The sequence below is a fragment of the Phalacrocorax carbo genome, chromosome Z (genome assembly GCF_963921805.1).
Source record: "Phalacrocorax carbo chromosome Z, bPhaCar2.1, whole genome shotgun sequence".
NCBI classification, from domain to species: domain Eukaryota; kingdom Metazoa; phylum Chordata; class Aves; order Suliformes; family Phalacrocoracidae; genus Phalacrocorax; species Phalacrocorax carbo.
Window position 1 is genome coordinate 4445038 of NC_087548.1, and position 143519 is coordinate 4588556.

The following is a 143519-nucleotide window of genomic DNA, read 5'->3' on the forward strand; positions in this document are numbered from 1 at the left end:
GATCCGGTAGGCCAGGTTGGAGAGGCCCCATGTCCTCCATTTACTGATTTACTGCTCTAAGGTCATGCAGCATCCTCCATTGGTTTTTATCTTTCTTTTTTATAGCAAATATAGGGGTGTTCCACGGGCTCATCGAGGGCTCTAGGTGCCCTGCTTTGTGCTCTCGTTTTGCTATAGCTCTTACAGCCTCTGTTTTCTCTGTTGTCAGGGGCCACTGCTCCACCCAGACGGGCTGTTCGGTTTTCCACACGAACTTGTGCTGATGAAGCCCCTCTGAGGCAGTGGCCCTTATGCTAAATTTTTCAACCCGATCCCCATCTGGGCAAGGTCGTCTCGCCTTAACAAGGGGCTTGCTACCCCATCTGCTACTAGTATGGTCACTACGGCCGTGAGGAGCTTCCCTGCGTCCTCGTCCATGACTTCGAGTTTCACAGGGCAAGTACTAGTTCTCGTCTGTTGTTCTCCTCCTACCCCTATTATACATTTTCCCATGGCAAGGGGCCAAGTTGGTGGCCACCGTTCGAGTGGCATCACTGTGACATCTGCCCCGGTATCCACTAACATTCCCAGGCATATCCATGCCGGGCAACTCGGCTCTTGCGGGGTAATCATCACCGCCGCCATGGGTCTCTCGTCACAACCTATGACCAAGGCCACGCGGGGGCTGTAACCTGCAAATCTTGCTGGTTCTGCTCCCCTGCCTGAAGGTTCACTCCCCCTTGGCGCGCTACGGTGGGCCAAGCTCCTGGCGCTGGCACCATGATGGGGCGTCATTTGACTCACAGGAGGCGCGAATCCCCCTCGCTTCGCCCTCCTTTGGCCGTTTCCCGGCTTCGTAGTTGGACAATCTCTTGCCAGGTGTCCTGGCTTCCCACACACCCAGCACCTCCCTACTGGGCGCACTCCTCCTCCATTACGTCCTCCCCTTTCTGCTAGCGGGCACCCAGCTTTAAAGTGCCCTTGCCGTCCACACGAGTGACATCTCGGCCCCACCCCGGCCGCTTGCACCATCACCCTTTCTTCGCTTCCACAGTCAGGGTTCTGGCAGACGTGCGCTCCCGCACCGCCATGCTGGTTCAATGCTTCCTGGCGCAAGACATGCCTGATGGTTTCACCCAATGGCGCCCCTACCGCCAGGGTGCAGAGGATATCTTGTGTTTGCGGATTTGCTTGATTTCGGAGGCAATCCATAAGGACTGCCTCCTTGGCTGCTGGTGGCAATTCTGATTCTATAATAGCCTTCTGCAACCTTTCACAAAACGTTGTAAATGGCTCTGCTAGTCCTTGCTGTATCTTTTGCCAAGGTTCTGCTTTTTTCTCATACCTGCCCACTTCACTATACGCTTTGCGGAAACTCTCTGTTACCGCTTGCAGCTCCCTGCCCCTTAATTCTGCTGCTTGCAACTGCGGGGTTTCCAGTCCTTGACTTCTGCCAGTGAGCCGGTCAAGGGTGGTCCCTCTCAGCGGGTGGCCCGGAACTGCCGCCACTTGCTGTACGAGGCAGGCACTGTGCATTGCCTCCTTCCAAAGTATGTACATTGTGGGAGCCAATATTGCTTTCGCCAACTGCTTAGCATCAGAGGGGGTCAATGGCGCTGCATGCGCAGCGTCCAGCAGCAATCCTACTCCTTCGTCTTTCAGCCCCTTTTCTCTAATTTCTCGCCATAAAGTTCGCACTAGCTTGGCATCTATCGGCGTCCACTCCACCCCTCCTCCAGGAGCTAGTCGGACAGGGAAGATCCCGGGCATCTCTATCCTTACTCCATCGAGGCTACAATCTCTAGCTATCAGCCGCCAGTTAGGTAACTCAACTGACTGTCGCTGGGGTGCCCCCTTCGTTAAGAGTCCTGTCTGCCCCCGAGTTACTTCCCCTAGTGCGCGCATAGCCTGCTGCAGCTGCCGCAGCACGTCCTCCACGGACCCCTCCGGAGCTGCAGCGCTCCGGACCTCCCCTTTTGGCGGTCCCTCTCCTCCCTCCTTCTGACTGGTCCTCCGAGTCTCTGCCGCCTTATGCCTCTTTTTTGCGCGCCGCAGGAAAGCTGCTCCCTCTTCCCACATGCGGGCATCGGTTTCTCCCCCAACTTCTGATTCGCTGCTACTCGAGGTTGTTCTATACCCACCCTGTCCTCCCCTCCAGGCACCCCAATCCCCCTCCTCGTCCGACTCCCATCTCAAGGGTTGCCCCGGGAGCCAGTCTCGAGGGTCGGGCAGAGGGCGGTGCCGCTGCCGGCGCTGATCATCTTTCTCCTTCCGCTCCGTCACTCCCGCTGCGTCCGCCGCCACGTCACCCTCCCCGCGCGCAGGTACCCGCGCCTGTGCCAAATCGTCCCAGGGGTATGCGGGGGGGGGCATTCCAAGGGTCCTGCTGGCTCAACAGGGAACACCGCTGCTTCCCGATCCACCTCCTTGGGAGCCTCAGACTGAGTCGCTGGCCAGGCTACTCCGTCCGAACTCTCCCCTTCTTCCCCATCCCCCACGATGCTTGCCCCTGTCTGCGTCCCCACTGCCCCTCCTGGGTCTCTTTCCGGGCTACTGTCGCCTGTAGCACCGTGCAGGCACCACCGCGCCTGCCGCCACGTCTCCTGATCATCCCGAGCTTTCAATAGTAACCGGTGTATCATTCCCCAGAGCTGTATGTACTGGGTTTTTCCCATCATAGCCCTTTCGGCTAACTCCTCTTTAATTCTCACCCACTTATCCTTATTAAATATGTCTGCGGGACTTCGTATGAGCCCCTGCGTAATCATCCATTGGATGGCCTTTGAGGTAGGCACCTTCGATATTGAAGTACCATATTCCTTCCCCAATCCCTTCAGTACCTTTACGACTGATTCCATGGCGCGCCCGCCGACCTGCGGCTCCCCGTCCCGCCCCTGCGTGCCCCAAGCTATCTTTTCCCCCCGGCGAACTTGCCATGCCGCCCCGCCGATCACGTCGGGGTCACCACTTGTAGCTGTACGCTTCTACGGGAGAACTTATCTTGGGCCGCATATCTCCGGGACACAGGGCTCTACCCACCCTGGGGACAGTGATGCACAGACATCAATATGATGGATACAAAATGTCCGTTTATTTAGCTGCGTCACATGCTTATATAGCTCTTGCGCTTCCTGTTCCTGCCACTCCTATGGGGAGGAGTCTATCTTTCCGTCACATCCCGTAATCTTCCGGTCGCCGATCCCTGTCTATTCCCCTACACACTGGGATTAAACGAGGGGTGAAAATTGAACCATCAAAACTTGCAGGATTTAACATGTAGTCCATGGGGTTAGTTCTCTTACTTCAGTCGCTATTTAATCAGGCAAAAAGCACATAGTAAAGCATTCCTGTGATGGTTTGTCTAATAGATTCTAAATCTATAATAGAACAGAATCTAAATCTAAAATATTTGACTCTGTGTAGCTTACTAGTGATCTGCAAAGCAGAGAACGTCATGAAAAACTTGTTAATAAATAGTGTCTGTGACCACTAACCAACTGATCTCCTGTTCTGTCCCAGGACTGCAGGGATGATGGTGGTGGTGCCCAGAACGCGGGCATACATGGGATTTTGGTACAGACTGGTAAGTGCTCGATGGATCGGTCACTTTGGGGTGAATGCAGCAGATGGGTTTCCTCAGCTGCAGCACGGCAGCCTGTCAAGCAGTAAATTGTGATTAAGTCAGGATAGGCCATTATATTTAATGCTTCAACAACAGGGCTCGAGCACGGACTCCAAACCAATCACAGGATGATATGAAGTAATAAATGGGGGTGGCTGATCTCATAGGTGTGAATTTTTTCCTATGACTCTAAAATCCCAAGCACTAGTCAAAAACCAGAACTGTTACTATGACATCTTAGATTTCCAAAATCGGTCAAAGTAATGCAGCCTCTCATCATTCAGGAACTCTGGTGACATTCCCTAGTAATTACACTGGTAATTATAAAAGTAATTTTGTTCCAGACAGAAGCAGAACCTTAAGGGACTGACAGGTATTACCAGTGTTATTGATGGTACTGTGGACTGGGCGAGGTCTTTCTGAGGCAGCAGCTGCTCATGCCACACAGTCCATTGTGTTGAAAATGAAAGCAAGTAATACTACTCTTCCTCACAAAACCCAGAAGGGAAGGTGATAACATTATTATTTCAAGAACCCACAACACGAATATCTGAATAGCCAGAGAAAGAACAGCGCCAGTAGAGTGGAGTGAAACCAGTGCATAAGTAATGCTGATTTTTGAGCCAGAGCCGCCCCTGGAGGAATCTTCAGCAAAGCTCAGCATTTGTTTAGGGAAGACTTGTGAGATGTTTGTTGCAGGAGGACCTCAGATGGGCATTCCTCCTACTGTGTCTGGTTGTTACTTATCCAAAGAGGCTGTAATTTTCAGGGGAAAAAAAAGGATACTCAAAGGACCTTGGTAAATGCCTCATTTTGTTAATCTGTTACAGAAATATCAACCAGCAGATGAAGACAAAATTAATCCGGCGCCTTACTTAACCTGTGAGAATTTCACAGAGGCAGTGGAACATATCCTGGAGCGTCTGCTATGAGAAAGGGAATAGTTAGTTTGAAGAGACATCTGTTTCACATCATTTCCTTTACTCTTGCTTCAAAACTTAAGGTCACAGGATCAATGCATGCATTGCATCAGAAATCTGGCTGTATGCTCCTTCCAGTTGAGCTGTGAAAGGGCAGAGGATAGGTGTGGGCCCTGCCCGGGCACAGCAGAGCCCCTTTGCTGTAGTAGTTTCACCAGGATGTGATGAGGGACCGTGGATACCCAGCAGGTGAGCAGAAAGGCTACAACCAACACAGCTGCTTTCCCAAATGACATAGGGGGCGCAGCAGTGTTCTGTGTATTTTCAGTTTTTGAGAAATAACTGATGTAAAGCCCTTCCTGGAGAAGTGTCATGTTTTTCTGCTGAATAAGCTAAACTGAATAAAACCCCTTAGTCAGCCTGTAGTGATGTCACTGAGTATGCTTCTGCTCTGATTTAAAGGTAGAGATTAGGCACGTTTAGAAGTGACTTCTAAATTAAAATATCACCATTGTTTAATAATAACTACCGTTGATATCTTTCTGCTCATTAGAACAGAGCCTGGGTTTTGTTTTTAAAATTTTCCATAAAATTAAAACTGTCAGCATTTTACAGATGTTTTAATTAGATGCTGTTATGAAAAAGAATGGTACAGAAACAAAAATCTGGTATGAAATGCCTTAGAGACTGTGAATTTTTGAAATTAGACTTCAACAGGGTCCTATTAATGCTACAGTTGCAAAATTTCACTATTGTTGGGGGTTTTTTTGTTTCTTTTTAATGTTATGGGAAAAATCCTTCAGAAGCCATGGGGACAGATTCCAGTTTTTACACGGTTGTTTAGTAGAGCTGTAGAATGAAATTTAATTCTGTAGCAGGCAGTGCTTTTCCTATGCACTAAATCCACTGATATGAACCAACTTTGTGGTGATGGTAAATAGCTTTTCTGGTCCATTTGTGAACTGTAGTCATCAAAGTCCTTTACAGTTGTTTTACAGTGCTACGGAGTGTTAAATTATTAGATTGTAATTATACATTACTGGAGTATTAACCTTATTGAAAATATAGTTTTGTGTTAATAAGCCATGCTTGTTCTTGTTAAGAAAAAAAATCATCATGATGAATGAATGGGAAGCTCTTCTCACATGAAAGATCTGTCTGTCTGCAGTCTCACTTGGTGGGTGGTTACCTGTGTTCAGATTTCATCTCTGCCTGACACAGAACGTGTGGGTGGAGGAGACTCGGCTGCGGAAATACAAGAAACAATAACACTACCCACACCACCCCCCGGAACAAAGGCCATCTTTAGATACTGTTTGCACGCCCTCAGAAATTGTAACTTACAGTTTTGAATAAATCCACACACCTCGTGTTCACGCCAACAATTCTGAATGTGTTGGTTCCTGCTTGGAGTATGTCAGGGAGCTCTTTGGCCCACAGTCAGTCAGGTTCAGGAGGCGAGAGATCTATAAGCAAAAAACCTGTGAAGACATTCCCCATAAAGACTTCTGACAATGTGAGTGATGCTATGACGGAAAACCAGCGGGAGACAGGCACCATCCGATGATGATCATCAAGTCTCGTTTATTGGCAATTAGCAAATATCTTTTATACCGTTCGTAAATTAGCTCATACCTATTTGCAAAAGCATAGCTCATCCTTGGCTGGGAGGTAGATGCCAACTCCTCCCATGCTTATCTCTTGTGTTCAGCCTTGCAATTAGCAGTTACTTGTTTCTCACACTCCTTTACCGGTCAACAACAGCTGGGCCCAAGGTCGCTCCGACCCTGAGCCTGTCCTTCTACTTCAATGCCCGCTTTCTGCTAGCCGTTCCTGGGCTAGAGTTTCCCACATCTCCCCCTTTTTCTTTTGTTCCTTGAGAAAGGAACACGGCACTCATACTTCTTTCCATCATTCGTTGCATACATTGCGATATACAAGGGACACACATTAATATAATAATAAACAGTATAAATATTATTAATCCCATCTGCAAAATACTCTTGATCCCATTGCCAATGCCCCATCCATTAAACAAGCTGTTAAACCAATGCCATGGATCATCCTGTCTTACAGAGTCTACATCTAGTAATAAGTCAGATAATGCCTTTGATGTGGCATTTGTTTGCTTAGCTAGCCAACACCCTAGCTTGTTTAATGTCGTGAGGCTTTGAGCAACACCAACTCCAGGAGCCGAGAAGGAAACAGCTATGATCTTTGTAGGATTCCAAAATTCAGCTGTAGAGTCACAGTTATCCTCAAACTTATGAGTGCTCCTTTCGCTTCTCATCTTTCTATGATGTTGATAAATCATTGAAGTGTTAGGGGTAAGAAACGTTAGGCGACCTATAGAGCAAGGCCCTCCCTTTATATGTGACGGGATGCCAGGCCAAGCCCGATCTCCACAAATTAAAAACAAACCTGCAGGTAGCGCAATAGGCATATTGTTAGAGCGTGATATATTTACAGAGGTATAGTTACACCAAGCAGTAGCATTAAGAGAGCCCACAAGGGCAAGCTCTTGTGGTTCTGGGCCTACGGGGAGTACATCATCCCAGATATCATACTCAACAAACAGCGAAGGGGCGTCACGCCACTTAAAGGGAAGCTTCCGAGTTATATTATGCTGCTGTTGCAGCTCCGCTACGGACTGAGTAAAAGTCATAAAGGTTGCATTACTTAAAGGCACCCCAATAAGACATGTGATAAATGGGGAGTCGGGCATTGCTAGGCTGGCACAAAAGCTAGTCGTATTCAATGATCTAGCTAGCGTGACCCAGATATTTTCTCGTGGGTCAAAAACGTTAGGCACAAAGGCAGTGCTACATACACTTAAAAGGGCTAATACCCATAATTTCTGTTCAGCAGAGCTCATTATCAGTCCGCCTTGTATTCTCGGTCGAAACCAGACCAAACCTCGGGCGCTATGCACCCTCTGGGACCTTTGTTCCTCCTGGACCGTGGTTATTCACTGGTGAGTGCTGCACAGCGCTCCTCTGGGTTCCTTCCGCTGATCCCAACCGTTCAGGTGCCGCTTCGGCTGGTGCCGCGGTGGGCAACTGTTCTGCGTCGCGCTGTGTGGGGGAGGTGGCGGGTCTGGCACATCTAGCTGGAATCCATTGCGGCCCTGTAGGGGTAGAAACACAGAGATACCCCCTCCCCCAATATAAAACCTCCACAGGCCCTGACCATACACCCGTATGCGGGTCTTTGTATTTGACCCAAACTCAGGGTAGCTCCCGTTCGTCTTTTTTCTGTCTATAGTGAACGATGACAGCAGGCACTCCCTCAGAGCCAAATACACACAAATAGTTTAACACAAACAGTGCTTTTACCAGCCGCTCCTGCGGGTCTTTTATATCTGCATACTTTTGAACATAGGTTTTCAGCAACCCATTAGCTCGTTCCACTATTGCTTGACCCGTTGGGTTGTGAGGGATACCTGCAATGTGTTGTACTGACGCACCCACGCAGGAGGGTTATCGTGTTCTGCAAATAGGCATAAGTGATTTAATACAAACAAAACTTTTGCACAAACAAAACTTTTGCCATTCCAACACCCTTATCTTCTCCCCCTTTTTCTTTTTGCACTGAGTAAGTGCACCCAAAATGTGAGTAGAACCATGGAGTATGGTGAGATCGATGGGGAGATCGGGGTCCAGGCGGTCTACTGCTCTCTGGACGATCTCGGAGCTAAGACGTTGTATCATAGTGTGTTGTTCAGCAGTCGGTCGGACCGGCGCGGCAGGGTCAGTGCCCTTGAACATTGGGCGAAAAACTGAGAGTCACTGATGCGCCACCCAAGGTATTTCCATACCGATGAACGTTGAACCTTCTCTGCTGCTATTACTAGGTCGTGTAGCTGGAGCTGTTGCTGTAAATATAATTCTTGCTGTGCTGAGAAAGGTTGTACTTGCGCAAACAAGATGTCATCCATGTAATGGTAAATTATAGTGTCCGGCCATTGCTGCCTCACTTCTTTCAATGCAGCATCTACGAAGAGTTGACACAGAGTAGGGCTATTCTGCATGCCTTGTGGCAATACTGTCCATCCGAAGCGTAAGTCAGGATCCTCTCTGTTGATTGCCGGTAATGTAAATGGAAATCGCTGGGTATCCTAGGGATGCAGCTTTGTAGTAAAAAAGCTGTCCTTTAAGTCGATAATTAGTAAATGCCAGTCAGTTGGTAGCATGGCTGGATTTGGAAGGCTAGGCTGTAAAGCCCCCATCGCTTGCATTTGCTGATTTACTGCCCGTAGATCATGTAACAGCTTGAGATGTCCTTGATCTAATTGTTGTTTTATTAATATACGGGCTTGTTGTAGACTTTCCCGTTTGAGCGGTCACTGCCCGACCCATACTGGCTCTGCTGTGAGCCATGTCAGTGGGATTGGGAAAGTCCATGTGGCAGTGACCCTCTTTGGTTACTGTTGAGAGTTTTTGGCTGGACCCAATGGGGCGAGAGCGGCACAAACTTGTTGCTGAACGCGTACCATTCCCTGCCCAACTTCCCTCAATGCTTCAACTAACATAGCTCGGGGGCCGGGAGGTACCCGACTCATGCGTTCAAGCATCACCTCAATGCCTGCGTCTAGGGGAAGTGTAATTAAAATGCTTTTAGTAGCATGGTTGGAGTTTTCCATAACACATTGACGCAGCAATGGGCCCTTCATAAAAATTTTCCAATCAAGAGGATTATGGTGTGCTAATAAATTTTGATTGTTAGCAGGGTCCGGTTGATAGATGACAGGGAAAGCCTGAGCTAACAAATCGGCGGTCTCTAGGTCCCCGTTCTGTAATGCCTCTAACCCGATTTTTCGCCAGTCAACCTGGCTACACACAGCAGGCACAGAACGGTGACTAGACGTGCTCGGCTTATTTTCCTTCACCGGAGAGACTACATCACATAAATTTTCAATATCTTCACCTCCCTTTCCCAAGCTTATTCCTCCTCCGCTAGTTTCTACAGATGTAGATTTATCAGGGGCGGGAGGGGGGGGAATAAGGGGTTTTCGAGGTACGACAACTGGGATCCCCGAGAAGGGAGGAGAGAGATTGTCTAAGCCAATTCCAATCTTTCCAGCATTGGGGTCACAGCTGTCTAGCCGATCAGAGGCGGCTGTTGCTAATCTTTTTTCAGTTTTATATTTTTTCATACAGTTAATCACTTCCCGCCAAGGTTTCATTAACTTTTCCGCTGTCTTATCGTCATCTATCACCCAATCCCACAAACAATCACCATAGGCTCCCCACTCCTCTACTTCAAAAATCGACTCCGGTTCTTTAAAAAACTCTTTCGCTTTACCCACTGCAACTAATCCTGACAAGTCTTTTAACTGACTTACTCCCCGCTTTTCTAAAAAGCGCTTTAATAATTCGAAAGCTACCTCGACCTCCATCGCCCGATGTGAGGAAAATCAGCGTCTTTGTACGGCTCTCGCTCCCGGGTTAGCTTTAACTGCGGAAAGCGGATCCCCTCTTGAATCCCGAGGTTGGATCCAGGCCGGAGGGTCGGGACGTATCAGAAATGATGCATAAATCGACTCCTCTTTGCCCCCTGGCCACCGTCTGCCAGTGCATCTCCGTCTCTCGCTGATGTATCCGAAATAATCCTTTTCAGGTGTGGGTTACTAAAGTGTCCCTTCTCGCATCCCCAGCTTATGAGCAATGGTAGTTCTTTGCGTAGATCTATACCCTTAATGCTACGCCTTTCTAAGAGGGATGTAAAGAAATCATATGCTGCTTGCCTCTGCGTTGTGCTCGTCGGCGCCGTTGCAGCTCCCAAGGTCTCGGCAGCACGTATCGGCTGAGCCCACCTATGTGGTCGCCCAGGGCACGCAGACTGAGCCCACCTATGTGGTCGCCCAGGGTACGCAGACCAGCTGCGCTGTCTGTTTTGCCGTCCCTCTGCTTGCAGGACCCGAACCCTACGCTGGACCGTCCGTGGTATCACGTCGGGGTCACCATTTGACGGAAAACCAGCGGGAGACAGGCACCATCCGATGATGATCATCAAGTCTCGTTTATTGGCAATTAGCAAATATCTTTTATACCGTTCGTAAATTAGCTCATACCTATTTGCAAAAGCATAGCTCATCCTTGGCTGGGAGGTAGATGCCAACTCCTCCCATGCTTATCTCTTGTGTTCAGCCTTGCAATTAGCAGTTACTTGTTTCTCACACTCCTTTACCGGTCAACAACAGCTGGGCCCAAGGTCGCTCCGACCCTGAGCCTGTCCTTCTACTTCAATGCCCGCTTTCTGCTAGCCGTTCCTGGGCTAGAGTTTCCCACAATGCTAGAACAAAAAAAAGAGACTGTTGGTGCTTTAGAGGTCCTGGAGCATACTGGGAAGCATACAAGCTCGTGGTACTTAGAAAAGCAGCTGCACGGAAGCCAATGCAAGGAGAACACTGGGAGAACAGCAGAGAGGGTAGCTGTCTTGCCAAGCAAGAGGGAGGGTAAGAGAGGGGCAGCCATGAGACCCGAGAGCCTGAAAACATGACTGATTAGAATTCCTAATGAAAAGGTGAAGGGAGGTGTGGCAGTCCTGACTGGTTACCTGGCTGCGTTTATAAGCAGAAAAGCCTCCAACTTGGCTAGTATTTACTGCTGCGCTGCAAAGTCTCACTCTTAGCGTTTTATGGCTGGCTGCGAACCAGTGGGTAACCACCAATCCAGTTTCTAGTTAGATGAGCCTAAATGTGTTGATTTTCTACAATGTCTCCAAGTTCCTCTAATTCCTTGCCTTTTCCACCTTGGAAATATCCCAAACCAATGGGCAAGTAATACATGTGGCAAATCAAGACACTGATCTCAGCCAAAAATGATCTCTAGTTCTACAAAGCACTGCAAAGCTCCTGAATGTCATTAAAAGCAGTCACTTATGTTTCATTAAAAAGGGTGGGGTGCAGGTCTCTGCTGGTAAAGCTATGCTGATTGTGATGCTTTAGTGAGTCTCAGAAAGGGGGAATTACACTAATCATCTAACTGTTCTTAACAAGCTTTCTGCTCCAGTTCTTCTACACCAAACCTGTAAATAATGGTCATGAATAAGGACTGAGAAGCAAAAAATCTTTTAAGTCTCTATACATAAAATTAAGGCTGGAGTCCTCATTACGTAGCAACTGCTATTACATTATTTCCATTAAGTATGGTTTTTCGAATGGTCATTGAAAATGGCTAAAAAAATAACCGAACCACCACCTCCCCCATTACATTTTGAAAGTGAAGATCTCCCCCTGACATTTCTCACTGTGTTCTCTCCCCTGGAAACAGCGCTTCCTTCCCCATCATCATTCAATCCTTTGGAAGCAAGGCGATACCATTTTGGAAAGCAAAAGTCTTGGAAGTTTTCAATCTTTTGGGGTTTTTCTTTTCAAACTGACTCAAATTCTCTCTGCCAAGCTGTGTACTTCTGGCTTAGGTTCTTTGCTGATGGCTTGGTGTGGGCAATCACATCTAGGAAATCTGCCATGGTGATCGTGTCCAAGCAGATCATAGGTAAGTTACTGTTACCTAAAGAGAAGAGAATTGATTAAATACTGTTATTACTAAAAGACATTCTTTTATGCCCCTGCCTAACACAACACTTAATATATGAAAACAACAGAATAAACCTAGTGAGATAAAGAAAAACTTGTATTTGTGCATGGAGCACAGATACCAACAGCTTTAAAAAAAGGTCTGATCTTCAGGAACGTTAGCTTGGGTAGTTGTTTAAGAAATGTACAGTTTAAAACTTTTCTAAGCAGATAACAGAGCTCCACCTGCTGGGGTTGACATTAGAATTTCTGGAGTTACAGCAGTAGATCAGCATTTCCCAGATCAGATTCCCTACTCAGAGCTGTGGTACCTGGCTGATGATTTTCAAGTGTGTCAAAAATTTTCCTCACTGGTCTCATGGCTGCTTCCTTGCACACGAATTTTATGTCTGAGCAGGAGTACCCGTCTGTTTCCTATGATGGGATCAGAATGATAGATCACAGCTTACAGGCTTACAAAGTAGACAGGAATGGCATTTACAAGCATATAGTTTTTATATATATATATAAAAAAATATTTGTAAAGTCTATTCCTGTCTGAAATATATGTGTATATCTACACAAACACATATATATTTCTATGTGTCCCCTCCCCTCAACATTATGCTGTTTGTTCTTGTTTTGAATGTCCAGGGTATCTTGTAGGAGCAAGGAAAATACTGGGCATTTTCTTTCTAAAGGGCAATTTTCTGTAGGTCAAATAAGACTCATCTTTCTGTATCTGTTCCCAGCTTCTCTGTTAATAAAATAACTTTATTTCTCCATTAACATTTATGAAACAGAAACTGAGCAGTATTGCCTCTGTGAATAGATGTAAAAAGGGCCAACTGGGTAAGCTGTAAGATATTTTCAAAGAATTTAGGATGTGACAAAGGGCTAAGTGAAGAAAGCCTGGGTATCTAGTGAATCTCTTCACTGTCAACATGCTCTTTTCTCCTGCAGCAGTGGAGCTGTGACAAACCTTCCCTACACAATTAACTGTTCATTACCCCGATGAATTTCAAGTACTCCCAGCCTGGTGAGACGAGTGATAAAATATACTGTTGCTGCAAGTCTCCCTGTATTTAAGGCTGAAAAGCTGGCCCAACAGAGAGGATCAGAATATACCCTTTGCAAGCAGAGCAAAGAGTGATTTCCACAGCTGTGCCTGTGAAATGCTCAGCCCCCATGTCTTGCTGGTCTCCCTTTGTCTGGAGCCTCAAACTGAGTTGAGGTCCTTCCCCCAGCTCTGGATGTCGCAGTTGCTGTAGACAGAGGTGCTGTCCCAAGCCCCTGCTGTGGACCTCTTCTGCCACAACATAATGCCACCACTGTGGGTGATGTATGTCACTCATGCTTGCGGTTCCCACCCAGAAAGACCTCAAGCACTGAGCGGGCACTGTCCCTGCTGCAGTGCTGTCTCACCTGGCCCAGTAAGCTGTAGTCCAGATCTGTTCTCAGCTCCACTCCTCTGCTGTTGTTCAGAGAGGGCAGCCAGTGCTGGATCATCACCTGCCATGCCTCTTTACTTGGGAGGTCAACCAAAATCCTCTTCTCCAGCCACCGCAACATGGCAGAATCTAACTCCCCGCAAGGAAAGGAGGAGAGGAATTGTCTCAGTGCGTCTCATTGTGGAGACATGGCTTTGACAGCAAGCTGCTTGCTGCAGGGACTGACATTTTTCAACCCCACCTGTAACTATGTCAACCTAATTTTTTTTAGGAAAAAAAAGTATTAATTACCCCATGCAACGCTACAGGCTTGGGGAGGAGTGGCTGGAAAGCTGCCTGGTGGAGGAGGACCTGGGGGTGCTGGTTGACAGCCAGCTGAGCATGAGCCAGCAGTGTGCCCAGGTGGCCAAGAAGGCCAATGGCATCCTGGCTTGTATCAGGAATAGCGTGGCCAGCAGGAGCAGGGCAGTGATTGTGCCCCTGTCCTCAGCACTGGTGAGGCCACACCTTGAACGCTGTGTTCAGTTTTGGGCCCCTCAGTACAAGAAGGACATTGAGGTGCTGGAGCGTGTCCAGAGAAGGGCAACGAAGGTGGTGAAGGGTCTGGAGAGCAAGTCCTATGAGGAGCGGCTGAGGGAGCTGGGGTTGTTTAGCCTGGAGAAGAGGAGGCTGAGGGGAGACCTTATCACTCTCTACAACTACCTGAAAGGAGGTTATAGTGAGGTGGGTGTTGGTCTCTTCTCCCAAGTCACTAGTGACAGGACGAGAGGAAATGGCCTCAAGCTGTGTCAGGGGAAGTGTAGATTGGATAGTAGGAAAAATGTCTTTACTGCAAGAGTGGTCAGGCATTGGCACAGGCTGCCCAGAGAGGTGGGGGAGTCACCATCCCTGGGGGTGTTCAAAAAATGTGTAGACGTGGCATTTCAGGACATGGTTTAGGAGGCCTGGGGGTGTTGGGTTGGCAGTTGGACTTGATGATCCTAGAGGTCTTTTCCAACCTTAATGATTCTATGATTATCCAGTGTATTCCTGTTCAGTATGTTAGTGATAAGCTGGCTTGTGACAACGAGGCTTAACAATAACAATCAGAAGTTGTAGTTATCTTCCCTGGCTCTGATACTCATCTGCAGCATGTCTCATCAGCAATAACCTCTCCCTTTGCTACTGAGAACACACTACAAATTTTCTAGGGCACTGTCAGGACTAATTAATTGCTACTTTGTAAGGGATGCTTTGTAAGTATAAAATACAACTGAAGGTCTTGGATGTGAGGCCTGTGTTTATGGCAGAACAAGATGTCAATCTGAGACTGCTCCTGCAATACAGATTATAAATAACGCAGCCACAAAGGAAAGGATCCTTACAAAAAGGATCATGTGAAGGATGGAAAGGCTGGATAAATGTGTCAGCCAAAAACCACAATGCTGTTAACATCAACACTGATAAAGCTGTTTTGCCTTAAAAAAAAAAGGAAAAGGTAAAATACAAAAGATTGGGATGACTATGCATTTTTTACTTGCTTGTGATGCACAAAGGAAGCTTGAAAGAAAAATGAATGTTTCTTTCTGTTCCTTTCTCAATGCATTTCATCACCATCTAGAAATAGTCCTTCTTGCCAGCACCACTGATTCTGTCAAGTGCCAGGAGTCCTGCTACACCCAACATGCCAGCTCCTCTCAGACATGCATCCAAACAGTTCATTTTAATCTCATTTTTATCCAAGTGCTTTTCAGTCTTTTGCATATAACAGTAACACAACCAAACTACTGAATACAAATTCCTACTCCAGTTCATCCCTTGTCACTTGTGTAATGGGAACAGGCCCATTAGGCCGCTGGGATTAGGCCCCTGCTTTGATTTACAGCATCACAGAATGGCTGAGGTTGGAAGCATCTCTTGGAGATCATTTAGTCCAACCCCCTGCTCAAATCAGGGTCAGCCAGAGCAGGTTACTCAGGGCTGCATCTGCATCCAGTTGGGTTCTGAGCACCTGCAAGGATGCTCCACAACCTCCCTGAGCCGGCAGCTCAGCCCCACACAGTCGCTCGCTCACTCCCCCACCAGTAGATGGGGGAGAGAATCAGAAGGGTAACGCTCGTGGGTTGGGATAAGAACAGTTTAATAATTAAAATTAAAAGAAACAACAGAAATGTGATGTAAAGGAGAACAACGAGAGGCGCAAAGCCCCGGGGAGGGGGGAAGTAAGGGGAGAGGGGGAACGAACCAGCGAAACAAACCGCACGCGACGCAGCTGCTCACCGCCTGCGGACCCGACGCTGCGCCACTCCCGAGCCGCAACCTGCCCCCCCTTAATATACTGGTCATGGTGTCACATGGTATGGAATGAACATGCCATTGGCCAGTTGGGGTCAGCCGCCCCCACCACGGCCCTGCCCCTCCCAGCCCACCGCCACCAGGCAGAGAGGGGGAAGCTGGAAAGGTAGCCGACCCCCCGCAGTGAGGAGAACTAACCCCTTCTCAGCCAAAACCAGCACATTGTCCACCCCTTATTCCATACCATTTACACCATGCCCAGGTCCCATACGATGCAATACAACCGTACCAACCACCACCCCTCCCCTTCCCATCCTTTAACATAACACACAGGCAGCATTCCCTTAGTCTATGGACCTTCCCTGTAAAATGCCTGTGAAATGTCCATTGAGTTCATTTAGTCCATGACTCTGGATTTCATCTCTTGTAAGGGTCCTTCAGAGAGGCGGTGTGTGTGGGGTCAGATTGTTGCATGTCAGTCCTTGTTCCATCACCGCTGCACTGGTAGTTCTTGTTCTCTCACTGCTGCACTTTGCTCGGTTCCATTGAAAGTTCATTTGCTATTACTATTAATTGGGAGATTCCCACCATGATAACATGCCATTGATATGGCATATAGCAACCATAGTAGTGATGACATACAACATCATATAGCAATTAACAGCATATTATTCAGTTCATTGGCTGTTTTCACCCAAAATTAAATCCCCCTGAGGTACACACCGGGCTCCTCCATCCTCCTGCATCACCCACCAAGTATACCCAGGTCCTCGAGCAAACGCAATCCCATGATTGGGTTTTCCTCTGCCTGAAGCAGGAATAACCCAGACTGTCTTGCCCAACATATTTTTTATGTGCACTACAGGGACTCTGTCCCCTTCCACAGTATGTAAGGATTCTGATTGGGCAGGGCCAGCTCGCCTGGCAGATCCCCTCGTGTTGCCTAACCAGGTGGCTTTTGCTAAATGTCTATCCCAGTGTTTAAATGTTCCACCCCCACCATTGCTCTCAGTGTCATCTTTAATAGTCCATTGTATCTTTCGATTTTCCCAGAGGCTGGTGCGTGATAGGGGATGTGATACACCCACTCAATGCTGTGCTCTTTGGCCCAGGTGTCTATGAGGTTATTTCGGAAATGAGTCCCGTTGTCCGACTCACTTCTCTCTGGGGTGCCATGTTGCCACAGCACTTGTTTTTTGAAACCCAGGACTGTGTTCCGGGCAGCGGCGTGGGGGACAGGATATGTTTCCACCCGGCCGGTGGTTGCTTCTACCATGGTGAGAACATGGCGATTGCCTTGGTGGGTCTGTGGGAGTGTGATATAGTCAATTTGCCAGGCCTCCCCATATTTATATTTCAGCCATCGTCCCCCATACCACAGAGGCTTTACCCGCTTCGCTTGCTTGATTGCAGCGCACATTTCACATTCGTGGATAACCTGCGCAATAACGTCCATGGTCAAGTCCACCCCTCGATCACGAGCCCACCTGTATGTTGCATCTCTCACTTGATGGCCTGAGGTGTCATGGGCCCATCGAGCTAGAAAGAGTTCACCCTTATGTTGCCAGTCCAGATCCACCTCAGCCACTTCAATCTTGGCAGCCTGATCCACCTGCTGGTTGTTTCGATGTTCTTCAGTGGCCCAACTCTTGGGGATGTGAGCATCCACATGACATACCTTTACAACCAGGTTCTCTACCCGGGCAGCAATATCTTGCCACAATGTGGCAGCCCAGATGGGTTTGCCTCTGCGCTGCCAATTGCTCTGCTTCCACTGCTGCAGCCAGCCCCACAGGGCATTTGCCACCATCCAGGAGTCAGTATAAAGATAGAGCACTGGCCACTTTTCCCGTTCAGCAATGTCTAAGGCCAGCTGGATGGCCTTTACCTCTGCAAACTGGCTTGATTCTCCTTCTCCTTCAGCAGTTTCTGCGACTTGTCTTGTAGGACTCCATACAGCAGCCTTCCATCTCCGGTGCTTTCCCACAAGGTGACAGGACCCATCAGTGAACAGGGCATACTGCTTCTCCTTTTCTGGCAGTGTGTTATACAGTGGGGCTTCTTCAGCACGTGTCACCTCCTCCTCTGGTGATATTCCAAAGTCTTTGCCTTCTGGCCAGTCCATGATCACTTCCAAGATTCCTGGGCGACTGGGGTTTCCTACTCGAGCCCGCTGGGTGATCAGTGCAACCCATTTACTCCACGTAGCATCAGTTGCATGGTGTGTGGAGGGGACGTTCCCTCTGAACATCCAGCACTGGCAGTCGGGGTGCCAGGAGCAACTGTGCCTCAGTACCAACCACTTCTGAAGCAGCTCGGACCCCTTCATATGCTGCCAATATCTCTTTTTTTCAGTTGGAGTATAGCGGGCTTCGGACCCTCTGTATCCCCGACTCCAAAACCCTAGGGGTTGACCTCGGGTCTCCCCACGTGTCTTCTGCCAGAGGCTCCAGGTAGGGCCATTCTCCCCAGCTGCAGTGTGGAGCACATTTTTTATATCTTGTCCTGCCCGGACTGGCCCAAGAGCTACTGCATGAACTATTTCTCGTTTAATCTGTTCAAAGGCTTGTCGTTGCTCAGGGCCCCATTTGAAATCATTCTTTTTCTGGGTCACTTGATAGAGAGGGCTTACGATCAGACTGTAGTGTGGAATATGCATTCTCCAAAAACCCACAACGCCCAAGATAGCATGTGTTTACTTTTTGCTGGTTGGTGGAGACATGGCTGCTATTTTGTTGATCACATCCATGGGGATCTGACGACGACCATCTTGCCATTTGATTCCGAAGAACTGGATTTCTCGTGCAGGTCCATTCACTTTACTTTGTTTTATGGTGAAACCAGCTTTCAGGAGGATTTGAACTATTTCCTTTCCTTTCTCAAAAACTTCTTCCGCTGTGTTGCCCCACACAATGATGTCATCAATGTATTTAAGGTGTTCGGGAGCTCCACCTTGTTCCAAAGCATTATGGATCAGCCCATGGCAAATGGTAGGGCTGTGTTTCCACCCCTGGGGCAGTCGATTCCAGGTGTACTGGACCCCCCTCCAAGTGAAAGCAAACTGTGGCCTGCACTCTGCTGCCAGAGGGATTGAGAAGAATGCATTAGCGCTATCAATTGTGGCATACCACTTGGCTGCCTTTGACTCCAGTTCGTATTGAAGTTCTAGCATGTCTGGCACAGCAGCACTCAACGGTGGAGTGACTTCATTCAGGCCACGATAGTCTACTGTTAGCCTCCACTCTCCATTAGACTTCCGCACTGGCCATATGGGACTGTTAAAGGGTGAGTGGGTCTTACTGATGATTCCTTGGCTCTCCAGTCGACGAATGAGCCCATGGATGGGGATCAGGGAGTCTCGGTTGGTGCGATATTGCCGCCGGTGCACTGTTGTGGTGGCGATTGGCACCTGTTGTTCTCTGACCTTCAGCAACCCCACAACAGAAGGGTCCTTCGAGAGGCCAGGCGAGGTCGACAGCTGTTTAATTTCCGCCGTCTCCAAGGCGGCTACACCAAAAGCCCACTTGTAACCTTTTGGGTCCTTGAAATACCCTCTCCTGAGGCAGTCTATGCCAAGGATGCACGGAGCCTCTGGGCCAGTCACAATGGGGTGCTTTTGCCACTCATTCCCAGTGAGGCTCACTTCGGCCTCCAATACAGTCAGCTCTTGGGATCCCCCTGTCACTCCAGCAATGCTAATGGGTTCTTTCCCTTTATAGTTTGATGGCATTAAGGTGCACTGTGCGCCGGTGTCCACTAAAGCTTTATACTCCTGTGGGTCAGATGTGCCAGGCCATCGGATCCATGTAGTCCAGTAAGCCCGGTTATCCCTTTCCTCCACCTGGCTGGAGGCAGGGCCCCCCTAGTCCTGATCATAGTAGTCATCACTCACTTCCGGTAGATATGAATCATGGGTGTCTCTGTTAAGATCAGTCAGGCCATCAGCACTTCTGCTCCTCTGTCTGGAGAATTGCTTACGGGAAACTGGAGCAGCAGCTCTCCTGGAGAAACTCCCCTGAGTAATTGTTCTCCCTTGCAGCTCACGTACCCGTGCCTCTAAGGCTGAGGTAGGTTTTCCATCCCACTTCTTCATGTCCTCTCCGTCATCACGCAGGTAAAACCATAGGGTGCCCCGTCATGTGTATCCCTTCTCTTGAGCCAAGGGACGATTACTCCTAATGGCTGAGATACTGGTCCGTAATTGTGGGGACTAGGACCTATCTTCTTTGAGTTGCTGGACCTCTCGGGACAGTTTCTCAACAGCAGAGACGAGCGAGGAAGAGAGTTTCACTTCATATTCACGGAGTTTATCAATCAACTCAGCCACCGTTGGTGTTCCGTCATCTTTCCAGGACATCACTGCCAATGAGTTTGCATACGAGGATGGTGCACTCCGTACAAACTTCCGCCACATGGGTCTTGTGCACTCAGCTTCATCTGGGTCTTTGGAGGACCGTTGATCGTCCAGGTCACCATAAACCACCTCAAGCACAGCTAATTCCCTTAGATGCTGAATGCCTTTCTCCATGGTCGTCCATTTTCCTAGGCGAAATACAATATCTTCTTTGAAGGGATACCTCTCTCTCACCATGGACAGGAGTCGCCTCCAGAGGCTGAGGGCTTGTGTTCCTTTTCCAATTGCTTTATCAATGCCCCCTTCCCTAGAGAGGGATCCCTGTTGTTTGCCTTCCTTCCCCTCTAATTCCAAACTACTGGCCCCATTATCCCAGCATTGGAGCAGCCAGGTGATAACGTGCTCACCTGAATGACGCCCAAAATCTTTCTGTATATCCCGCAACTCACTCAAGGATAGAGATCGGGTAGTATCCATTTCTTGTACACATTCTCCCTCTTCCTCCTCCTCTTCTCATGATGGCCCTCATTCCTCGTAATCTCTTTCTAAACGAGTTGACTTTCTCTTCCATGATTTATTCTTGCGTATAGGGGTGACTGATACTAGCACAGGTTGGTCCTCTGGTTTAGCTGCAATGCTTGGCACTGGGGTTTGAGTAGCTGCAGTGCCTGTCGTGGGGGTTTGAGTGGCCGCAGTGCTTGTCACTGGGGTTGGAGTAGCTGCAGTATCTGTCGTGGCGGGTTGGGTGGCCGCAGCACTTGTCACTGGGGTTGGAGTAGCTGCAGTATCTGTCATAGGGGGTTGGGTGGCCGCAGTGCTTGTCGCTGGGGTTGGAGTAGCTGCAGTATCTGTCATAGGGGGTTGGGTGGCTGCAGTGCTTGTCGCTGGGGTTGGAGTAGCTGCAGTATCTGTCGTAGGGGGTTGGGTGGCCACAGTGCTTGTCACTGGGGTTGGAGTAGCTGCAGTGTCTGTCATGGGGGTTTGAGTGGCCGCAGTGCTTGTCACTGGGGTTGGAGTAGCTCCCTTCTCTTTCCCTTGGGGGTACTGAATAGTGTTAAATAGGGCTCGATAGGCATAAGCCAGACCCCAGCACATTGCAGTGATTTGTATCTCTCTGGAATTGCCAGGGTGACAACATACTTCCTCCAAATGTTCTACTAATTTTTCAGGATTCTGCACTTGTTCAGGGGTGAAGTCCCAAGACACTGGGGGCGCCCACCGTCTTAGGCATTTGCCCATACTTTCCCACATACCCTGCCACGCATAGCTATCGAGCCTTGGGACAGATCTCTGGATTATATTCTCAACTTGCTTACTAACCTTAGACAGATCTGATACCACCTGCCAAAGCAATATCAACAGATGTATCTTAACTACACAAGGATGTTCAAGATACTGAAAAGTTGTTGTAATGAGGGAGGAGACATTACATAAGATGGCAGCTACGGTGCCATTCTGTATTTCCTCCATAAAAAACTTCTCAGAGGAGGAGGTATAATTGCTAATTGCCTCCATGAGGTGGTAGCTGTAGTACAGTAACGGCTTCCATGCAAAACCTAAATAACCAATAACAGTCAAGGCCAGTGTTTTAATAACAAGTCTCATAGGCAAAATATCACTAATCACTGCAGAGCACAGCAAACTGACAAAACCAACAGCAAGTTTTAACATGTACTTTACAGTCAGCATGGTAAAGACTGGACAAACTAATACTGAGAGCAGATGAATCAATGCTGTGACCAGCAACTGTTATTATATCAAACCCTTCGTGCCCCACGTTGGGCACCAAAAACAGACTGTCGTCGTTCAGCCTCAGCTGGCAACTGAACACCACGCAGCCGCTCGCTCACCCCCCACCCCTGTGGGATGGGGAAGAGAATCAGACGAGCAAAGGAACTTGTGGGTTGAGATAAGCAAAGTTTAATGATTACAATAAAATGATAATGATAAATGATTATGATAATAATGACAATAATGTTAATATAATAAAAGGGAAAAGGAAGGGAAAGGGAAAACAGGAAAAAAAAACACGGAAACACAAACGATACAACCGCTCACCACCCGCTGACCGACACTGCCCATCCCCGAGCCGCGATTGCTCCCCCCTCACCCGGCCAGCCCCTCCCAGGTAACATACTGGGCATGACGTTACATGATATGGAATATCCCTTTGGTCAGTTTGAATCTGCTCTCTTAGCTGTGCCCCCTCCCCTCCCGGCTTCTTGTGCACCATGACATAGGGGATGTGATACACACACTCAATACCATGCTCTTTGGCCCAGGTGTCTATGAGGTTATTTCGGAAATGAGTCCCGTTGTCTGACTCAATTCTCACCATGGCCCTGCCCCTCCCAGCCCCCCCCGCCACGCGGCAGAGCGTGGGAAGTGCTCATACTAAGTCCAAAGCACAGTACTATGCCAGCTGCAGTGAAGAAAATTAACTCTATCCCAGTGTCATGGTTTTAGCTGGGATAGAGTTAATTTTCTTCACTCTAGCTGGTATAGTGCTGTGCTTTGAACTTAGCATGGAAAAAAAATGTTGAGATAACACACAGATGTTTTGGGCTGTTGCTGGGTAGCGCTTATACTAGTCAAGGACATTTCTAGCTTCCCATGCTCTGCCAGGTGCACAAGAAGCATGTGTTCAGTTGCCAGCTGAGGCTGAACAATGACACCCAGCCAAAACCATGACACAGGGGAACCTTGCCTTCTACCTTAGGTGCCAAAATTAGGTGAACACTGCCCACAAAGTTCGTGAAAGATGATGGACTGTGGTACAATACACCTTTGTTCATCATGCAGGAAATACTGTATGGCAGAGCCATCCACAGAGCTGGGGAGACTTGGGGAACCACATTCTTCTGTGCCTCTGAAGGACTCAGGCTTAATAGCACTAACATGTTTTGAAATGGGCCAGGCATTCACGGGACTGACTGAAACTATTACCTTTGAGCCTCAATTCTGAAGCACCAACATCACCTCTGTTGTTCAGTTTTCTTTGCTTGTTCCCTTGGCTTTTCAGCCAGGCCTGCCAAAAAGGGGATCAGCTGAGGAAAGGAATAAAGCATTACCACAAACTTTATGAGAGAACATGAGGTGGTGTGTCATAACCGAGAAGTGCATTCGTACGTTATACAAAATAAAATATGCACTGGGAGTTGATGCTTTTTTCCTAAGTACTCAAAAGCAAGCAGCTGTGGATACACACACAGTGTTGCTCAGACTCGGACACTCCCAATGGCCAGCAACAGCCTGCTGATCACAGCCCAGAGCCCTCCATCACACAGAGAGGCTTTTCTAACACATCTCCCTATGGCAAACTCATGAGAATCAGCCAAAAACCACTAACCATGAAAAACAATCCAGGAATGAAGCCTGTGGTTTTGTGGGTGCAGAGCCCTCACTTGTTCCCAGCCGGTTTTGGATACCTTGCTCTGCAGCTGTCACTGCAGAGCTGGGTGAGCGTCACGTCAACAAACACCGTGCCTTTCAGTCAAATTTCAAGTATTGCCACTTGAAATGCTGCTGAGCCACTGCTCACACAAGGTCATTCCTGGGAACACCTGCCATTGGGCTCCACCAAACGTTTCCCAGACCATGGTTTGAAGTTCCCTGGAAACAGGACTGCCGTCTTCTTCTTTTCAGACTCCTAGCTTGACCACCTCTACGTGTGAGAGGTCTGCACGCCTTTAGGGACACAGATATCAAGAAAGACCTCAGTGCTAGCATGATTGGCAAACTGCAAAACATTAGTCATTCAGGCTGCCCCCAGCAGACACCTTGTATTTCTCTGCTTCATGCACACTTCAGGGAGAGAAGGAAGCATGGAAAAAACCCTTCTTATGCCTAACTCATCGTTTTTGCAGACATCTGCCTCCAAGACCGTCCCTCACCAAACAGATAATTTCCACAGTTTAACGTTGCTGAGGTTCCCCTCTCTGCTTCCAATGCCCAGATTTCTCTGCTGGAAAAGATGTTCTTCCACTGGAAATTTCATGGATTGGTAGCCCAGGGGCAGGCAGAAATCCACAGACTAGTTCCAGATCTACAAAAATTAACTGCAAAAACAAGCCCATCATCAATGTGCTTCAATTCTCTGTACCAGTGTTGGCTCCTACTCTGGGAAATGATTAGCGAGCTACAAATCAGACTGTTAAAAATATCCGTGCTCAACCAACAGCCGCTGTTTTCCCCATGTACCATTTGCAACCATTTGATAATGTGTTGTATGAAGAAAAATATATACTACACTAGTTCAGATGAATGATCAAAGCCAGATCAACATGCTGGCTCTGACAGTGACCATGGGAGACTATTCACAGAATCCCAGAATGGTGGGGGTTGGAGGGGACCTCTCGAGATCATCCCATCCCACCCCCTGCTTGAGCAGGCACACCCAGAGCAGGGGGCACAGGACCACGTCCAGGAGGGGTTTGAATGTCTCCAGGGAAGGGACCCCACAGCCTCTCTGGGCAGCCTGTGCCACTGCTCTGGCACCCTCACAAGAAAGAAGTTTTTTCTCATGGTTAGCTGAAACTTCCTGTGTTCCAACTTGTGCCCATTGCCTCTTGTCCTGTCATTGGGCACCACTGAAAAGAGTCCCATCATCCTGACACCCACCCTTTAGATATTTATAGGTATTGATGAAATCCCCCCTCAGTCTTTTCTTGTCCAGGCTGAACAAACCCAAGAGAGCACATGAGCTGGCCATTTTCTGCTGTCTGTTGGACTCCCCTGAGCATCCACAGTTGTTATACTATGAACGTTACCTCCCTACCTCATCCTCTCCTGTCTGTCTTCTTCTCAATACACATCCTGCCCATTTTGGGAACCAACATGATGAAGTGCCCTAGTTCCAGTCTTAAAATGTTTATTCTTCTATTCTGAATTATGTTAAAGGTACTGAAGAATTTTGTCCCTCAACTTTTAAAAGTCACATTTGATACCAATAAAATCCAACATTCCTATTTATGGAGTATCCTTCTAAGCACTAGATGTTTTAAGCACCTTACAGTTCCAGGCTGAAACCCTTCTTAGCTTAAACATAGTAAATAACTTTCCTATAAAGTCAAATACTCCATTTTAAATATCAGCAGTTGGTGGCACCAGCATATGTTGACTTTATTATGGATTATTGTCATGTGGCTCAAATAGCAAGAATTGTAGAGTTTAAAACTAAAAGCTTCAAATTAATCTTTAAATGCTTTATCCAAATATCAAGGCTTTTTCTGCAAAAGTCTAAATAAAATCTTTATCTGTGCTTAGAAGCTCATGCAAATGTATTCAAACTGTACTCTCTGGATCTCTTACCATGGCAGTTTGGAAGCTGCTAAAACAAATACAAGATCATCAGATCGGGCCAAGCCATCCATCTGCACCAGTAATCCTGTTTTCATCCACCAACTTCCTTCATGTTCACCACTACCAAGATTCAGAGAAATATTATTTGCTCAGTGCATTAAAGTAATCATCTTTATTTATAGTGTCATTCACAGCAACTGAGCCCTTGTCAGTTTTGCCCCAGTTCAAAGCATGATTAAGCTCCATTAGCTAACATCTAAGCATTAAAATCAAGCTTTCTAATGATTACTTAAATGGACTCTTTTCAGTGCATTAAAGTGAGGAGAATTCGCTATTACTGAATCCAAAGAAAATATTTTTTTTTTCTTCATATTAATCTCCACGCAATGCTGACGTTTACTGGAAAACAGCTAAGGCTTTGATTGATTGATCTATACAAGAGAATATTTATAATGTGATAGCTGCCATCAAATAACTAACACACCTACGTATTCAGGGCAACGACTGGCGTTTTTCTGTGAGTGAACGTTAAGTGGCCACAAGAAGATACACCTACTACTGGATTCAATATTTTGCAAAATGTTCTATCACAAGCAAAAAGAAAAAAATGCTGTATTAAAATGAATTTAAAAATGAGGCAGAGACCACACAGAAAGGATCCTTCCTCAAAAAGAGAAGGGGAGCTTAAGCAGTGTTAAGAATTCTGGCCCTGATACAGGTGGCCAATTTTGCAGGAAACCAATCTGAATTCTTGGTCCCAAATGTGGAGTTCTTGGAAACTCCTGGATCAAACCCAGAGAAAATATCAGGGCCTTAGAGCTACAATTCAGGTTTAATGGCTTATTTCTGCAAAGGCACCCACACATCAGTGCAAGGTCAATATTTAATAAGGATATGTAAAAATAACTATATAATCTTAGATAAAAATCCTTATTAAAATATATAATCCAGTGATGTTAATGAGAGCTTTTAAAAGTATATATGAAGGCAAAATTTGGCCCATAATTTATAGCTACTAACTGACAATTATTACAAGTTGTAGCTTTATGATATGGCATATTCTATTTATAAATCTTTGTGAGCATGTAATTTACAGTACATAAAATCCACTGTAATGGGCTCCTAATGGTTCTAACAATATTTTATATTTCTCCTGCTTCTTCCCCATCCCTAACCTTTTCAATTTGTTTTTAACTATAAGCTGTCTACACCATGGATGACAATAGTAACAACCCCCATTCCTGCATCTGGAAGTCCTGACAATGCCACCAAAATTTGTCCCATTAATGAAAACACCATTCCATGGTGTACATTCCATCTTACCCTGCTATGCCTAAACCTGTCCAAAACATCACAAAATCAGCTGCTTCTTCCTCACCTCTAACAAGTCATCTGTTGTTTCCCTCCCACTACCTTTATTTCCACTTCAAATCCATTATTTTAGAGTACAGCACTACTAGTTATACACTCGTGCACCTCCCTCCTCCTCACAGTCTTGCTGGACCCATAGTCCCTTGCTAATCTTCACACAACCTGTCTTTCACACTTGCTTCTCTACTGATCTCATCTACTGTGAATGAAACAACCACTACATCTCGCTCTTCAAATCCCCACAGCATATGCAAAGCTTCCATGAAGCGGTGCTTTTGGAGCCAGCAGGCATTCTGACAATAACACACTGCGAGGCTCCTGAAGTTGATAACAGAACAAAAGAAAAATTGCTTAATAAAAAGTCAAGAAAATTACCATTATCACTCAAAGTAATTATAATGTCCATAAAATCTAAAAGACAAGTCTTTCAGGGGCCCAACCATGCTCCTGTTTATAGAGTAGCCTCAGGCTTTAATTTAGCAAAGATTTGTTTCTCACAGGTATGCTCTATGATTAAACATTGGTCAGCAGCTGGACACACACACAATTGAAAAGATGCAGTAAAAGGGGGACAAATGTCCTAAAGCCATAGGAAGTGCTCTCATCAGTTACCCAGAAGCAGTGCCTCTTTGACTCATAACTGACTCCAGCTCATCCAAGAAAATTGTGGAAGGAGCATGGTACCAGGCAAGCTCAAACAACACCTGTTTAGAGAGAAGAGTAAATGTGAAAGAAAAGATAAACTAACACAAAAAGGCACTAAGGGCTGCTGGCACAGAAGATAAATAACAGTAGCCACATTCCAAACTTCTAGGACAAAAAGGGATATCTGCTGGGAAAAAGCTCTGGGTAGGCTGAGGGTCCCTGAATTCTCTCAAATTCTGAAAGGTTTGTAAAGGCGATATAAAGAACACAGGCTTGTAATCCTGTCTTTATATGTAAATCTTTCTGGCTAAATCCTATCAGAGTACCCTGTGAATAATGGGATAGAAGAAAACGATCCATCAGAGGATTCTGGGAACTCCTAAATTGTTATCAGAGATTAAATGTCCGTCTTTCATTGTTGCTCCATTTGTAGTTGTTTTAAATAAGGATTTGAGAGAAAAAAATTAAAAATCAGCTGAACCATAATGAAAGAAAATGGACTGATTCTCTTGAGAAGAATCAAGCAGTTCTTTTGGTTTTCCTGGTGAAAACAAACACAAACTGCTTGAACAATCAATATTTAGAAATGGAATATTAAGCTGACTCACAAAATCTGGCTCTACCCTTTTGAGAAAGAAGTTTCATCTATTTTTCTGTAAACATGAAGAGGCTTATATTAGCAGTGAAAACATACTGTCATTTCTTCTTCAGTGAAGTGTTCTTTGAGTTTTTAAATAAATACCACTAACAATATATATTAATCCAGCACTTTGTAATTGGAACACTTAAAAAAAAATTCAAAAAGATACATATTATTTTCTTTGGATATGAAGCACAGGTTTTAAATTACTTACCCAGAGTCACAAGGAGTCCATGACCAGTATTGTAATTAGTACTGCTTAAGGAAGCAAAAGTTTGCAATTAAGTAGAATATTGGATTATACAATACTCTTGCCATATAAGTGGCTCCTCCAAGATGGTTGAAACAAAAACTAGACGCTAGGATATCAGTTCTGTTTATACACCCGCTATCACTGTTTTCATACAAAACGAGCTGACAGTTTGCAGTCTACAATTTTACTACAAATCTAAAATATAAAATCACACCAACACAGCTGAGAACTGGATGAGCAGACATCCCTCCAAATGAGCACAAAACCAACATATACTCCACACAACTTCAGAAAACTCCTGCACCAGCCTCACGTGATTTTATGATATAAATGCACAAAATACTTTTTTTTAGATCTGTCCCAATCCACAATCTTATTTCATTTCCGGATTCTGCCAAAAACTCAACTAAGGGTGAAATGCCATGAATTCAATATCATTGTGAATGCTGCAGCATGTTCACAAAAACCCTTCTGGACAGTGGTGTCAAAAAACAGACTGTCCCATCCGTACTCCTGCCAGAAGGGAAACTTCTAGGAAGCTACTAAGACAGATGTCAAGAGAATCAAAAACATAGGAGGTATCAGAAGAAAAAATGTGCCATTTTAAAGGACAAAGGAGACATGAAAAATAATTATGTTGCAGACATTGCCTAAGTTTCAAGAGAGATTAACAACACTTGCAATGCCATTTGCTGAGTGCAGTCTGACAGAATTCTTCATTTTCAAGAGCTCTCTATCTATCTGAAGTGTAGCCTAAGAGATGAGCATAAAGGAAGGCTAAGAGCTTGTGGATTTCTTACACTGAAATGGTGGACATTGTGGAGAGATTAGGATGGGCATCTTAGGGCAAGGATGCTACACCTGAACCCCGAAGTTTTTTGTACCACAGTTGAGCCATGCATACTACTTCCTAGTCTATAGGCAAAAATACATTTACCTATTTACCATCGAAGTACCTTCCTTAAAACAACATTACATCTGTGTTTGACTGCAACATCTTTGTGACAAGGGAATTCTTTGCCAATTCTGTGCCCTGAAGACTAAGAATAGTAGCAAATTTGGGAATCTAAATAACATTTTGTAGGGAGCCTAGGAGCCAACCCTTGCAGAAAGGATGTAAAGCACTTTGAAGAGGTGTCGTGGTTTAGCCCCAATCAGCAATCAAGCACCACACAGCCGCTCGCTCACTCCCCCTTGGTGGGACGGGGGAGAGAATTGGAAGAGGCAACTCATGGGTTGAGATAAAGACAGTTTAATAGGGAAAGAAAAAGCTGTGCACGGAAGCAAAGCAAAACAAGGAATTCATTCACTCCTTCCCATCAGCAAGCAGGTGTTCAGCCATCTCCAGGAAAGCAGGGCTCCATCATGTGTAACGGTTACTTGGGAAGATAAATGCCATTGCTCCAAACATCCCCCCCTTCATTCCTTCTTCTTCCCCAGCTTTATATACTGAGCATGACATCATATGGTATGGAATATCCCTTTGGTCAGTTTGGGTCAGCTGTCCCGGCTGTGTCCCCTCCCAGCTTCCTGTGCACCCGGCAGAGCACGGGGAGCTGAAAAAGTCCTTGACCAGTGTAACTGCTACTTAGCAACAACTAAACCACCTCCGCATTATCACCGCTGTTTCCGGCACAAATCCAAAACATAGCCCCATACTAGCTACTACGAAGAAATTTAACTCTATCCCAGCTGAAACCAGGACAAGAGGTCACCAAGCAAACACAATTTTAGTTAGGAACTCTGCTTGCCTGTCTCTTAGTCAGTGAGTCAAAGATCTTTGCTGCCTTCAGGACATCTGCTTCATCTTGCATTACAGAACTAAAACTCCACAGCAACAATCCATTGTGAAGCTTCTGCAGAGGTGATGTTATTCCCATTTTAAGAACTAGATATGAACAGAGTCATGTTTTGTCCAAGACAGGAAAGATTATGAGCATCAGAGGAATACTCAGTTTCCAGTTCTGTGTTAAACTCCAGTTCTTTAAGTGGGAACCTGATGTTTGTTAAATTATAATGAATAAGATAATAATTCTTACCCGGACAAGTTTTTCTGAATCACTCCTCCATTTACTGACAATGGTGGATGCTGATTTGTTGAAAAAGGTTGTATTGTATTCTGTGGCAACAGCCTTAGCAAGCAATGTTTTTCCAGTACCGACAAACAACAGTGTTTGTTGCTGTACGCTTCTATGGGAGAACTTATCTTAGGCCACATATCTCCGGGACACAGGGCTCTACTCACCCTGGGGACAGTGATGCACAGACATCAATATGATGGATACAAAATGTCCGTTTATTTAGCTGCGTCACATGCTTATATAGCTCTTGCGCTTCCTGTTCCTGCCACTCCTATGGGGAGGAGTCTATCTTTCCGTTACATCCCGTGATCTTCCGGTCGCTGATCCCTGTCTATTCCCCTACATCTCCCCCTCCCCATGCTGCTAAAAGTTCTACAAAGCTACTTGTGTAAGCGGATACATATTGCGGTCAGGTCTATATTCATGTAACACTTGCAGGCGCTCTCTGATTTGTCTTATAACACAGCATAACAATGGCAGCCCACAAGTAACCATGGTTACTACACACAACAAGATTCCCCCCAATTATTACTATCCAGTCCCAGTTCATATCTCTCTTTTGCCGCCCTTTCCCAGTGTCGCTCTCGCTGCAATATTGCTTGCGATCTTGTCAAGGAGCTCATTTCTTTTCCCAATGGTACGGCTAGCATGAGGATCCATGTCAGCAGACCCTGCAAAGAGACAACTCAGAAAGGGATTATTCATTGTACATCCTTGCACAGTTCTGCTTTCACACACTTTGCAGGCACCCATTCTATGCGCCCTTCATTCTCAACCGCGGCATAGCCCCTCCCCAGGCATCTCAGTTTCCATCCTCTCTCCCATTGCTCACTGCCTGGGAACCTTACTCGTACCTGCGGATAGCGCTCGCCTGCTTGAGCTTTGCCAAAGTGCTTCTCCACTGCTGTAACTTGCTCCTGCCCGCGTATAAAATGATTAAGCGAATAGAGTGCACGCATTAAAATAGTTTGCTGAGCTGCTACGGGTATAGCTCCCTTATACCCCTCCCCCTCCCCAAGCTGCATTATCTTTGCTTTCAAGGTGCGATGAGCGCGTTCAACTATTGCCTGCCCCGTGCTATTGTAAGCAATGCCGTGTTTTAATACAATATTCCAAGCTTTACACCGTTCTTCGGTACTTCGAGCCCGAAAGCATGGTCCATTGTCTGTTTTTATCTCGGTGGGCTTTCCAAGCCATGCCATCACCGTGGTCCAATGCGCAGCCAACTGCGTTGTGGTCTGCTTCTGATGTTGAGTAGCCATGATGACTCCACTATATGTATCAATTGTAATTGCCAGGTGCCATCCGGGGGCCAACTGTGGACATTCAGTAAAGTCAATATGCCAGATAGCATTTGCTTCCAGTCCTCGAGGGTTGACTCCTGCCTCCCACAATGGCGAGTGCTGACAGTAAGGACAGGTGGCTACTACTTCTCTTGCTGCTCTTATTGAGATGCCACACTCCTTTGCCAAGGCTTTAGCACCCAGGTGAAGTTTTTCATGCAGTTTCTTTGCCTCTGTCAATGTCCAGACTCCCGCGGCTGCCTCATCAGCCATGCGATTCCCCTCAATCAGTGGTCCAGGGCCCGTCTGATGACTGCGAATGCGAATTACTGTCACCGTTGCTCCTCGCTGCGATAAAGCAACCTCTAGCATCAAGGCAATTTCCGTGTGTGGTACACCCTCTCGTTTCATGGACGTGACTAATTTATACACGTATAAGGAGTCCGTGCACACATTTATATGCCGCTCTATATCCTTTCGCAGGGCCATCTCTAGCGCTTTCGCTTCTAGCCACTGCACACTTTTACCCTGCTCCTCATACGTCTGGCGCATCCAACTATTCCCTTCTTTCCACACTACCGCCGCTCTGTTCGTCTTCGAGGAAGCGTCTGTGAAATATGTTGTTCCTGGGTGAGGGGTATCCAAAACTCTACTATCCACACTCAAATCCACCACTTCGGCTGTCTCGGCCCACCTCTGTACCGTGCCTGTGACGATTTTCCCTGGGTACGAGTATACCGCCAATTGTATATCCTCTTCACTCTCTACCACCTTCCGCCATTTCTCCCTATTCCACGGCACTGTCAGCTTATCTGGCTCCTTCCCAAAGATTCCCTTGCTTTCCCGTCGCAGATGCCAAATCATTCCCCCGGCTACCTTGACTTCTGTGGAGAATGCATCCTTGGGAACCTTCTGATATACCCATCGCAGTGGTTTTTCTTCCCCTGCCCGTATTTGATATAGCAATCCTAATCCTCCACCGGCGGTCAGAATCCAACCTGCGATTAATTCCTCCTGAGGGTCCCACCGCCATACTCCTTCCTTTTGCATTCGACAGTCTATCATCTGCAACTGCTGGACTGCCTCGGGGTCTAAACTCCTGGGCTCCCATGGGTCGGTCCCTTTCAGCAACGCATAGAAAGGTTGCATCTCCTCACCGGTGACGCGCACGAATGTCCGCAACCACTGCAGTGCTCCTACCAGCTTCTGTACATCGTGTAAATTTTTAACCTTAGGCGTAAGTTTAATAGGCTGAGCTTGTATGCAATCCCCTTGTATTCTAGCACCCAGAAATCCACACACTGGTCCTCGCTGTACCTTTGCCTCAGCTACCTTAAGGCCCTGTCCTTCAAGGCCCCTTTGGGTGTCTGAAAAGACTTGTTCACACAACGCCTGGGTGGGTGCAGCTATGAGGACGTCATCCATGTAGTGGATCATGTAGATTCTCTCCTGGTACTGCTGCCTTACTTGCTGCAATGCAGAAGCCACATACCTCTGGCAGATCGCTGGAGAATTTTTCATCCCCTGCGGAAGTACTGTCCACTGCCATCTACTACCTGGTTCTGCGTGGTTCACCGCGGGCAGAGTAAAGGCAAATCTCTTTCTATCATCTGGATGTAGCGGAATACTGAAGAAGCAGTCTTTGATATCTAAAACAATGACTCGCCATCCTTTCGGGACAGCACTCAGATCCGGTAGGCCAGGTTGGAGAGGCCCCATGTCCTCCATTTGCTGATTTACTGCTCTAAGGTCATGCAGCATCCTCCATCGGTTTTTATCTTTCTTTTTTACAGCAAATATAGGGGTGTTCCACGGGCTCATCGAGGGCTCTAGGTGCCCTACTTCATGCTCTCGTTTTACTATAGCTCTTACAGCCTCTGTTTTCTCTGTTGTCAGGGGCCACTGCTCTACCCAGACGGGCTGTTCGGTTTTCCACACTAACTTGTGCTGACGAAGCCCCTCTGAGGCAGTGGCCCTTATGCTAAATTTTTCAACCCGATCCCCATCTGGGCAAGGGCGTCCCGCCCCAGCAAGGGGCTTGCTACCCCATCTGCTACTAGTATGGTCACTACGGCTGTGAGGAGCTTCCCTCCCTCCTGGTCCATGACTTCGAGTTTCACAGGGCAAGTACTAGTCCTTGTCTGTTGTTCTCCTCCCACCCCTATTATACGTTTTCCCATGGCGAGGGGCCAAGTTGGCGGCCACCGTTCGAGTGGCATCACTGTGACATCCGCCCCGGTATCCACTAACATTCCCAGGCATATCCGTGCCAGGCAACTTGGCTCTTGTGGGGTAATCATCACCACTGCCATGGGTCTCTCGTCACAACCTATGACCAAGGCCACGCGGGGGCCATAACCTGCAAATCTTGCTGGTTCTGCTCCCCTGCCTGAAGGTTCACTCCCCCTTGGCGCGCTACGGTGGGCCAAGCTCCTGGCACTGGCACCATGATGGGGGCCATTTGACTCACAGGAGGCGCGAATCCCCCTCGCTTCGCCCTCCTTTGGCCGTTTCCCGGCTTCGTGGTTGGACAATCTCTTGCCAGGTGTCCTGGCTTCCCACACACCCAGCACCTCCCTACTGGGCGCGCTCCTCCTCCATTACGTCCTCCCCTTTCCGCTAGCGGGCACCCGGCTTTAAAGTGCCCTTGCCGTCCACACAAATGACATCTCGGCCCCGCCCCGGCCGCTTGCACCATCACCCTTTCTTCGCTTCCACAGTCAGGGTTCTGGCAGATGTGCGCTCCCACACATCCATGCTGATTCAACGCCTCCTGGCACAAGACATGCCTGATGGTTTGACCCAATGATGCCCCTGCCGCCAGGGTGCAGAGGATATCTTGTGTTTGCGGATTTGCTTGATTTCGGAGGCAATCCATAAGGACTGCCTCCTTGGCTGCTGGTGGCAATTCTGATTCTATAATAGCCTTCTGCAACCTGTCACAAAACGTTGTAAATGGCTCTGCTAGTCCTTGCTGTATCTTTTGCCAAGGTTCCGCTTTTTTTTTCTTTTTTTCTTTTTTTTTTTTTAATACCTGCCCACTTCGCTATACGCTCTACGGGAACTCTACAGCACCACTTGCAGCTCCCTGCCCCTCCTCCAGGAGCTATCCGGACAGGGAATATCCCGGGCATCTCTATCCTTACTACATCGAGGTTACAATCTCTAGCTATCAGCCGCCAGTTAGGTAACTCAACTGACTGTCGCTGGGGCGCACCCTTCGTTAAGAGTCCTGTCTGCCCCCGAGTTACTTCCCCTAGTGTGCACATAGCCTGCTGCAGCTGCCGCAGCACGTCCTCCGCGGACCCCTCCGGAGCTGCAGCGCTCCGGACCTCCCCTTTTGGCAGTCTCTCTTCCCTCACTATGACTGGTCCTCTGAGTCCCTGCTGCCTTATGCCTCTTTTTTGCGTGCTGCAGGCGATCTGCCCCGTCTTCCCACATGTGGACATCGGTTTCTTCCCCAACTTCTGATTCGCTGCTACTCGAGGTTGATTTATACCCATCCTGTCCTCCCCTCCAGGCACCCCAATCCCCCTCCTCGTCCGACTCCCATCTCAAGGGTTGCCCCGGGAGCCAGTCTCGAGGGTCGGGCAGAGGGCGGTGCCGCTGCCGGCGCTGATCATCCTCCTCCTTCTGCTCCGTCACTCCCGCTGCGTCCGCCGCCACGTCACCCTCCCCGCGCGCAGGTACCCGCGCCTGTGCCAAATCGTCCCACGGGTGTGCGGGGGGGCATTCCAAAGATCCTGTTGGCTCAACAGGGAACACCGCTGCTTCGGGAGCCTCAGACTGAGTAGTTGGCCAGGCTACTCCATCCGAACTCCCCGCTTCTTCCCCATTCCCCACGATGCTTGCCCCTGTCTGCGTCCCCACTGCCCCTCCTGGGTCTATTTCCAGGCTATTGTCGCCTGTAGCACCGTGCAGGCACCGCCGCGCCTGCCGCCACGTCTCCTGATCATCCCGAGCTTTCAATAGTAATCGGTGTATCTTTCCCCAGAGCTGTATGTACTGGGGTTTTCCCATCATAGCCCTTTCGGCTAACTCCTCTTTAATCCTCACCCACTTATCCTTATTAAATATGTCTGCGGGACTCCGTATGAGCCCCTGCGTAATCATCCATTGGATGGCCTTTGAGGTAGGCGCCTTCGAAATCAAAGTTCCATATTCCTTCCCCAATCCCTTCAGTACCTTTACGACTGATTCCATGGCGCGCCCACCATCCTGCGGCTCCCCGTCCCACCCCTGCGTGCCTCAAGCTATCTTTTCCCCCCGGCGAACTTGCCATGCCGCCCTGCCGATCACGTCGGGGTCACCACTTGTAGCTGTATGCTTCTACGGGAGAACTTATCTTGGGCCGCATATCTCCGGGACACAGGGCTCTACCCACCCTGGGGACAGTGATGCACAGACATCAATATGATGGATACAAAATGTCCGTTTATTTAGCTGCGTCACATGCTTATATAGCTCTTGCGCTTCCTGTTCCTGCCACTCCTATGGGGAGGAGTCTATCTTTCCGTTACATCCCATGATCTTCCGGTCGCCGATCCCTGTCTATTCCCCTACAAGTGTTGAAGAAATTAACTCTCTAATGAAATACAATGGAAATGTTTGAATAATTCCCCTCATCCTACTATCACTCAGATAAAAACAGTAAAACAGAAAGTCATAGAATCATATAGAATGGTTTGGGTTGAAAGAGACCTTGAAATGTCATCTTGTCCAACCCACCTGCCATGAGCAGGGACTTCAACTTAATCAGGTTGCTCAGAGCCCCATCCAACCTGACCTTGAATGTTTCCAGGGATGGGGTGTTGACCACCTTGCCGAGCAACCTGTGCCAGTGTTTCACCACCCTAATCATAAACAATTTCTTCCTTCTATCTAGTCTCAATCTACCCTCTATTAGTTTAAAACCATTACCCCTTGTCCTATTGAACAGGCCCTGATAAAAAGTCTGTCCCCATCTTATAAGCCTCCTTTCTATATTGAAAGGCCACAATAAGGTCTCCTCAGAGCTTTCTCTGAAAATTTATTTTAACCATCTAAACTAGGTTCTTGTCTCAGCTGAGGCGAACACTAAATAACATACTGAATACAAAGGAATGAGAATTTCACCCTCAGAAGTTCTGTGGGTTTCTGCAATTATTTTTTTTTGTGAATCATAAGGTATCATTTGTATTTGTTGCCTACTTTCATGTTCAAAGAGTAAATAACTGTCAACAAATTAGACCAGGATCAAGTATAACTGTCCATTCAAGAAGGAAATACACCACTCAAATCTAAATATGTTTTTAGCACTTTGGAACAAAGACAACGTCACTGCGGTATTTCATTTTGTTCCTGGTTATGTAAAACTGATATTCATTGGATGGAAAAATGAACAAACACTTACTGATGGATCTGGATAACAATTAAGGCTGTTCAAGGCTATTCCATTTGATGATACTTTGATGGCATCCTGAAATGTCCCATGGAAGTCAATTACTTGGCCTTAAAGAACAAAATTATGTTGTGATAGGCTTTAGCATGATGGTAGCTCCACTGTTAAAACTGCACTGGGCCAAATTTTGATTCCCATTACAGGAATGAGTATCCTTACTGCACATACAATCCTAAATATGACAAAACCTGATCATTGAATCTGCGCTAGCAATGGGAGAAGAACGCACATCTCCTCAGTCAGTGCAACAATTTAACTGCAGAGCCTCTGTGCTGGTTTTGGCTGAGAAAGGGTTAATTCTCCTCCCTGTGGGGAGGGGTCAGCTACCTTTCCAGCTTCCTGCACTCTGCCGCGTTGTGGGAGGCTGGGAGGGGCAGGGACACGGTGGAGGCAGCTGACCCCAACTGGCCAATGGCATGTTCATTACATATCATGTGACACCATGAGCAGTATTTTAAGGGGAGGCAGTTTGCAGCTCGGGAGAGGCGCAGCATCGGGTGGTGACTGGCTGTGTCACATGTGGTTTGTTTCAGCGGTTCATTCCCCTTGCCCAGCACCCCTGGGTTTCGAGCCTCTCATTGTTCTCCTTCACATTGCATTTTTGTTGTGGTTTCTTTTAATTTTAATTATTAAACAGTTCTTATCCCAACCCACGAGTGTTACACTTCTGATTCTCTCCCCCATCTACCGGTGGGGGAGTGAGCGAGCAGCTGTGTGGGGCTGAGTTGCCGGCTTAACCACAACAGTCTTTTTTGGTGCCCAATGTGGGGCTCAAGGGTTGGAGATAATAACAGCTGCTGGTCACAGCACCATGTTGTCCTTTTTGCAGTTGGTGTTAAAGATTGGTGTTGGTTTGTTTACTCTGCTGTGATTAGTAACATTTTGCCTATGAGATTTGTCATACAAACACTCGTTTTCAGCTTTATCTGGTATTTGGGGTTTTTGCTGAAACCATTACTGTACTTTGGATACCACCTTGTTGAGGCAATTAGCAATTATACCTCCTCCTCTGAGAGATTTTATATGGAGGAAATACAGAATAGTACCTTTGCAACTTTGTTCTATGATGTCTCTGCCTCTATTACAACAACCTTTTTGTATCTTGAACATCCTTGGGTGGTTAAGGTGCACTTATTGTTAGGTTTTGGGAATGTTGTTTTGGTTTTGACTAAGCAACTTAAGAATATTACCCAGAAATCTGCCCCAAGGCTTGATAGTTACGAGTGGCAGGGCATGTGGGATAGCATGGGCAAATACCTAGGGCAGTGGGCACCCCCAGTGTTTTGGGGTTTCACCCCTGAACAAGTGCAGAATCCTAAAAAACTAGTAGAAAATTTGGAGAAAGTATGTTGTTATGCTGGGAACTCCAGAGAGACACAGATAACTGCATCATGCTGGGGCCTGGCCCATGCATACCAAGCCCTGCTCAACAGTATTCAGTGCTCCCAAGGGGAAGAGAAGTTCTCTGGATTGAAAGGCAACGTGACAGGCACTGCGGCCACTCAAACCCCCACGACAAGCACTGGAGCTGACTCAGAGAATCAACCCATGCCAGTATCAGTTGCCCCCGTACACAAGAAGAAATATTGGAAGTGGATGTCAACTAGTTTTGAAATGGATGATGAAGAAGAAGGGCCGTCACGAGGAGAAGAGGAAGAAGTCATAAATGAAATAGAGACCACCCGATCCCTGTCCTTGAGTGAGTTGCAAGATACGTGAAAAGATTTCGGCCGTTGTTCAGGTGAGCACATTGTCACCTGGCTGCTCTGATGCTGGGATAATGGGGCCGTTGCCTGGAATTAGAGGGAAAAGAAGCCAAACAACTGGAATCCCTTTCTGGGGAAGGAGGCGTTGACAAAGCAATTGGAAAAAGAACACAAGCCCTCAGCCTCTGGAGGCGACTCCTGTCTGGAGTGAAGGAAAGGTATCCCTTTAAAGAAGATGTTACATATCGCCCAGGAAAATGGACAACTATGGAGAAAGGCATCCAGTATCTAAGGGAATTAGCCATGCTTGAGGTGACCTGGATGATCAACGGTCATCCAAACATCCAGATGAAACCGAGTGCACACGACCCATGTGGCGGAAGTTTGTATGGAGCACACCATCTTCGCATGCAAACTCATTGGCAGCAACGTCCTGGAAAGATGACGAGACACCAAGGGTGGCAGAGGTGATTACGAAACAAATATCTCTTCCTCGCTCGTCTCTGCTGTGGAGAAACTATCCCAAGAGGTCCAGCAACTCAAAGAAGATATGTCCTACTCCCCACCTCCACAGAGTAGTGCCTCAGCTGTTAGGAATAAGCGTCCTTTGGCTCAAAGGAGGGGATACACACCACGGGCCACCCTATGGTTCTACCTGCGTGACCACGGAGAGGACATGATGAGGTGGGATGGCAAGCCTACCTCGACCCTACAGGCACGAGTACGTGAACTGCAAGGAAGAACAATCACTCAGGGAGGCTCTTCCAGGAAAGCTGCTGCTCCAATTTCCAGTGAGCAAGTCCCCAGACAGAGGAGTAGAAGTGCAGATTTTATTTCTAAGTGTAATAGAGGGACTCCTGATTCACATTTACAGGAAGTGAGTTGTGAATGCCATGATCAAGACTAGAGGGGCCCTGCCTCCAGCCAGGTGGAGGAAAGGGATAACCGGGCTTACTGGACTGCATGGATCCAATGGGCTGGCATGTCCAACCCACAGGAGTATAAAGCTTTAGTGGACACCGGCGCACAGTGCACCTTAATGCCATCAAACTATAAAGGGAAAGAACCCATTAGCGTTGCTGGAGTGACAGGGGGATCCCAAGAGCTAACTGTATCGGAGGCCGAAGTGAGCCTAACTGGCAATGAGTGGCAAAAGCACCCCATTGTGACTGGCCCAGAGGCTCCATGCATCCTTGGCATAGACTACCTCAGGAGAGGGTATTTCAAGGACCCAAAAGGGTACAGGTGGGCTTTTGGTGTCGCTGCCTTGGAGACGGAGGAAACTAAACAGCTGTCGACCTTGCCTGGCCTCTCGAAGGACCCTTCTGTTGTGGGGTTGCTGAAGGTCGAAGAACAACAGGTGCCAATTGCCACCACAACAGTGCACTGGCGGCAATATCGTACCAACAGAGACTCTGATCCCCATCCATAAGCTCATTCACCAGCTGAGGAGCCAAGGAGTCATCAGTAAGACCCCCTCACCCTTTAACAGTCCCATATGGCCAGTGCGGAAGTCTAATGGAGAGTGGAGGCTAACAGTAGACTATCGTGGCCTGAATGAAGTCACTCCACCGTTGAGTGCTGCTGTGCCAGACATGCTAGAACTTCAATACGAACTGGAGTCAAAGGCAGCCAAGTGGTATGCCACAATTGATATCGCTAATGCATTCTTCTCAATCCCTCTGGCAGCAGAGTGCAGGCCACAGTTTGCTTTCACTTGGAGGGGGGTCCAGTATACCTGGAATCGACTGCCCCAGGGGTGGAAACACAGTCCTACCATTTGCCATGGACTGATTCAGACTGTACTGGAATAGGGAGAAGCTTCCTACATACTGTGGAAGGGGATAGAGTCCCTGTAGTGCACGCAAAAAGTATGCTGGGCAAAACAGTCTGGGTTATTCCTACCTCAGGCAAAGGCAAACCCATTCGTGGGATTGCTTTTGCTCGAGGACCTGGGTGCACTTGGTGGGTGATGCGGGAGGATGGAGAAATCCGATGTGTGCCTCAAGGGGATTTGATTTTGGGAGAAAACAGTCAATGAACTGAATGGCACAATGCAAACTGCTATATAATATTGTGTGTCACCTCTGTGTTGTATCAATGATATCAGAGTATCGTATGGTACCTGGGCATGGTGTAAATGGTATGCAATAAGGGGTGGAGAATGTGCTGGTTGTGACTGAGGAGAGGTTAATTCTCCACCCTGTGAGGGCGGGGTCGGCTACCTTTCAATTTTCCTGCCAATTCCACCACTAAACCATATCCTCAAGCAGCACGTCTACCCTTCTTTTAAATACCTCCAGGGATGGAGACTCAACCACCTCCCTGGGCAGCCTGTTCCAGTGCCTGACAACCCTTTCGGTGAAGAAGTGTTTCATAATATCCAACCTAAACTTCCCCTGGCGCAGCTTGAGGCCATTTCCTCTCGTCCTGTCACTAGTGACTTGGGAGAAGAGACCAACCCCCGCCTCGCTACAACCTCCTTTCAGGTAGTTGCAGAGAGCGATAAGGTCTCCCCTCAGCCTCCTCTTCTCCAGACTAAACAACCCCAGCTCCCTCAGCCACTCCTCATCAGACTTGCTCTCCAGACCCTTCACCAACTTTTTTGCCCTTCCCTGGACATGCTCCAGCACCTCGATGTCCTTCTTGTACTGAGGGGCCCAAAACTGCACACAGTACTCGAGGTGCGGCCTCACCAGTGCCGAGCACAGGGGCACTATCACCTCCCTGCTCCTGCTGGCCACACTATTCCTGATACAAGCCAGGAGGCCATTGGCCTTCTTGACCGCCTGAGCACACTGCTGGCTCATGTTCAGCCGGCTGTGAACCAATACCCCCAGGTCCTTTTCCTCCAGGCAGCTCTCCAGCCACTCCTCCCCAAGCCTGTAGCATTGCATGGGGTTGTTGTGACCAAAGTGCATGACCCAGCACTTAGCCTTGTTGAATCTCATACCGTTGGTTCCGGCCCAACAATCCAGCCTGTCCAGGTCCCTCTGTAGGGCCTTCCTGCCCTCCAGCAGATCAACACTTCCACCCAGCTTTGTGTCATCTGCAAACTTACTCAGGGTGCACTCAATCCCCTCATCCAGATCATCAGTGAAGATATTGAACAGGACCGGCCCCAACACTGAGCCCTGGGGAACACCACTCGTGACTGGCCGCCAACTGGATTTGACTCCATTTACCACAACTCTCTGGGCTCGGCCGTCCAGCCAGTTTTTAACCCAGTGCATAGTACACTTGTCCAAGCTGTGAGCAGCCAGTTTCTCCAGGAGAATGCTGTGGGAGACAGTGTCAAAGGCCTTACTAAAGTCCAAGTAGACAACGTCCACAGCCTTCCCCTCATCCACTAAGTGGGTCACCGCTTAGTGGCTGTGAAAGAGAAGTTCCTGTAATTGAAGTTAGGATTCAAGCCATCCCAATTTGGTTTTGGGGATCATATAATTGCTGGTGAGAGAATAGCCTGGCTTCTTCGCTTTGCTTGGCCCAAGAGAGTTTTCTACCATGTTTCTTAAAGGGGTAGTATTATCTTCATACATGGTTTGCTACTGTTTTGATGGATAGTGTCTTCAATCCTTAGAACACAAACTTCAGGGTAATTTTCACCATATGTTTGTCAATGAATCTTTAAAACTGCCCTTGGAAACAAAGGCACACTCACAGTCATGAAGGCTGTGTTCAGAACTGGGAAATCCCCACGAAAGCTCAGTTTTACAGAAAATTCAGTAAACAAATGCGGTTAAATCTGCAAGGGATGGTGCTGGCTGGCAGGATCAAGGTGTCCCCAAGCAATTCAAGAACATGCAAAGAAACCTTGCTGGGGCACTCATTACCTAGGCCTTATTACTAAACAACTGTAGAGCAAACTTTCAAATACTTCCCTGCTGTGCTTATAACCAAAATATTGGTGTATCACCCTGCTATGTTAGGATAGGCAAGCAAAACTAATTAACATGTATTTCATCATCAAAACTGATTGGAATATAAAAATGAAGAACAAATCAGATTTCTAATTTACATTTTGTCTATATATAATATATATCTCTACTGAGTCTGACATCACTTTAGTTAATTTAACTTCACTGTATGCCTTGACATAACAGAAGATTATTTCCCATCTAAGCTCTGGCTTGTCAATTAGCTGCACAAAAAGTGCAGATACAAAGCACCTACAAGTATGATTTCTTTCCAATAAATAGAGTAAGCATCCAACTTGGAACATCTTGTCTTGTAAGCAAAGCAATTAAGGGCACCTGCGAGCCTCTGTGCTCTGGCAGCTCCAGACCTAACCCAAGAGGGGTGCGGGCATTGAGCACCACCCCATTACATTTTTGCCATCTGCTTTCTCTAGTGTTACATTTAAAAATAAATGGCTTTGGGATAGGAAAGATGATGGAGAAGCCTCAGGACAGCCTTGTAATGTTCTTTCCTTTAAACACAGTGCATAAAAACAGCCACCTTTGACCCAGTCATCTATTGCTGCTTGCAGTTCATATTCAGTTGTCTATTAGCAACTGGTCAAGCAGTACAGGGGGAGTTTGTTGAGGTATAATGCTGATGAGTGTAAATGCTGCAATGCTGGGAGCAGCTGTAGGGCAGAGGGTTTTTTTTCTGTTGTTTTGCCTTTAACTGTCAGCAGCATTTGTGGGATGCAGGGAGAGTTTATTTAGATGAACAGATGTCCTGATTTCAGTAGGTAACACACCTGTGGGAAGAGTTAAGGCTTATGTAGACATACTGTGCACAGTCCTAGAAAGATTACTAGAGAAGGTTGAAGCCTAGATGTATTTTTTCTTAACAAGCCCACCTCAATATAGGGGGCAGGGTACTTAGCACCTATAGGTTCCCTTCTTATCCTAATTAGAGTCTCTGGGGAAAACAAGCTAATTTTTGTGGGGATATCCTACCTGATGGGAACATGAAGTGGCTGCTTTGAAGAAGGGCAGGTTGTTTGCTCCTCTGATAGCTAGCACTGGGCTGAGTTTTAAAGCTTGTCTTGTAAAATCAGAAAGGATTCAAGGGGAGAGTGTGGGAAGTACTTTAGGAGCTGCGTCAGGGGGTTGTAAGAGGAGGGGGACAAAGAAGTGTAGGAAGTGGAGGCACAAGAAATAGTAGTATGGAAGAATGTCTGCTACTTGAGGTAGGTTTCTTGAAAACTTGGTGGAAAGAGAAATGCTGGAAAGGTTGAAACTTTGGTACACTGGTAAGATGACCTGGTATCTGGGGAGAGTAAGTCTGGAGTTGATGTATGTATGAGGAGTTCTGAAAAAACAGTAGGATTTTTAAGAACTAGAGCAGAATGAGAGACTGATTCTAGCTGCTGGAAAAACTAGAAGAGGGGGATTTGAGAGAAACCTTGGTGTGAAGATAAGGGAGTGGGAGAGGATAGGCCTGTGCTCTGTGCTTTTGTGGAGTAGGGACCAAGAAAAAAAGCTTGAGGAGGACCAGAAGTATGGAGTATGTGGGTTTTTTTTCAAGGGTATGGCCCCAGTGATGAGTAGGAGAAAAGTTGTGAGGGAAAGCTGGGGCTGGGGGCAAATACGATTAAGAGAATTCTTTTCCTCAAGCAAAAAATTAGGATAAGCTAATAGTAAACTCTGATTATCTTATGCATGTGAAGTGTTAAAGCACAAGCTATAATCTGTTTGCTCTTATCCTGGCAGATACTGCAGATGAGATGGATGGGAAGGTTGAAAGATGTGGTTATGAAGTGAGAGGTGAGTATATATGAGAAAAGAAATGCCCAGCTCTGATATGAGCTTGAATGTTGGTGTCTTTCTCGGTGTATTTGAAGGAAGAAACGCGAGGGTGTGCTGAAAGAGAGAAGGCTTTGGTCTGGCCTGTGCTGGTGTGTGCTTTTAATGATCTAAGATATCCTAACCTGCAGCTTGCCCCTTTAGCCCGGTATTGAATCGCAGGGAAAAAGAAACGTTTGATGGACTTGAAAGTTGAACTCGCGCAGCGGTATAGTAGATGGCATGCTTTACTTGGCTGCGAATTCCTGGTTTTGACTAATAAAAGAGGTTTGAAATTAATAGAGTCCTTGTGTTTAAATTTTCAAGGAAATTACTAAGACCAAGCACAGAGCCAGCTTATGCAGAGAAGGACCGTCTAGCTGTGGTTATGGTTAAAAACTTTAGCAGAACTAAGGGTTTATCTTGAATTAGCTGATGGTAAATCAAAAGGAAAGTGTGCCTCAAAAGGCTACTGCAGAATTACTACTAATAGCGTGAATTATTGGGTTCTGATGTGTCCAGATCTTGTAGCGGTGTTGAGTGACTGTAGCCAGTGTGTATGGTGGGCATCGGTATCCTCTGTAAAAGCTCAACTATTTATTTCCAAAATTGTCTACCAAAATCCCTCCTAGCAAAGCCTGCTGCCGACATGGCCCAGCTCTTGGCCCGTTAAGAAGGTGCTTGGTCTTGGTATAGTGCGCTCGTATATGTTCTGAGATATCTTATGGCTGTAATTACCGCTCTGAATCCACCAACTGTGCAAAAGCTGCTGCCTTTTGGTTAATATGAGCCAATATATTTTGTGTTTCAGACTTTTTTTTTCCCCAGTGTCCCTCTTCAGCTTCTCTTTTGAGTTGTTTTGGCTGCTTGCCTGTTTGTTGGCTCAGTCTTTGCCTTTTTTCTCTCAATAAATCAGTTGTTTGGTTCAACAGCCCAGTTGCCAATGAAACTGAATACTGTGACTAGATAATGATCTCTGGCTGCTTTTGAAAATAGTATTTTCAGCTGCACCTTGATGTTTGTTTTTTCTGTAAATGTCTCAACATTTCCCTTGCAGCAGGAAACCCATTATCCAGTTTTGAAGCTTACTGCCAGTGACATTTTTGCTTTGTTTTTTATTAATAAAACGTGTCATCATTATCACACAAATTATGACAATGTTTTTAATGAGATGGATAAAACGGAGAAAGCTATTGAGTCACAGTGCAAGTCTGACCTTTCTATTTAACACATTTCCTTTGCAAGACTCTATTATTTGCTGTTCTGCCTTTTTTTGTTTTATGAATTTTATAATTCTGTTTAACCGCTGAGCGAGTACATCCTCGCCAGTGTTAACTGTGGGGTGTCTGGGGGGGGCGGCGGCCCCTTCTCATTCCACTGTCCCCTCAGCCCTGGGCTTCCCCACCCGCCCTGAGGGGCCGCCTCTCCCCTACCGCCCCGCGGGCTGGGGCCTGCTAGGGGTTCCGGGGGTGGCGGAGGGGCTGGGCTCGGCGAGGGGTGCTGCGGAACGGTACCGCCGGCGGGGTGCGGGTGTGAGTGCACACAAAAAAGGCTGTTTTTTCCTTCAGGATTCCCGGCGGGTGGGAGGCTCTCCTCCCTTTTCCCGTCTCCCGCGTCACGTGCTGGGGGAAGCGCACGGGGTGCAGGATGGTGGTGGTGGCGGCGGCGCCCGGCAGCAGCAGCGGGTAGAAAATGGCGGATTTCGAGGAGCTGCGGGTGAGGCAGGGGAGAGGCGGGATAAGATATCGCCAGGCCCTTTCCGCGGAGGGGGGACAAGAACCTTCTCGCCGCGCCCCCCCGGCCTTCCCTCCCGGGGAGCCCCTGCCGCGCGCCCCTCGGTGCTTACTGGGTGCGGGCGGGCGGGCGGACGGACACGGTGAAATCGTCAGCACCTCCCGCCGAGGCGGCGGATTGTAACGGCCGCCCGGAAGCCACCGGGGCTCCGCGGTTGCCTGCGCCTTCTCCGGGGAGGAAGCGCGGCCGCCCCGAAAGGCTGGTGGTGGGGGCGGTGGGAGCCGGCGGCGCTGCCCTGGCGCGGGGGGAGGCCCCTTTCCATCTCTACCGTGTGGGTTGTGATGGCGGTGGGGTGTCCTTCCACCCCACCCCGACATTTTAAAAGCCGTTTCGGCTGTTGCGAGAAGCCGGGTGCCGGAGGCTCGCATGGCGCCCTGGGGAGGGCCCGGCGCCGCGGTGCCCTTACTACCTACTGAAGGGGGGATGCCGAATAATAAATGGATTTTTGTAGATACTAATTATTACTGAGTTTTTAAAAAAAAACTATTTAAGCGCTTTTACACCGGGAAAACTGTGCCTGTGAAGCGTGAGATCTAGTATTTCTTTTCAGATCTGTTTTATCTTTAGTTAAATGCCTTTTATATTGCACTCGTGGACTTCCTGTAACAGATTTTTCAGTGGAGGGGGTGGCCTTTCATATTTTAAGGTGTGTACACAAAGCTGACTACATCGTTTCTGTTTTTCCTTACGTTTCTTGAACAATCTGTGAGTATCTTTGTTCAGAAGGAGAATGTTGTCCTGCAACATCCACATCTGCAGAAGTGCTGCTGAGGCAATACTACATGCATGCTGAAACCCCTGACCTAGACTTTCCTACAGAAGGAATAAAAGCCAGTTAAATAGGAACAACTGAGTTAGGCTTTAGTGTAAAGAAAGGTCTGATAGCTGAACTGACTGTAGTCTGACCAACAGTGGAAAATATGTTGCAATTGCCGAGAATTTCCTATACTAAGGCTTCTTCCAGCACTGACACCGCTTGGGTCGAAGTGGCTGCAGCAGAGCTGAGGAGCTCGGAGTACAAAAATCTCATGGAAAGGAATGAGTTTCTTTATTTGAGGACAATGGTGCTCTATCTCAATCTTAGGTTTGAGAAGCATTGGCTTATTTTTTTTTTCCTAAGTTATGTGTTGGTTTCTTTTTTTTTTTTTTAACTTGTTTGTGTTTGCGTGTTTGCCTGTTTAGTGACCTCACTCATTTTCAGTGCTCTTTCCAAGGTGTCTCAAAGAGTGTAGCTATATAGGTGGCTAAACCTCCAGTGTTAACTTTGTAGCAGAGGTAACTCTTCTTAGTGTAGCTTCTTTTCTCCAGGCTTGAGCCGGAGCTATGATCCGTGTTTTCCAAAGCACTATAATTACTTATCTAGAGATGCATAAGTATTGATAGACTCTGTCTAGGAATTGGGTACCTAAATACCTTTGAAATTACATATGCACTTGAGTTGCTTGCCAGAAGTAACACAGGAAGTATGGGGGGGGAAGGGAACTAGGTTTTAGTCCAAATACAGGAGTGCCCTCTCGTCACTCAAAAGAATAGGTATCAGTAAAAAAAAAATACTAGTCTGAAGAAATGTCTTTTGATGTTCCCATTTATCCTATTTGTAAACTGGAGTGCCTGTGAAATGAATCTGTTAGTCTGGAGCTTCTCTAAATGTTCAACATCTGGCTGATGATAATTCATGGTCTATTTGGGGAAAGCTCTAGGTATTTTTTTTGGAAGAGAATAGAATAGACTGCCTCATGTCTTCAAGGCCTTTACTGACTTTTTTCTTTTAAGAGTATGCATTTGAATGTGTCTGCTTGAATACCAGGCACTTGGTTTGCAGGTTTAAGTTGTGTGTGGTTCCCCCCCCCCCAGACAACCAATTCTTCCTGCTTTTGGCCAAAGAAGACACACCTACCTCCCCCCCAGTACAATTTCCTGTAGTACGTGATCTCTACCTGCCTTATAAAAGGCCACTAGGGCAATTTGGAAAGCTGAATTTATTTTAGTAAATCGTTAAGGACTGACTAAAGGCAGGAGGTCAGAGTTGTGTCTTAAATCCTGTTTTTGAGGGAAACATGCAGGGGGAGCATTTTTCTATTCTCGGGACAAAGGATCGTTTTAATATTTGTTAGTACCATCCCTGCCATCCTCTGGATCTTCAGGGAAAAAGTTCTGGGGAGCTGTGACCAAAGGGTTATAACTGAGAGGCTGTAGTGAAAGAAAACAAGAGACTCAAAGGAACCTGCTGTTACATCGTGCCTTTTGGAAAACTTTTGTTTTGTTAAAGGATTCGGAAGTAGCCGTAACCACAGTCACTGCTCTTCAAGATATTGGTCAAAATGTCCAGTTTAAGGACATTCCAGACCTTCAGACTAACCCTTAATTAGTTAGTGGTGTTTACTGAAATCTGTAGGTCACCAGTTTCTGCAATATCAGGGAGTTGCTGAGAAGACGTGGTGAGCACAACTTTATCTATCTTGTATTTTTGAGAAACGCTTTCCAGACTTGCTCTTCACAGATGTGTTTTTAAACATGACTCATACTTTTATCCATAATCCTCACTCACGGGCAGCCCGATGAATGTCAAAGGGATTACACAGGTATAGACAGACTTGGAACAGAAGTCAGTAGTCTGGTGTGGAGGCCAGAGATGGCATGTAAACACATTTTTTTGGACAGAATTGGCCCGGAAGTAGGGAACTACAGCTCCTTCCGAGAGCCATCTGTGAGAAAAATGATTCTGGCTCCCAACAAATTCTGAACTTCCTGAGATTTGGCTTGAAGATATGGTTTGCATACAGCAAAATACTGCAGATAAGAGGATAGGTTATATATTATGACTGAAGGGGAGTGAGTGAGAGATTTCTTGGGTCCCCTGTGTTTCTGGTGGCATCCTGACTAATTTGGAAACAAGTGATACAGAGTGCATGCCTTGAAACACTGCAGATCCATAGTTTAGAAAGTAACAGCTTCAGCCTCATAGTTTGTATTTAATGGGGTTTTGAAGTAATGTGTTAGTTCCATCTTTATTGGGGGGGGAGTTCTTTATAGGCAAATAAATATGCATGTACCAAAACTAATTTATGTGATGCTAGTGATCAGTTTCATGGCTGTTGTGGCAATAATCTCATTTTAGTGGGAAGAGATGGGAGTGGGCTCATAAGTCTGATGTGGAAGGGAAGATTACACAATTTACTGGAAAATCAGGGTTTATAGATTCTGAAAATAAGTTCCACTTTTAATTTTTGATCTTGCACACCCAGTACTGAAGTCATGTGATTCAAATGTCACTGTCTTCCATAACACCCTCATAGGTAAGCTTCGGAAGTGTGGGTTGGATGAGTGGACAGTGAGGTGGATAGAGAACTGGCTGAACAACAGAGCTCAGAGCTCAGTCCTGTTCAATGTATTCATGAATGATGTGGATGAAGGGATAGAGTGTACCCTCAGCAAGTTTGCTGACAATACCAAGCTGGGAGGAGTGGCTCATATGCCAGAAGGCTGTGCTGCCATCCAATGAGACCGGGACAGGCTGGAGAGCTGGGCCCAGGGGAACCTGATGAAATTCAACAAAAGCAAGTGCAAGGTCCTGCCCCTGGGGAGGAACAACCCCATGTACCAGTACAGGCTGGGGGCTGACCTGCTGGAAAGCAGCTCTGTTGAGAAGGACCTGGGAGTGCTGGTGGACAGCAAGTTGACCCTGAGCCAGTAATACGCCCTTGTGGCTAAGAAGGCAAACGGTACCCTGGGGTGTGTGAAAAGGAGTGTGGCCAGCAGGTGGAGGGAGGTTATCCTCCTCTTCTATTCTGCTCTAGTGAGGCCGCATCTGGAATACTGTGTCCAGTTTTGGGCCCTCCCAGTTCAAGGACAGGGAACTGCTTGAGCAAGTGCAGCAGAGAGCTATGAAGATGACCAGGGGACTGGAGCATCTCTCTCATGAGGAAAGGCTGAAAGACCTGGGTTTGTTCAGCCTGTAGAAGAGAAGACTGAGGGGGGATCTTATCAATGCTTATAAATGTCTAAAGGGTGGGTGTCAAGAGGATGGGACTGGACTCTTTTCAGTGGTGCCCAATGACAGGGCAAGGGGCAATGGGCACAAGTTGGAACATAGGAAGTTCCACCTCAATATGAGAAAAAAACTTCTTTCCTGTGAGGGAGATGGCAGCCTGTTCCACTGCTCTGAGGGAGGTTGTGGAGTCCCTTCCCTGGAGACATTCAAAACCTGCCTGGATGCGGTCCTGTGCCCCCTGCTCTAGGTGTCCCTACTCAAGCAGGGGGATTGGATGAGATGATCTCCAGAGGTTCCTTCCAACCCCTACCATTCTGTGAAATGTGAAGAGCAGTATGGTTCAGATACCATATTAAAACACAGAAGTTGAAGTCTCATTCTTGTACGTAGCAGGTCTCTCGCTCATACCAGACTTGGTGGCTTTCTACTCCTCTTGCTTTATTTTTTTCCCATCTGAATGGGCAGTGTCTGTCTGTTTACCAGGTAAAGCAGTGCTTAGTGCTAAATTGTTAGCCAAGAAGAAAACACTGAGAGTATTTTCATGTGTCATCTTAAGCCTGTTGCCAAACACTCTGTTGTACTCTATTTTATTTTAGCTGTGTTAATAACATTTTTTCTATGTGCTGACCAGTTTGGGGGTTTGATGTAGAAATCAAGTTCCACATGTTGATCTGGTATAAACTTGAAATGATGGACAGAATAGATATTGAGAAGTTTGTTGGTGATGTAGCAATCTTTAGGTTGCAGTTAACATTGAGTATATTAAATAAGATACCCTCTGATAATATACTGTTATCTTGTATCTGTACATTATTTCCCTGTTCTTTCTAGATGTATACTCAGTTTTTCAGACCAGCGAGGCTTATTGTGGTACCTTAAAAGTTTGTTGTATCTAGAATAGTTAACAGTTAATGATCATGCTGAGATACGTTGATGGGGGAGAGGAAGGAGATAATGTAGTTTATGGTAGTTAAAAAAATTAGGTTGTAGTGAAATGGGTCAAGTTTTGTTTTCAGTGTCTTGTGAAATGAACGCAAGTATTTGATTTAGGATTTTCACTGTTAATTAAGTGCATGCAACTTTGACTAATGCCTAATTTAGGAGCCAGGCTAGAGTTAGTCCAATGAAAAAATCCCTGTAATACTGAGGACCTGATGGTCATGCTGTGTGCGCCAGCTGGTGTGTTCCTCAGAGCTGCTCTTGCCTTGCTGTACGTACTTATACAGATTTAACTAGTGACATCTTCGTTCCTTCCCAGGACTTGCAGTTCTTTATCTGTTGTTCCATCAGTTTCCACAATACATTTATATTTGTCTTTAGGGTCAGCATACAGGTCCTCAGCTATCCCAAGGCACAAGTTGCTCTTTCTTACCAGTATTACACATTTTTAGCCTGCTATAAATCAGCATGTATGCAATTTATTGCAAAATATGTCACAAATGTGCTTCTCTGCTATGAGTGTCCAGAAAAGGGCTTAAAGTCAGTGTGCTGGTTTTGGCTGGTATAGAGTTAATTCTCTTCATTGTAGCTGGTATAGTACTGATGGCACATTGATGCTTTAGTTGCTGTTAAGTAGCGGCTCAGTGTCGCTAAGTAGTGCCTATACTAGTTAAGGACCTTTCCAGCTTCCCATGCTCTGCCACATGGGCAAGAGGCCAGGAGGGGCGGGGCCACAGCCAAGACAGCTGACCCCAACTGGCCAATGGGATGTTCATTCCATACCATGTGATGCTATGACCAGTATATTAACCGGGGCAGTTGGGGTGTGTGTGGGTGGTTGTGGCTTGGGGACTGGTGGTGTTGGGGCAGTGAGCAGCTGCGTTATGTGTTGTTTGTTTTGGTTGTTCATTCCCCCTTCCTGGGTTTTGTGCCTCTCTCATTGTTTTCCTTTCCATTGCATTATTGTTGCTGGTGTTGTTGTTATTGTTTTATTTTAATTATTAAACTGTTCTTATCTCAATCCACAAGCGTTACCCTTCTGATTTTCTCCCCCATCCTGCCAGTGGGGGAGTGAGCAAGTGGCTGTGTGGGGCTGAGTTGCTGGCTAAGCCACAACAGTCAGGAGTGAGGATTTGTTGGGTTGGTCCTTGGTGTGTCCCTTCCCTATAGCCTTCAGACATGCCAGAAAATGTCTTGCAGCCAGTGGGGCTGAAGCAGAGCTCTTAGGTGGAGACTGACTAGAACTTGGGAGTTGACTTGAATTGTTTCTGCAGGTTCAAGTGCAGGGTTCAAAATTATATATATATAAGTACAGTGACTGTTAAAATTGCAGGTGGCTTTGTCAGGGGGAGTGTGGAGAATCACGTACCTCTTGTTTGAGAGATATGTTTGATCCCTTTGTTCTGAAACATGCCTCCCCTTAATTTGAGTGGCATGTCAGCATTTCCTGGGCTCCTTAAGATCATCATCCCTGTGAAATGAATGCCATTCCAGATACGCCTACGGCTTAATGCTTTAGAACAATATTTCTGCTTATGAATCATGGTTGCTATAGTTCAACAATAAGAAACAAAAAACCCTGTGAAACTTCTTGTGACCTTCAAGTTTGAATTTCAAAGGAAAGAGTGTTTCTGGAATGTAGAAGTACTTCAGTTATCCAGTCTGATTTCCTTCCTTGAAGTTCTGTCAACATTAAAAATAAAATGGCTTTGGTCTTCTTTGTTAAAAAAGCTTTTTATTGGGCTGTGCAGCTGAAAAGAACTCTTCTTAAGAGAAAATTGATGGCATTTACATGACACAACTTGAATGTCTAATCTTAATGAGGTGAAAAGCATGTTAATAGCTAGGCTGCAGCCTTCTGCAGTATTGCTGGAACCCCAAAAGAAAATAACTTGGTAGGATTTGTTGGAATTAATATCTGTCTTGCACAGTGAGTATAAATGCTCATAAGTGTATGTTATGCCTCCATAAAACCTTGTTGATTATAACAACTGTCCACTTTGATAAAGCTGTAAATGGAATAATAAGCTAAAACGTGTAGATTGGACTAGCTGTGTTTTCATGCACGTGGTGGTTGTTGCCTTAAAGGGAATGTAGAATCAGCTTTAGGGGGAAAATGTTTTTGGTTTTTTTGTTTTTTTTTTTTTTTTTAAATGCCATTGTTTAATTACTTCCAGTAGAACTCAGTTTTTGCAAGACTTCTTTCAAAAGCATATGTAAGATTTTTGTGTTGATGGACAAAACTTTTTTATATACTCCCAAGCATTTTTAATGGAGGTGTCAATTTAAAATCTTGCTGACTATGGTACTGAAGTCAGCCTGTGTGTTCTAATAAAATGAAATCCATCTTGTAACAAAATACTAGTTTGTGGAATTTCCACTAAAACATTAGCTATTTCAAGGCATGTTTGACTGCACATTTCACCTTGATTAACTTGCAGGAATGCACAGAAGGCAGCAGGCAGGGTAATAGACAGTATACATGCCATTTTCTTAATCTTACTATAAAGGATAATTTTATTCATTTGCATTCTGATGATGGAATCCAGAATAATGCTTACTGCCTGCATCTGAAATAAAGGAGCTGACATTGCTGTCAAGCTTATGCAACTATCCATGGAAGCATGTAACATGAAGTTCTCGGTAAATTCTTGAATGTCAGTATAATCTTTAACATAATTTCTCTTTTATGTGGTGTGACTATAGCGTGACTTCGCCGTACCCAAACTGGCTGTCTGGAAATGTTGAAATTCAGTATCTGAAATAGGATAACCTCATCCCCTCAACAATGAGGAAAGGGTGTGCCTGATGAGAGTACTACCACAGTATTTTAGATGGTTGTTTTGATATGCATGAATAATGTGGTCCTTGAAAAGGCAGGTCCTGGCCGCTTGCTCCTGCTGTCTTGTAACAGCACAAGTTCAGTTTTCATCTGGCTCAATTTCCTCATCTGTCTTACTGTAAAAAACAATTTTCTCAACATAAAGGAGAGAACAGGGAGCAAGCAGCTAGGGGCACAGGGGGAGTTCAGACGACTTCTCGGTGGCTGACTGCGTGGTTGTAGCATAGCTGTGTTAAAACTTCAGCTGAGGTGTAAATGCTGTAACTGTATAGTAAGGGTTAGGGAAGGTGAACCCAAAACATTGTGTCTTGAGTTGTATCCCCTCTGAAATCAATGCCCAAAGCTTTAAATGTTGTATATTGGAATACTATTTAAAAGTCAACAATGTACTTTTGAACTGGTTTTAAAAATCTCTTTTATCATCCTAGATGTCTATTACTTCATACTTTCTGTTAGGGCCTTTGCCTGCCAGTCCTCGGGCCTGGAGTTGGTACGGTACAGCAGTACAGATTGAAGTCGGATGTTCTTTCATCTTTAAAACTTACTCTCCTTGTTACAGTGGAAGAGTCCCACAGAAATGCGAAGGAAGTTGCTTAGAAGAATTCTGGATGATTTTATCTCTCTCTGAAAAGAGAGCTTGCTCACAAAACTGTGAGATGATGTGCCTATACTAAGTTACTCATTTGTAGTAATGGATGGAGAAGATTGCTTCTTCTTGCATAGTGGGCTTTTTTTATTTCTCGTTTTATTTTTTTAAAATGAGAATCTTTCTGTTTATGAGCTTCATAGTTGTGGAAGACAGGATTGAACTAACTCTGATAACCAAGTAAACAGTATTATTTCCTTTGAAGAGATCCTTGTACCAGAATGTGATATGAAAAGGACAGGAAGTTTTCTGTGATGTTCTAGAAGAATCAATTATGTTGGTTAAACAGTTTGTTAGTATGATATAATGTAGCTTTTTAAAAAGTGTCCACCTTGCTGTGCTGTCCTTTCAAGAGTGAAACCTGATGTGCCTGTCTGTCTGTGCATGTTTTTAACATGTTGCCCGATATAAAGGATGTTTTAGAATAAACTCTGCAGAACTTAAACAGTTGCTTATTTTATTTCTTAAAATGTGTTGGAAGACAGGTGATAATAATGATTCATCTGATTTTTGTTGTTTGTTTCATGAAGTGAGACATATTTTATGTTAGAGCTCACACTTCTGCCTGTGAATTTAAGATAGCACTGCACGGGTTGCATTAAGATGTTGCTATTGCTATTGTTTGAGCATGGAAACAATTAGAAGTCTTTGAAATCAGTAACATGACCAAACTGAACCTTGATCCTGGACACTTTGTTTCTTAGCTTTAACTGTACCCTTGTGTCAGGTAAGGGTATGGGTAGTTCTTAATATGGCAAGCGTGAAACTGGACTGATGGAAGTTCAGATGCTTCACCATGCTTCTCAAAAAGGCCTAAATAGGGTACTGTTGGTTCACCTGTGCTTCTTTCTTGTCTTTCTAGAATATGATATCAAGTTTTCGTGTTTCTGAACTACAAGTGTTGTTGGGGTTTGCTGGACGTAATAAAAGCGGGCGGAAACATGACCTCCTGATGAGGGCACTGCACTTACTGAAGAGCGGCTGCAGCCCAGCAGTTCAGATAAAAATCCGAGAACTCTATAGGCGTCGGTACCCAAGGACGATTGAAGGACTTTCAGACTTATCAGCTATAAAACCTGCGGTTTTCAATTTGGACAGTAGCTCATCTGTTGAGCCTGACTTGGCTGTTGCTGGCATTCACCCACTCCCTTCTACTTCAGTCACGCCTCAGTCTCCTTCCTCGCCTGTCAGTTCTGTGCTCCTCCAAGACACTAAGCCCCACTTCGAGATGCAGCAGCCATCCCCTCCGATTCCACCCGTTCATCCCGATGTTCAACTGAAAAGCCTACCTTTCTATGATGTGCTTGATGTGCTCATAAAACCTACAAGTCTAGGTAAGTGTTTAATAGCTCTGCAGGTCACTTAATTAATGAAATGTGTTGCTTATGACAGTACTAAGTCCGGACTTAAATGGCTTTTTGCATGGGGAAAAGTGGAAACTCCCTTCCCTTTTCTCTTCTACCCTTGTCCTTTCCACCACTTGTCCCCAAAAGTGCCAAGCCACGCTTCAGAAAAGTGTTCTCTTCTATAAATGTTACATGATTAAAGATCTGTCTTTTGACTATTAAATAATAGAGTAGAATACTTCAGTTGGAAGGTACCTGCAATGATCATTTAGCTGCCTGACCATTTCAGGGCTGACCAAAAGTTAAAGCATGTTGTTAAGGGCATTGTCCAAATGCTTCTTAAACACTGACAGGCTTGGGGCATTGACCACCTCTCTAGGAAGCCTGCTCCAGGGTTTGACTGCCCTCTCGGTAAAGAAATGTTTCCAAATGTCAAGTCTGAACCTCCTTTTGACTGAAAGATTTGGAGCTGAAGTCTCTGCCTGGTACAAGTGAGGAACACATCTGTCAGGGCCAACAGGAAAAGAATTTCAGGGTCAGTAATGAATAAGTTGCAACAACATAAGGAGAACAAGTTTGTTAGCTTGTGTTTATCTCGCTGCAACAATTCTGCAGGTTGCATCTGGCACTGAAATAGATACTTTGTGCAACAAATGATCAGTGTTGTACTCAATTTAATGATGGTTTTCTCAGCCTATTGGTTGTTGCCATACTCTAATTGAAAATGTAGAGTGGACCTTTGTCTGCCAAATAACCTGAAACCTCAGTTTAACTTCCTCAAATGCCTCACTTCTAAACGTATTTATTTGGAAATACATTGTTTTCTGTCTTGAAGGTCAGCCTGTCTTACTGTACACAGTAGAAAATGTTCCCTATGTATTTAATAATATTGCTTAGAAACACTTCAACATTTCGCAAGCTGTTTGCGTCCTCTTAAACACTTTAGCTTCTTAACTGAAACTGAAAGTCTTTTAGGCTGTGACTTTACCTCAGCGAGGCATATACAGATGATTGGTCATCCTCCAGTATGCTAAAGCAGCAAATATTACTAAAAAGCATTATTTATAATGCCTGTTGTCACCTTTGTGTGTCATGCTACCGTGCTCAAGAAGAGTTTACTATTGAACCCGTGTATTGGTACAACAGCTTCTGTGGTGTTGGACAGCTCTGTGGCTCATGCTGCCATTACCTTTACAAAGATAATCTGTCAGTGCCACGATGTCCTGGCTAACTCCTCCTTATGTTCACTGAGTGCAGTAGCTGAGTATCTTAACTAGCTTCCTGAATTGTTCTGTATTATGTGACACCTGTTGGCTCATAGCTAACCAGATCGGTTGCCAGCCACATAAGTCACTCTGTCCCATATAATGCAGCATGTGCTCTGCATTATATTTCTGCCGTGGAGTTACCTTTTTTTTCTGGTTAGTGATATCTAGATGTGGTGGTGATATGCTAGAAATTTCCTGAACAGCTGTTTTCCTCAACTTTGGAAATGATCCTTTTTTTAACCTGAAAGAAGAACTCTTCCTTAGGGGTGTCACTGTTATTAGAGCTGCATGTAGATTCCTCTTTCCTTTGAAGACTGTAGGCTCTTTGCATGTTGCCCAGTCTTCGTGGGAGCGAGGATTATCTAGTCCTGTAACACTTTTGTGCTGGGGACCCCAGAGCCTGACATGGACCTGTTGGGGTGGGTCCAGAGGAGGGCCACGAAAATGATCAGAGGGCTGGAACACATCTCCTACGAGGAAAGGCAGAGAGAGAGTTGGGGTTGTTTGGCCTGGAGAGGAGAAGGCTCTGGGGAGACCTTATTGCAGCTTTTCAATATATAAAGGGGGCTTCTAAGAAAGATAATGAGACACTTTTCCCCAGGGCCTGTAGTGACAGGACAAGGGGCAGTGGTTTTAAACTGAAGGAGGGTAGATTTGGATTGGACATAAGGAAGAAGTGCTTTACGATGAGGGTGGTGAGACACTGGAATGGGTTGCTCAGAAGTTGTGGATGCCCCATCATTGGAAGTGTTCAAGGTCAGGTTGGAGGGGTCTTTGAGCAACCTGATCTAGTTGAAGATGTCCCTCCTCTTTGCAGGGGGGTTGGACTAGATGATCTTTAAAGGTCCTTTCCAACACAAACCATTCTATGATTCTGTGACATGGGTGATGGGGACAAGGTTAATTTAACTGAGTACTTGCCTTCAAATTCTTTCCAGAGCACAGTACCTGAAGATGGCAGCAGCCAGAGCTACAACTCAGATCTGTGTGAGGAGGAGTGGGGAAATGAGATGTGAGGAATGGCTTAATGTGCAAATAATGGGCCCTTCTGACATTAGAAGGATATGAATATTGGCTGAAAATCACTCTAACATTGATTCATGAGCAAATTTGGAAATGAGGCTTTATTTAATATTTTTAGATTGATATGTGTAGCTTGTAGTCCCCATTAGTAGACTGGGGTGATTGGGACATGGAAAAAACCAAGGTCTTGTGTTTGAGAATTAAGGATTCAGAAATCAAATGGATCAGAGAGCTAGGAGTATAGTCTGCTTCACTGCGACTCTAAAAGGGATGAGTGTAGGTGGTATTTTGTGCTAATATGAGAACATGAGAGCAGGTGTAGGTGTGCGGTTTAGTTTTAACCCACATTCAATTCAATAACAATATTTCCATGATCTTTTACATGTGTTCAAGTATTATTTTAAAATATAAAATGCTGTCTGGTGTGTGTGTATGTGTGCATGTATGCACAATGTAGCTGTTTTGAATTGCTTGAGGAACTTGGTGTGCGTGTTTGCTCCACCTGGGTTCTATTTCATGCTTGTGTCCTTTTTGTGTGTGTTTTCTGGGCATAGAGATCATATTCTCTGAATGTCACTGTGTACAGGAGAGTCTAGTGCTTCCAAACTTGTCTGGTTTAGTTGTGCTATTTTTACATTTGTCCTCCTTGCTGGTTACTTTAAACTGTTGGACAAGTCCAGTCTACCTTTATTTCAGGTCAAGATTTTTAACTTTTCAAGTTGACAAAGTAGAAAAGTAACATGTGCGTACTGTGAACCCTTAATACTAAAATATTACTGCTTCCCATCACTGACAGATAAGTAGGATTCTGATATGAAAGTTGTATTTATTTTTTTGCTAAATTCCACTGAGGGGTAATTCTCAGACGTGAAATCTAGCTGGCTTCTCTGGCATATTAGGGGTTGTGCTCCCTTCCTTCCTCCCCAAAGGCTTGGTTACCTTTAGCTGTTTCTGAATTGAGTAAATTTCCAGCTGTCCATTAATAACTTCTGGTGCATGTTCTCTTCTTGCAGTACACTAAAATAGTTGTAAACATAATCTCTGTGGTACTCTTTTCATCAGGTAACTGGTGTTGTATCTTGTTGTGTGACGGTTTGAACCTTTCTCCCTTGGGAGAAAGGATTATAATGCGGCTTGCCAAGCTGCTTTAGTACTGAAGTATAACGTGATATTAAGCCATCTGAATATAGTTGAATGAATGATTTGTTCCATTGCTTTCGTGTTGACGGTTACATGCAGTTCGACCACAATTTGATTATATAAAGTGACTTATGCCTTGTTACAGGAAAAACTCAATTGCAGATCCTGTTTTAATCAATGACTTCAATCACCATGGTTAAACCTCTTCTGTTTTGTGTTTTTTTTTTTTTTTTGTTTGCTTGTTTTTCTAGTACAGAGCAGTATTCAGAGGTTCCAAGAGAAGTTTTTTATCTTTGCTTTAACACCTCAGCAGGTCAGAGAAATCTGTATTTCCAGGTAAGGAGTAAGTGTGGCATAGCATGGGTAAACTTTTGCAAAATTTCAGGAGAAAGTGTGGGGTTTTGTTTTATTTTATGCATCATAAAAGCTTGCAGATGCAGAGTGATAATCCTCACTGAAGTTATGCTGAGTTTATCTGTTCTGTTTTCTTCAGGAACTACTGGGCACAGAATTTATGTGCAGTTGGGATAAATCCTACACCACTAAAGAGTTAACAGTTACTTGGTTCCAAATAATTGTGACTAGAGAGGTGGTAAGCTTGTCTTCCCTGCATGTTTCTTGGCTGCAGGAATGGAAGGCTGCGTTTATCTCTTGTCCCAGGGTTCATGTTGCAAGATCTGTGGTGTAAGCCAAGAGAATTCATAGGGTTTTTTCCTCTCTGGCAACATCATACTTTATTGTTGCTATAAACTCCTGACAGAGGATGCTGATCCTTAAGTCCTGCTTAACTTGCAGTAGCTAAACAGAGGTGTCGCTCGTAAGACTTGTTCATAGCTCAGTAAAAGTCAAATAAGAGCAAAGTTAGTGATGTTGGGGCAGGCATGCCAGTTCTTTCTGCATCTGACTGGAATGATATCTGCTGTCTAAATGGGTACTTTTTTTTTCTTTTTCCTCCTCTTTTTGTCACAGGGACTTTTTGCCAGGGGGCAGGAGAGATTACACAGTCCAAGTTCAGCTAAGGTACCTTTTTTTATAGTGTTCTCTTATAACTTCTTAATTGGTTAGTTTAACATAAGTCTAGATGTTTGTGGGGACATACGAATGTGGTGACGCTTGAAAATGATGCTTTCTCTTTTGGGGAATATAGGTTATGCCTAGCAGAGACAAGCTGCCCTCAAGAAGATAATTACCCTAATAGTTTGTGTATTAAAGTAAATGGGAAGCTGTTTCCATTGCCGGTAAGCTTGTTTGTATGTGTTTGACTTCTTTGTGACTTGGGGTGTGTGTGGTGTTTGTTTTGTTTGTGGGTGTTTTGGGGTCATCCCCAGTCCCTGTCCCCCCGTAATGTTAGCTTGCTAAAACAATCAAGCTTTTTTTATTATCATCACTTAAATTTCTCTAGTTACTAATGTTAAGCATATGGTTTGTACATTTGCTGTGTGAGATAGCCATTACTACTATTAATCACATTACAGCTCCTGCGTGGATTGTGTTTTAGCACAGTTAACACAACAAAATATGTCAAAAACGAACCAGTGTCTGCACGTGGAATCCTCCTTGTAGGTCTTCAAACTGAGTTTATTTAACTCGATTGATAGTAACCCTCACTGCTTGAGCTATCTATATTTGCTATTGGCTTGAGTTCCTTCTTGTTACAAGGGAATGGTATCACCTTCTGGTGTACAAGTTTGAATGCTGCTCTGCGTCTGTCTGCTTAGAGCAGAACTCATTGCAGGGATGAAGAACAGACATGTTTTAGGGTTCCTAGCATTCTAGTATTTCCTGATACTGGAAAAGAACAGCGTTGGCAGTCATACACTTTACTGGTGTCTAATGTTGCAAAAGTTAGTACGTAGGCAGGGTCACCTCAAGGCTTGAATGTATACAAAAAGGGAAAAGCACTCTCATTATTCTTGAAAAAATCTCTGGATATTTCCAGGGATTTTGTTTTCTCTGGAGAAAAATCTCTGTACAACAGAACAGAGAGAAACTCTTACACAACCCATTCTGAAATAGTTTTGGAAGCTATAGAAGATGGAAAAAGTAGTAGTACAGAGGTGTTTTTTCAGCAGTGGGTTTGGAAAAATGCTGTGTGGAGAGAGGAGGTGTGGAACTTCTTTTTCAGAATGTTTGTCACCTTCTTGGTGTGTCAGATGTGTTGTCCTGTACCTTCCCTCCTGCCACATGCAACCATGACTGCTTTTTTTTTTTGCCTCTACTCATTTGCCTCATCTCACTAAATGAGACACTCTTGCTTCTCTTCCCTCTACTTCTTTAACCATTGCATCACTGTTCTTCTGTCTGTCTTCAGTGTGTAAGAGGATTTCTTTCATATGTTTTCCGGTCAGTATTTCCTGCAAATGCCAGTTATGTTTTCTGTGATTAAACTTGAGGGTTTTCTCCTTTCTTCTGCAGATTGTCTTCCTTTCTTTAAGCAACCCACCAAAAAGAATTGGGTGTGATGTTATCCTGGGGTTGTCAATGTCTGCTGGTTCTCAGTCTTGCTAATGTAGTTTACACCCTGCTATGCTTTGTTATGCTATCCATTTCGTGCACAACCTATGTCACAGTCATAGCAAAAATTGTAATCTTGGATTGTTGCTTTGCTTTAGATCTAAGTCCTTTAGGTTCTTCCTGCACATCATAAGGTGATTCTTTAATCTGTTCAGCAGAAACTTTAGGTGAGAAAGTGAACAAATAACTATTATCTTGGCAACTTCCTTTCCTCTCCTTCAATATGAGCTGAATGACGGATATAGTCTCAGTCCGAGTGTTCCTGCAAGCATTTTTTTGTTGATTTGGTCACTGCCTGCATCCCTCTGGTGGTTCCTTTCTCTTGCAGGAAATGTAAGATAACTTCTTTGCCTCAAAGACCGCTATTGTCCAACTCAGTGTTGGTGTTAGGTCATTAATCAGCGATGCCAGCCTCTATTGCCAACTTGTACAGTTAAGTGAGTACTGTTATGTCTTTCCCTGGTATAGCAGTTCATGCCGCTGCAGATGGCTGTAAATTATTCTTGGTCATCTCCTTGGCTGCAATCCTTACCAGAAACTTCAGAAAAATGCTGCCAGTGTGCCAGTACTGCTTCAGGTTGTGCCAACTCATGTTAACATGGTGTTTTCTTGTATTCCTATAACTATCTGTGTCCCCCTTTTATAGTGTTGGTTCTGACTTACAAGGAGTAAATGTAGAGCCTTGCATGCTGGTTCCTTGGCAAGTAACCAGGATTTTGTACATCATGTACTAGAGCAGGTGGTTCTCCTGGTGACTTCTCTTGTAGGCGAGACAAAACACAAAAGTCCAAAAAGGTAACTTTTCTTCTCAGGGTACCTCCATAGACCACCACAGGTCTCTTTCAAAGGACAAAATCAAATATGTCAGGTTGGAACTAGCCAGATAGAAGAGCAGTCACACTTTCTGTTGATATATTTTCTGGCTATTTCAGATTCTACCTGCTTTGACTAATATGGTTCTCGCAAGAAGCGTGGAAGACTTAAAGACCCAAATAATGTAGGCACTTGATAACCACTAGAATTGGCAGCCCAGCTAAACAGTGCTAGACCGTGCTGGCTGTGGTAGGCAAGCAGAATGCTCTTTACCGAAGTCCTGGAAGGCTAGGAAGGGAAGGTTTTTGAAGTGTTCTAGGAGTAGAAAACTGAATCTGATCTCAATATCGTTGCTCTGTGGAAGAAAACATCAAAAGCTTGACTGGAATGAAGTATGTGTACTGCAGAGCCTGTCTCTTAAAAAAAGGAAGAAAAAAATTGGGAAATGTAAGAGAACGTGCATCCTTGCTCTCTTGAAAGCAAGGCAGCTTCATTTTAGGTTGGAGGATTATTGTGGCTGGTACAGTATGTGTGAAAATACTCTCCTAAACATTGCAGGGATGGTGTGCTCCTCTGCATAACCTCATTATAAAGTCACCATAGTAGAGAAAGGCCTACTACAGCAAAGCAATTGGGATATATACTCTCTAAATGGCTGCAGCTGTTATGTCTGATTAAAGAAATGGCAAATCATTCATTCTTTTGTATGGGGACTACTGACAATTTCACATTTATCTGCTGCCTCTGCACACGTGTTAAGGTTTCTGATAGCTACTGGGTCACTCATCATCTGGGGTGAGAACCATTTTAGAGTTCTTCAGCAATTGCTCTCTGCCACTCTGGCCTGGCAGACCTGCCTGTAGAAGCTCTGAGTCCCTGTTCTGTCACTGCAAGCAAGAGTCCTGTGTGAAATTAATAAAGGGCAGTGGTGAGGCACAGCCAGGGCTTGGTTGTCAGGTGAAACGTATGGGCTAGTAACAGAGCTGCTTCGGAAACCTCAGAAATGATGTGACAATTATCAAGTCCTCCTTGGATTAAAGGCAGTGATTATCCTATGGTATACTTGACTAGCGGGTGGAAGAGGCTGTTTATTTCTGTTTTTTTATTTCCAGTCTTAGTGTCTTTCAAAGTAACTCTTTTTCCAAGTACTAGGCTGTGAATGTGTGTGTTTCTCTGGGTAAAAAAATATATATGTGTGTGTGTTTTTTCCAGCATAGCCTTTCTGGGAGAGTTTCTTGCGTAGAACACCACCAAATGAAATCTGGCAGTCAGTTCTGTGCAAGACATAGGGCTGCAATCTTTTATTGGCATCCTTCTGGTACAGGATGAGTTTCTGAGATGAGTGGACTGCAGGCTGTCTGTGTGAGCTCAGAACAGAGATTCTCAGAGCTCCTGTTAGACTGGCTTGCTTTCATAGTGACAGACATAGGGCAAGATAAATAAGCTGCAGTTAGGCCATGTGCTCCTTCACAAAGCACAAGTACTTCTTCCTCACGATATGCTGGAGGGTGTGTGCTGGCCTAGAAGCAAAAGGGAACCAGGCTGCTCCTGATTCAATTCGCACATGTCATGTAGGAGATAAAACTACAGAGAAAAGCGGTCTTGGTTATGGAATTCTTCAAAGCTGAGCAACCAAAAATAAACTTGGTAATTTATTTTACCAAAAGAAACCTAGTTTATTTTGTTTCTGCAGACAACAGCAAAGCCTATTAGCTCTTAAATACAGCTGATATTCCACATACAGCTCTTCCTCAGGGGCCTTGGCAGGTAATGACCTGTTGCCAATGGGGCTGGGTATAGTTGATATGAGGCAAAGCAGACACCAAGGAGATGTGGAGTTGTTGGAACAAGACTTTATTTTTTTCTTAAATAGAATCAGTGTTTTCTGGCTGTGAAACACTGAATTCACTCTTCATGACTTGCTGTGTTTGTCACTAAGGCTGTATCCTTACAATGTTCTCTCTTTCAGTGGGGTGGGGGGAAAAAAAGGATAAAGCACTAACATTGTGGGGTTTTGTTTTTGTTTTGGTTGGTTGGTGTTTTTTTTATCTTCCAGTAAACTTACCTGGACCAAAACAGCATTCTCTTCTACCTTTTCAGCACTTCTGCAAAACCACTTTAAAACAGAAAATGCTTTAAAATTGTGGTTTACTTATGGTATTAGACTGTCAAAGACTAATGTTTCTCAGAATAAGTGTAGAACTTAGTCTCCAGCCTAGAGAGCCTCTAGGTTTACCTGCTTCCCATAGACCCGTTTAAAACTAACAAGTCTGTTGCAGCGGGTTTCAGAGTACAGCAGGGAGATGGTAACGCTTTCATTGTCCTTTCTTCCCATAGGGCTATGCTCCACCGCCAAAAAATGGAATTGAACAGAAGCGACCTGGGCGTCCCTTGAATGTAACATCTCTAGTTAGGTTGTCGTCAGCAGTGCCAAACCAGATTTCCATTTCCTGGGCTTCTGAAATTGGAAAGGTAAACTGTATGTTCTGTAGGATGTGAAAGTTACCTAAATAACCTCATCTAGTGTTCCTTCTCCCCTACTGCCTGATGTTGCTGGCAAGGCATACACTAGCAAGTGTTTAGTATTAGGTGGCTGAACTTATTATCAGTGCCAGGAAACAAAGTTTGCTCTAGAAGTGCGACTGTTTACAGTAACATAAGATTTGCATACAGATGGTGAAGGCTTCCTTATAGAAACCGCGTTCGAAAGCCTGCCGTTAGGTGATGCCTGAAATGTGTGTCAAAAATATCAAAATCTTTTTGTGGTGTACCACAAAAATAGTACCAAACAGTTCAGATGTGACAAAATAACAAAAGGAAAACCTACTTTCTTCCTTGTAGCCTGATGGTGTGAAAAATTAAGTTACGTAGCCATGTATTCTAAGGTGTGTTTCTCAGTATCTGTTTTAACTGTCCCTTGGAGAAGGCTTTTTAGACTGACCAGATGTGCCAAGGCCGTGGGTGTGGAGACATACATTTGCTTTTGAGGTTTTTTGTATTTTCTAACCAAGTAATACTAAGTAGTTTTACAAAAGCAATTTCTATTTTGTAGGAAGAACTGGTTAATGGATATTTCCATCTCTATTCTTTTGAGATTCCTTTTTTTACATGAAAATGGCCTGAGTTGACTTTAAAATTTTACTTGCAAATAAACCAAACCAGGCATGGAATTTCCAGCTCAGAAAGCTCTTAGATGGCAGGTTGCTGGGAAGGGTTTACTGGGGAGGTGTCAGGCTGCTGGTGTCAGCTGTTTCTGGGCTTGATGGATCTCAACCGTGCTTGGCTGGACCATACTCATGTGGTGTCTGTGTTTGTAATGCAGGATATCTGAGCAGTGTGTGTTTTCTTCCAAATGAAGCGTATTCTGGAAATTTCAGTGACTTGAGGCATAAGTGACTCAGTGTGGGGAGGGATGGAGAGCTGGGGAAAAAAATGAAAATTGGAACATCTTCATAATGCAATTCTGAACTTGATGGAAGCTTCAGTGGGGGAAAAGCATGCTAGGCTTCAGGTGGCAGGAGGTACAGGGGCTGGTGACTGAAATGTGATACCTGTTGCTTTCTAGTGCCTACAGTCATTAATCATAGTTGAAAAGGAATTAGCCTTTAAATGGCTGTGTGGCTGTTTAGAAATCCCCCTATGGATTTCCTAAGGAAAGAAAGGGAGAGCATGAAGAATTTCTGAATTCTTCTTAGGTTTAAATAGCTATTGCAGCAGCCCTTTCAGCTGTTGGTAAGTCAAGAACTACTTATTCCTCTATCTGTGACTAGTTACGTAAATCCTTCTGGATTCAATTATCACAGTAGCTTACCTCTCTTTTTTTCTTCAAAGTCTGTGAACCAGAGACACCACATGTTTCAAAGTGACACTCCAGTAAAACTTTTATACACTAATTAAAATTTATAAAAGAAATTGGAGAAAGCTACTGTTCAGAAAATAAATGAAGGGCAGTGCTGACAGCAAAGTTTTTCTGAAACAGAGGTGGAGGGAGAGATCTAAGCCATTGCTTCCCAATCATAAAGCACAAGAATCTTGAAATAACTGCAGTGTTGTCTGTGGTCTTGGCCTCTCCTGCTGACCCCTGCTTTCTTCCTCCCCTGTATCTGCAAAAACATATTCTCATGGAAGCAGATCAATTGGAGGTTGTCCCAGCATTCCCCCTGTCCTGGTTTCAGCTGGGATAGAGTTAAATTTCTTCGTAGTAGCTAGTATGGGGCTATGTTTTGGATTTGTGCCGGAAACAGTGGTGATAATGCGGAGGTGGTTTAGTTGTTGCTAAGTAGCACTTACACTGGTCAAGGACTTTTTCAGCTCCCCGTGCTCTGCCGGGTGCACAAGAAGCTGTGAGGGGACACAGCCGGGACAGCTGACCCAAACTGACCAAAGGGATATTCCATACCATATGATGTCATGCTCAGTATATAAAGCTGGGGAAGAAGAAGGAATGAAGGGGGGGACGTTTGGAGTGATGGCGTTTGTCTTCCCAAGTAACCGTTACGCATGATGGAGCCCTGCTTTCCTGGAGATGGCTGAACACCTGCCTGCTGATGGGAAGGAGTGAATGAATTCCTTGTTTTGCTTTGCATCCGCGCGCAGCTTTTGCTTTCCCTATTAAACTGTCTTTATCTCAACCCATGAGTTGCCTCACTTTGACTCTTCTGATTCTCTCCCCCGTCCCACCAAGGGGGAGTGAGCGAGCGGCTGTGTGGTGCTTGGTTGCTGACTGGGGCTAAACCACAACACCCCCCCTTGCCCTTGTCACCAAAAGCCGGGAATAAAACTCCTTAATACCGGGTGTATTAAAGAGCCAGCATTACTTTATTCGGCACCAGGTGCATGGGGGATAATTCCTCCTAGTGTGCACACCTACCGTAATTCCTTTTTGACAGTTATACATTAAAGTAACACACCACGCCTATCTAATATGTAATCATTGACCTGGCTGGGCATCCCCTTCTTCCACTGGTCTATATCTTCTCCGCTTAAGTTTAAAGGTACAGTGTGATTTATTTTTTTTTTTAATTTATTTAAAAAAAAAAAAAAATCACTGTGCATGCTCAAGGGGAGTGTGGGGGTAGTCCTTTTGTCCCTCAATTGAGTCGGTGGTTGCAATATCCCCCTGCTGGAATTACCTTTCCCCTAGTTTCCATGCTTCGGTGCGTTCTGGGCCAAGATGTTTCCTGCTATCGCTGCTGACTGATTTGTGGCCTTCCCTTATCTTCACACCCTTCTTTGTAGGAAGATGTTTCCATTGTTAGTCCTTGAAGTTCTACTGATTTGTATTCTTTTAGGAAGTTCTTGTCAATGGGGCATTCATTGCAAATAATGTCTTGTCTGGCCTAAGCATTATTTATTATCTTGTTGAAATTCTCAGGTGTTAGGTGTTAGTCACTACTCCTGACTATGATTCTTTCTTAAATACTGCTAACTCCTGTGCTATTCCATTTCATCCAAGAATAATATATATGTGTGTGTGTGAGGGAGTACCCTGAGTGGTAAAGTTAGTTCTCTGGTTTAATGTTGGTGCTCTGCTCCAAGTATCGGAACTCACGTAGCAGCTGTCACTATTCCTCCTTTAAATGAGACCCTTGGGGATGGTGTGGGGTGTCAGTGGGCTCTCTTGGTAAGGGCTTCTTGGCATGTACTTGACTGAGAGTGGAGGGCTTCTGAGCAAGGGAGGCATTAATCCCACAGAGGTGGTCAGACTTCAGCCTGTAGAATTTCTGTAGGCTATAGAGAGTGCAATGTGTGGTCATTCTTTAAGGGGGGGAATCCATTTTTCTCTAGGTTTTCCCATGCATTTCAATAACTTTATATGCTCATCTAGGTAAGAGCGCACTTTCCTACAGGTGGCAAAGGAAGAGCAGGGCAGTAGGTGTTCTTGTTTAACATTCTTGTGCCATACCCAGACAGTATAGTAGCTATAAGAAGGTGGTTGGCAGGGAGTGGAAATAAGAGATGGCAGGCTGTGTTTGTTATACAGATGAAACCATTATTATTTCACAGTAGTTGGGACTTGGAGAATTTTCTCTTCATTAGTGACCTTGAAGAGAGAGTGAACACTGAACAAAAGCTGGCAAGTGGTGTGAATTCGGGAAGAGTAGTAAATGCTAGGGAATGTGGCCAGCCTCAGGGGAGTGGATATGTGCAGTGAGGCTTGGCTTAAAAGTGCAGAGCAAGCTAAAGAAAAGGTACAGTGAAATTGGTGCAGTTGTGTGCCAGTTGATGGTGGCGTGTTTTGCGCTTGAAAGAGCATTCATCTTTTCTTTTGTCACCTGATTGTCTTTGAGCTCACCACTAACAGATTGACACTGAAAAAAGGGAAGGATTTAGGAGACAAACTCGATAAGTTCTTAAAGACCTCCTCCTTACTACCTGTTGGAGAAAAATGGGCAACTAGAAATAGGCAAATAATACAAATCAACTCCTGGTTATGTGGCTGGTGTTGACTTGGAGTTGCTGAATGCCTTCTTTGCCTCGGTCTTTACTGCTAAGGCTGGCCCTCAGGCATCTCAGCCCCCAGAGAAGAGAGGACAAATTGGGACAAAGGAAGACTTACCATCGGTTGAGAAGGATTGGGTCAGAGATCACCTAAGCAAACGGGATCCTCGCAAATCCATGGGCCCCGATGGGATGCACCCGCGAGTCCTGAGGGAGCTGGCAGATGTTCTTGCTGATCCACTCTCCATCATCTTTGAAAGGTCGTGGAGGACAGGAGAGGTGCCCGAGGACTGGAGGATGGCAAATGTCACTCCAATCTTCAAAAAGGGCAAGAAGGAGGACCTGGGGAACTATAGGCCAGTCAGCCTCACCTCCGTCCCCAGAAAGGTGATGGAGCAGTTCATCCTGGAGGTCATCTCCAGGCATGTAGAGGACAAGGTTATCAGAAGTAGTGAACATGGATTCACCAAGGGGAGATCATGCTTGACCAACCTGATAGCCTTCTCTGACGGTGTGACTGGCTGGGTCAGCGAAGGGAGAGCAGTGGATGTTGTCTATCTCAACCTCAGTAAGGCATTCGACACTGTCTCCCATAGCATCCTCACAGGCAAGCTAAGGAAGTATGGGTTGGATGAGTGGACAGTGAAGTGGACAGAGAACTGGCTCAACAACAGAACTCAGAGGGTCATGATCAATGGGGCCAGAGTCTGGCTGGAGGCCTGTCACTAGTGGTGTTCCCCAGGGGTCTGTGCTGGGTCCAGTCCTGTTCAACGTATTCATCAGTGACCTGGATGATAGGAGAGTGTACCCTCAGCAAGTTTGCTGATGATGCCAAGCTGGGAGGAATGGCTGATACACCAGAAGGCTGTGCTGCCATCCAATGAGATCTGGACAGGCTGGAGAGCTGGGCCTAAGGGAACCTCATGGAATTCAGCAAGACCAAGTGCAAGGTCCTGCCCCTGGGGAGGAACAACCCCATGCACCAGTACAGGTTGGGGGCTGACCTGCTGGAAAGCAACTCTGTTGAGAAGGACCTGGGAGTGCTGGTGGACAGCAAGCTGACCATGAGCCATCAATGTGCCCTTGTGGCCAAGAAGGGCAACGGTACCCTGTGCTGCATTAAAAGGAGTGTGGCCAGCAGGTGGAGGGAGGTTATCCTCTTCTATTCTGCCCTAGTGAGACCACATTTGGAGTACTGTGTCCAGTTCTGGGCCCCCAGTTTAAGAAGGACAGGGATCTGCTCGAGCAAGTCCAGCAGAGAGCTACAAAGATGACCAGGGGACTGGAGCACCTCTCTTATGAGGAAAGGCTGAGAGACCTGGATTTGTTCAGCCTGGAGAAGAGAAGACTGAGGGGGGATCTTATCAATGCTTATAAATACCTGTAGGGTAGGTGTCAAGTGGATGGGGCCAGACTCTTTTCAGTGGTACCCAATGACAGGACAAGGGGCAATGGGCACAAGTTGGAACACAGGAAGTTCCACCTCAATATATTGGAAAAAAACTTCTTTACTGTGAGGGTGCCAGAGCAGAGGCACAGGCTGCCCAGAGAGGCTGTGGAGTCCCTTCCCTGGAGACATTCAAAACCTGCCTGGGCGCTTTCCTGTGCCCCCTGCTGTAGGTGTACCTGCTCAAGCAGGGGGTTGGACGGGATGATCTCGAGAGGTCTCTTCCAACCCCCACCATTCTGTGATTCTGTGATATGAGAATGTGTATCCCCAGTCTAAATCATCTTTCCAAGAAAGGAGCCCAGGTTTTCCCTTGGTTGTGGAGTTATTCTTCTTAGTTAAGTCACAACTGGAGTAAGGCAGTTGGCCTCGATTGGCAGGAGAATTCTGGCAGAGGATTGGACTCTTTCACAGTAATGAAGTTGTCTGTCAATGCTTTTCATTAAGTATTAAGCAAAAAATCAGCATGTTTTTGTTTTTTACTGTATGCTACAACTAGTGTAAATAGTAATCTGTTGTCACTGTGGAAGTACTGTATGAAATCGATATTTAATCTTTAATCACTTTTTTGTAGAATTACTCCATGTCTGTGTATCTTGTTCGTCAGCTCACTTCAGCTATGCTTTTGCAGAGGTTAAAAATGAAAGGTATCAGAAACCCTGATCATTCCAGAGCACTAAGTAAGTCAAATTCATTTGCCTGTCTGTACTTTGAGGGTGATTGGTGGCTTTTTAAAACTAGAAGTGGTAATACTTGGGATTTGCAGCATTTTGAAAATAAAGTCCATGCCCAGAGTATCAAAGGTTCCTTTTGCTGTTGCTGAGGCATGATGTACTTTTTCAGTGGGGGTCCCTGAGCGGGTAGGGACACATAGATATCCCATCTGAAATGTTCTCCCGGTAATGACATGAGCACCACTTACCGCGGTGGGCTGTGAGGTACAGGTAGATGCTCTAAATATGGGTTCTCTTCACTTGCATGTGATGCTGATTATCTTTGAAATAATCATCAGCAAGTGAGGTACATTTATCTCTCTGCATGCTGGGTTGAGTTTACTCTTCTAATCATTGTGGCTGTTAGTGCATCTGCTGCACATCAATCAATCTTGTGATGCACAGTGTTTGCCAGTTGCTTATAAATAGTGAAACTATTGTTTGATATTGCTATGAACTAGTTTCCTAGATGCTTATTTTTTTAGATTGCTGGAAATAAAGTACATGTACTGGCAAATCATGATTAGCATTTAAAATAATGATGTCTGTGTATAACTTCTTAATATATTTTAATAGTTAAAGAAAAACTAACTGCAGATCCTGATAGTGAGATTGCCACAACCAGTCTGCGGGTATCTCTGATGTGTCCTGTAAGTATGGCTGGGAATGACCATGTACAGATTTGTGTATTCATCTTTAGTGCAGACTTGGGCTGCTTCAAAAAAGCCCCCCTTTAGGAGCTTAACTGGCTTTTGGTCTATACTGATTCATTAATATAAAATAGTGGGGAGAAGAGTGCATCTATAAGCACCTGATTGTAGCAGCATTCACTCAACTATGGCTTAGAACTGTGAATGCCTCAGTTGTAATGCAATCAGAATCAAATTGCTACTCACGGGTGTGTAGTGAGGTCTTTAGAAGGAGTAATCTCATACATGGAGGCATTGAGACTAATTGGGCAGGGCGACAGAATAATTAAAGGATGCAGTGATAAATAAAAATTTTGGATCTCCTCATCTTGGTGGTATTGCTTATACTGCCAGCTACTATTAAAAAAAAAAAAAAACCCACACCCAAAAAAAACCCAAAGAAATTGAGCACTGTGTAACAAGGTAACGCTGCCTTGGGGTTTCTCTTCCCAGGTAGAAGCTGGCCTTGTGTTAGTGACTGGTCTGTTAAGTTGAGTTTTAACATGGGTATAATGCTGTTCTGAGTCTAACATAACTGGAGCTCACAAAAACCCTTGAAGTATATGGCTAGAAGAAAATGATAAAGTGGGTGCTTCTGTAGGTCTTTTTATTAAAAATAAAATCTTAGAAATAACATCGATGCAGAACCATTAGAAATGTTTCTGACTGTTTTTGACTCAGTGAAGACTTTGAGGATGGCTTTATTGTTCCTTTAAGTGCACTGTATGTGCTTTGATGGGGTGGATTTGCCTGCAGCGACCTTAGCACTGGGCACCTCTGTAGTGAGAAGAGACGAGTTACTTCACCAACTGCCTCTGATTTCATTGTTAGCCATCCAGGCCTACTACACTGTCTTCTGTTCTGACACTCTTTAAATGCATCTTCTGCAGCTGGGAAAAATGAGACTGACAATCCCATGCCGGGCTGTTACTTGCACACACCTGCAATGTTTCGATGCTGCTCTTTATCTTCAAATGAATGAGAAGAAGCCTACCTGGATCTGCCCTGTCTGTGACAAAAAGGCAGCTTATGAGAGCCTAATATTAGATGGGTAAGAGACTGGGTTTGCAGATTACGAAATTACTTAACATTTTTCATTATGTACTTGATAGCTACTTTTGTGACTTGAGGTTTAGCCATTTCATACTATTTTCTTTGTCAAAATGCTTTAGACTGGGAGGAACCATTAGACTCTGTTAGTTTCTATTCCCATGTAACAAACTACCTAAGTTTCTCCTAACTGTGTCATCAAACTCTTGAGCCTCAGTATATTTCCTCTGGAGAAATCCAAATGTGAAACCTAAGGATAGGTCTCCCCTTTTACATGTCTGTACCTCTGAAGCTATTAACTTGAAATTTTAAACTTTAATTCATAAACAAGTGTCAAACTTGATTCAAAGGATGATGATGTCTGTTTCTGTATGGAAACCTATGAATTGCAGTGATGTTGGAGTGGAATATGGGTAGGTTGAGATACTCTTCTAGGTTTCGATGTCTGCAAAGGCTGTAATTACAGGCTCTCGGGTCAGATGAACTAGGGAAAGTACATGCAGTGGGTTGAAGGGGATTGTAATTAGCTTTGCAACTGTGTCTCCTTTTTCACTTAGAATAAAAACTTTACTTGGAATAAAAAATGAAACCACTCAACTTTATTTTTCAGGCTCTTTATGGAAATCCTTAATGAGTGTTCAGATGTGGATGAGATCAAATTCCAAGAAGATGGCTCCTGGTGCCCCATGAGGCCAAAGAAAGAAGCTGTGAAAGTCTCAAGTCCACAGTGCACCAAAACTGAAAGTACGTACATCTGGGTATGGGTCACAAACCAATAAAAAGTCTTGGGCACTTATTTTTAGCTCGGATAATGTGTATGGATGTTGATATTTGTTATTAACACTTTTAACCTTCTTGTCACTTAAAGTTAAAGGGTTGTATCTTTAAAAGTGTGCATTTTTGGGCTTTGTCTTTGGCCTTTATAGTAGCAGTTAAGAAAACGAAAGGTTGCTCTTGTTTTAGGTCCTTAAACTGATAAGCTTGTGCTTTAATATTCTTGACATGATGCAGAATGCTAATAAAACAGTTCCTGGGCCATAACGTTCTCTGTAGTGGCAAGGAAGATGGGCTAAAACAGGATTTGAGTTCCTGGTTCTGTTGCAACTAGAAACTGCTGGTGTTCAACACCCTTTAAAAAACAGTGATATTTTACTTTCTTGTTTAGGTTCCAGTGTTGTTAGCAAACCGTGTTCTGTGATGGTGGCTAATGAGGTAAACAAGAAGAAAGTTGACGTTATTGACTTGACAATGGAAAGCTCTTCTGATGAAGAGGAAGATCCTCCTGCCAAAAGGAAGTGCACATTTATGTCTGAAACACAAGGAAGCCCAACCAAAGGGTATGTCAATTTTAAAGTTGGTTGTTATTCTGTAATGTCTCGGATAAGCTGATGTGTAAGACAAATGGACTTGTAATCTCTCTTTGGGATCCAGCTCCACACTTCCAGAGGAGAACTTCTAGATCTGTCCTTGCAGAAGGTTGTATTGATACAGTACCTTTGTACAGGCAAAATGCTAGTAAATAGCTTTACATCTCACAAAAGACTTGCGCTGACTGTTGCTGTGTTTGCAGGGATATCTCTCCATAGAAAAGGAAGCTGGTTAAGCTAATGGACAGGATTCTCCTGAGAAAGCAGATTATGCCAGGTGGAGGAGCTTTGTGCGTTCTTGTTAATTTAGTGTCATCTTAAAGGCTTTTCTCTTGCTGTCTGTATTTATCCAATCTGCTCAGGTACCCAGGAAACTAGGCTGCGTTGTGTGTTTCATCCATCCTGTCAGTCTTGGAAGGGAGGTGCTTTGCTGTTTTGAGTCAAGACCAGCTTTTCCTCCATCTCTCTGTTAAACTCTGGAATGTCTTGGACACTTGTTGGCCATGGTTATCAGTCAGTCCTGCGCCTCGGTTAGCACAACCAATGACTTCCCAAGTCCTCTGTCAACTGCTCTGGTTTTGTAGTCATGCCTGACTTCAGCGGTAGGCTTAACCAGCTGCTTTACTGTTGTGCTGCCTTCTGTCTGTCCCAATCTGTGCAACTCAGCTGAAGTTTCTGTTTGTGGTTTCCATGAAGTTCTTGCTCCTGGCCCGTAGGGTGCAGGAGACCTGCAAGGAGAGAGGGGCACTGGTTAGGCTCACACCAGTCACTGTTCCACAAGGCGATTCCAAGCGTCAGCTTTTAGTAATGGCTTATTAGCTAGCGTTGCTGCATGCATGAGGTGTGTGCCTGTCTCTGTGTAGTGGCTTATGTCTTGTACTAAAGTAATAGTAATAAAAACAAACCCCTTCTGTTTTGCCAGTTCTTGACGTAACAAGCAGGTGTACTGTGTCTCTAGTCCACAGGAATGTGTGGTCTTTGAGCAGATAGTTGGTCATCTTCAACTTTCATCAGTGATACTGAAATGTTGTTGCTTTTTGTGAGGATTGTGGAGGAGTCCTGCAAGAGACTCTTTCTTATTTTTCTGAGGAAAAAAAATAGCTACAAATACATCTCTTAAGTTTCAGAAGGCACCAAGACTTCCTTCCATGCTCCTGTGTTTGAGATGGCTACATGCAACCATAATTGTAGGAGGGCTGAGTTTTCTTGTCTGTCTGTGACCAATGTATTTTCCCTACTGTTTGGGTATGGAAATGGCATGTTTTCATTCTTCAAATGCAAGTCAAAGCCAGGCTTTTGGGGAATAATTTATCTCCTGTAAACAATGTTGCCCAAATGCTAGTTTTGGCAAAACTGTGGGGTGTCTTCCTATAGGCTGCAGTATGTGAGGTGCTTGCGAAGGGAGGGTCTGAAATCCAAGCTTCTGAAATCAGAAATGGCATAAATGCACCAATGCAGCAGTCTGGGGAGGAAGATGTGAGCAGATAATGCTCATGGCTGGTGGGTTGGAGGGAGCAATGTGGAGCAGCTGGGAGCAGGACTCTGGGTATTTCTACCTGACTTGGAGTTTATGAAATATTTTATGCATGTGGCTGGTGCCTGAATGCCTGTGGCATCGTCTTTAACAGTGCTGCGAAGTTAATTGGGCAGAAGGTGGGGGTGCAGAAGGTTTAACTGGTTGCATGCTCCTGGAGAGCCAAACTTTGCTTGGCCTCAGGCTGTGAGTGAAGATGGGTTTGATATTTAACTCCCACATGTGTAATCTGTACTCCAGGGGCTGAATAATGGTCAGTCATGCCCTTGGTGTGACAGGTTAGCACTGAGGAACAGTTATGTGGAGAAACTGAAGTGAGTGCTCTCCTCCTGGCTCTGGCGTACCTGCACATCCCTCCCAGGGTGCTCTACAGACACAGATGCCCATTTCTGTCTCTGAATGGTAGACTATTATAAATGACTCCAGCACTGTACTTTGTTTTAATGCCAGCTTGCTCTTATGTCACAGCTGCTGTTGAGAGCCAAGATAGGGTCATGTTATTATGAAGACTGTTATGAAAGAGAAAATTAGAGTGGAATACTGTGTAGTGAGTAGCCATGCTATAGTTGTGTTGTAACATAGTGACCTTGTGAATGAGAGCACACAGTGGTGCATAATTTCTCTTCTGTAACTAACGGCCAGGCTGTCTGTAACTTCCCATGCTGTTTAAAACAGGGTTCTCATGTATCAGCCATCTACTGTCAGAGTGCCCAGCGTGACAACAGTCGATGGTGCTGCTATTCCTCCTTCATTAACAGACTACCCAATACCATTCCATCATCCACCAATATCCAGTATTTCATCAGACTTGACAGGTAGGTGGTTGCTATTTTTAATGTGTATTCTGATAGCCTTATTAATTTGTGGGGTGGGTAAAAATTGGAGCATTGATCAACTTTTTTTAATGGAACAAGACTATATGCAGTATTGCACTGATGTGATGTCTAGACAAGTCCAGTACAGGCTGTGCTTCTGGTTTCAGATTGCACTTTGCAACAAGTGATGTGAAAAACATTCTTTTCTAGGGTACAAATTGGCACTTTGGAATGGCAGCCAGAAACACTTCTCGCTATATTCAGTTAGACTTTGTAAACATCTGGTTGTTGTGTGTTGTAGATGCGAGGGAGAGTAGCTGCTTACTTATGTTATAGACATGGCGCTGACTCATCCCAACCCCAGATGTAGAGATGTTCTGCTAGCTGGTTCTAGTGGTGCTCTGTCTAGACTGTATGAAAAAGGTTAAGGTGAGCTACAATATGTAAGCTGACCTCTATTGACTTTCTTTACCTAGACATACCCTAAATGCCTATGATGTATTCTTCAACACTGCTGATAAATATCACACAAAAGGTGGGGATACTGATTGTTTTCTATCCTAGCTCCTTGAAAAGAACACTGTATATAGGGCCTCTAGGGGTTCTCTTTGCCAGCTGTAATGAACCCAGAGCCCAGGAAATGGTGACTTGTGGTGACAGGTGTCACGTTGGCCTCCTATACTTCCCTCTCCCCCCTCCATTGCCTGTCTCCATTTCTTCCCTGCAACATCTCTGGGTTTTTTCCTCTTCTTTCAGCACCAGTTTGGCAATGGGATGGATATCATTCCCCTTGTTTCTCTGTCCATTTTGGTTCCCTTACTGCTCCCTCCCTCCACTTCTCCCTTGTTAAGAAATCTGTTGTGTTCCCAAATTTGATAGGAGAGTAAGGTGAGAGAATGGAAGTCTAGAACTGTTGTCCATCTCTGCCAACTGAAGTTCTAGAACGTGCAAGACCAAAAGAAGCTGTCAATTCTGTAAAAGCAGTTGAGCTTAGATCTCCTTCAATTATTTTTCTCTAATGGAGAAAAGGAGGAGGAGATGCCACTGGCCAGAACAGCCTTGAAGGTGAGGAAGAGGGAGGGAGGAAGTTTCCCATTTTTTTCTGTTGACATAGCAAACACAAGGCCAATATTTAGAAACAAAACAAAAAACCCTGTAATTTCTCATTGGTTTCATAGTTTTAAACATCTTGCCCTAAATGCTTACACGCTAATGGTGTATAAGATGGACGCTAGTTATCACTGCTCTTAGAGGATATACATTGAGCTACTTGTAGTTTCCTCTTCTTCATTCCTTTTATTTGTCTAGACACAAAACGGGGATGATATTAGAAATATTTCCTTATTGGCTGCCCATGGGTGGAGGAAGAGACCTGCTGCTTGTTTTTGGACTTGTGCATGTTGTGACTTTACTTCATTCCAGCATCTTTAATGTGATGACACTCTTCATGTCCCAGTTTGGCCAAGTCAGGTACAATATGCAGTGAAACTTGCATTATGAACCAACATCTCTAAGTGGCAACCTCCATCTAAGCAACCACATTGAACCACCCTGCAATAGCCAGTGAATAATACATCATTATGTCATTCTCATTCTTAAGAAGAGTCACTTGTACTAGATAACTTGTTTTGCTGCTGTCTGAAGTAGTCGTTGAGAGTGGTGTCACAGTGGTATAGCCCATTTAGAAACTGTGTAACAATTGCAAAATCTGTTATACAACCAGAAAAAAAGTTCCTTAAATTTGTTGTGTATGAATAAAAAAAAGAATCATTGATTTATTATCCTTCTCTTCTTTCTAGGTCTGGATTTTCTTTCACTAATCCGAGTTGATTCACAGGTATGTTTCTGAACTGCTATGGGGTTAACTTTCAAGTCTGGTTTTTGTGACATACCGCTCGAGTATCTGTCAGGGTGTTGTCATCATCCATACCACGTTTGCAGTCCGCTTGCTTAGGCCTAAACACGGACCAAGAAAATACATTTTCCCAACAAGAGGTGGTGATGAAGATGTGTTAAGGGTGGATTCAGTTTAGCTTCACTGTGATAAATCCAGGCATGGAAACTCACTCTTTATTGATGGTTTGCCTTTCTAAAGTGGGTACTTGCACAGCAGTGACTTGAATACAACCATCATATACTTCGCCCTCTTACTTCATACCGTGTATTTGTAGGCCAGATTAAGCTCTGCAAATACACTTCACTGATTGCTGTTTCTGTTGGTTTTGGTATTAGAGATTACGTTTTAAAGAAAATGTCTTTGTTAATTTGATGGGTGTATGACTGAACACTTTTATAATAAATCCTTCCATGTAACACAAACCCCATTGGCTTTGGCCTACGTAGAAATTTTGTAGGTCAAAAGTAACTGGGCAGTGCTTTTCCTTCCCTGGAAACTTAAACTTTACCCAGTTAGGTAGAACAATTCATACTGTAACTAGATTCTTAGACAAACAGGCTACAGCCTCAAAATGTGGGGGAATAGTGGCTCCCTAACCAAGACAGGAAGATCTGAAGCAGACCCTCTGTTTCTCTGTCACTAGAAGACAACAGTAACAGGACTCTACTGTAGAGTAACAAAGGATGAACTTGCTACTTTTCTTTCCACTTACTGCATCTTGCAATATTCTGTGCCTGACCTTGAGATCTGAACTGCCAAAAGTGGGAATAACAGAAGTTTGTTCATGTGGGAGACTGGAAACAGGTATGCTGTTATGAAGTGTCCACTTTGGACAGTTCAAACAGTTCAGGCTTAGTTCTAAACATATGCCCAAGATTGGAACCCACAGGGTAAGAGAAAGTAAGATGTGTTGAACAATGTGTGTGCACACGTGTGGGGGTGTCTTATTATTCTCTTTGACACCTGGCAATCTTCTTCTGTTTCTAAGTGCTTAAAATGTTTAGCTCTGCTTTGAGAGGGCTTGTCTTCCACTTCAGGAAATTGAAATCAACTTAGTAATTTTTCTTAATCAGATTTGATCAGGGCTCATTTGTCACTGCTAAAATGTTGATACCTGCATGTATCATTGCAGGTATGTGCTATGAAAATGTTGATTAGTACAGCTGCTGCCATTTCAGGGGATGAAATTATTCTAACCTCCATTGAAGTAGCAAAAAGCATTCTGCGGTCTTGGGTGATGAAAGGAGCCTGAAATACGCAGTTGTGCCTAGTAGTAGTGAGCAGTGAACATTCTCCAAATGCTATGGGGTTGTTTTGTGATCATCATGTGGTCATGGTAGTGTTTCTTAATGTGCTGGTAAATGCTTAAGCTAACCAGTTAGGGGAACAAAACATGGGGAGGATGAGGGAGAAGGACTCATGGCTCCCATCTCTGCTTGCTGGTTTGCAGAACTCCAGTTCTTGCTATGCATGTGTTAATGAGGTTCTGCCAGCGACGTGTTTTGCGCTTGTTGTAGGGAAGATGTATCTTCAGAGCATACATTTCCCTTGTGCAGTTAGTCTCTTCATTCTTCGTTGTTTGTTTCAAGCAGTACTGTCCTCCTATGTTTTTGGATAGTCTCACCTCAACCTTAACAAGCAGCACACCTGGCAGCATCATCACATCAAACAGTCACCACGAGAGCAGCATGCATGTTAGCTCCTCCAGCAGGAGCGAGACAGGAGTGATAACCAGCAGCGGAGGCAGCGTTCCTGACATCATCTCACTGGACTGAAACAAGGGGCATCACAGGACTCTGGGAGAAATTGCACAGAGCTTCTGCTTGTATCTCTGGAACTTCAGCATCTCAGAAGTTATTCTGATATTTATGGAAAGGATTTGCCTTCTGGCAAATGGAGTAAATTCATCTACACTAGGAAAAGAAGTGATAGATATTTTTGTGTTGTTTTTTTTTTTTTTCTTTTTTTCTTGCTCATGAAATAGCTGGTTATAGCTTTTATGCTTTTGGCTTGTTCTGGGGAAACTGACTTTTTGTTGCTGGGTGGATTCCAGGAATGTTTTTTTTTAATGTTGTTGTAAAACACCAGCAATAATGTAAAAACAAAAGAAAACTTTTTATTTAAAAAAAAGGCACTCAACCACTCTAAAACACTGACAACCTGGACAAAGGTGCAGAAGTGTATGCATTGGTGAACTGAATATTTTAACTGGGGCCTGTAATAAACTTCATTTAAGACAATAAAGCTTTGTGACATAGCCATGACTTGTGTTCCATGTCTCTTGCTCCCCACTTCCCCCTTTCCTGGGGATGTAGGGGAAGCCTACACTTGGGCTGGCTTTGCATTTCTCACAGAGATCCAGTAAGGACCTGAAGGAAGAGAAACACAAGCATATCCCTGTCCCCAGGTAAGCAGAGGAACTGGTCCTGCCCATTGACCAGATTCCAAATTCTTATAAAACACCTGGGGCTTCACAGTAGAGGATTCCTCAGCTTTAAAATGTCTATCTACCGCGGAACTATATATTGTTTAGACCCAGATAGATTAAGAAAATTTAAAACATAAGTGGCTTTGTCAAATATTTCTTGCGGTGTTGTCCCTACTGGATTCCCCCTCTTTTGTTTATCAATAAGAGATTTCAAAGAATGATGGCATGTTCTATAATTGCCTGACCAGTTGGAGAACGTGGGATTCCAGTAATCCTGCAAAAATAAGAGAAAATGGTGAGAAACATAAGCTGATGCATTGTCTGTCTTTATCTTTTGGGGAACCCCCATGGTTGCAAAACATTGCAAAAAATGTTCCACAACATCCTGGGCCCATTCCCCAGAATGAACAGTGGCTATTAAAAACCTAGAGAAGGTATCGATAGAAATGTGGACATGCTTAAGTTGTCCAAAGGAAGAAATGTGTGTGACATCCAATTGCCACAAGTCACTTGCATTTAAACCTCTAGGATTAGCTCCAGGCAAAACAGGTAATGGAGAAAGCTGCTGACAATCTGGGCATCCCCAAATGATGTCCTGAGCTTGTTCAGTTGTTAGAGAAAAATGTTTCTGTAAGGAGTGTGCATTTTGAAAAAAATTCATGAGCCAATTCGGCCTGCTCAAAATGCCAAGGAGAAACTGCAGCCATTGTAAATTGCTCTGCTATTGTATTACCTTCAGTAAGAGGTCCTGGTAGGTTAGTGTGAGATCAAATATGGATGACAATAGAAATGTTGTCTTGTTTTCAAAAGCTGTGCCAGTTTTAACAATAAATCAAATAACTGTCCACCTCCTGTATAAAAGCAGATTCTAAATGCTGAATAATATCTGTGATGTATGCAGAATCTGTGACTATATTAAGAGGTTCCCTGGAAAATAATTCAAAAGGATGCACTGCTGCAGCTAATTCCATAATTTGTGTAGACCCAATAGATGCAAAACAGCTGAGGCCCATTCTTCACAGTCTGTTTGCTGCTAAACAACTGCAGCTTTACCTGTTTTACCAGAACCATCAATAAATACAGTATGTGCGTTTTGCAAAGGAACAGAACTCAACAAAGATCATGTTTGGAGAGGTAAGCAGTGTAAAGAACCTAATAAACAATGATGTGGCAGAGAATGCAAAACAACATTAGTATAATCGGCCAAGGCAGCCTGAAAAGTTAAACTGTTACACAACACAGCATGAAACTCTTCTTTTGTTAATGGTAAATGGATAAAGACAGGATCTTGTCCTGTTATTTTTTGACATTTCAAAAGACCTTGTGAAACAAGTCTGGCAATCATCTCTAGGGCAGTGGTTAACGTCTTGGCAAAAGAATGTGGTAGAAATAGCCATTCTAAAATGTGCAAAGCATCCTCCTGTGCTTTTTCGTCCCATTGGCCTAGAAGAGCATACGGTTGAAAAGAATGATAAATTACAAAAAATTGAACTGACAACTGGAGGGAAATTCGGTGAGCAAATGTGGAATTAATTTTATCTCACTGAAGTGCTAACTGAGCGCCTTCTGTCAATTGCCTAGGAGAAGCTAGCTCAGGATTCCCCTTCAGTAAAGAAAACAGAGGTGACAGTTCGTGTGTTGTTATACCTAACAGAGGTCGAAGCCAGTTAATTGTTCCCAAGAGCTTTTGTAAATCATTCAAAGTACTCACTGTAGTAGCAAGTCGGACCGACTGTGGATATACAGACTAATCAAGATGTTTCCAACCAAGGTATTTCCATGGAGGAACTGATTGTACCTTTTCTGTCACAATTTGGAGGCTGTATCGCTGAAGCTCGGTTACTAGGCCTTCAAAAACTCGGGAAAGAAGTGATTCAGTTTTAACAGCTAATAAAATATCGCCCATATAATGATATAACACAGTGTTATTATATGGTCTGTGAATATTCGACAAGGCTTCACTGACCACCACTTGACATATGGTTGGGCTGTTTTTCATCCCTTGCGGTAGAACTACCCAATGAAACTGCTGCGTAGGTCGATCATTATTAATCACAGGAACCAAAAAGGCAAAACGAGCACAATCATCAGGATGTAAATGAGTAGCAAAAAAGCAATATTTCAAATCAATAACCTTCAAATGCCAATTATCCAGAATCATAGTTGGATTTGGAGTTCCTGGTTGTAGAGATCCTATAGGTCCCATCACTGCATTAATAGCTCAGAGGTCTTGCAGCAATCTCCATTTACCAGACTTTTTAGGAATAACAAATATAGGGGTTTTCCAAGGGCTCGTGGAAGGGACAATATGACCTAATTTCAATTGCTCTTGCACTAATTCATGAGCCCTTTCTAGCCACTCACCTTTCAAAGGCCGCTGGTCTACCCATACTGGCTTGTCTGTCAGCCAAATCAGCTTGAGTTGCAGCTGAATGTCAGTGGCCTGCATTAAAAATGTGTCGTTATTGCTATGTTCCATTGCTGCAAGGGATCACGACCCCATAAAGTACATGGCACAGTCAAAACATAAGGTTTTAAAACCGCTTGTTTGTTTTCAGGACCTTCTACTATCAAGGAATGCATACTTTGCCAAGGTACTTGTGTTCCTCCAATTCCAGTAACAGAGGCAAACGGCTGTACTAATGGCCATTCCTGCAGCCAATCTGACCATTGAATTATAGAAACATCTGCTCCAGTGTCCACTAGACCCATGAATTCCCGACTGTTTATTCTGCAAGTCAACAGTGGTTGTCCTGTGGTAATTTTCTGTGTCCAAAAAGTACGAGGCAAACCTGTGCTTCCAAACCCAGCAGATCCCCTTTTGCCAGCATGGGCGGGGTTTCCAGCTTGTATCTGTGTGTTGGGCAGCAGGAGCAACTGTGCAATTTGCTCCCCTGCAGGTATAGTGCAAGGTGGTGTAGGTGTCCAGACCATAATTTTTCTCTCTCCTGTATAGTCAGAATCTATGACCCCAGGCAAAACAAATAGGCCTATTCTGGAAGTAGAGGAACAACCAAGCAATAGGGCATATAAACCCTTAGGTAAAGGATCGTACGTTCCTGTTGCCAATAAATGAACAGCTTGATCTCAAATTACTGTGGATTGACTGGTGGCCAGGTCCAACCCGGCACTGCCTGCTGTGGCTGGTTTGAGAGACCTGACTGTTGTAGGTTGCCGGTGCTCATCTCACATGTGCCGGCCATGTCAAGGACTGCACTAGTGGAAGCTGAGTCCTGTTGTGCATTCTTGGGGTGCTGGACCTCACGTCCCTCCTCCCGTTTCCCAATGCGCTTCCAGGGAGGGGATTGCCCTGTTTGTCAAACTTAGAACGACATTGATTAGCCCAATGGTATCCTTTTTGACAACGAGGGCATAGCTGAGTAGGTTGCTGTCCCTGCTCTCCTTGACCTCGTCATCCTCTTTTTGCTTTCGGGCAATCCTTCTTTACATGTCCCTCCTGACCACAGGAGAAACACTTAGTAGCAGCTCTTGTGACCACCAACTGTTGAGCTAAGGCAGCAGCTAACATATCTGCCTTATGTTGCTCAGAACCTACATTTTGGTATGCTTTAATAAGATCATTCAAGGTTTTTGCTCGATTGCGGATAGGATCAATAGCCCATTTACAGTTGGTGTTTGCATTCTCAATGGCGAGCTGAAACAATAATTCTGCTGCTTCAGAAGACTCTGTCTCTGTATAGCAGTCTGTAAACGATCTAGAAATTGTACGTATGGTTCCTGAGGTCCCTGACGAATAACTGCAAATGATATTTCTGGTTTTCCAAAATCTGGCACCCGTCAGAGTGCCCTCAAGACTAACCCTGCCGCTTGAGTAAAAACGTTTTGTGGCATACCAGCTTGTGCTGTCCCCGTAGCATAATTCCCTTCCCCCATCAGCTCGTTAACACTGATAGCGATTCCAGCTGTTAAATTGTCCATTGCCTGGACCTAAACTAGCTCATGGTATTCAGAAACCCACACAGAATATCGTGCTGCAGACAAGATAAGGCGTAAAATGAATTTCCAGTCCATGGGTATCATTACATAGGATTCTGCTATAGCTTGTAGCAAATTCATTTTAAATGATGCCTGTAAACCATATTACTTTATTGACTTACGCAGCTCCTTTATCACCTCATATGGTAAATGAGTATACTCCAGTGGCCTATGTGGTCGATATAACACAGGCATGGCTTGAAGGAGTGATATATCTCCTCTTTTTAATGTTTCTGTCTGACACTCATCGAGCAGCCTGCCTGGAGCTGTAGGCTGAACAGCTCCTTGCAATTGAGAAATGGGGGGGCACGCAGAAGGATACGGATGTGTCAAAAAGATAAACATGAGAGAGTTTTTTGTCGTTGTTGCAAAATCTTGTCTGCTGTAGGGGCAGAAGCGGCCATCACTTTTACAGGAGTGAGCGGGGTGTGTGTGTGTACAAATCCAGCTCCTGTTCAGGATCAGCAGGACTGGGATCAAAAGGATCCTCAGCATTAGCTACCTCCTCCGATAATGGAGGATCAGCCACCACTTTAGCATAATCTGGTTTCGGCTCAGGATCTATTAGTTCAAATGAACAGGGTTCTTTTCTCCTGTTTGACTCATCGGGCGGCAGTGCAGGATCATTTACTTTCTGCAGTACCTGTTCAGCAGGTAGCAGAGTTCTGAGCAGTATAAACCACATGCCAGGTAATCAATATAACATCAGGGAGCTCCAACTGCAAAAGTTGCTTAGTCTGCATCTCCTCACCAACTTTCTGCCATAGGGCAAGATCGTATGAACCCTTGCTAGGAAGCCATGGACAATGATCCCGAATCCATACAAGCAACCTCACCAACTGCAGCGGAGTGACCTTAAAACCTTGCTCTTGCAAAATGCATTGCAAAATTTCCAGAATGTAACTTCTGTTCCCTAGTTGCTGACTGCCCCATAATGTAAAACAACAGTCTATAGGACTTCCCCGCAGCTGCTCACCTTTGCTGTCCAGCGACCGGTGATGAATGTGTATGAGCACTCGATGCAATATTCTCCGTCAGGCTGCGCAGGGGTACACCACTGGTAAATATCGTTGCTGCTTTCTCTTTGTTATTTTTCAAGTCCCTTTTCGGTCGCCATTTGTGGTGTATGATGGACATGGACTCTGTAGGGTGTAGGCACAGAATCACTTTATTATAAAATTCTCTAATTATATATAGCATTTCAGTAAAGGGGAGGCCCCTTTACTCCCCAATCACCACCCGATTCATGTTCCCAGTATATCTCGATGCTTATATTTTCTGTTCCTTCTGGCAAGTGCTTGACTCTTGTTTCTCAGCTCCTTATCTCTGGAATTTAGCCAGCCACCTGTTGTTTGCAAACTGGTGGAACATGCAGCGCTTGCTTTGTACGTGCCCTTTCTTTGATCCATCGTCCTTGGTCATTTCAGCAAACAGGCCAAAGTTGCATATTTCTCATGCTGCTTTTATTAAACAAGATGTTGCTCTCCACATCTGCTCTTGTATTGGAAACCACGTTAAGGGTCCACATGCCTCCGCTCTTCCACCCCCCAAAGAAAACTTTAAAAATTGCTTTCATAATGCAGTAAAATTAACAGTTTTAAGTGAATGCTCATAGCAGGAAAAGGCAAGTTTTAATGAAACCAAGCTCCTTGAACACATGATAAATAATGTATTTCATTAAAAGAGGAAGTTAAGTAAGGGTGAATGCTGGTATTAGGAGATGTGCTCTAAACCATTCACAGTATTACAAAATATGGTGGAATTTTAAGTGAATTCTCGTGCCCTGTTAGTAGTTACTTATCAGGGCTGAGGTATGGTTGTGTTCTCCAGCTGTTTTGGGCAGTTTTGCAGTTTTATTTAGCTTTAAACCTTCTAGACCCGTGACAGCAATGTCAAATGCAGACTTGAGGCGTTTGAGCCTTGCCCATTTAGGAGAGAGCTAGATTGTCGCAGGCTGTGGCGCGAGGTAAGCGTTCAGGTGAGTGACGTATTTCTGTAATGCTGCGATGTACACAGGGCGGGTAATTACTTGCCTAAATCCCGGCATTCACATGAGTTTATGGCTGATGTGTATCAAGGAGTTGGAGTACTGCAGTGTAGTCATGTCACCCATTCGATACGCCTTCTTCCACAAGACAAGAATGTACTTCAGCAGTTGTGGGTGTGGAGGGGACTGGGGGTTCCAGCTTAATCGAGGCCTGTACCACTCTAGCCCTGCTCTAAGCAAATCTGTCCACTGTGGCTAGATGAGTTTTTGGCTGCTTATTTTTCCTTTAACAAGTTCTAAAATGCATCAGTATGAGCAGCTGTGCAGGCAGGACTTTGCTGCTGAACGACACAGCCCCAGCCCCAGGAGGTTCTGCGCCTGGCTGGCAGCAAGAATTGAGGCATTTCCAAAGTTAATGGGGATTTTCTGTGTCTGCCTTTAAATCTAGGGGCTGGATGCTAAGAAGCTTACCTGTAACTGCAAGCCTTTCACTATCAGTCTTCAAGAGCACAGAGGATTCAAGTTTGGAAATGAAAGAATGCATCTTCTGGCTGAGAGGACAAAAACCTGATAGTTCAACAAGAATTTCTGCAAGAGCAACAATGAAGGGAGCTGCTTCCTAGGTTAAAAGACAATTGCGGATTAGGCAAACTATGAAGAACACCATTAGTCCTAGGCAGCTGGTTTTATTTAATGCATACTTTTGACATAGGCATCAGTGACTGCAGACACGATACAGGCAACACCTATCCTATAAGTCAAATTAGCACATCGTTTTTATTTCTTTTTTTAGTAGGTGATGGCACCATCACTAGTGGGAAGGCACCCAGACGAAGGGCTCCAGAGTGGAGAATCGCACCGGGGGACCCTTCCTAAAGCAGCAAAACCGTGAAGGCAAAAGAGCAGGGAGAGAGAGGGTACCCCAGCTTCCCCCAGAGTGGGAAGGAGTGAGCTCCTGAGGAGCGGCGGCTCTGACTCTGCATGGGCAGGGACATGAGTGACATCGGCCAAACCCCCTCATGTACAAGAGCAGCCCTGAGGGAGCGCGAGCGACCGGGAGTGCGGTGAGCGTGGTGTGGCAGTTTGTGCAAGCAGGGTGTGCGGGCAGGGCACGGTCCCCTTCCTGGCTCTAAAGGCTCTGAAGAGTAACTACTAGTGTTTATCACCCCCCAGGAGAGGCCCTAGCTATGGTTTCCACTTGCCCAAAAGCTATTGCCAGAAGGAATGTGGTGACCCAGATGGAGCTCCCACACAAACACGCAGCTCTCCAGGTCTCTGGCTGTGCCTGAGCCTGTCACTCATACTGGACGGCAGCAGAGACAAGAGCTGTTTTTGGTGTGACCAGGTGAATGATCTGCTCAGCCTGGTGGCAGAGCTGAGGGGGGAAGTGGAAAGGTTAAGGAGTATCAGGGAGTGTGAGAGGGAGGTAGATTGGTGGAGCCACACCTTACCATCCCTGGGGCCAAGGCAGCAGATGGAGGCTCCACAAGGAGCAGAGGATCCCCTACCCTCTTGACACCAAGCAGAAGGAGGGAACCTAAGAGATGGGGGAACGGAAACAGGTCCCTTCTTGGGGCCGCAGGTGAATCCCCTCCAGGCCTCCTTCACCTTCCCCTTCCCAGCTGCCCTTACACAACAGATATAGGGCTCTGGAACTTGAGGGTCAGGCAAATGAGAACCTAGGTGAAGGTCCATCCAGGGGGTTGCCTAGGGAGAGTCGGTCAGCCCCACACATTATGACTGCCTCTGTTAAGAAAAGGAGGGTAACTGTCATAGGCAATTCCCTTCTGAGGGGGACAGAGGGCCCAATATGCTGATCAGACCCATCCCACAGGAAAGTCTGCTGCCTCCCTGGGGTCCGGGTCAGAGATGTTACTAGGAAACTCCCTGGTCTGGTATGGCCCTCTGATTACTACCCACTATTGGTTATGCAGGTGGGCAGTGATGAGGTTGCAGAGAGAAGCCCAAGAGTGATCAAAAGGGGCTTCAGGGCACTGGGGTGATTGGTTGAAGGATTGGGAGCGCAGTTATCTACAAGTTATCTACAAGAAGGGCTCGAGGGAGGATCCGGGTAACTACAGGCCCATCAGCCTTACTTCAATCCCTGGGAAAGTTATGGAACGAATCCTCCTGGGGGCCATCACAAGTCAATTGAAGCACGTGATTGGGAAAAGCCAACATGGCTTCACTAAAGGCAGATCGTGCTTGACAAACCTGGTGGCCTTCTATGACAAAGTGACTTGCCTGGTTGACATGGGGCGGGCAGTGGACATTGTTTACCTGGACTTCTCCAAGGCCTTTGATACAGTCCCCCACAGTCTCCTCCTGGAGAAATTGATGTGTTATGGCCTAGACAAGTGGTCTGTGCAGTGGGTGGGGAACTGGCTGACAGGCCGCACCCAAAGGGTGGTAGCAAATAGCTCTTTCTCAAATGGCAACCTGTCACTAGTGGAGTCCCCCAGGGATCGATATTGGGCCCAATGTTATTCAACATCTTTATAAGTGATCTGGATAATGGCATCAAGTGTAGCCTGATGAAGTTTGCAGGTGATACCAAGTTGAGTGGGGAAGTAGACACTCCAGAAGGGAGAGATGCTCTGCAGGAAGATCTAGATAGGCTGGAGGAGTGGGCCAGCAAGAACCTTATGAAGTTCAATAAGGAAAAGTGTAAGGTCTTGCACCTGGGAAAACATAACCCGGGAGTGCAGCACAGACTGGGATCCACCTAGCTGTAGAGCAGCTCTGTGGAAAGGGACCTGGGGGTCCTGGTGGACAGGAAGCTCAACATGAGCGAACAGTGTGCTGCTGTGGCCAAGAAGGCCAACAGGATGCTGGGTTGCATCAAAAAAGGCATCGCCAGCAGAGAGAAAGAAGTCATCATCCCACTTTACTCAGCGCTTCTCAGGCCACACCTAGAGTATTGTGTACAGTTCTGGTCCCCGCTGTACAAAAAGGATGTGGCCAGGCTGGAAGGGGTCCAGAGAAGGGCCACCAAGATGATCAAAGGACTGGGAAGGCTGCCATACGAGGATAGGCTGGGAGAACTGGGTTCGTTCAGCCTTGAGAAAAGGAGGCTCAGAGGGGATCTCATCACCACGTACCAGTACTTAAGGGTAGCTAGAAAGAAGATGGAGACTCCCTTTTTACACGGAGTCACATGGAGAGGACAAGGGGGAGTGGATGCCAATTGCTCTTGGGGAGATTCCGATTGGACACCAGAGGGAAATTTTTCACAGTGAGGGCAGTCAGTCATTGGAATAATCTCCCCAGGGAAGTGGTTGACTCGGCCATGTTGGACACCTTCAAGAGTCGTCTGGACAGGGTGCTGGGCCATCTTGTTTAGACTCTGCTCTTCCTAGAAAGGTTGGACTAAATGATCCCTGAGGTCCCTTCCAACCTGTGATTCTGTGTGATTCTGTGATTCTGTGATTAGTGTTTTCCTCAGTCCCATCAGTGGCAGGGAAGAATACTGAAAAGAACAGGAAAACTCATCTGATTAACACGTGGCTCAGAGGCTGGTGCCATTGGTGGAATTTTGGTTTTTTTGATCATGGGGAGGTTTACATGGCACCGGGCCTGCTGGTGGCAGATGGAGTTCACCGTCTCAAAGGGGGAAAAGGATTCTTTCACATGAGTTGGTGGGGCTCATTGAGAGGGCTTTAAACTAGGTTTGAAGGAGGAAGGGCCAGGCCCACTAGAGAGGAGCCAAGCCCAATAGAGAGGAGCCTAGGGGTGGCATGCTAAGGGTGGGGGTGAAACCGATAGCCCAGCTCAAGTGCATCTACACCAATGCATGCAGCATGAGCAACAAACAGGAGGAGCTGGAAGCCATTGTGCAGCAGGATAGCTATGACTTAGTTGCCATCCCAGAGACATGGTGGGATGACTCTCATGACTGGAGTGCTGCAATGGATGGCTATAAGCTCTTCAGAAGGGACAGGCAAGGAAGGAGGCGGGGTGGGGTGGCTCTGTATATTAGGGAGCTTTTTGACTGTATAGAGCTTAGCAATTGTGATGATAAGGTCGAGTGCTTATAGGTAAGGATGAGGGGGAAGGCCAACAAGACAGATATCCTGCTAGGAGTCTGTTATAGACCACCCAACCAGGATGAAGAGGTAGATTAAGTGTTCTACAAGCAGCTGGCAGAAGTCTCACAATCACTAGCCCTTGTTCTAGTGGGGGAATTCAGCTTACCAGATGTCTGCTGGAAATAAAACACAGCATAGAAAAAACAGTCTAGAAGGTTCCTGGAGTGTGTGGAAGATAACTTCCTCACACAGCTGGTAAGTGAGCCTACCAGGGGAGGTGCCTCGCTTGACCTCCTGTTTACAAACAGAGAAGGGATGGTGGGAGATGTGGTGGTTGGAGGCTGTCTTGGGCTTAGCAACCATGATATGATTGAATTCTCGATTCTTGGCAAAGTAATAAGAGGGGTCAGCAGAACCACTACCATGGACTTCTGGAGGGCAGACTTTGGCCTGTTCTGGGCACTGGTTGGGGGAGTCCCTTGGGAGGAAGTCCTGAAGGGCAAAGGAGTCCAGGAAGGCTTGGCTTTCTTCAAGAAGGAAGTCTTAAAGGCTCAGGAGCAGGCTGTCCCCATGTGCCGCAAGATGAACCAGAGGGGAAGACGACCAGCCTGGCTGAACAGGGAGCTTTTACTGGCACTCAGGAAAAAAAGGAGAGTTTACCACTTTTGGAAGAAGGGGCAGGCAACTCAAGAAGAGTACAGGGGTCTCATTAGGTCATGCAGAGAGAAAATTAGAAAGGCAAAAGCCCAGCTAGAACTCAGTCTGGCCACTGTTGCAAGGGATAACAAAAAATGTTTTTACAAATACATTAACAACAAAGAGAGCCAAGGAGAATCTCCATCCTCTATTGGACGTGGAGGGGAACATTGCCACCGAGGATGAGGAAAAGGCTGAGGTGCTAAATGCCGCCTTTGCCTCAGTCTTTAATAGTCAGACCAGTTATCCCCAGGGTATTCAGCCCCCTGAGCTGGAAGGCAGGGACGGAGAGCAGAACAACCCCCCAATAATCTAGGAGGAACCAGTTTACAACCTGCTGAGCCACCTGGACACTTACAAGTCTATGGGGCTGGATGGGATCCACCCAAGAGTACTGAGGGAGCTGGTAGAACAGCTCGCCAAGCCATTCTTCATCATTTATCACCAGTTCTGGCTAACCAGGGAGGTCCCAGATGACTGGAGGCTTGCCAATGTGATGCCCATCTACAAGAAAGGCCAGAAGGAGGATTCAGGGAACCACAGGCCAGCCAGTATGACCTTGGTACTGGGGAAGATTATGGAGCAGTTCATCTTGACTGCGCTCACCAGATAAGTGCAGAACAACCAGGGGATCAGGCCCAGCCAGCATGGGTTCATGAAAGGCAGGTCCTGCCTGACCAACCTGATCTCCTTCTATGACCAGGTGAATCGCCTAGTGGATGAGGGAAAGGCTGTGGATGTTGTCTACCTGGACTTTAGCAAAGCCTTTGATAGTCTCCCACAGCATCCTCCTACAGAAGCTGGCGGCTCATGGCTTACACAGATATACTCTTTGCTGGGTAAAAAACTCGCTGGATAGCTGAGCCCAGAGAGTTGTGGTGAATGGAGCTAAATCCAGTTGGTGGCCGGTCACAAGCAGTGTTCCCCAGGGCTCAGTTTTGGGGCCAGTTCTGTTTAATATCTTTATCAATGATCTGGATGAGGAGATTGAGTGCACCGTCAGTAAGTTTTCAGATGACACCAAGTTGAGCAGGTGTGTTAATGTGCTCGAGGGTAGGAAGGCTCTGCAGAGGGATCTGGACAGGCTGGATCAATGGGCCGAGGCCAATTGTATGAGGTTTAACAAGGCCAAGTGCCAGGTCTTACCCTTGGGTCACAACCACCCCATGCAATGCTACAGGCTTGGGGGAGAGCGGCTGGAAAGCTGCCTGGCAGAGAAGGACCTGGGGGTGCTGTTCGACAGCTGGCTGAACATGAGCCAGCAGTGCCCAGGTGGCCAAGGAGGCCAACAGCATCCTGGCTTGTATCAGGAATAGTGTGGCCAGCAGGAGCAGGACAGTGATTGTGCCCATGTACTCGGCACTGGTGAGGCCGCACCTTGAATGCTGTGTTCAGTTTTGGGCCCCTCAGTACAAGAAGGACATTGAGGTGCTGGAGCGTGTCCAAAGAAGGGCAACGAAGCTGGTGAAGGGTCTGGAGAGCAAGTCTTATGAGGAGCGGCTAAGGGAGCTGGGGTTGTTTAGTCTGGAGAAGAGGAGGCTGAGGGGAGACCTTATCGCTTTCTACAACTACCTGAAAGGAGGTTATAGTGAGGTGGGTGTTGGTCTCCCAAATCACTAGTGACAGGACGAGAGGAAATGGCCTCAAGCTGTGTCAGGAGAGGTTTATATTGCATAGTAGGAAAAATGTCTTTACTGCAAGAGTGGACAGGCATTGGAGCAGGCTGCCCAGAGAGGTGGTGGAGTCACCATCCCTGGGGGTGTTCAAAAAATGTGTAGACGTGGCACTTCAGGACATGGTTTAGGAGGCTTGGTGGTGTTGGGTTGGTGGTTGGACTTGATGATCTTAGAAGTCTTTTCCAAAACAGAATTGATTACAACTTACCTAGGAGTTATCCAGAGGTGCAATATCCTACCCTTCAAGCCTTTGCCTTTACGTGTTTCAGCCACAACTTGCTAAGGACAGGAATTTGCATTGTAAGGATCCCCAGGCAAAACCTGCCAGTGATCAAAGATGCACTGTGGAAAAGCCTGGCCACCAGTGTTGGATCTCAAGCCAGTGGTAAAACCTAGTGGGAAGGAAAAAATAAAAAGGGTTGAGCCAGCTCCAGGAGATAATAAAACTGGTTTATTGTGAATTTCTGCATAGACAAAACTCCCAAAACACTCTTTAGGGTATGGTACTGTTGGGAAACTTCTACTTTGCAGGTAATTCTTTCAAGCAGGTAAAAGTGAGGCCAACTCCAAAAAAGTCCTGAAAGAACTTGTGTGACTATGTCAATTTGCAATAAAAAGGCAAACAAAATTCAATTTCGATAGATAAGTATATGGGGAAAAAGATGTTTCATGTGTCTCAGGACCTGAACCAACCACTCAATTTGAGATTTTAGGGTTATGGTAAGTAGTACAAAATTGTTAGTTCAGTGTTCAGAAGCAGTAAAAATAATGAGAAATCAAGTACTAGTACCTGCTAGGAAAGGAACAGAAACCAAAACATTATGTCCAGTGAAAGCCTGCACCTTTATTATAAAGTTGTGTAGTTATGAGGGGGAGACTGAGTAACTTCATGAAGAAATCCATTGAGGGTTACTAAATTGATCTAGAAACCACTTCTGCCCCAGGAAGCCTCTGAAAGTGGTTATAAAAAAGTGACTGAGGAAGTTTTATACCAGCTTACCTCATTCTTCCTCTTCCCTAAGCACTCACTTTCAGTCACTGTCATGAACAAGATGCTGGGCTAACTCGACATTTAGTCTGACAGTACAGGAACTTTACATTTAAATGAAGATGTATAGGTGTTTCCTTTGCTGTTTCCTCATCTTCATAGCAGTGTCATCCCCTTCTCCCAAGTATTCAGTCCCGTGAAGAGCTGCTGCTTGTGAATGGAGACTTTGCTACTGTAGGACTACTTCTAACCACTGGTTCATAGGAATAATGATACTTCCCCACATCTTTGGTTCGCTGTTTTAGCAAGAGTTGACAGCAGCTTTGGCAAGGAACCAGAGAGGCAGTTTTGCATAATATGGATGTTAACGTGCTGTGTAAGTTGAGACTGAGAGCCCAGTGTAACATACGTCCGAGCAAGTCTAAGCTTACACTTCTTTTTGGTTTTCCATGTTTGGAAAATGTGTCTCTTCATGAAATTGTTTTAAGTTCTATACAAACTTGGAGAAGGGAGAAAAAAAACACAAAATACCCAAAAGCCAGCCAGACAAACACGTGTAAATTGTTTTTTTAAGAAGTTAAGCATCTCTTATTTCATCACTGATTATTTTAGCAGTTACCACACTAATGTACTTTGGCAAAGAAGCCCCCCTCCAAAATAAAACATGGCATTTCCTACAGTTTTACTGTGTGAGGAGTTCCAAACACACCCCATGAAACTGGTAAACTTTCTGTCACAATGTCACAGGATACTCTTGAAGTGCATTTTTAAAGGGGGAGGAGGGAGATTGGGGACACAAACAAACCACAGTACCAGAGGAAGGGCTCTGTACCACACCAAAAAGTTGACGTTTCAGGGACAGCATAAGAAAGATCAGGTTATTTTAAAGGTAGTCTTAAGAATTGATAAGAGGGTTTAATGCCATTTAAGCTACTCAGGCTGGCACTCTGTCCTTCTTTTAAAGAATCAAATTGGTATCAAATTTTCTAGCCTATTGCTGCTGAACACCAATTCTTTCTTTCAGGCTTGCTTCAGAGGAAGAACTTGATTTAAAATGATAGAAACCGAATCTGGTGTACATTGAAAAGTCTTAAGGTGCAGAGGCTGCCACATCTTTTTGGCACCCTCTGCTGGCACGAAAGCCCAGGGGATTAGGCTGCCAGAAAAAGGAGTAAACTATTTCTTCTGAGCTGAAGATGCAAAGGGACAACAGGAGGAAGCTTGGAGCTAGTGAAATGGGAATTCTGAAGTCCCTTTCATCCTGCAGAGGTCTTTCTTTAATTGCATGTGGGTAACAAAAAAAGTGTTCTCTTACCAAATGAGTCAGGTAGGAATGACTTGCCCAGAAACATTGGAGTTCCTGCTACTTGCGATTCTTCAAAACCGTGTCCCCTTTTCCTGTTCAGCACACCATAGATCACACCAATCACTTGTTATGGGCCCTGTAAAAAAAAATTATATCAAGTTATGAAAACAGAGGAGATCACCAGTTATTAAAACACAGCCAGGCAGCATTAGCCAATCCCTCTAGACAGCTCTCTTGATGTTTTTCTCATGACGGCTCCTCACTCAGAGAAATTTCTCTCATGTGTAAGAAGTGGCTTCACTCTCACTTCCAAGACACCTTTCAGAAGCTCTGCCTGCCTTCTCTGCCTCACATGACTGTGAAGTTTCCAATTACTGTATATACTGACTGTACTGGATTTTACATCCAGTTTACATCCACAAAGTGAGGCAAAAAGTGCATCTGCTCCATGAATTACCTTCAGCAAGCCTTGGGCACAAGAAAGCAGAGTCCTCTAGTGCTTTGTAATAAATGTATTTACTACAGGATGCAAATTTTACACAAACAGGATCTCACTGTACCTTGTCTTAAAACATACAACATGGCTGACAAGTACTCTGATAAAAACTGTACTTTAAAAAACCCACATTTGCTTAGAAACACACCACTGAGGCTGCAAAACTCCCCTGCTTTGTCACAATAGGTCTCTCATCAAGGCGAAAAAATTCTCCATTTTGCTGTTTTGTCCTTACTTGTACTCATCTTCTTCATCCCTCATGGCTAAGACATTTTTTAAGCAGCTGAACTGGTAGATTTCCTGCCCACCACCCAGCACCGCAGTTTGGAATTAATTTTTAAAGCAGGTTTTAAACCTTACAATTGCTTTTAAGACAGTTAAGACAAATTGGTATGTGAATAGCTGTATGTGGTGATAAATAAATACTTTTAGCATGGAATATATTTTCCAGGCTCTTTCATGGAATAATTTAATTTACCAAGAAAATCCAGTTATTCAAAGGACAGAAGTTAATGTTTAAACAGCTCAAAAAAAGCTTATTAAAAAAATTTTAAAATCCTTGCTGCTCTTTCTGGTGGCTTAGGATACCCATTGTTTGTTCTTCTGAATGCTTACAGTGACAGAAAGAAAGGAGGGGAAAAATAAAAAAACCCAAATCATAACTTCCCTAAAAGTATTGGCAATTCATAAAGAACAGCATAATTCACCTCCACACCTCCATTGTTCTGTTTCCATTTAACCCTTTTCTAACTTTGGAATGAAAAACATGTAATCAAACAAAGTCTTTGCATCACACAGAACAGAGCTATCATGATTTATTGGAAGAGAATGTGGAAACAGATCTGGTGCATATCTGTTGTTGGCAGTGTTAGGTTTTGTCCTGGTTTCAGCTGGGATAGAGTTAAATTCCTTTGTAGTAGCTAGTATGGGACTATGTTTTGGATTTTTGCTGGAAACAGTGGTGATAATGTGGAGATGTTTTAGTTGTTGCTAAGTAGCGCTTACACTGGTCAAGGACTTTTTCAGCTCCCCATGCTCTGCCGGGTGCACAAGAAGCTGGGAGGGGACACAGTGGGACAGCTGACCCAAACTGACCAATGGGATATTCCATACCATATGAGGTCATGCTCAGTATATAAAGCTGGGGAAGAAGAAGGAAGGGGGGACATTTGGAGTAATGGCGCTTGTCTTCCCAAGTAACCGTTATGCGTGATGGAGCCCTGCTTTCCTGGAGACAGCTGAACACCTGCCTGCTGATGGGAAGGAGTGAATGAATTCCTTCTTTTGCTTTGCTTCCGCGCGCAGTTTCTGTTTTACCTATTAAACTGTCTTTATCTCAACCCATGAGTTACCTCACTTTTACTCTTCTGATTCTCTACCCCGTCCCACGAGGGGGGAGTGAGCGAGCAGCTGCGTGGTGCTTGGTTGCTGACTGGGGCTAAACCATGACAGGTTTACAGTTGGACTCATGAAATCATAGAATCATAGAATGCCCTGAGTTGGAAGGGACCCACAAGGATCATCAAGTCCAAATCCTGTCCCTGCACAGGACAACCCCAAAATTCACACCATATCTCTGAGGGCATTGTCCAAGTGCTTCTTGAATAGTGTCAGGCTTGGTGCCGTGACTGCCTCCCTGGGGAGCCTGTTCCAGTGCTCCACCACCCTTTGGGTGAAGAACCTTTTCCTAATACCCAACCTAAATCTCCCCTGGCACATCTTCCTGCCATTCCCTTGGGTCCTATCATTGGTCACCAGAGAGGAGAGATCAGCACCTGCCCCTCCTCCTCCCCTTGTGAGGAAGCTGTAGACCGTGATGAGGTCTCCCTTCTCTTCCTCTGGAGAAGAGTCCTGGTCTCTCTTCTCCCTGGAGAAGAGCTTCCTCTTCTCCAGGCTGAACAAAACAAGTGACTTTAGCCGCTCCTCATATGGTTTCCCCTCTAAACCCTTCACCAACTTCATGGCCCTTCTCTGGACACTCTCTAGTAGCTTTATATCCTTAATGTACTGTGGCGCCCAAACCTGCACACAGTACTCAAGGTGAGGCCGCACCAGCGCAGAGCAAAGCGGGACAATCCCCTCCCTCGCCCGGCTGCAATGCAGTGCTTGATGCACCCCAGGACACGGTTGGCCCTCTTGGCTGCCAGGGCACACTGTTGGCTCATGTTCAAATTGCCATTGACCAGAACCCCTAGGTCCCTCTCTGCAGAGCTGCCCTCCAGCCTCTCGTTCCCATTCCCCAGTCTGTGTGTATATCCAGGGTTGCCATGCCCCAGGTGTAAAATCTGGCACTTGCTCTTGTTAGACTTCATACAGTTGGTGATTGCCCAGCTCTCCAGTCTGTCTAGATCTTGCTGCAGGGCCTCTCTGCCCTCGAGAGTGTCAACAGCTCCTCCCAGACTCAGTGATCTTAAGGGTCTAACTAAATGATGAATCTATGATCTCAAATATAATATCCTGTTGCATACCTGTATTTCTACCAGATAGATGGGCTCCATAAGCCTGGGTTGTGCTGTAAGAGTAGAGGCATACAGAACCTCCTCGTAGTAAGAATGATTTGCCCACCACCACAGTGAATAGCATCAGTGTGCAGAATGACATCATGGCTATCAAAATGAATGCCTCTCATGTACTTCTCACACAAGACACCCTGCAGTATAAAAGGGGGAAAAACAAAGGCATGATGCTACTCAGGAGTTTCTAAAAGATGTGACCCTTCAGTTGTAGAGTAAGTGAATGTGGCCTCCCGTGACAGCACCGGAGATCTCATCGCCCTTGTTGGACGCAAGCCGTGGGATAGATAAACAACCCACAAAAACACAGAACTGAGGCCTTGATATGCGGGACAGAAGGTCAGGGGCACAGCTGGAGCACCGAAGCAGGAGAGCGTGCTTATCTATGCTTATACCATATATGGAGCTAGTGTGATAGAACACATTCAGAGGTGGAGAGAAGGGAAAAATACTAGCTCAGGAAGCAGACTATATTAAGGCTGATCTCTTGCTAATAAACGGCTTTGCTTGTGCATGAATACAGAGACCGTGTCGTGAATCGCCACATACACTTAGCAGGATTCTGGCCTGATTTAAGTAACTCATGCTGATGCTGAAGAGTTATGTCTGGACCAAGGCAGTGCACACTACACACACAGCAAAGTCCTTCTAGGAAGGACTCAAATGCTACTCTAGCATTTGAGAACTCACACTTGGAACAAACATTAAAATACCCACAGACAGCAATGTGTTCATTACATAGGTTGAGTGACATACGTTCTTCAGTGGGAATAATTTCCAACTAGCTCACTACCCTGTTCTTATCAGTTACTGACAGTTCCTACATATTTCACAGGAATAGAGCTCAGATACATTTCAATTACACCAGACAAAAGAACAACATACAGAACTACACTTACCTCTTTCGTAGCCCACTGGAAAACAGCAACAACATTGTCTTTGAATTCATTTAGATACTGGACACCTTTTGTGATGTCAACTGAGATATTTGGACTGGTACCATCAGGTCCAAAGCACCAAATCTTATGAGCCTCAGACACATCTGTGCTGGTTTTGCATGAGAAGGGGTTAATTCTCTTCATTGTAGCGCCTGTGGTGGTCAGGGACCTTTCCGGCTTCCAGTGCTCTGCTGTGTCAGCGGGAGGCTGGGAGGGGTGGGGCCACAGCCAGGGCAGCTGACCCAAACTGGCCAATGGGATGTTCATTCCATACCATGTGTCACGATGACCAGTATATTAATGGGGGCAATTGCGGCTTGGGGAGGGGTGGTGTTGGGTTGGTGGGCGGCTGTGTCACGTGTGGGTTTTTTCAGTGGTTCATTCCCCTCCCCTGGGTTTCATGCCTCTCGTTGTTTTCCTTTCCATTGCATTTTTGTTGTTGTTGTTTTATTTTAATTATTAAACTGTTCTTATCTCAACCCATGAGCTTTACCCTTCTGATTCTCTCCCCCATCTACCGGTGGGGGAGTGAGCAAGTGGCTGTGTGGGGCTGAGTTGCCGGCTAAACCACAACAGTCTTTTTTGGTGCCCAACGTGGGGCTCGAGGGTTTGAGATAATAACAGCTGCTGTTTTGCCTAAGACATTTGTTATGCAAACACTGGTTTTCAGCTTTATCTGGTATTTGAGGGTTTTTTTTCTGGAACTGTGACTGTACTTTGGATACCACCTTGTTGAGGCGATTAGCAATTATACCTCCTCCTCTGAGAGATTTTTATATGGAGGAAATACAGAATAGTACCTTTGCAACTTTGTTCTATGATGTCTCTGCCTTTATTACAACAACCTTTTTGTATCAAGGACCCGAAAGGGTACAGGTGGGCTTTTGGTGTCGCTGCCTTGGAGATGGAGGAAATTAAACAAGTGTCTACCTTGCCTGGCTTCTCAAAGGACCCTTCTGTTGTGGGGTTGCTGAAGGTCAGAGAACAACAGGTGCCAATTGCCACCACAACAGTGCACTGGCGGCAATATCGCACCAACCGACACTGATCCCCATCCATGAGCTCATTCACCAAGTGAAGAGCCAAGGAGTCATCAGTAAAACCCACTCACCCTTTAACAATCCCATATGGCCAGTGCGGAAGTCTAATGGAGAGTGGAGGCTAACAGTAGACTATCGTGGCCTGAATGAAGTCACTCCACCGTTGAGTGCTGCTGTGCCAGACATGCTAGAACTTCAATACGAACTGGAGTCAAAGGCAGCCAAGTGGTATGCCACAATTGAGATTGCTAATGCATTCTTCTCAATCCCTCTGGCAGCAGAGTGCAGGCCACAGTTTGCTTTCACTTGGAGGGGGGTCCAGTATACCTGGAATCTACTGCCCAGGTAGAGAACCTGGTTGTAAAGGTACGTCACGTGGATGCTCACGTTCCCAAGAGTCGGGCCACTGAAGAACATCGAAACAACCAGCAGGTGGATCACGCTGCCAAGATTGAAGTGGCTGAGGTGGATCTGGACTGGCAGCATAAGGGTGAACTATTTCTAGCTCGGTGGGCCCATGACACCTCAGGCCATCAAGGGAGAGATGCAACATACAGGTGGGCTCGTGATCGAGGGGTGGACTTGACCATGGATGTTATCTGAATGTGAAACCTGCGCTGCAATCAAGCAAGCGAAGCGGGTAAAGCCTCTGTGGTATGGGGGACGATGGTTGAAATATAAATATGGGGAGGCCTGGCAAATAGACTATATCACACTCCCACAAACCTGCCAAGGCATGCGCCATGTGCTTACAATGGTAGAAACAATGACTGTCTGACTGGAAACATATCCTGTCCCCCACGCCGCTGCCCCGAACACTATCCTGGTTCTCGAAAAACAAGTCCTGTGGCAACATGGCACCCCAGAGAGAATTGAGTCAGACAACGGGACTCATTTCTGAAATAACCTTATGGACAGCTGGGCCAAAGAGCTTGGTATTGAGTGGGTTATCACTTCCCCTTTCATGCACCAGCATCTGGGAAAATCAAAAGAAAGAACGGACTGTTAAAAAGTACGCTAAGAGCAATTGGGGGTGGAACATTCAAGCACTGGGATACACATTTAGCAAAAGCCACATGGTTAGTCAACACGAGGGGATCTGCCAATCGAGCTGGCCCTGCCCAATCAGAACCCTTAGGTACTGTGAAACGGGATAGAGTCGCTGTAGGGCACGTAATAAAATATGCTGGGCATAGGAGCCTGGGTTCTTCCTGCCTCAGGTAAAGGCAAACCCATTCGTGGGATTGCTTTTGCTCGAGGACCTGGGTGCACTTGGTGGGTGATGCGGGAGGATGGAGAAATCTGATGTGTGCCTCAAGGGGTTTTGATTTTGGGCGAGAACAGCCAATGACCCTAATGGTACAATGCGAACTGTGATGTAATGTTGTGTGTCACCTCTGTGTTGTATCAATGATATAATAGTACAAACCTCCCAATCCATGGAAGATGAACTCTGATGAAATAAGCAAAGTGCAGCAGTGATGGAACGCACACTGACTTGGTATGCAGCAACCCAACGCCACACACACCATCTCTCCCACCCTGAAAGACTGATACGACAGATGGAGCCCAGAGTCATGGGCTGGGTGAACTCAATGGACATTTTAATGGACATTTTACAGGGAAGGTCCATGAACTAAGGGAATGATGTCTGTGTGTTATGTTAAAGGATGGGAAGGGGAGGGGTGGTGGGTGGTAAGGTTGTATTGGATGGTATGGGACCTGGGCATAGTGTAAATGGTATGGAATAAGGGGTGGAGAATGTGCTGGTTTTGGCTGAGAAGGGGTTAATTCTCTTCACTGTGGTGCCTGTGGTGGTCGGAGACCTTTCCAGCTTCCCATGATCTGCCATGTCAGCGGGAGGCTGGGAGGGGCAGGGCCACGGCCGGGGCAGCTGCCCCGGACTGGCCAATGGAATGTTCATTCCATAGCATGCAACGCCATGACCAGTACATTAACAGGGGCATTTGGCACACAGGGGGGTAGTTGCGGTTTGAGGACTGGTGGCATAGGGTTGGTGGGTGGTGAGTGGCTGCGCCACGTGCGTTTTTTTTTTTGGTGGTTCATTCCCCTTCCCCCACTCCCCACCCCCAGTTTCGTGCCTCTCGTTGTTGCAGTATAGCGGGCTTTGGACCCTCTGTATCCACAGCTCCAAAAACCTAGGGGTCGACCTCTATGCCAAGGCTGCACAGAGCCTCTGGGCCAGTCACAATGGGGTGCTTTTGCCACTCATTCCCGGTGAGGCTCACTTCGACCTCCAATACAGTTAGCTCTTGGGATCCCCCTGTCACTCCAGCAATGCTGATGGGTTCTGCCCCTTTATAGTTTGATGGCATTAAGGTGCACTGTGCACCGGTGTCCACTAAAGCTTTATACTCCTGTGGGTCGGACTGCCAGGCCATCAGATCCACACAGTCCCGTAAGCCAGGTTGTCCCTTTCCTCCACCTGGCTGGAGGCAGGGCCCCTCTAGTCCTGATCATGGCATTCACAACTCACTTCCTGTAAATGTGAATCAGGAGTCCCTCTATTAAGCTCAGAAATAAAATCAGTGCTTCTACTCCTCTGTCTGGGGACCTGCTCACTGGAAATTGGAGCAGCAGCTTTCCTGGAAGAGCCTCCCTGAGTGACTGTTCTTCCTTGCAGTTCACGCACCCGTGCCTCTAGGGTCGAAGTAGGCTTGCCATCCCACCTCATCACGTCCTCTCCGTGGTCACGCAGGTAGAACCATAGGGTGGCCCGTGGTGTGTATCCCCTCCTTTGAGCCAAAGGACGCTTATTCCTAACAGCTGAGACACTACTCTGCCGAGGTGGGGAGCAGGACAGATCTTCTTTGAGTTGCTGGACCTCTTGGGATAGTTTCTCCACAGCAGAGACGAGCGAGGAAGAGATATTTGCTTTGTAATCCTGGAATCTATCAATCACCTCCACCACTGTGTGTGCCTCGTCCCCTCTCCAGGACATTACTGCCAATGAGTTTGCATATGAGGATGGTGTGCTCCGTACAAGCTTCCGCCACATGGGTCGTGTGCACTCGGCTTCATCTGGATCTTTGGATGACTGTTGATCGTCCAGGTCACCATAAATCACCTCAAGCACAGCTAATTCCCCCAGATACTGGATGCCTTTCTCCATGGTTGTCCATTTTCCTAGGCGATATGTAACATCTTCTTTGAAGGGATACCTTTCCTTCACTCCGGACAGGAGTCGCCTCCAGAGGCTGAGGGCTCGTGTTCCTTTCCCAATTGATTTGTCAACGCCTCCTTCCCCAGAAAGGGATCCCAGTGGTTTGGCTTCTTTTCCCTCTAATTTCAGGCTACTGGCCCCATTATCCCAGCATCGGAGAAGCCAGGTGACAGTGTGCTCACCTGAATGACGGCTGAAATCTTTTCGCATATCTCTCAACTCACTCAAGGACAGGGATCGGGTGGTCTCCGTTTCATTTATGACTTCTTCCTCCTTGTCTCCTCGTGATGGCCCTGCTTCTTCATCATCCATTTCGAAATGAGTTGACGTCCACTTCCAATATTTCTTCTTGTGTATGGGGGTGACTGATACTGGCACGGGTTGATTCTCTGAGTCAGCTTCAGTACTTTTCCTGGGGGTTTGAGTAGCTACAGTTCTTGTTGTGAGGGTTTGAGTGGCCACAGTGCCAGTCACTTTGCCTTTCAATCCAGAGACATTCTCTTCCCCTTGGGAGCACTGAATACTGTTGAGCAGGGCTCAGTACGCATGGGCCAGGCCCCAGCATGTTGCAGTTATCTGTGTCTCTCTGGAGTTCCCAGCATAACAACATACTTTCTCCAAGTATTCTACTAGCTTTTCAGGATTCTGCACTTGTTCAGGGGTGAAACTCCAAAACACTGGGGGTGCCCACTGCCCTAGGTATTTGCCCATGCTATCCCACATGCCCTGCCACTTGTAACTATCAAGCCTTGGGGCAGATTTCTTGGTGATATTCTTAAGTTGCTTAGCCAAAACCAAAACAACATTCCCAAAACCTAACAATAAGTGCACCTTAACCGCTCAGGGATGTTCAAGATACAAAAAGGTTGTTGCAATAAAGGCGGAGACATCATAGAAGAAAGTTGCAAAGATACCATTCTGTATTTCCTCCATATATAATCTCTCAGAGGAGGAGGTATAATTGCTAATCGCCTCAGTAAGGTGGTATCCAAAGTACAGTCACAGTTCCAGAAAAAAAACCCTCAAATACCAAATAAAGCAAAACATTGCTAACCACAGTAGAACACAGCAGACTAAACAAACCAACACCAATCTTTAACACAAACTGCAAAATTGATAACATGGTGCTGTGACCGGCAGCTGTTATTTTCTCAAACCCTCGAGCCCCACGTTGGACACCAAAAAAGACTGTTGTGATTTAGCCAGCAGCTCAGCCCCACACAGTTGCTTGCTCAGTCCCCCATCGGCGGGATGGGGGAGAGAATCAGAAGGGTAAAGCTTGTGAGTTAAGAACAGTTTAATAATTAAAATAAAACAAGAAGAACAAAAATGCATTGGAAAGGAAAACAATGAGAGGTGTGAAACCTGGGGTGGTGGTGGGGAATTGGAATGAACCACCAAAACAAATGGCACGTGATGCAGCCACTCATCGCCCACTAACCCAATGCCACCAGGCCCCAAGCCACAACTCCCCATCTGTGCGCCAACCGCCCCCCTCAATATACTGGTCATGGCATCACATGGTATGGAATGAACATGCCATTGGCCTGTCAGGGTCAGCTGCACTGGCTATTGCCCCGTCCCTCCCAGCCTCCTGCCCATGTGGCAAAGCTTGGGTAGCTGATAAGGTCCCTGACTACTACAGGCACTACAGTGAAGAGAATTAACCCCTTCTCATCCAAAACCAGCACACCTTTTTAATGAGGTCTCCTCCTTTTCTTAAAAAAAAAACAAACGTATTTATGATCCCTGATGTATCTGCAATATTATCTGCTCTTTAGTTTTACTTTGAGTGGGCAGAAAACAAAGGGGAAAGGAGGTAACATGTCAGAAATTTTTCCCCTTCCAATGATGGAAAAGGATATAAGTCTGCAGTTACTTCAAGATGGAGGCTTATCTGAGCTGCTTTTCAAAAGGATGGTCTATCCCTTTTACACTCTAACCGTGTACTCCTGCTGACTCCCCTGTTCCAGCTCTGATGTTTGAATAGCCCTATGGTGAGCTGGTACAGGGAACTGATTCACTGGACAGATGAATTATGGAGAAAAAATGGCCAGACTAGGGAGAAAAGGCACAATATTTACTGATTCTCTCCCCTGTCCCACTGGTGGGAGAGTGAGCGAGCGGCTGTGTAGGGCTGAGTTGCCGGCTAAACCACAACAAAAGGTGAAATAAATCCCTAAGTCCGTATTGGGGTTTTAAGAACCCCAACTCATGAGTGACTTATGAATAATCTCTGGTGCTGTTAATACAGTTTTCTGTTTGGATGTGAGCCCATTGTGTTTAAAATTACATGGGAGATAGGCATTATCCATATCCATATCCATTATCGAGCTTCACATCAAACAGATTGCACATTGATTTCTGGTTTGCTGGTAGTGTCTTGCCTGTTGATGCCTAGAGCCCTGTGTTTGTTCATATATACAGTGCTACAGGTATAAAATGAGCTGTGTACTTGTATGTAATATTTACATAAACACAAGCTCGTGTGTGATAGTTATGCTATTTCTCAGTATATCTTGTGGCTGTTGGCCCTTGTTTTGCAATTTTTACTCAGTTTCCTGGATTTCTTAAACTTCTGTGAATTTCAGGGTTTGTGCTAGCTGAAATATGATTTAATAGCTTTTATAGAAAGCTATTTGAATAATAGCTCTTATATAAAGGAATCTTTAAAGTTTCCTGTAACATTGCAGAAAGGGAAGAGCTATATTGCAAACCCTCACAGAAGTAGAAAGCTTGGAAGATCTATGAAGGGGCCTTTCTTGTCCCCTGTTGCCTAGTGCGAACAGGGCAGAGGTGCCTTGGTCTGTTTTGCTGCACTGTTGAGCAGGAATGGAACAGGGAGATGGCAGATCATCCATCTGTCTAAACATTAGCTTTCTGTTGCTTCATGGCATTATGCAGGAATTAAGGGTGAATATGCTGTCTCAGCTCTTCCATTCTTATCCATAGATATCAATAGAAATGGAATTTTCTTATCCTACAAATGTGCCTGGATTCTCAGACTTTTTTATTATCTCCAGGTCTCCTGGAGATTTTTTGACCCATCTTTTACCATATTAATTACTCTCACGTTGGTTCTTTTTATTTTTTGAAAGTCTGAAGACTTTCAAATACTGGTGCCTCCTGTGCTTTCCCTTCTTCCTTCCACCCCTTCCTCATTAACCAAACAAACCCAAAATACATTACCTCCATATCCCCTCCCTCCACTCCAGAAATCCCAAAGCCAACCACATGCATGTGTAAACACTTGAGGTGGCTTATGCATTATTGTTTCAGAGCTTCTTGGTTTGGGATTTCTGCAGCACTGACTACTCTTTGTGGCTCTTGGGACTTTTTGGGTCAGCTGACTTGCTTTGCAGTATAAGCTTTTCTAACCGTAGCTAGTAATGGATTCAGATACTAATTATAACTGCAGTAGAATCTTGTGCCTGTTTAAAAAAGCAAACCAGTAATCCCATAGGGCTTTTTCTTAATGCTCAGGTAGATATAATGAAACCAAAGTTAGACATGACTAAAGGTAAATGCTAAGCCTATTTACTTGCTCTCTCCCAAAGTTTCAATCGACTGCTATGGTCTCTCAAAGAAAGGCTTATTTCATAAAAGAACTGACCTTCTGCACCTTTCTTTCTCCTCCAGACTCTGACCTCTTGTACTCAGACAAATTCAGAAGTGTTCTTATCTCCCCATGTCATGGGGGAGTCCTCTCCAGGAAAACCATATTGTCTCTCTGGGTGAAAATAGGTATATTTCCAAAGAGAAACTGTTCTTCTGTTCCTTAGGACAGAATAGGACACCTGTAGGAAATTAGATTACCAAGGCCTTTTGATGTCAGGAAATATTAAAAAAATCATATTAAAAACATTTTTGACAGTGACAGAACAAATCAATAGGTATAAGTAAAACTTCCTGGGTGGGGGAAAAAACCCTCAAAACTTTCTTTTTCAAGGAATTTCTCTTGACACTGCATGGTTACAACTCCAGAAGTCCACCTAGGAAATAGAAGTCCCTGTACTTTAAAATTAGGTAGGCAGGTGTGTGTATATGTATATTAATACTGCTTTGGTGGAAGAGCAAATACTTGAAAGCTATACTAGAAATGTTTAGAGTAGCAAATAACTCTCCAGTTGCAGAGACCCTTACATTCATGTCTGTAGCTTCTTGCAAGAAGCCACGAAGTGTCTGTGAGTTTCTCTTCCTTCCTGTGTGTATTTTTAGAAATGAAGTACTAGACCACAAAATGAGAAGAAACTTGTGTTCAGGATGTGTGCGTTATAGAGAACATTTTCATTATAGAATCATAGAATCATTTAGGATGGAAAAGACCTTTAAGGTCATTGAGTCCTACCATTAACCTAGCACTGCCAGGTCCACCACTAAACTATGTCCCTAAGCACCACATCTATGTGTCTTTTAAATACCTCCGGAGATGGTGACTCAACCACTTCCCTGGGCAGCCTGTTCCAGTGCTTGGCAAGCCTTTCAGTGAAGAAATTTTTCCTAATATCCAATCTAAACCTCCCCTGGTGCAACTTGAGGTATTATAGAGTAAGCATCAGCTAGTGGAGTGGGAAAAAAATTGTAGATTTTTTAATCCTGTTACAAGAAAGTTGCTATAACATCTATTTGTGCAGTTTAAAAAGAAAGAACAAACAGGAGAATGGAGGAGCTAAGAGAAATAGATCATGCTGCTTGTGTAGATGAGTTTTAATTGTAAAGCTTATTCCTTTCTGGTAAAGAGACTTGGGTGGGGAGACAGGCAGGGATTTGGTTCAGTTTCCCTTTTTTATGCCTGTGCTGTAAATTAATTCAAAGAGGAGCAAAATCAGGCTCAAAAAACAGAGGTATGCTGTGTATATAGGGAGGGGTTCTGTAAACAGTCTGAAGTCATTGCCCTCTGTTAGTCAACAGGGTCAAAACGGTAATAAGTGTTAATGCAGCGTAACACCAGGACATCTCTATAGTATGGGCATACTTCTGGTATCAACCTTGGTTTATATTTAATGGAATTATAAGGCAAAAGTTCCTTCCTTTATTTGGCTGCTTTATTTTCCTCTGTAGCACTACTGGCCTGTTTCAGCTCAGATATGTCGCTGTTTTTTTTTTAAAAGTGAGTCATGGTAGTAGGAAGAATCTTTGCAGGGGAGCATGACTGCCTGAGCCTATTAAAAGCAATGTCAGTTTGAAGTTACTCGCTTAAAAGTAACATGAAATTTGCCATTGCAGCAGCTGGTTAATAAGAAATTACTCTCAATTGAACAAGCAATATCAGAAAAAACAATTGTCATTTCAGAAGTAGCAGCTGTTCTCGTTAAATGCAGCAGTGATCAGTCAGTGACAGCTTATCTGTAGTATGATTTCTCACCCTTGTCAGACCTAGTTTTAGAACAATATAAATCCTTCTGTTGGTAGAAGGTGCAAGAAGGGCTTTGGGGACTTACTTCTTGTTGCCATGGTTCAGCCCCAGTCAGCAACTAAACACCACGCAGATGCTTGCTCATGCCCCCCACCCCTGTGGGATGGGGGAGAGAAATGGAAGAACAAAAGCAAAAAAAGAGAAAACTTGTGGGTTGAGATAATAGCAGTTTAATAATTAGAATAAAATAATAATGATAATAATATTGATTATGATAATAATAACAATGATAATATAATAAAAAGGAAAAGGAAAAAAGGGGGGGAAACCAGAAACACAAACAATACAATCACTCACCACCCACTGACCAACGCTGCTGGTCCCCGAGCCACGATTGCTGCCTGCCTCCCCCAGCCAGCACCTCCCAGTTAACATACAGGGCATGACGTTACATGATATGGAATATCCCTTTGGCCAGTTGGAATCCACTCTCTTAGCTGTGCCCCCTCCCCTCCCGGCTTCTTGTGCACCCAGCAGAGCATGGGAAGCTAGAAAAGTCCTTGACTAGTACAAGCACTACCCAGGAACAACCAAAACATCAGTGTGTTATCAAAATTGTTTTCATACTAAGTCCAAAGCACAGCACTATGCCAGCTGCAGTGGAGAAAATTAACTCTATCCCAGCTAAAACCATGACGGATGGCCTAGCACCCACTCGAGCTGAGTCTTAAAATTGTCCAATGTGGCAGAGTCAACCACTTCCTTGGGAAGATTATTCCAATGGTTGACTGTTCTCACTGTGAAAAAATTTCCTCTCGTGTCCAATCGTAATCTCCCCAAGAGCAAGTTGTATCCATTCCCCCTTGTCCTCTCTATGTGACTCCTTGTAAAAAGGGAGTCTCCATCTTCTTTGTAGCTACAAAGAAGCTACAAAGCTTCTGTGTTCATCTGCTTGAGGGTAGGAAGGCTCTACAGAGGGACCTGGACAGGCTGGATCAACGGGCCAGGGCCAATTGTATGAGGTTTAACAAGGCCAAGTGCTGGGTCCTGTGCTGGGTCCTGTACTGGGTCACAACAATCCCATGCAGCACTACAGGCTTGGGGAAGAGTGGCTGGAAAGCTGCCTGGTGGAGAAGGACCTGGGGGTGTTGGTTGACAGCCGGCTGAATATGAGCCAGCAGTGTGCCCAGGTGGCCAAGGAGGCCAACAGCATCCATGCTTGTATCAGGAATAGTGTGGCCAGCAGGAGTAGGGCAGTGATTGTGCCCATGTACTCGGCACTGGTGAGGCCGCACCGCATATGTTGTGTTCAGTTTTGGGCCCCTCACTGCAAGAGGGGCATTGAGGTGCTGGAGCGTGTCCAAAGAATGGCAACGAAGCTGGTGAAGGGTCTAGAGAGCAGGTCTGATGAGGCAAGTTTGTGGGAGCTGGGGTTGTTTAGTCTGGAGAAGAGGAGGCTGAGGGGAGACCTTATCGCTCTCTTACAAGTACCAGAAAGGCGGTTGTAGTGAAGTGGGTGTTGGTCTCTTCTCCCAAGTTACTAGCGGTAGGATGCGAGGAAATGGCCTCAAGCTGTTAGGAGAGGTTTAGATTGGATAGTAGGAGAAATGTTTTTACTGCAAGAGTGGTCAGGCATTGGAACAGGCTGCCCAGAGAGGTGGTGGAATCACCACCCCGGCATATAAACGTGGCACTTCAGGGCATGATTCCTTTTTATTATATTATCATTATTGTTATTATCATAATCAATACAATCATTATTATTTTACTGTAATTATTAAACTGTTCTTATCTCAACCCACAAGCTTTTTTGCTTTTGCTCTTCCGATTCTCTCCCCCATCCCACAGGGGTGGGGGGAGTGAGCGAAGGGCTGCATGGTGTTTAGTTGCTGACTGGGGCTGAACCACAACACCATCTTGTCTAGACTCTGCTCTTCCTAGAAAGGTTGGACTAGATGATCCCTGAGGTCCCTTCCAACCTGGGATTCTGTGATTCTGTGAACATTCCTGCCCAACTTGGTGTTATCTGCAAACTTACTGAGAGTGCACTTAGTCCTCTCATCCAGAACATTGATAAAGGCATTAAACAGAATTGGCCCCAAAACTGAGCCCTGGGGAACCCCACTCATGACCTCTCACCAACTGGATTTAGCTCCATTCATCACAACACTCTGGGCTCGGCCATCCAGCCAGTATTTTACCCAGCAAAGAGTACACCCGTCAAAGCCATGAGCCGCCAGTTCTCTAGGAGGATACTGTGGGAGACAGCATCAAAGGCTTTGCTAAAGGCCAGGTAGACAACATCCACAGCCTTTCCTTCATCCACTAGGCAGGTCACCTGGTCATAGGAGGAGATCAGGCTAGTCAGGCAGGACCTGCCTTTCATAAACCCATGCTGACTGGGCCTGATCCCCTGGTTGTCCTGCACTTGCCTGGTGAGCTCACTCAAGATGTATCACTCCATAATCGTCCCTGGTACCGAGGTCAGGCTGACAGGCCTGTAGTTCCCTGGATCATCCTTCTGGCCCTTCTTGTAGATTGGCATCACATCAGCAAGCCTCCAGTCGCCTGGGTCCTCCCCTGTTAACCAGGACTGGCGATAAATGATGGAGAGTTGCCTGGCAAACTCATCTTCCAGCTCCCTCAGTACTCTTAGGTGGATCATAAAGAAGTTAATATCCTGAAAGTAAGGTAAGTTCAGAGACTCAGATCTTTGCCAAATGACTAATCCAATGTGCTGGTTTTGGCTGGGATAGAGTTAATTTTCTTCACAGTACCTAGTATGATGCTATGTTTTGGATTTCTGCTGAAAACAGTATTGCTAACACAGCAATGTTTTCATTATTGCTGAGCAGTGCTTACACAGAGTCAAGGCCTTTTCTGCTTCTCACACCACTCCCCAGTGAGTGGTCTTGGGGTGCATGAGGTGTTGGGAGGGGACACAGCTGGGACAGCTGACCCCCACTGACCAAAGGGATATTCCATATCATATGATGTCATGCTCAGCATATACAGCTGGGGAAGAAGGAGGAAAGCAGGGGGATGTTCGGAGTTATGGCATTTGTCTTCCCAAGTAACTGTTACATGTGATGGAGCCCTGATTTCCTGGTATGGCTGAACACCTGCCTGCCCATGGGAAGTGGTGAATGAATTCCTTGTTTTGCTTTGCTTGCATGCATGGCTTTTGCTTTCCCTATTAAACTGTCTTTATCTCAACCCATGAGTTTCCTCACTTCTACTCTTCCAATTGTCTCCCCCATCCCACTGGGGGGAGCAAGCAAGCTGCTGTGTGGGGCTTAGTTGCCATCTGAGGTTAAACCATGACATCCAGTCAGCATAAATTTTAAACCATACTTATTACCACACACCTAGTAAATTTTCTCTTGTCTCTAAATTTGTGCTTCTGAGAGGTGGCGGTATCACATTCTTGGATTGCTCAACAAAACTATGTGCGGAGACGTTAGATCAGACAGGTATGGCTGAATGCAATGGAGCAAGTCAGTATTAGGTTGCTACATAGCAGAAATTGCTTCACTGTACTATGGAAACAGTGGGTTTTGTTTTTGGAATTGCATCACAAGTGGACTTATAATTTTGGAGACTGCCAATCATAATGTGTAAGTAAAGACACTTTTTTAAAAACAGCTGACAGATAGGAAGTTGTGCTATACTGTAGTCAAACCCAGGACATAATACATTTATGAACCCTTTACTTTTACAGTAGGTAAAGACAGGTAAGAGAGGGGAGAGGAACTAAATAGGGTTCACTATAAATAAACTGCGGTGATAGACCCACACTGAACACTGAGCTTCTGAAAAGTCTCCGCTTCTCCAGACGAAAATCAAATTAAAGACCTATGCCATACTAAAGAGCCACCCTTTTGTGTGTGCTGTTTCAGGTGGGTGGGGGTGCGTGTGTGTGTTTAGTTCATTTTGAATAGTCTGAATGTTATGCTATTGCCAAAAGAGACCATAAAAAAATTAAAAATGCAATCAAGATGGGAAGGCAAATTGAATATGAGCTCTATGAAGGTCCTGACATGTATGTATTATGTTAGTAATTTATACCCAGGACTAGAGCTTAATTTTACAACTGCATTAACAACAAAATTGCACAAAATTGTTTAATGCCTCCTGTGTTACAAATTAGCAGGAGAAGAACAACCAAATCGGTCTTTTAGTGTCACAAAGCTTATTCTAGGAGTGAAGATAATTTTCCCTAGCCAACTTATAACAATTTGGACTGAAATGTATTAGACTCCAATTAGGCACTCAAATCCTCATATATAGTACTTATTAGTGAAATGATCTTCTCATTAGTATTTACTTCCACAGACAGATCTTTCCCCTGGCTTCCTGTGCCCTCCCCCTCCCAAGAGATAGGAGAAAATGAAAAGCAATTTAAAATTCAAGTTGATCTGCTGTTTTGTGCTTATGGGTCCACTCATGTATGATCAGGGTTTAAGTATAGGTTTTTGGGTGTGGTTTTTTGTTTGTTTAGGGTTTTTTTGGAGGGGGTGTGTTCTTTTTGGTTGTCAGGTTTTTTTGTGTGTTTGTTTTTTGGGGTTTTTTGTTTGTTTGTTTTTTAAGTAGGTTTTACATGTTTTGTTAAATGAGACATATCTTATACTTTATTTTATACTTATACAATAGTTTTAATATAACCAAATTTAAGTAGGAGTGTGTTTTCCAAACCCACTGTCAACAGGTTTGTTTGGGACAAGACACACAAGCCATCTACCATATTAAATATTTTTAGGCATCTTGAATATCCCAGCTAAAACCATGACACCTGTATAGCTACTGGAGCTGATGGTGTGCAAGTCTGCAAGAAGCATCTAGAATTGTTAAAGCCTGTAGCCAACTGCATGTGTTCTGCAGGTGATAAGGCAGCTCTGGATCTTCTCTGACTAGAGATTACTCTTGTAATACAGAAATTAAATCTTTATATAGATGTTAAATCCAAGTTTCTTGTTTGCTGCTTTGTCATGCAGAAATGAGAAAGTTGTCCTGAATACATGCTGCTTAAGGAAGAGTCAAAGACTATTTTATTGGTCATATGGTGTGGGCTGGCATTTTTCCAAGCTTGCTTTTTGTGAGGTTTGCCTTATCCTCCTCCTCTGTTCAGAAGTATATCTAGTCTCCTACTTATCTGCAGTTGCATAACGCTTTTTCTTTCTAATATGACTGTACCTCTTTACCAACTATCAGAAATGTTTACATGCTAAAATCTTTATCAAAGCAAGGTATTTTTAGCTGTTCTCAGCAGAATTTAGTGGGAATAGGGAAAGAGGAAAGAACAGCCAGTATTGAATAATCAGACAGCTCTTTGTAGGCTACCAGCTCCTTGAACCCTCCTCTGCTCCATCTGGCACTCTGGTAGTGTTCTGGTCTACTCTTTATAAATCCAGAAGTAGTATTAATACAAGACCATTAAAACAGTTTCTGCTAAAAGAACTGTGTGACAGCTAATTTTTGAAGTGGCTAAACACTATTTTTCCCTTTTCCCTAGTGGTGAAACTAAGATCCCCAGAAATATGCAGAGTGCCTACTACTTGAGGGGAGAAAATTATTTTCCAGTTCAGGCTTAGCTGTAGGGTCTTCAGAGCCTTATTTAACCCTGACCTTACTATTAAAGAGAACCTGTTATGGATAGGGTTGATCTTTTTGACACTCCATTTATAGCTGAAAAAGCATGCCAAAATTATGATGCAAGCTACTCAGAGAAACCAACCAAACATTCCCCAGGTGTTTAACTTTGGAAAGTAGCACCTTTGCATCTACAGTGTATGCTCTATGCCCATAATTACATTGTAAATGTTAATGCTTCTAAAAGGTAGCCATGGCTTTTGAAGTTGCAGGGATTTACTAGAACTTCAGTATGCTGTCTTAGTGCCTGAAGCCTGTGTTTTAGTTAACTTCTGTGATTTCACAAGACTGTCAGTTAAGGTTTTGTACTAGACCTGAAGTTCTTAGATGGTACTGAAAAGATATACTTGAAATGTTTAATAATTTCCAGCTTTAATGTTATTCTCTGCAAATACAGTAAATATGGTGCCTTTTTTGGTGACAGGATCAAGTTCCAGAATAAATTCAATTATGTTTACAGGGTCTGCTTGGAAAAGCTCCTCTTATTGCTGAAATAAGATGTCTCTGTCCTAGACAGAACAGAGGAGACAAAAGGAAGGTCTTAAATAGATTAGATGGGAAAGTAACGGAATTAAATTTTATGGTTTCATAGAATGAATTTAAGATCATCAAGAGCATAGATATACACAACATAAATACAGCTGAGGGGAGAGAAAAAGGATGGGAATTGCAAGCATCCACTTGCTTACCAGAGCGGTAACATGATTAATATGCATCTAGAAATTACTAGGAATAGAGTTCAGTGAAATACATCAGTGACAACTGAAGAATGTGATCCTAGATATTATAAATTATTATACTCAAGTTAGTTGTCACAATTAATTACAGCTGGAATGCTATGGTAAAAGTTGATAATACTAAAGGTAAATGGAACTGAGAATAAAGCTAAAAATGTGTCAGCTCTATGTATGCTGTATGTCAACTTTATTATAATATGGTGGCTTGACTCTGGCTGGATGCCAGGTGCCCACCAAAGCTGCTCTATCCCTCCCCCTCCTCATCTGGATGGGGCGAGAAAAATATAACGAAATGCTCATGGGTCGAGATAAGGACAGGGAGATCACTCAGCAATTACCGTCACAGGCAAAACAGACTTGACTTGGGGAAATTAGTTTATTACCAATCAGAGTAGGACAATGAGAAAAAAAAACAAATCTTAAAACACTTTTCCCCCCAGCCCTCCCATCTTCCCAGGCTCAACTTCACTCCCAAATTCTCTACCTCCTCCCCTCAAGCAGCACAGGGGTCGGGGAATGGGGTTATGGTCAGTTCATCACATGTTGTCTCTGCTGCTCCTTCCTCCTCAGGGGGAGGACTCCTCACACTCTTCCCCTGCTCCAGCATGGGGTCCCTCCCATGGGAGACAGTCTTCCACGAACTTCTCCAATGTGAGTCCTTCCCATGGACTGCAGTCCTTCAGGAACAGACTGCTCCAGTGTGGGTCCCCCATGGGGCCACAAGTCCTGCCAGGAGCCTGCTCCAGCATGGGCTTCCCAGGGAGTCACAGCCTCCTTCAGGGTGCATCCACCTGCTCTGGTGTGGGGTCCTCCATGGGCTGCAGGTAGATATCTGCTGCACCGTGGACCTCCACGGGCTGCAGGGGGACAACTTGCCTCACTATGGTCTTCACCAGGGCCTGGAGGGGAATCTCTGCTCCAGCGCCTGGACCACCTCCTCCCCCTCCTTCTTCACTGACCTTGGTGTCTGCAGGGTTGTTTCTCTCCCATATTCTCACTCGTCTCTCTGGCTGTAGTTGCACAGGGTTTGTATTCCCCCCCTTCTTAAATATGTTATCCTAGAGGCACTACCACCATCACTTATTGGCTCAGCCTTGGCCAGCAGCAGGTCCATCTTGGAGCCGGCTGGCACTGGCTCTATCGGACATGGGGGAAGCTTCTGGCACCTTCTCACAGAAACCACCCCTGTAGCCCCCCTGCTACTAAAACCTTGCCATGTAAATCCAATACATATACTCAAGATATTAATGGTCTTCCTGCTCAGAGCAAGATGGGGCTCCCTATATTTAGAGGATTGTACATTTGGGCAGTTGACAGCTGTTCTTTGTATAAGACAGACTTACCTGTAGTTAATGTAGGAGTAAAATACTGCTTTGATTTCCATTGGATCTTTCTAAGCCTTAAATGGCTCTGTTATTACCATACCTTTATCTTCAAAATAGTAATTGTCACATTGGTTCAAATACAGCAAGTTTTTCTGTATCATAACAATATGATAGTGTTGTGTAGTTTTATATAAAACATATAGATCAGCATTGACTAGCAAACTCTGCCTTAGCACACTTGTGAGAGCATAGCACTTGAAATCAGTGTCCCCAAATGTGCCAACTCAACTGTTTGAACAGACCCAAGACAACTTTAACTGATAACTGCTTCTGTATTTACTTCATTGTATAACAATTTTTCTTTTCCTCTTAGCTTTACCTTCAGGCCAGAATGAAAGGAGACTTGTACATCCTATTCTACAATTTGGTTTTAACGCTGCATCCATCTATGTGGGTCTCTCATGTGTTTCTGATTACAAACATAATTGGAGTGATGTTTTAACAGGACTCATTCAGGGAGCAATAGTAGCTGTGCTCATTGTAAGTAATTCCTGAGCGGGTGTGTGTGTTCATTTTTAAATGCTGCTTTTATAACCAGCATCTTAGAATTGCAGACTGTGCCCAGAGGAGAGCAGACCTGTCTTCCTGATGCTTTGAAAATTGCTGGAAAGGGGGAAACTCCTTGAACTGGGTGTAGCAATAGTACTATTGCTAGTGAGGCAGACTCTGGGCCAATGATGAGATAAGAGGCTGTTTTATCTCTTAGACAACATGAAATGGTCCCTGACCAAGAGATTTTCAAATAACTGAGATGGAAATGGCCAACTACAAAAACACATGGGCCTTTATGTGACCATACCTTTTGTTTCTAGCCAAATTCTAAATCCCAAGTATAATAGCAGAGAACTGTGTATGAGGTAAGCAGGGCAAAAAAAAGGCCTCTAAGAATAAGGACAAAGTATGAAAGTGTTTCCTGCTGCCAGCTTCTACAGACTCCTGTTAATTTTTTTCAGTCTGATGGGAAATTAAAGCCCTTTATCATTTCTTGTGTGCATTTTGAGTGCTAAAAGGGTGTTCAAAATAACCAGCATGTAATGTTTAGCTGCACTAATGAGTGAAAGGCTATCCTAAGGAACACGAAATTAGCTAAACTTGAAGCTGCAGGCCTGGTTACCTTAGTGGCAGCCAAGCAGTTGTGCTGGCTGCCACCAGAGAGTGCCATGGATAAATCTTCACGGGAAGGGACAGATCAAGGAAGCGAGACTTACTTCTGGTTCAGAGACATGAACTGACTGAGGTCATGCTGAAGAATTCAGTTACTGAGAACTGAGGCTCATCTGGAAGAACCACCTCCAAAATAATGCTTTCTCAGCTGAAAGTCAGAAAGGTATGGTTTGTTTCAAGATAAAGCTGCTTTTTTTTTTTTTTTGAAGCTGTTAGAATGAATTAGAAAAAACAAATCTTGGAGCAGGCCTGGGAAACCATACAAACTGCATTAGATGTTATTAAATGTCTGTGTTGTCTAAAACATAATCCTACCCCTTATTTTGGTACAATCTCAGTTTCTAAGAAAAGGAATACAGGGAAGGAGAAGTATCAGGGATTGAAGAGGCAAGGGTATTTTTTATTAGGAATACAAGTTTAGTGAAAGGTGTTGGTGATTAAGAGGATGTCTTATTGATGCTTGGTAATCCATGAATGAGTAGAAAGTGGTATTACAGTGAACAAAGAGTTGAAAGTTGAGGAAATAAAAAAAAACCAAAACAAACAAACCAACAAACCAAAACACCAACACCCACTTGTAACCAGGGTGATGAAGTTAACCAAACATGGATGCTGCTATACCATCCAACTGAACATTAAGTCTGGGGACAATCAGTGTATTCTTTAATCTGTATTTTAGGCATTAGTTAATCATTAATGCAATAGATAATGTGTTTCTGTCAGAACCCCTCTTTTCAGACTAAAAGCCTAATTTTTAGATCCCAAAACCCTCACGCCTAGTGCTTAGGGTCCAAACCTCTGTTTTAAGGATTAAATTAAAGCCTCACTTTTAGGTAGCAATGATTCAGGGTATAAATGGTTGGGAGTTACTAATGCAATCTAGTGTAGCTCAACTAATGCTGGGACCTGGAGCCAAAATTTAGCCAAGATAATGAGGTAGCCAGAACAAGAACAGCCTACACGATGACTAAACCTTGTTGCTTTAGGGGAGTCAAAGAGGCCTCGAGATTAGAAGTACCTAAACACAGCCACGATGACATTTGGCCTTAAGAAAAGCAGATGTACAGAGCCATAAAGATAAGGAACTGCAGAGCAAACACTAAACCAAGAACAGACTACCCCTCAAGGACAGTACATACCTAATCTCAGAACTGAGTTTGCACGAACACAAGGGTTAACTAGCGGACACAGGGAGGAAGAGTATGTCCTTCATCCAGAGACCCCTGACGACCACCCAGAGACACCAATAGGCATGTGCAAATGATGTCTGCATATAATGAATATGTATATCTTTTATCAGAAAGCTAATGAATATGTATATGAAGCACGTACTTAACTGGCACAAAGACATCTGATGGTATGCACATTAGGAGTAGCAATCCCCCATGCATCCAGCACTGTAAATAAAGAATGCCTGCCTTCTAACACTACATTGGTGTTATGAGGTTTATTCCTGATTTCGGTGACAGTTTTTGACGACCCAGATGGGACTCTGCTTGTGAATCTCAACAGATTTGCGGGATCACGGGACCTCCAGCCAGCACCGATGGATTCTCGGGGAGAACGTCTGATCCCCGGACTGAAGAAGTCCAAGCAAGTGCCCTGGAAAGGTAATAAGGCATTCTTTTAAGGGGGTAACGTGGGTTCGAGTCCCACCAGCCTGCTTGTAAGACGTGGCAAAAGCTACGCAGAGTTGGGCTGAGAGGTACCTCAATGGGGTTCGAGTCCCCAAGATAATGCCTGCCTATAAGGCACGGCGAAAGCCTCGCAGGGTTGGGCTAGGGTCCCGGGCAAGGATAAGGGGTTCGTGTCCTCAAGGGGCTAGAGTCCCCACAGGTATAAGGAGGTTGGGATTTCCGGCAGGGGGCTGGAATACCAGAGGGAGCTTCAACAGGGTTTGGGGTCCCTCTGACTACTGCCTGTGATAGTGCACAACCACACTCACTAGTCTCTTGGGAAGATGGGAACTTTTCCGAGCAAGACACCCGTCCCACAAAAGACACCACTGGGATCTATTTTGAGACATTGGAAAGATCTGGGGGGTGATCCTTTAACTTGGAAACAATTAATTGAATATTGTAATCACTGGTGGCAAATGTATTGGTTGGAAGGTGGGGAAAAATGGCCAGAAAATGGGACATTGCAATATAACACCATTTTGCAATTAATGTTATTTTGTAAAAGAGAAGGAAAATGGAATGAAACAGATATTTTGATTTATTCTTTACATTGCAGAATCATCCAGAGTGACAGAAACAATGTGGGATATATCCCCAAAATTATATGGCAATGGTTTTGAAAGGAGGAAAATGTGGTGAGAACTTGAAAACCTGTTGTTCTACTTGTGATACTGGATACTTTGCCTGATGAAACTGAAAAGAAAATGGTATGGAATACAGCCAGAAGGCAGGTGCAGGGAGCACATGCTAATGGGGATTTACAGGGGACAGTGGATCAGTATTTTCCATCTACAAAACCTGAGTGGGACCCTAATCAACTGGGACCCAGGGGAATGTTGACTAGATATCAGAGGTGGATTTTATTTGGAGTAAGACATGCAATGCCAAAAGCAATAAATTGGTCAAAAATTTATGAAGTGAGAGAAGAATTAAGAGAGTCCCCTTCAGCCTTTATGGAAAGGCTGAAGGTGGCTGCCAGAAAATATACTAATTTGGATCCAGAAAAAACAGAAGAAGCAATTCAATTGGCCTCTATATTCATGGGACAATCAGCCCCAGATATTAGAAAGAAACTTCAGAAATTGGAAGGACCTGAATCCTAGAGATTTGGGTAAAATGCTTGAAGTAGCTTGGCATGTAGGAGACCGGGAGAATCAACCCTAGCTGAACCCCTGGTTACCTTGAAGCTAGGGAATGAAGAAATAGAATTTTTAGTAGATACGGGAGCCACTTATTTGGTACTGAATACATGTAAAGGGAAATTTAGTCATAAATCAGTAGATGTTGTTGGTGCGACAGGGCAAAGGAAAATTGGCCTTTCTTAGAGCCATTCCAGTATAAATTGGGGAAACAATGGGTAACTCACCAGTTTCTGTATATGCCTGAATGCCCACTACCTCTGTTAGGAAGAGCTCTATTAAGTAAATTAGATGCACAACTAACTTTTAAAGATGGAGAGATTAAATTACTAACACCAGAATCAAAAGCCATAGAGGCGAGAGTGTTTATGTTACAAGATTCCCCAGGGAGGAACAGATTCCTGAAGAAGTGGAAAATGCAGTAATTCCTTTGGTTTGGGCAAGTGGAGTTTTGGGATGATCTAAATTGGTAGAGCCAGAAAAAGTAACATTAAAACCTGGAGCCAAGCTGGTAAGACAAAACCAATATTCTAGTAAGTGGGAGGCTCGAAAAGGATTAGAGGAGTTAATTACAAAATTTTTAGAATATGGGCTTTTGGTGGAATGTGACTCAGAATATAATACTCCTATATTGCCAGTAAGGAAATCTGGAGGCAAGGAATATCGACTAGTTCAGGATTTAAGGGCTATAAATCAGATAGTCCAAGATACACACCCAGTAGTGGCTAATCCGTACACTTTACTGACCTCTTTAAAAGAGGAGCATAAATGGTTTACTGTACTAGATTTGAAGGATGCCTTCTTTTGCATACCTCTGGACATAAAAAGCCAAAGCATATTTGCTTTTGAATGGGAAAGCCCCACCACAGGACGAAAGACACAGCTAACATGGACTGTACTTCCACAAGGATTTAAAAATAGCCCTATGATATTTGGGAATCAGCTGGCAAAAGAATTAGAGATATGGAAAAAACAGAACCAAGGGAGAGGCATATTGTTACAGTATGTGGATGACATTCTGATAGCGGCAGAAAGTAAAGAAAAATGTTCTGAAATTACTATCAGCTTATTAAATTTTCTGGGCCAAGGAGGATACAAAGTTTCCAGAAACAAAGCCCAAATGTGAGAAGCAGCAGTGATTTATTTGGGATTTAACATATCTCAAGGACAAAGACAATTAGGAAATGAAAGGAAAGAAGCTATTTGTCAAATTCCTGAACCTAGCAGCCCGAAGGAACTGAGAGCTTTTCTGGGGATGATTGGATGGTGTCAGCTCTGGATTCTGAACTATGGACTATATGTGAAGCCACTATATGAAGCTTTAAGAGACTCTAAAGACCGGTATTTGACTTGGACACCTGAATGTCAGAAATCATTCAAAGAACTTAAAAAGGCACTAATGATGGCCCCTGTATTGGGTTTACCTGATCTGACCAAACCTTTTGAGTTGTTTGTGCATGAAAGGCAACATCTGGCCCTTGGAGTGCTGGCAAAACAGTTGGGATCCTGGAGGTGGCCGGTGGGATACTTTTCCAAACAAGTTGATAATGTGAGTAAAGGATGGCAGGGGTAGTCGCGTGCTGTGGCAGCAACAGTATTGCTGATCCAAGCAGCTTGAAAATTAGCCATGGATTGTTGCTGTACGCTTCTGTGGGAGAACTTATCTTGGGCCGCACATCTCCAGGACACAGGGCTCTACCCACCCTGGGGACAGTGATGCACAGACATCAATATGATGGATGCAAAATGTCCGTTTATTTAGCTGCATCACACGCTTATATAGCTCTTGCGCTTCCTGTTCCTGCCACTCCTATGGGGAGGAATCTATCTTTCCGTCACAGCGCATGATCTTCTGGTTGCCGATCCCTGTCTATTTCCCTACAATGGATCAAAAGACAGTGGTATATGTACCACACATGGTAATAACTGTCTTAGAGCAAAAGGGGGGTCATTGGTTATCCCCCCGCAGAATGCTGAAATATCAGATTGTCCTATTGGAACAAGGTGATATAGAATTAAAACCCACAGCAATTGTTAATCCAGCAATGTTCTTGTCAGCAGAAAATCCGACAAGAAATTTAGAACATGATTGCCTGCTAACTATTGAACAAGTTTATTCCAGCAGAGTGGACCTGAGAGATGAACCTCTGGAAAATCCTGATCTGGAATTGTTTACAGATGAAAGAAGCTTTGTGCAGAAAGGGAAGCATATGGCCGGATATGCTGTCGTTACCAGAACCAAGGTAATGGAGTCAGGGATGCTGCCTGCACACACCTCAGCACAGAAAGCAGAACTGGTGGCATTGAAGCAGGCTCTGCGAATGGCAGAAGGACAAAGGGTAAATATCTGGACTGATTCCAAATATGCATTTGGTGTAATCCATGATCATGGAGCTATTTGGAAAGAAAGAGGACTGTTATCAGCCCAAGGATCATCAATAAAGCATAAAGAAGAAATTCTCCAACTTCTGGAAGATGTGCAGAAACCAAAAGAAGTGGTGGTAATGGATTGCAAAGCTCATCAATTCGGTCAGACGGCTGTAAACATAAATAAATGATTGGCAGATAAAGCTGCAAAGGGGACTGCAGAACAAGGTATCCTTGCACTAACACCAGTAAAACAGATAAAAATTCCAAACTTGAAACCAAGATATAATAAATTGGATGAGCAATTAGCAGAACAATTGGAAGCATCACAAAATACAGAAGGATGGTGAGTAACACCAGAAAAATAGGTAATAATAACCCCACAAGTTATGACAGAACTTGCAAAAGAAAAGCATGAGCAAACACATTGGGGTGTAGATGCTATGGTTTCTAGTTTAAAATCCTCTGTATTACATGTAAGAATGATAGGGATAATCAAATCTGTAATAGCAAAATGTCCGATTTGTCTTAAGAATAACCCTTTACATCAGAAGAAAGCACCTTTAGGGATAACTAAGCAGGGCAATTCTCCAGGGGACTACTGGCAAATTGATTTTTCCGAGTTACCTAGACAAAAGAGATATAGGTATTTATTGGTATTAGTTAATACATTTCCTGGGTGGCCTGAGGCTTTTCCATGCTGCACCAACAAAGCAAGAGAAGTAGTGAAAATATCGTTAGAAGCGATAATACCGAGATTTGGGGTATCATTGGGCATGTCCTCAGATAGGGGACCGCATTTTATAGCAAAAGTAGTTAAACAAATTAGTAAAATTTTGAGTATAAAATGAGACCTGCAAACGCCCTGGAGACCACAATCAAGTAGGAAATTTGAGAAGATGAACCAAACAGTAAACTGATATAGTGGAATATTATTGATCTAAGATGGAAGTATTGAAAAGATTATTATTTCAAAACTTCCAAAGGAGGGAAATGTAACCAAAGTGATGAAATTAATCAACCAGGGATGTTGTTATATTATGGGAACATGGAGTGTACGAATCAGTGTATCTGCTGATCTGCATTTTACTCCCTAGGTAATCATTAATGCAAACGAAACAATAGCCAATGTGCTTCTGTCAGAAAAAGATGACAAAATGTGGTTTCGTGTAGTGGACTGAGAGAACTGGTCAGGACTGCCAAGATTAAGAGCCAAGTAGGTAAAAGGTAATGCCGGTAGGGGGAGATCGTGACCACAGACTCATGGCCATCATTAGTGTCTTTTTAAGTTCTTTGAATGATTTCTGACATTCGGGTGTCCAAGTCAAATACCGGTCTTTAGATTCTCTTAAAGCTTCATATAGTGGCTTTCAGAATCCAGAGCCGACACCATCCAATCATCCCCAGAAAAGCTCTCAGTTCCTTCGGGCTGCTAGGCTCGGGAATTTGACAAATAGCTTCTTTCCTTTCATTTCCTAATTGTCTTTGTCCTTGAGATATTTAAAATCCCAAATAAATCACTGCTTATATGTTACAGAAAGAAAAATAGACTAGAAAAGAAAATTAATTGCTAACTCTCACAATTGGTAATGCTGTACTTTGTCAACTATAACTCAAAATACTTGAACTGTACAGTACCTTGAACATGTAGCAGCCTCACAGTTGCGCATAGAAGCCTTAGACTGTTCTAGTATTCTTTCTAGTTTGATAGGCGGTATGTCATGGGATTTTAGAGGTGAGGTAGTCACAGAAGCACAGCACTCACTAAATAATTTAGGTTTTATGTCACTGAGTGGGATGGGTATATTACATGATTTACTACCACCTGCCCTAACTGTGTTCTAAGGATGTGAAGTTATTAAGAGTTTATCTGTGCTGCTTTGTTTCTTTCCTTCACATATCTCAACTATTAGAGCAGGGCAGGTGTAATCCAGAGCTCTTGGATAAGCCTCCTTATAGTGAATTGACATTGGTTGGCTGTCGTAGGCCCACCCAGCTGCTCTCTCACCCCCTCTCCTCAACAGGACAGGGGGAGAAAATACAGTGGAAAAGCTCATGGGTTGAGATAAAGACAGAGAGATCACTTAACAATGACTGTCGCAAGCAAAACAGAATAGACGTGGGGAAAATTAATTTAATTTATTGCCAGTTAAAAATAGAGTAGCATGGTGAGAAAAAAAGACAAACACACCTCCACCCCCAGCAGCACAGGGGGAATGGGAAATGGGGGTTGCGGTCTGTTCATAATATACTGTCTCTGCAGCTCCTTCCTCCTCGCTTTTTCCCCTGCTCCAGTGTGGGTACTCTTCATGGGCTGCAGTATTTCAGGAACTGCTCTAGCATGGGTCCTTCCCACGGACTGTAGTTCCTGCCAGAAAACCTGCTCCTACATGGGCTCTCCACAGGCTGCAGCTTCCTTCAGGGCGCATGTACCTGCTGCAGTGTGGGGGGTCCTCCGTGGGCCGCAGAGTGGATATCTGCTTCACCATAGTCTTCCCCATTGGCTGCAGGGGAATCTGCTCCAGCACGTGGAGCACCTCCTTCCCCTCCTTCTTCACTAACCTTGGTGTCTGCAGAGTTGTTTGTTTCTCTGTTTGTTTCTCACAACTGCTCTGTAGCATTGGGGTTTTCTTGTTTGGTTGTTTTGTTTTGGGTTTTGGTTCATTTTTGGTTTTTTTTACTCTTTGTTAAATACGTTATCACAGAGGTGCCACTGATTGGCTCAGCTTTGACCAATGGTGAGTCCATTACAGAGCCAGCTGGAACCAGCCCTGTCTAGTACAGGGGCAGCCCCTGGTCTCCTCCCACAGAGGCCACCACTGTGGCCCCCACTACCAAAACCTCTCTGTGTAAATCCAATATGTCTGTGCTTGTAGGTTTTTTTGGTTGGGTTTTTTTTTTTGTTAGGTTTTTTTTTCTCCTTCCCAGCACATACCAGAATTATCTAATGATTTAGAGCTGGGCTGATATAGTCAAGGTGTCACTTTAACTAGGTAATACTTCTGGGCAGGCCTCACTCTGACATTCCATCCCTCAGCTTATGCTGACTATCAATATTTATATCAATATCTTTAAGTGTTTAGTAGCAATCAATGACTATGCAGCAATATCCTGACACTTCTGTGAGTGCAGTAGTTGATCGTGGAGATGCCCATCTCCTAGCTGGACTGAAGCAATCAATTGTTCACTAGTTAGGCTGTGCTGTGACAACCTCTGCCTGACAGGTTTTCTAAAGGATGTGGGTCACCCACCTGATAAGTTGCTGCAGTTAGCAGGTGGTATACTGTGCGCATAACCACATAAGCAGAACTAGACACCACATAACTCAATTAGTATGAACAACACTACAATTGCATGTAAAATTAGGTGTAGCACTCCTGTGGTTGTGGGGGAACATTCAAAGCAAGCATCTCTGCAAACCATCTAAGGTACTTGGCAGTTGTAAACTTAAACAAATCATCTGTTCTCCATTATGTTAAATGGCAAGGTTAATTGTGCCTTGATGGTTCAGCCCCTGTTTCAATTGGTGGGTTATTTCCCATGCAGTCTGCTGCTCATGTTCTAGGCAGTCCTGTACTGAAGCTGTAATATGGGCTTTGTCCCATATAATGGGGTCTCAATTGATAAGTTTGCTGCAATTATTGCCTTTCTGTTCCATGCACAGTCTTATTACAAAAGTTCTTCCTGTTCTTGAAGTTTGGTTAAGGAATATGTGTAGGACTTATTCCTGTAACGCAATAGGTTTTTTTTATAGGTGCTGTCATTGTTTAACCCTGGTAGGCAGCTAAGCACCACACAGCTGCTCACTCGCTCCCCCACCTAGTGGGATGGGGGAGAGAATTGGAATGGTAAAAGTGAGAAAACTTGTGGGTTGAGATAAAGACAGATTAGCAATTACAGGGAAAAAAAAAAAGAGAGAGAGAGAAATAGAAAACAACAAAGGGGGGGAAATAATCTAAAACCAAGAAACATAACTGATGAAAAAAAAACCCAAAATTGCTCACCACCAACTGACCAATGCCCAGCCAGTCCCCAATCAACAGCAGCCCTGGCCAAACTCCACTCCCCCAGTTTTTATTGCTGAGCACAATGTCATATGGTATGGAATATCCCTTTGGTCAGTGGGGGTCAGTTGTCCCAGCTGTGTCCCCTCCCAACTTCTTTGCACCCCCAGCCCATGCGCTGGTGGGGTGGTGTGAGAAGCAGAAAAGGCCATGACTCTGTGTAAGCACTGCTCAGCAGTAACAAAAACACCCCTGTGTTATCAACACTGTTTTCAGCAGAAATCCAAAACATAGCATCATACTAGGTACTGTGAAGAAAATTAACTCTACCCCAGCCCAAACCAGTACAGTCTCCACCCCTTATTCCATACAATTTATGTCATGCTCAGGTCACACTCTAAAATTAAAAACTGAGTTTTAGAGGGTTCTTATATTTGCAGACTTACAGTATCAACACACTAGCCAATACATCCTCATTAACCACCCCCCCGCCTTCCTGTCCTTTGGTATATACACACACAGATATCATTCCCTTAGTCTATGGGCTACCCCTGTGAAATGTCTGTAAAATGCCCATTGAGTTCATTTAGCCCATGACTTTGGGCTCCATCTGTTATGGTGGTCACTTGGGACAGGAGAGGTGGTGTGTTGTGTGGAGTTATTGGGCACCAAAGACGGCTCAGGTCAGGTCATTGATGCACTTGCACTGCTGCTTCTGAGGCTCATCCTTCATTGGTTTGGGTGGTTTCTGCTGTAGTACTTCCTATAATATGCAACTCAAATTGTAGGTTACAACAATTTAAAGGTATATCCATTACAATCTCTGTCCCTGGTCCCTTTGGACCAGGCCATAAGGTTTAACACTGCAATGAACTCCTCCCCTTGCCTCTAGCTTGGCTAGCAGTGAGAGGTTCCTGCTATAATACCTTTGACATAGGGCAGCCACAGCAGTGGTGCCATACAGCATCATGTAACACTGCCATCATACAACTCAAATCATGGACTATTTTCACTCAGGATTAAAACTCCTTGAGGTACACATTGGACTTCCCCATACTTCTGCATTACCCACCAAGTGCACCCCAGTCCTTGAGCAAAAGCAATCCCACAAATGCATTTGCCTTTTCCTGAGCAAGGAATAACGCAGACCGTCTTTCCCAGCCAGCTCCTTATATGTACTACGGGAACCTTATCTCCTTCCACAGTGCACAGGAGTTTCAACTGGTCAAGGCCAGGACGACTAGCAGATTCTTTAGTGTTAGCTAGCCAAGTGGCTTCTGCTAAACGTGTATCCCAATGCTTGAATGTCCCAGCACCCATTGCTCTCAGTGTTGTCTTTAATAGTCCATTGTATCATTCAGTTTTCCCCAGAGGCTGGTGCATGATAGGGGATGTGATACACCCAGTCAATGCCGTGCTCCTTGGCCCAGGTGTCTATGAGGTTTTTTTGGCAATGAGCCCTATTGTCTGACTCAATTCTTTCTGGGGTGCTGTGTCACCATAAAACTTGCTTTCCAAGGACCAAGATAGTATTACAGGCAGTGGCATGGGTCACAGGGCATGTTTCCAACCGTCCAGTAGTTGCTTCCACCATTGTAAGCACATGGTGCTTGCCATGACATGTTTGTGGGAGTGTGATATAGTCAATCTGCCAGGCCGCCCCATATTTATGTTTCAGCCATCACCCTCTATATCAAAAAAGGCTTTAGCCACCTGGCTTGTTTCATTATGGTACATGTTTTGCATTCACAGATAACCTGCGCAATAGCGTCCATGGTCAAGTCCACCCCTCGATCACGAGCCCATCTGTATGTTGCATCTCTCCCTTGATGGCCTGAGGTGTCATGGGCCCATCGAGCTAGAAATAGTTCACCCTTATGCTGCCAGTCCAGATCCACCTCAGCCACTTCAGTCTTGGCAGCCTGATCTACCTGCTGGTTGTTTCGATGTTCTTCAGTGGCCCGACTCTTGGGGACGTGAGCATCCACATGATGTACCTTTACAACCAGTTTCTCTACCCGGGCAGCAATATCTTGCCACAGTGCAGCAGCCCAGATGGGTTTGCCTCTGCGCTGCCAGTTGCTTTGCTTCCACTGCTGTAGCCACCCCCACAGGGCATTTGTCACCATCCATGAGTCAGTACAGAGATAGAGCACTGGTCATTTTTCTCATTCAGCAATATCTAAAGCCAGCTGGATGGCCTTTACCTCTGCAAACTGGCTTGATTCTCCTTCTCCTTCAGCAGTTTCTGCAACACATCCTGTAGGACTCTACACAGCAGCTTTCCAGCTCCAATGTTTCCCCACAATATGACAGGACTCATCAGTGAACAGGGCATACTGCTTTTCATTTTCTGGCAGTTTGTTATAGAGTGGGGCCTCTTCAGCATGAGTCACCTGCTCTGGCAACACTCTGAAGTTTTGTCATTCTGGCCAGTCCATGATCACTTGCAAGATTCCTGGGTGGTCGGGGTTTCCCATTGAAGGCCGTTGCGTTATCAGTGCGACCCACTTACTCCGTGTAGCATCAGTTGCATGGTGTGTAGAGGGGATGTTTCCTTTGAACATCCAGCCCAGCACCGGCAGTCGGTGTGCGAGGAGTAGCTGTGCTTCAGTACCAAGCACTTCTGAAGCAGGTCGAACCCCTTCATATGCTGCCAATATCTCTTTTTCAGTTGGAGTATAGCGGGCTTTGGACCCTCTGTATCCCCGACTCCAAAACCCCAGGGGTCATCCTTGGGTCTGCCCTGGTGCCTTCTGCCAGAGGCTCCAGGTTGGGCCATTCACCCCGGCTGCAGTGTAGAGCACATTTTTTATATCTTGCCCTGCCCGGACTGGCCCAAGAGCTACTGCATGAACTATTTCTCATTTAATCTGTTCAAAGGCTTGTTGTTGCTCAGGGCCCCATTTGAAATAATTCTTTTTCCAGGTCACTTGATAGAGAGGGCTTACGATCAGACTGTAATTTGGAATATGCATCCTCCAAAAACCCACAATGCCCAAGAAGGCTTGTGTTTCCTTTTTTGCTAGTTGGTGGAGACATGGCTGCTATTTTGTTGATCACATCCATGGGGATCTGACGACGTCCATCTTGCCATTTGATTCCTAAGAACTGGATTTCTCGTGCGGGTCCCTTAACTTTACTTTGTTTTATGGCAAAACCAGCTTTTAGAAGGATTTCGACTATTTTCTCTCCGTTCTCAAAAACTTCTTCTGCTGTATTGCCCCACATGATGATGTCATCAATGGACTGTAGGTTTTCCAGAGGTCCACCCTGTTCCAGTGCAGTCTGAATCAGTCCATGGCAAATGGTAGGACTGTGTTTCCACCCCTGGGACAGTCGATTCCAGGTGTACTGGACACCCCTCCAAGTGAAAGCAAACTATAGCCTGCACTCTGCTGCTAGAGGGATTGAGAAGAATGCATTAGCAATATCATTTGTGGCATACCACTTGGCTGCCTTTGACTCCAGTTTGTATTGAAGTTCTAACATGTCTGGCACAGCAGCACGCAATGGCAACATGACTTCGTTCACGCCACGATAGTCTACTGTTAGCCTCCACTCTCCATTAGACTTCCACACTGGCCATATGGGACTGTTAAAGGGTGAGTGGGTTTTACTGATGACTCCTTGGCTCTCCAGTCGACGAATGAGCCCATGGATGGGGATCAGAGAGTCTCAGTTGGTGCGATATTGCCGCCGGTGCACTGTTGTGGTGGCGATCGGCACCTGTTGTTCTTTGACCTTCAGCAACCCCACAACAGAAGGGTCTTTCAAGAGGCCAGGTAAGGTAGACAGCTGTTTAATTTCCTCCGTCTCCAAGGCAGCTACACCAAAAGCCCACCTGTACCCTATTGGGTCCTTGAAATACCCTCTCCTGAGGTAGTCTATGCCAAGGATGCACGGAGCCTCTGGGCCAGTCACAATGGGGTGCTTTTGCCACTCATTCCCGGTGAGGCTCACTTCGACCTCCAATACAGTTAGCTCTTGGGATCCCCCTGTCACTCCAGCAATGTGCGGCGAGCGAGGAAAGCAAGCAGCCAACTCAATGTGAGTGATAGAGCAAGCTTCAACTTTATTTTTAAGTCACTGCGCTTTTATATGCTCTTGTAAACAAGCTTCAATAACTGCTTAGTTAATGTCACGGGTTACGATTCTTCCTTAGCAAGCAGTCTAGTTCTGCATTTCATACCAAAGTTCCTTGTTCTTGTTTTATCGTTTGCTCTCAAAGTAGAAATGTCTTTCGCCTTTCTTCCTCCTCTTTAGTGACTTGCAGATTCTCTGTAATTTTCCATCAGCGGGTCTGATGCCGGGTCTGTAGTCAAGCTAATTCCATCGCATACCCATAATCCTCCAGCCCGCTTTCTATCTCAAACAACTTATCATGAAACACACATACTGATTCAATCCTATAGTTCCCCACAGCAATGCTAATGGGTTCTGCCCCTTTATAGTTTGATGGCATTAAGGTGGGTCAGATGTGCCAGGCCATCGGATCCACACAGTCCAGTAAACCCGGTTGTCCCTTTCCTCCACCTGGCTGGAGGCAGGGCCCCTCTAGTCCTGATCATAGTATTCATCAGTCACTTCCTGTAAATATGAATCATGAGTGTCTCTGTTAAGGTGTGTCAGCACATCAGCACTTCTGCTCCTCTGTCTGGAGAATTGCTTACTAGAAACTGGAGCAGCAGCTCTCCTGGAGAAACTCCCCTGAGTAATTGTTCTCCCTTGCAGCTCACGTACCCGTGCCTCTAGGGCTGAGGTAGGTTTTCCATCCCACTTCTTCATGTCCTCTCCGTGATCACGCAGGTAAAACCATAGGGTGCCCCGTCGTGTGTATCCCTTCTCTTGAGCCAAGAGACGCTTACTCCTAATGGCTGAGATACTGGTCCGTACTGGTGGTGAGCAGGACATATCTTCTTTGAGTTGCCGGAACTCCCAGGACAGTTTTTCAAGAGCAGAGACGAGCGAGGAAGAGCTATTTGCTTCATAATCCCGGAGTCTATCAATCACCTCTGCCACTGTTGGTGCCTCGTCATCTCTCCAGGACATCACTGCCAATGAGTTTGCATAGGAGGATGGTGCGCTCCGTACAAACTTCTGCCACATGGGTCGTGTGCACTCGGCTTCATCTGGATCTTTGGAGGACTGTTGATCGTCCAGGTCACCATAAACCACCTCAAGCACAGCTAATTCCCTTAGATGTTGAATGCCTTTCTCCATGGTCGTCCATTTTCCTAGGCGAAATACAATATCTTCTTTGAAGGGATACCTCTCTCACCGCGGACAGGAGCCACCTCCAGAGGCTGAGGGCTTGTGTTCCTTTTCCAATTGCTTTATCAATGCCCCCTTCCCTAGAGAGGGATCCCAGTTGTTTGCCTTCCTTCCCCTCTAATTCCAAACTACTGGCCCCATTATCCCAGCATCGGAGCAGCCAGGTGCTAACATGCTCACCTGAATGACGCCCAAAATCTTTCTGTATATCCCGCAACTCACTCAAGGATAGAGATTGGGTAGTTTCCGTTTCTTGTACACATTCTCCCTCTTCCTCCTCCTCTTCTCGTGATGGCCCTGGTTCCTCGTAATCTTTTTCTAAATGAGTTGACTTTCTCTTCCATGATTTCTTCTTGCGTATAGGGGCGACTGATACTGGCACAGGTTGGTCACCTGGTTTAGCTGCAACGCTTGGCACTGGGGTTTGAGTAGCTGCAGTGCCTGTCGTGGGGGTTTGAGTGGCCGCAGTGCTCCTCACTGGGGTTGGAGTAGCTGCAGTATCTGTCATGGGGGGTTGGGTGGCCGCAGTGCTCGTCACTGGGGTTGGAGTAGCTGCAGTGTCTGTCGTGGGGGTTTGAGTGGCCGCAGTGCTTGTCACTGGGGTTGGAGTAGCTCCCTTCTCTTCCCCTTGGGGGTACTGAATAGTGTTAAATAGGGCTCGATAGGCATAAGCCAGGCCCCAGCACATTGCAGTGATTTGTATCTCTCTGGAATTGCCAGGGTGACAACATACTTCCTCCAACTGTTCTACTAATTTTTCAGGATTCTGCACTTGTTCAGGGGTGAAGTCCCAAGACACTGGGGGCGCCCACCGTCTTAGGCATTTGCCCATACTATCCCACATACCCTGCCACGCATAGCTATCAAGCCTTGGGGCAGATCTCTGGATTATATTCTTAAATTGCTTATTAACCTTAGACAGAACTGACACCGTCTGCCAAAGCAATATCAACAGATGTATCTTGACTACCCAAGGATGTTCAAGATACTGAAAAGTTGTTGTAATGAAGGAGGAGACATTATATAAGATGGCAGCTACGGTGCCATTCTGTATTTCCTCCATAAGAAACTTTTCAGAGGAGGAGGTATAATTGCTAATTGCCTCCATGAGGTGGTAGCTGAAGTACAGTAATGGCTTCCATGCAAGACCTAAATAACCAATAACAGTCAAGGCCAGTGTTTTAATAACAAGTCTCCTAGGCAAAACATCTCTAATCACTGCAGAGGACAGCCAGCTGACAGAACCAACAGCAAGTTTTAACATGTACTTTACAATCAGCATGGTAAAGACTGGACAAACTAATACTGAGAGCAGATGAATCAATGCTGTGACCAGCAACTGTTATTATCTCAAACCCTTCGGGCCCCACGTGGGGCGCCAAAAATCTAGCTTAAAAGGCTGGTGCTGTTGCATAGCTTCTTAATGATTAGGACCACAGTAATGAGGATCAGCTTTCGAAGTGGGGGAGGGGGTCGGATTCCACTACAAGTGGCATGTAGCTGTGGTTGGCCCCGCAGATCTCTGAGCACTGGCCGTAGAAGATTCCTGGTCAGGTGGCGATAAATGATGTTTGGTTTAGTCGTCCCAGGATTGCGTCGGTTTTTACTCCTAGGGTGGGGACAGCTCATGAGTGGAGAACGTTGGCAGCAGTGATGATGATGCGGATCGGGGATTCTATTGGCACTACTATTCGATGGTCGACTTCTAGTAGTTGGAAGTATCCTTGTGGAAGTTCTGTTGTAGGGAGCATGTATGAGCCGAATGACAGGTCTTTGAAGTCTGTGTATTCGTAGGATCAGTATCATTGGTGGCCGATGGCTTTTAGAGTCAGGTCCGGCTCTTCGATTTCATCCATTATGTATAGGATTTGTAGTGATGGTAGGGCAAGTAAGATAAGGACGATAGCTGGTAGAATTGTTCAAATTAGTTCGATTTCTTGTGCGTCTACAGAGTTTGAGGATAGTTTTTCTATTAGCATAAGAGTTAAGAGATAGAGTACTAGGCTGCAGATTGCTAGTGCAACTATTAGGGCGTGGTCGTGGAATTCGATGAGTTCTTCTATGATAGGGGACGATGCGTCTTGAAATCCTAATTGGGAGTGGTTGGCCACGAGAGGTGTACGGGGCTTTCACCCGTCATTTAGTCTTGACAAGACTATGTAATTGGTTTACTAATACCTCATAAGAAAGAAGCATAAGTGGTTTGTATGCAGTTGGCTTGAAACCAATATATGAGGGTTCAATTCCTTCCTTTCTTGTACTTGAACAAAGGCTGGTTCTTCGAAGGTGTGGTATGGGGGTGGGCAGCCATGGATTCATTTGATGTTGGTGGGGGTTAGCTCTGGTTGTAGAATTTTTTGTTTTGATGCGAAAGTTTCCCAGGTGATAAATATTAGTATAATTACAAATGTTATTGAAATTAGTGAGATGATAGAGGACATGGTGTTTCATAGGGTGTAGGCATCTGGGTGGTCTGAGTATCGTCATGGCATGCCGGCTAGGCCTAGGAAGTGTTGGGGGAAGAATGTTAGGTTTACGCCTGTAAATATTATGCCAAAATGTGCTTTTGCTCATGTGGGGTGTAGGGTATATCCTGTGAAGAGCGGGAATCAGTGGGTGAATCCTGCCATGATAGCAAAGACTGCCCCTATTGACAGGACGTAGTGGAAGTGGGCGACTACGTAGTATGTGTTGTGTAGGGCAATGTCTAGGGAGGAGTTTGCTAGGATGATTCCCGTTAGGCCCCCGATGGTGAAGAGGAAGATGAAGCCCAGGGCCCATAGTATTGGGGGGGTCTCATTTAACAGTCCCTCCGTGCAGTGTAGCAAGCCAGCTGAATACTTTAATGCCAGTTGGGATGGCAATAATTATAGTGGCGGATGTAAAGTATGCTCGGGTGTCTACGTCTATTCCCACGGTGAATATGTGGTGGGCCCATACGATAAAGCCTAAGAATCCAACGGATAGTATGGCTCATACTATTCCTACGTATCCGAATGGTTCTTTTTTACCGGCGTAGTATGTGACTACACGTGAGATGATTCCAAAACCGGGCAGGATTAGGATGTAAACTTCTGGGTGGCCGAGGAATCAGAAGAGGTGTTGGTATAGGACTGGGTCTCCTCCCCCAGCTGGATCAAATAATGTTGTGTTTAGGTTTTGGTCTGTTAAGAGCATGGTGATCCCGGCGGCGAGGACTGGGAGTGAGAGTAGGAGTAGGACTGCGGTGATTAAGATGGATCATACAAACAGCAAGGTTTGATACTGTGATAGGGCTGGGGTTTTATGTTAATAGCAGTTGTGATAAGTTGATTGCCCCTAGGATTGAGGATACTCCTGCCAGGTGGAGGGAGAAGATGGCTAGGTTGACCGAAGCCCCAGCGTGGGCCAGGTTTCCGGCTAGTGGGGGGTATACAATTCATCCTGTGCCTACACCCGCCTCTACTGTGGAGAAGGCTAATAGGAGCAGGAAGGACGGTGGGAGGAGTCTGAAGCTCATGTTGTTTATGTGTGGGAATGCCATGTCGGGGGCACCGATTATGAGGGGGACTAGTCAGTTTCCGAACCCTCCGATTATGATGGGTATTACTGTGAAGAAGATTATTACGAAAGCATGGGCGGTGACGACTACGTTGTAGATCTGGTCATCTCCCAGGAGAGTTCCTGGTTGGCCCAGTTCTGTGCGGATAAGTAGGCTGAGGGCTGTTCCAACTATGCCAGCTCAGGTGCCGAAGATAAGGTAAAGAGTGCCGATATCTTTGTGGTTGGTTGAGAATAGTCATTGGTTGATGAAGGTCACAGGTAAGATGGCTGAGTGTTAAAGCGTTAGGCTCTAGTCCTTTTTACAGAGGTTTGATTCCTCTTCTTATCGGCCCTGTGGTGAAATTCATGTTGAGTTGCAAGCTCATTGATGCACATTGAGTATGTGTCAGGGCCTGATTAGACAGAAGCCCGCTGGTTTGGGCACTTAGCTGTTAACTAGGGGTTTGTGGGATCAAGGCCCGCCTGTCTAGTGTGACAAGGCCCTAGCTTAATTAAAGCATTTGAGTTGCATTCAGGGGATGCAGATTAGTATCCTGCGGGTCTTAGCAGAAACTAAGAGGGTTTAACTCTTGTTTAAGGCTTTGAAGGCCTTTGGTTTAGGTTATCTTAAGTTTCTTAGGTGACTGTTAGGATTGCGGGTGATAGGGGTAGGAGTAAGACTGATATGGAGGCAAGGATAGTGGTTGGGGTGTTTGTTGATTTGTTAGTATACCATTGTTTCATGAAATTAGTGGAGTTTGGTGGGAGTGTGATTGTTGAGTGATATGCGAGGCGAAGATAGAAAAATAGGCCCAGGAGTGAGAGTATGGCTATTGTTATTGCTGATGGGGCTATCTCTTGTTTGGTGAGCTCTTGGATGATTAGTCATTTTGGTAGGAAGCCGGTTAGTGGGGGGAGGCCTGCTAGGGAGAGTAGGGTTGCTATTAGAGTTGCGTTTAGTATGGAGGTTTTTGTTCATGATGTTATTATAGTGGATAGCTTTAAGGTTTTGGTTGTATTGAGGGCCAGGAATATGGTGGCAGTTATTAGTGAGTATAGGTAGAAGGTTAGTAGGGTGAGTTTTGGGTTGTAGGTGGTGATGATGATGGTCATTCAGCCCAGGTGCGAGATGGATGAGAAGGCTAGGATCTTTCGGGTTTGAGCTTGGTTTAACCCCATTCAGCCTCCTAGGGCGGCGGAGGAATTCAAGATGATCTGCTCCATGACCTTTCCCGGCACTGAGGTCAGGCTGACAGGCCTGTAGTTCCCCGGATCCTCCTTCCGACCCTTCTTGTAGAGGGGCGTCACATTCGCCAGCTTCCAGTCATCTGGGACCTCCCCGGTTGACCAGGACTGCTGATAAATGATGGCGAGTGGCTTGGCGAGCTCCTCTGCCAGCTCCCTCGGTATCCTCGGGTGGATCCCATCCGGCACCATGGACTTGTGAACATCGAGGTGAAGGAGCTGGTCGGTGACTGCCACCTCTTCAACCACTGGGACTTCATTCTGCATACTCCTGGTCAGAGTCTTCATTACTTGCTTTTTGTAATTGCAAACCAGAAGTCCCTTCATCAGGGTCAGAAGTAAGATCAGCCCTTCTACTCTGCCCAACAGACACTAACTAACAGCAGTAATTTTCCTGGATGTATGCTTTGTGGCTGTTGTTTTTTCTTGCAGTTCCTGTACCTGAGCTTCTAGTCTCCAGGTAGATTCACCATCCCACTTCCCCTTGCCCTCCCCCGGTCACACAGACAGAACCACAGGGTGTCACATGGTGTATGCCACTGGTACCCTTTCTCTTGAGCAGAAAACGGTTGATTTTTAATAGCTGAGATATTGGCTAGTATGAGTGAAGAAGAAGACATATCCTTTTTGAATTGCTGGGACAATTGTTGGGAAAGTTCCTCCACAGCATAGACACAGGTCTGTAGGGAGGAAGCGAGATTCTCTTTGATTTCTCAGAGTTGGCCGGCCAATGCATCCACAGTTGGTGCGTCCGTGCCTGTCCAGCTCATTATCGCCAGGGTGTTGGCATATGATGTTGGTGCACTTTGTACAAATTTTGGCCACATGAACCACATGCACCAGATTTAATTTGGGTCTTTGGATACCTGGTCATCATCCAGGTTGTTATAGATCACCTCCAACACAGCTAATTCCCTCAGATACTGGATACCTTCCTCAGTGCTGGTCCATTTGCAAGATCTTCCTCGAGGGGATACCTTTCCTTCACACTTGACAGGAGTTGCCTCCAGAGGGACTGTTGCCCCTTTTCCAATCCCTTTGTCAAGGGCCTTATCCCTAGCAAGGGATCCTAGCTGCCGGGCTTCCTTACTATTGGCCCCAGTATCCCAGCATTGGAGCAATGAGCTGATAATTTGCTTGCCTGGATGACAGCTGAAACCTTTTCACATATCTCGCAGCTCACTTAGGGATAGGGATTGGGTGGTTTCTGACTCGTTTATTATTTCAGTCTCTTCCCTCTCCTGTTCTTGTGATTGCTCTGCTGCAGAACAGGCTGTCTCCTCTGATTCTTCCCCCTGCTCCCTCTTAAGAGAAGCTTCTTCCTCCCTTATTAAACGAGTTGACTTCCGCTTCCTTTGTTTCCTCTTGACTATGACTATAGGGGTGACTGGTCTAGGGGTTGGGTCTCTGGTTTAGTCACAGCGTTTGTTTGTATGTCTTCAGATCCAGAGACCCTCTCTTCTCCTGGAGGGTGCTGAAGAATAGTGCTTGGTAGGCATAGGCCAGGCCCCAGCACAGTGCGATAAGTTGTTCTCTTTGGAAGAGCCAGGGCATCCTTTTTTCAAACATTCTAGCACTTCATCAGGATCCTGCACTTGTTCAGGGGTGAAGTCCCAGACCATTGGAGGTGACAACCTTTCTATGTACCTGCCCATACTCTCCCACAGGCCTTGCCACCCATAACCACAGTGCCTTGGGGCATATCCCTGGGTGATATTCCTAAATAGCTGGTTAACCTTAGAAAAAAATGAAAAAATATTATTGAGAAGTACCAATAGGAGTATTTTGGTTACCCAAGGATGTTCAAGATGATACTGAAGAGTTACTGTAATGAGGGAGAAAACGTTCTCCACATGGGAGAAGGTGGTGAAGGTGCCATTGTGCTGGGTTTGGCTACGAAGGGGTTAATTCTCTTCACTCTGGTGGTCAGGGGCCTTTCCAGCTTCCCACGCTCTGCTGCGGTGGCGGGAGGCTGGGAGGGGCGGGGCCACGGCTGGGGCAGCTGACCCCGACTGGCCAATGGGATTTTCATTCCATACCATGTGACACCATGACCAGTATATTAAGAGGGGAAGTTGTGGCTCAGAGAGGCGTGGTGTCAGGTCAGTGGGTGGTGAGCGGCTGTGTCGTGTGCAGTTTGTTTTGGTGGTTCATTACCCTGCCCCCCGCTCCCCGGGTTTCATGCCTCTCATTGTTTTCCTTTCCAATGCATTTTTGTTGTTTTTTATTCTATTTATTTATTTATTTATTAAACTGTTCTCATCTCAACCCACGAGCTTTACCCTTCTGATTCTCTCCCCCATCCCACCGGGGGAGTGACTGTGTGGGGCTGAGTTGCCGGCTTAAACACAACAGTCTTTTTTGGTGCCAACATGGGGCTCAAGGGTTGGAGATAATAACAGCTGCTAGTCACAGCACCATGTTGTCATTTTTTCAGTTTGTGTTAAAGACTGGTGTTGGTTTGTTTAGTCTGCTGTGTCCTTCTGTGATTAGTAATGTTTTGCCTATGAGATTTGTTATGCAAACACTGGCTTTCAGCTTTATCTGATATTTGGGGTTTTTGCTGGAACCGTTACTATGCTTTGGATACCACCTTGTTGAGGCAATTACCAATTATACCTCCTCCTCTGAGAGACTTTATATAGAGGAAATACAGAATAGTACCTTTGCAACTTTGTTCTATGATGTCTCTGCCTCTATTACAACAACCTTTTTGTATCTTGAACATCCTTGAGTGGTTAAGGTGCACTTATTGTTAGTTTTTGGGCATGTTGTTTTGGTTTTGACTAAGCAACTTAAGAATATCACCAAGAAATCTGCCCCAAGGCTTGATAGCTACAAGCGGCAGAGCATGTGGGATAGCATGGGCAAATACCTAGGGCAGTGGGCACCCGCAGTGTTTTGGAGTTTCACCCCTGAACAAGTGCAGAATCCTGAAAAGCTAGTAGAATACTTGGAGAAAGTATGTTGTTATGCTGGGAACTCCAGAGAGACACAGATAACTGCAATGTGCTGGGGCCTGGCCCATGCATACCAAGCCCTGTTCAACAGTATTCAGTGCTCCCAAGGGGAAGAGAAGGTTGCTGGATTGAAAGGCAAAGTGACAGACACTGCGGCCACTCAAACCCTCACAACAAGAACTGTAGCTACTCAAACCCCCAGGACAAGTACTGGAGCTGAACCAGAGAATCAACCTGTGCCGGTATCAGTCGCCCCCATGCACAAGAAGAAATACTGGAAGTGGATGTCAACTCGTTTAGAACAGGATGATGAAGAAGCAGGGCCATCACGAGGAGACAAGGAGGAAGAAGTCATAAATGAAATAGAGACCACCTGATCCCCATCCCTGAGTGAGTTGCGAGATATGTGAAAAGATTTCGACCATCGTTCAGGTGAGCACATTGTCACCTGGCTGCTCCGATGCTGGGATAATGGGGCCAGTAGCCTGGAATTAAAGGGAATTGAAGCCAAAAAACTGGGTACCCCTTCTCGGGCAGGGGGCATTGACAAAGCAATTGGGAAAGGAACACAAGCCCTCAGCCTCTGGAGGCGACTCCTGTCCGGAGTGAAGGAAAGGTATCCCTTTAAAGAAGATGTTACATATCGCCCAGGAAAATGGACAACTATGGAGAAAGGCATCCAGTATCTGGGGGAATTAGCTGTGCTTGAGGTGATTTATGGTAACCTGGACGATCAACGGTCCTCCAAAGATCCAGATGAAGCCGAGGGCACACGACCCATGTGGCGGAAGTTTGTACGGAGCGCACGATCGCAGCATGCAAACTCATTGGCAGTAATGTCCTGGAGAGATGACGAGGCACCAACAGTGGCAGAGGTGATTGATAGACTCCGGGATTACGAAGCAAATATCTCTTCCTCGCTCGTCTCTGCTGTGGAGAAACTATCCCAAGAGGTCCAGCAACTCAAAGAAGATCTGTCCTGCTCCCCACCTCGGCAGAGTAGTGCCTCAGCTGTTAGGAATAAGCGTCCTTTGGCTCAAAAGAGGGGATCCACACCACGGGCCACCCTATGGTTCTACCTGCGTGACCACGGAGAGGACACAATGAGGTGGGATGGCAAGCCTACCTCAACCCTAGAGGCACGGGTATGTGAACTGCAATGGAAAACAATCACTCGGGCGTTTCTCCAGGAGAGCTGCTTCTCCAGTTTCCAGTGAGCAAGTCCCCAGAGAGAGGAGTAGAAGTGCTGATTTTATTACTACGCGTAATAGAGAGACTTTTGATTCACATTTACAGGAAGTGAGTTGTGAATGCCATGATCAGGACTTGGGGGGCCCTGCCTCCAGCCAGGTGGAGGAAAGGGACAACCGGGTTTACTGGACTGTGTGGATTAGATGGCCTGGCACATCCGACCCACAGGAGTATAAAGCTTTAGTGGACACCGGTGCACAGTGCACCTTAATGCCATCAAACTATATAGGGGCAGAACCCATCAGCATTGCTGGAGTGACAGGGGGATCCCAAGAGATAACTGTATCGGAGGCTGAAGTGAGCCTAACTGGGAATGAGTGGCAAAAGCACCCCATTGTGACTGGCCCAGAGGCTCCGTGTATCCTTGGCATAGACTGCCTCAGGAGAGGGTATTTGAAGGACCCAAAAGGGTACAAGTGGGCTTTTGGTGTAGCTGCCTTGGAGACGGAGGAAGTTAAACAGCTGTCTACCTTGCCTGGCTTCTCAAAGGACCCTTCTGTTGTGGGGTTGCTGAGGGTCAAAGAACAGCAGGTGCCGATTGCCACCACAACAGTGCACCGGCGGCAATATCGCACCAACCGAGACTCCCTGACTCCCATCCATGAGCTCGTTCACTGACTGAGGAGCCAAGGAGTCATCAGTAAGACCCACTCACCCTTTAACAGTTCCTTATGGCCAGTGTGGAGGCTAACAGTAGACTATCGTGGCCTGAATGAAGTCACTCCACTGTTGAGTGCTGCTGTGCCAGACATGCTAGAACTTCAATACGAACTGGAGTCCAAGGCAGCCAAGTGGTATGCCACAATTGATATTGCTAATGCATTCTTCTCAATCCCTCTGGCAGCAGAGTGCAGGCCACAGTTTGCTTTCACATGGAGGGGCGTCCAGTACACCTGGAATCGACTGCCCCAGGGTTAAAAACACATTCCTTCCCTTTGCCATGGACTGATCCATAATGCTTTCGAACAAGGTGGAGCTCCCGAACACCTTCAATACATTGATGACATCATTGTGTGGGGCAACACAGTGGAAGAAGTTTTTGAGAAAGGAGGGAAAATAGTCCAAATCCTTCTAAAAGCTGGTTTTGCCATAAAAAAAAGTAAGGTGAAGGGATCCGCACAAGAGATCCATCTGTCGTATCAGTCTTTCAAGGCATGAGAGATGGGGTGTGTGGTGTTGGGTTGCTGCATACCAGGTCAATCATTGTTCCGTCACTGGTGCACTTTGGTTGTTTCATCAAATTTTATCTTCCATGGATTGGGAGATTTGTCCTCTGATATCATTGATACAACAGAGAGGTGACACACAATATTATATAGCAGTTTGCATTATGCCATTCAGTTCATTGGCCATTTTCGCCCAAAATCAAATCCCCTTGAAGTACACACCAGACTCCTCGATCGTCCTGCATCACCCACCAGGTGCACCCAGGTCCTCGAGCAAAAGCAATCCCACAAATGGGTTTGCCTTTGCCTGAGGCAGGAAGAACCCAGACTGGTTTCCCCAACATATTTTTTACGTGCACTACAGGGACTCTATCCCCTTCAACAGTATGTAGGATTTCTGACTGGGCAGGACAAGCTCGCTTGGCAGATCCCCTCGTGTTGAAGCGCGATAGGGGATGTGATACACCCACTCAATGCCGTGATCTTTGGCCCAGCTGTCTAT

General features: G+C 45.3%; 3 protein-coding genes and 1 long non-coding RNA gene across 14 annotated transcripts; 1 reads left to right on the forward strand and 3 right to left on the reverse strand.

The window, feature by feature from the left end:
• Positions 1-11815: 11815 nt before the first annotated feature.
• Positions 11816-31565, reverse strand: LOC135310445 (katanin p60 ATPase-containing subunit A-like 2). The gene is made up of 8 exons (XM_064437955.1): positions 31549-31565; positions 30369-30519; positions 27404-27495; positions 25430-25540; positions 24889-24892; positions 13466-13624; positions 12373-12475; positions 11816-12035 (listed from the first exon to the last, which is right to left on the reverse strand). The coding sequence occupies exons 1-8, from the start codon at positions 31563-31565 to the stop codon at positions 11896-11898; spliced, it is 777 nt and encodes a 258-aa protein (XP_064294025.1). The 3' UTR covers positions 11816-11895.
• A 14512-nt stretch (positions 31566-46077) lies between these two features.
• LOC104045335 (E3 SUMO-protein ligase PIAS2) lies at positions 46078-81100 on the forward strand. Of its 6 annotated transcripts, XR_010370469.1 has the most exons (15): positions 46080-46290; positions 55649-56120; positions 59815-59899; positions 60533-60583; positions 60711-60801; positions 65228-65362; positions 71353-71458; positions 72068-72141; positions 73071-73231; positions 73841-73974; positions 74396-74567; positions 76807-76946; positions 77423-77481; positions 78746-78783; positions 80462-80512. XR_010370469.1 is itself a non-coding variant. In XM_064437805.1 (14 exons), the coding sequence occupies exons 1-14, from the start codon at positions 46267-46269 to the stop codon at positions 80540-80542; spliced, it is 1764 nt and encodes a 587-aa protein (XP_064293875.1). In that variant the 5' UTR covers positions 46080-46266; the 3' UTR covers positions 80543-81100. The 6 variants fall into 6 exon arrangements, 4 of the variants coding, with proteins under 4 accessions (XP_064293878.1, XP_064293877.1, XP_064293875.1 ...); XR_010370468.1 differs by lacking the exons at positions 77423-77481; positions 80462-80512 and adding an exon at positions 78255-78416 and having other exon boundaries at positions 78746-78768; XM_064437805.1 differs by lacking the exon at positions 77423-77481 and having other exon boundaries at positions 80462-81100.
• Positions 74490-107910, reverse strand: LOC135310428 (uncharacterized). Of its 6 annotated transcripts, none has more exons than XR_010370475.1 (7): positions 99857-100091; positions 95958-96084; positions 93863-94046; positions 87726-87873; positions 86244-86409; positions 83636-83714; positions 74490-75325 (listed from the first exon to the last, which is right to left on the reverse strand). It is a non-coding gene; the product is annotated as an uncharacterized LOC135310428 (long non-coding RNA). The 6 variants fall into 6 exon arrangements; XR_010370472.1 differs by lacking the exon at positions 74490-75325 and adding an exon at positions 80940-81545; XR_010370473.1 differs by lacking the exons at positions 74490-75325; positions 99857-100091 and adding an exon at positions 107733-107910 and having other exon boundaries at positions 80940-83714.
• A 29117-nt stretch (positions 107911-137027) lies between these two features.
• Positions 137028-137619, reverse strand: LOC135310601 (NADH-ubiquinone oxidoreductase chain 2-like). The gene is given in 1 exon segment (XM_064438725.1): positions 137028-137619. A coding segment is annotated over 1 exon segment (588 nt). The 3' UTR covers positions 137028-137031.
• Between the last annotated feature and the right edge of the window lie 5900 nt (positions 137620-143519).

What these genes read in the sequence shown, in the direction of transcription:
- LOC135310445 (XM_064437955.1), bottom strand. An exon ending in CAAAGAGGCACTGCTTCTGG is followed by an intron (nt 25,541 to 27,403) that starts GTAACTGATGAG and finishes GAATCTTGGTAG; the next exon opens with TGGTGAACATGAAGGAAGTT. An exon ending in ACTTGAAAATCATCAGCCAG is followed by an intron (nt 12,036 to 12,372) that starts GTACCACAGCTC and finishes TCTTCTCTTTAG; the next exon opens with GTAACAGTAACTTACCTATG.
- LOC104045335 (XM_064437804.1), top strand. Translation starts at nt 46,267, where the DNA reads ATGGCGGATTTCGAGGAGCTGCGG. An exon ending in CGGATTTCGAGGAGCTGCGG is followed by an intron (nt 46,291 to 55,648) that starts GTGAGGCAGGGG and finishes TTGTCTTTCTAG; the next exon opens with AATATGATATCAAGTTTTCG. An exon ending in ACAGTGCACCAAAACTGAAA is followed by an intron (nt 73,975 to 74,395) that starts GTACGTACATCT and finishes TTTCTTGTTTAG; the next exon opens with GTTCCAGTGTTGTTAGCAAA.